The sequence below is a fragment of the Eumetopias jubatus genome, unplaced genomic scaffold (assembly GCF_037043125.1).
Source record: "Eumetopias jubatus isolate StellerSeaLion01/CBP00866 unplaced genomic scaffold, mEumJub1_p1.0 scaffold_17, whole genome shotgun sequence".
Lineage (NCBI taxonomy): Eukaryota > Metazoa > Chordata > Mammalia > Carnivora > Otariidae > Eumetopias > Eumetopias jubatus.
The window spans coordinates 38,874,378-39,012,136 of record NW_028274823.1 but is presented as its reverse complement, the minus strand read 5'-3'; the positions used below and the strand labels follow the sequence as shown (position 1 = coordinate 39,012,136).

The window sequence follows — 137,759 nt, the reverse complement described above, 5'->3', positions numbered from 1 at the left end:
CAGAATCATGACTTTAAAAGATACTAGCTGGGCTTGAAAAAAGTGTGCAACTTATTAGAGAAACGTTTTCTGGAGAAATAAAAGAACTAAAAGCTAACCAAGTCGAAATCAGAAAGGCTATTAATGAGGTGCAATCAAAAATGGGGGCACTAACTGCTAGGATAAATGAGGCAGAAGAGAGAATCAGCGATATAGAAGACCAAATGATGGAAAATAAAGAGGCTGAGAAAAAGAGAGATAAACAACTACAGGATCACGAGGGCAGAATTCGAGATATAAGCAATACGGTAAGACGAAACAACAGTAGAATAATTGGGATCCCAGAAGAAGAAAGAGAGAGAGGGACAGAAGGTAAATTGGAGCAAATTATAGCAGAGAACTTCCCTAATGTGGGGAAGGAAACAGGCATCAAAATCCAGGAGGCACAGAGAACCCCTCTCAAAATCAATAAAAATAGGTCAACACCCTGAAATCTAATAGGAAAACTTACGAGTCTCAGAAACAAAGAGAAAATCCTGAAAGCAGCTCGGGAGAAGAGATATGTAACCTACAATGGTAGAAAAATTACATTGGCAACAGACCTATCCACAGAGACCTGGCAGGCCAGAAAGGACTGGCATGATATCTTCAGAGCACTAAACGAGAAAAATATGCAGCCAAGAATACTATATCCAGCTAGGCTGTCATTGAAATTAGAAGGAGAGATAAAAAGCTTCCAGGACAAACAAAAACTAAAGAAATTTGCAAACACAAAACCAGCCCTACAAGAAATATTGAAAGAGGTCCTCTAAGCAAAAAGAGAGCCTAAAAGCAGCATAGATCAGAAAGGAACACAGACAATATATGTAACAGTCACCTTACAGGCAATACAATGGCACTAAATTCATACCTTTCGATAGTTACCCTGAATGTAAATGGGCTAAATGCCCCAATCAAAAGACACAGCCTATCAGATTGGATTAAAAAACAAGACCCATCAATATGCTGTCTGCAATAGACCCATTTTAGACCCAAAGACACCCCCACATTGAAAGTGAGGGGGTGGGAAACCATTTACCATGCTAATGGACACCAAAAGAAAGCTGGGGTGGCAATCCTTCTATCAGACAAATTAGATTTTAAAACAAAGACTGTAAGAAGAGATGGAGAAGGACACTATATCCTACTTAAAGGGTCTATCCAACAAGAAGATCTAACAATTGTAAATATCTATGCCCCTAACGTGGGAGCAGCCAATTATATAAGGCAATTAATAACAAAAGCAAAGAAACACATTGACAACAATACAATAATAGTGGGGGACTTTAACACCCCCCTAACTGAAATGGACAGATCATCTAAGCAAAAGATCAACAAGGAAATAAAGACTTTAAATGAAACACTGGACCAAATGGACTTTACAGACATATTCAGAACATTCCATCCCAAAGCAACAGAATACACATTCTTCTCTAGTGCCCATGGAACATTCTCCAGAATTGATCACATCCTAGGTCACAAATCAGGTCTCAACCGGTACCAAAAGATTGGGATCATTCCCTGCATATTTTCAGACCACAATGCTTTGAAACTAGAACTCAGTCACAAGAGGAAAGTCGGAAAGAACTCAAATACATGGAGGCTAAAGAGCATCCTACTAAAGAATGAATGGGTCAACGAGGAAATTAAAGAAGAATTAAAAAAATGCATGGAAACCAATGAAAATGAAAACACAACTGTTCAAAATCTTTGGGATACAGCAAAGGCAGTCCTGAGAGGAAAGTATATAGCAATACAAGCCTTTCTCAAGAAACAAGAAATGTCTCAAATACACAACCGGGTATACCCATACACCTAAAGGAGTGGAGAAAGAACAACAAATAAAAGCTAAACCCAGCAGGAGAAGAGAAATAATAAAGATCAGAGCAGAAATCAATGAAATAGAAACCAAAAGAACAGAACAGATCAACGAAACTAGGAGCTGGTTCTTTGAAAGAATTAACAAGATTGATAAACCCCTGGCCAGACTTAAAAAGAAAAGAGAAATGACCCAAATCAACAACATCATGAATGAAAGAGGAGAGATCACAACCAACACCAAAGAAATACAATTATAAGACCAAATTATGAGCAACTCTATGCCAGCAAATTAGATAACCTGGAAGAAATGGGTGCATTCCTAGAGATGTATCAACTACCAAAATTGAACCAGGAAGAAATAGAAAACCTGAACAGACCTATAACCACTAAGGAAATTGAAGCAGTCATCAAAAATCTCCCAACAAACAAAAGCCCAGGGCCAGATGGCTTCCCAGGGGAATTCTATCAGACACTTGAAGAAGAATTAATACCTATTCTCCTGAAACTGTTCCAAAAAATAGAAATGGAAAGAAAACTTCCAAACTCATTTTATGAGGCCACCATTACCTTGATCCCAAAACCAGACAAAGACCCCATCAAAAAGGAGAATTACAGACCAATATCCCTGATGAACATGGATGCAAAAATTCTCACCAAAATACTAGCCAATAGGATCCAACAGTACATTAAAAGGATTATTCACCATGACCAAGTGGGATTTATCCCTGGGCTGCAAGGCTGGTTCAACATCCGCAAATCAATCAACGTGATACAATACATTAACAAAAGAAAGAACAAGAATCATATGATCCTCTCAATAGATGCAGAAAAAGCATTTGACAAAGTACAGGATCCTTTCTTGATCAAAACTCTTCAGAGTATAGGGATAGAGGGTACATACCTCAATATCATAAAAGCCATCTATGAAAAACCTACAGCGAATATCATTCTCCTTGGGGAAAAGCTGAGAGCTTTTCCCCTAAGGTCAGGAATGCGGCAGGGATGTCCACTCTCACCACTGCTATTCAACACAGTATTAGAAGTCCTAGCCACAGCAATCAGACAACAAAAAGAAATCAAAGGCATCCAAATCGGCAAGAAGGAAGTCAAACTCTCACTCTTTGCAGATGATATGATACTGTATGTGGAAAACCCAAAAGACTCCACCCCAAAACTGCTAGAACTCATACAGGAATTCAGTAAAGTAGCAGGATATAAAATCAATGCACAGAAATCAGTGGCATTCCTATACACCAACAACAAGAGAGAAGAGAGAGAAATCAAGGAGTCAATCCCATTTACAATTGCACCCAAAACCATAAGATACCTAGGAATAAATTTAACCAAAGAGGCAAAGGATCTGTACTCAGAAAACTATAAAATACTCATGAAAGAAATTGAGAAAGACACAAAGAAATGGAAAAACGGTCCATGCTCATGGATTGGAGAACAAACATCGTGAAGATGTCAGTGCTACCTAGAGCAATCTACACATTCAATGCACTCCCCATCAAAATACCATCCATTTTTTTCAAAGAAATGGAACAAAGAATCCTAAAATTTATATGGAACCAGAAGAGACCCCGAATAGCCAGAGGAATATTGAAAAAGAAAAGCAAAGCTGGCGGCATCACAATTCCGGACTTCCAGCTCTATTACAAAGCTGTCATCATCAAGACAGTATGGTACTGGCACAAAAACAGACACATAGATCAATGGAACAGAATCGAGAGCCCAGAAATGGACCCTCAACTCTATGGTCAACTTATCTTTGACAAAGCAGGAAAGAATGTCCGATGGAAAAAAGACAGTCTCTTCAACAAATGGTGTTGGGAAAATTGGACAGCCACATGCAGAAGAATGAAACTGGACCATTTCCTTACACCACATACAAAAATAGACTCCAAATGGTTGAAAGACCTAAACGTGAGACAGGAGTCCATCAAAATCCTAAAGGAGAACACAGGCAGCAACCTCTTGGACCTCAGCCGCAGCAACTTCTTCCTAGAAACATCGCCAAAGGCAAGGGAAGCAAGGGCAAAAATGAACTACTGGGATTTCATCAAGATAAAAAGCTTTTGCACAGCAAAAGAAACAGTCCACAAAACCAAAAGACAACCGACAGAATGGGAGAAAATATTTGCAAATGACATATCAGATAAAGGGCTAGTATCCAAAATCTATAAAGAACTTATCAAACTCAACACCCAAAGAACAAATAATCCAATCAAGAAATGGGCAGAAGACATGAACAGACATTTTTCCAAAGAAGACATCCAAATGGCCAACAGACACATGAAAAAGTGCTCAACATCGCTCGGCATCAGGGAAATCCAAATCAAAACCTCAATGAGATACCACCTCACACCCGTCAGAATGGCTAAAATTAACAAGTCAGGAAATGACAGATGTTGGCGGGGATGTGGAGAAAGGGGAACCCTCCTCCACTGTTGGTGGGAATGCAAGCTGGTGCAACCACTCTGGAAAACAGTATGGAAGTTCCTCAAACAGTTGAAAATAGAGCTACCATAATCCAGCAATTGCACTACTGGGTATTTACCACAAAGATACAAATGTAGGGATCCGAAGGGGTACGTGCACCCCAATGTTTATAGCAGCAATGTCCACAATAGCCAAACTGTGGAAAGAGCCAAGATGTCCATCGACAGATGAATGGATAAAGAAGAAGTGGTATATATACACAATGGAATATTATGGAGCCATCAAAAGGAATGAGATCTTGCCATTTGCAACGACGTGGATGGAACTGGAGGGTGTTATGCTGAATGAAATAAGTCAATCAGAGAAAGACATGTATCATATGACCTCACTGATATGAGGAATTCTTAATCTCAGGAAACAAACTGAGGGTTGCTGGAGTGGTGGGGGGGTGGGAGAGATGGGGTGGCTGGGTGATAGACATTGGGGAGGGTATGTGCTATGGTGAGCGCTGTGAATTGTGCAAGACTGATGAATCACGGATCTGTACCTCTGAAACAAATAATGCAATATATGTTAAGAAAAAAAAGAAGATAGCAGGAGGGGAAGAATGAAGGGGAGTAAGTCGGAGGGGGAGACGAACCATGAGAGACAATGGACTCTGAAAAACAAACTGAGGGTTCTAGAGGGGAGGGGGGTGGGGGGATGGGTTAGCCTGGTGATGGGTATTAAAGAGGGCACGTTCTGCATGGAGCACTGGGTGTTATGCACAAACAATGAATCATGGAACACTACACCAAAAACTAATGATGTAATGTATGGTGATTAACATAGCAATACAAAAATATTTAAAAAAAAGAAAGAAAAAATGCAGGGGGAACAACGGGATATATCACATTTCATCAGATACTAAGAGACCATTGTGAAAAAGAAAGCACTTTACTTAATATACCCAATTTCAGAAATGTGAAAATTTTTTTAAAAAGATGTTTTAGGATTGTTGAAAAAAAATTTTTCAGAGTTCAAGGGTCTTGATACTTTACAAGTACTTGATTTGAACAAAGACCTTTGGATATCCTCAGTATTCATCAATTATACCCAACTGATAATTCTGTCCCTAATTTAGCAAAAGATATAGTTCACAGATTATTTGTTGACTACTTGAGACTTTACAATTCTTAAAATTCATATCTATTCAGTGAGTGCTATTTCCTTTCTATATGAACTGTTTAATATCTTAAAATCAAAATACTAATGAATATATTTAATTCTTTTTTTTTAAGATTTTATTTTTAGTAATCTTTATACTCAGTGTGGGGCTCGAACTCAGAACCCTGGAATCAAAAGTTGCATGCTCTACTAACTGAGCCAGCTAGACAGCCCTAATCTTTTAATTCTTCCTACCATCTGCCCTAGCCAGAGTTAGGGGAGAGAAAGAAATATGGAAGCTCCTATGCCTTTCTCTTTGTACGTCATTGATAAGAAAGGGTAATAACTGGTCATGGGGTGCAACACTGAACCCTAGATAATGAAAGCAGAGTTCAAAGCAAGATGCTCTAAGTAGTTGTGAGAGTAAAACTGCCACTGGATTGGTACCTGAGAGCAGGTGAGAACAACAAGTAGGTTCAAGAGGTAGATCTGGGAAAAGCTAATACATAGGAGCATGTGGTAATTGATCAGCAAGGGCTACAGAAATCATGTCAGTGTTTGGTCAGCTAAGCAAAATGACTAGCAGAGAAAGGACTAGAAAATGTGCTTTTTGTTAAATATCTCTCCGGACAGCATTAAAATGCTAAAAAAAAATTTACATTTTTAAAACCACAGTAATAGAATAGGAAAAAGACCACAACAAACGAGGAATCTCAACAAAAATTTGAAAGATGAAGGAGGATGGCTATTGTATCAGAGCAGAAGCAGGTGACATTTATGGTAGGTAAGGACAAAAAGGAGCCAGTTTGGCTCCAGGCTCAGAAATGCTTAATACTGTAGAAGACAGGAATGAGACATGAAGGGAAAGCAGTGAAATTAATGGCCTGTTGTATATGGAACATTCACTTAATCCCATACACACATGCCCTGCTCCCCAACCCCTGTGCACTTGCCAACCAGAGATTTACCCTTCAGCAAGAGATGGGAAGTTTCTTCTCTGCAGAAATTGAATGACTCCAAGGGAGAGACCTCTACTTCTGCCATTTGAGAATCCAACAGTAAAGCAGTTGTCTTCTAGCTCCAAAGTTTCAAAGTGCATGAAATATAAACTGAAAGTCAAGGGATACCTGGCTGGCTCAGCTGGTAGAGCATGCAACTCTCCATCTCGGGGTTGTGAGTTCAAGCCCCAGGTTGGGCATGGAGCCTACTTTAAAAAAAAAAAAAAAAACTAGTAAAATTGAAATAAATATAGGCAAGTTTTCAAGTATAGATATTTCAATACTTAAATGATAATAAAAATAGAAAACAAGTAAGAATATATAATACTATTGGGGTGCCTGGCTCAGTCTATTAAGCATCTGCCTTCAGCTGGGGTCATGATCCCAGGGTCCTGAGATCCAGCCCCTTGTCAGGCTCCCTGCTTATAGGGAGCCTGCTTCTCCCTTTCTTCTCCATTCCTGCTCTCTCTTACTCTCTCTCTCTCAAATAAATAAATAAAATCTTTAATTTAAAAAAGTACATAATACTGTCAACTAACTTGATTAAATGACATTTATAGACCACCACCCAACAACAGCATAAAATGCATTATTTTCCAGTGTACATATTATGGGCTATAAAACAAGTTTCAAATGATTTAAAAGAACGGAAACTATACAAAGATGTTCTATGACCAGAACAGAATTAAATTAGAAATCGCTAACAGGAAGATATCTGAAGAATCCCCAAATATTTGGAAAATAAATCACCTTCCTAAATAAGCCCTGAATTAAAGAGGAGGTAAAAAGGAAAATTTGAAAATATTTTGAGCTAGGGCACCTGGGTGGCTCAGTTGGTTTAGTGTCTACCTTCAGCTCAGGTCATGATCCCAGGGTCCTGGGATTGAGCCCTGTGTTGGGCTCACTGCTCAGCAGGAAGTCTGCTTCTCCCTCTTTCTCAAATAAATAAATAAAATCTTTAAAAAAAAAATATTTTGAACTAATCTACAACCATACCACCCTGAACATGCCCAATCTCATCTGAAAATATTTTGAACTGAATGAATATATGGAAATTGTTGGATCTAGCCAAAGCAGTGTGGAATTTTAACTTTTGCCAATAAATTCAACAACTTAAGTGAAATGTAAAAAGTCCTTGAAAGGCACAAACTACCAAAGCTCACTCAAGAAGAAAAAGGAGGGGCGCCTGGGTGGCTCAGTCGGTTAAGCGTCTGCCTTTGGCTCAGGTCATCATCTTGGGGTCCTGGGATCAGGTGGTATCGGGCTCCCTGCTCAGCGGGGAGTCTTCTCCCTCTCTCACTGCCCACCCCCGCTCATGCTTTCTCTCTCTCTAATAAATAAAATCCTTAAAATAAATAGATAAATAATATTTTTAAAAATTTAAGAAAAAGAAAACATGAATAGCCCTAATAAGTTGAATTTGTAGCTGACAGCCTCACACAGAAAAAGTACAGGCCTAGATGGCACAAATGAATTCTACCAAACATTTAAGGGAGACATATTAACAATTCTACACAAACTCTTCTAGGAACATTGCCCACATACCAAAGCCAGAAAAAGACCTCACAAGAAAGGAAAATCATACATCAACATCTCTCATAAACAGATGCAAAAATTCTTCTAAAAAATAGCAAATAGAAACTGCTATCTATAAAAGATGGTAATACATCATAGAGTTTATTCTAGAAATGCAAGTTTGCATTAGCATTCAAAATCAATGGATTTAATCATACGAACATAGTAAAAAAGAAAACCCATATCTTTTTTAAAATGTAGAAAAAGTATTTGAAAAAAATCAACACTCATTCATGATTAGAAACTCAACTGATAAGGAATTAAAGGGATCATCCTCAATTTACTAAAGGACATCTATGGAAGAACCTGCATCTGACATACTTAATGGTAAAATAAAAAGCAGTTTCCTCATAAAACTGGAAAGAAGGCAAAGATGTCTACTCCTCTCTTCTAGCCAACATTGTCCCAGGCGTAGACAGTACAACAAGGCAGTAAAAAGAAAAAGGAGGGGGCCACTATAAGTCTCAACAGGCACCATGTACCAGCCTGCACTAGGTTTGGGGCAACTGAGCTGGGCCTGAGGAGCACACCTTAAGAAATAGAAGAAACAGAGCACAAATAGAAGAGACACAGAAACCCAGGCACATGAAGGGAGAATGCCATGGGACAGCAGAGACACTGGAGTTACGCAGCTGCTAGTGGAGACAATGAGGATTGTCAGCCACTACCAGAAGCTAAGAGAAATAAGGTAAACATAAAAACAAAAACTATAAAGTGCGTAGAAGAAAAAACACAAATCATAAAAAGGAAAAATTGGTAAATTGGACTTCAATGTTAAGATTTCATATGAAGAAAATAACCGTGGACTGAGAGAAAATATGTGTAGAACATACATCTGATAAAGGAAGACTTGTACCCAAATCTATAAAGAACTCTTAAAATCCCTCTCCCTCTGCCTGCCTGCCTGCCTACTTGTGATCGCTCTCTGTCAAATAAATAAAATCTTAAAAAAAAAAATGGATAAAAGATTTGTTTTTTTTTAATATTTTATTTATTTCACAGACAGAGACACAGGGAGAGAGGGAACACAAGCAGGGGGAGTGGGAGAGGGAGAAGCAGGCTTCCCGCTGAGCAGGGAGCCCAACGCGGGGCTCAATCCCAGGACCCTGGGATCATGACCCAAGCCGAAGGCAAACGCTTAATGACTGAGCCACCCAGGCACCCCTAGAATAGCTAAAATTTGAAAGGCATAATAATACCAAGTATTGGCAAGAACATGGAGCAAGCTGCTGGCAGAAATACAAAATAGCCATTTGGAAAATAATTTGACTATTCTTACAAAGTGAGATACTCACTTATCACAGAGCCTGGCATTCCCACTTCTAGGTGTTTACAAAGAGTAGTGAAAACATTGTCATCCAAAGCCTTTATGTGAATGTTCATAGTAGGCTTACTCATAATAAACATACTATTCATAATGGAAACAACCTAAGTGTCCATCAACAGGTGAATGAGTAAACAGCAATAAAAAAAAATACAACAGAATGAATCTCAAAAGCGTTATGCTATATGAAAGAAATCAAACTTAAAATGTTACATAATCTATAGGAAATTCTAGAAAAGACAAATCTATGAAAGAAGGCAGTTGACTGGTGCTTAGGGGATAGGAGAGAGGTGACTGACTACAAAGTGGCATAACGGATGAAAAATGTTCACTCAGCTGTGGTGGCAATGACATGAGTACATTCATTGAATATTTACATTAAATGGGTAGATATTATATATAAATTTTACATGGTATATAAATCTAAATCAATAAAACTAATTAAAACACATGCATACACAGACACCAGTGCACATCATTTTTTGAATTGTTTATGATAAGAACACTTAACATGAGATCTGCACTCTTAACTAACTTGTAAGTGCACAGTGTGGTACTGTTAACTACAGGCACAATGTTGGACAGCAGATCTCTAAAACTTATTCATCTTGCATACCTGAAGCTTCGTACCTGTTGAAATGCAGCCCTCTCTTTCCCCCTCCCTGCAGCCTCTAGCAACCAACATTCTACTTTGTTTCTGTGGGTTTGTCTATTCTATGAAGTACTAGTGCACATCACTTTGGAATAGGAAAACTGCTTTGTTTTCTCAGGATCTCTTAACTGGCAGTACTGGCAGATTGCTTTACTGTTGAAAACTGGGGTTAGGTACTCTTTGCTATCAGACAGATGTTAAGACAGATGTTAACCATGGGTTTCTCTGAGCATTCTCCCCACACTATTTTTGTTCAGTTTTCCTCTGAACAGCCACCAACTGTTTGCTATTTTCCTATGAACACTGAAATTCATTTCCATGCGTTTTCTTCCCAAAGTTCTGAGACTGCATGAGTCTTGGGATTTTGTAAGAATTAAAATATTGATTTGTAATAGTCCTTTGATGCTGCTTCTTTTTCTTTTAAAGATTTTATTTATTTATCCATGAGAGACAGAGATAGAGAGAGAGAGGCATAGGGAGAAGCAGGCTCCCCGCTGAGCAGGGAGCCTGATGCGGGACTCGATCCCAGGACCCTGGGATCACGACCTGAGCCGAAGGCAGACGCTTAACCATCTGAGCCACCCAGGAGCCCTTGATGCTGCTTCTTGAACATCCACCACTCCGTCCTCATTTGGGGGAATCTGATGAGATACTCCTCCTTTTACTCAATAAAGTTTCATTTGTCTTCATCTTCTTTAATTCTTTTTGCACCCCATTTCATTCAGGCCTTTCTTCAATGACACCTCCTGGGGCACCTTCCCTCAACATCCTCTATCTCTCCCTATTTTTAATACATTTAATTTCATTATTTCATTAAATCATCCATTCACTCACTCTATATTAGGCTTAGAAGTTGAGGGTACATCAGTGAATAAACTCTAACCACAAAGGGAAAAAAAGCTGGTAAATTGGAACACATTAAGATTTTCTGTGCAAAAAAAAAATACTATTAAGAAAGTAAAAACGCAGGGCGCCTGGGTGGCTCAGTTGGTTAAGCAACTGCCTTCGGCTCAGGTCATGATCCCGGAGTCCTGGGATCGAGTCCCACATCAGGCTCCTGGCTCAGTGGGGAGCCTGCTTCTCCCTCTGACCTTCTCCCCTCTCATACTGTTTCTCTCTCTCTCTCAAATAAATAAATAAAATCTTTAAAAAAAAAAAGATTTTCTGTGCAAAAAAAAATACTATTAAGAAAGTAAAAACGCAGGGCACCTGGCTGGCTCAGTTGGTAGAACATGTGACTCTTGATCTCAGGGTTGTAAGTTCCAGCCCCACATTGGGTGTAGAAATTACTTAAAATCTTACAGAAAAAGAAAAAAAGTAAAAAGGCAAGCCATGGTGGATGAAGATGCCTGCAATACTTCTAGCTGACAAAGACCTTATATCAAGAATATATAAATAAGGGGCGCCTGGGTGGCTCAGTCGTTAAGCATCTGCCTTCGGCTCAGGTCATGATCCCAGTGTCCTGGGATCAAGTCCCTCATCGGACTCCCTGCTCCGCGGGAAGCCTGCTTCTCCCTCTCCCACTCCCCCTGCTTGTGTTCCTGCTCTCACTGTCTCTCTCTCTGTCAAATAAATAAATAAAACCTTTAAAAAAAAAGTATATAAATAAAACAGGCACCTGGGAGGCTCAGTCAGTTGTGTCAGACCCTTGATTTCAGCTTAGGTTGTGAGATCGAGCCCCGTGATGGGCTCCAAGCTGGGCAGGAACCTGCTTAAGATTCTCTCTCCCTCTCTGCCCACCCCCTCAAAAAATATATATATATATATATATATATATGTGTGTGTGTGTGTGTGTGTATAAAATCTATAAATTAATAAGACAAAAGCTGGCAACACAACAGAAAAATGAACAAAAGACATAAGCACCTCACCGATAAAGCCTATCCAAATAGCCAATAAACACGTCTTAAAATATTCTACTTTATTAGCCATCAAGGAAATGCAATTAAAATCACAAGGCAGGGGCACCTGGCTGGCTGGCTCAGTCAGTAGAGCATGCAACTCCTAATCCCGGTGTTATGAGATCAAGTCCATACTGGGCATAGAGCCTACTTTAATAAAAAACAAAACAAACAAACAAAAACCCCACAAGGCAGAACTCCACATCCATCCTAATGGCTAAAGTGAAAAGGCAGACAATACCTGCATTCGTGAGGATGTGGAGCATCTGCAACTCTTGCTACACCACTGGTGAGAATCTAAACTGAAGTAACTAGGTTGGAAAACAATGGCGGAATCTACTAAAGCTGACTATATGCATACCAAATGGCCCAGCAATTTTACTTTTGGTTTATGTTCAACAGAAATGGGCGCATATGTTCATCTAAAAGCATTCGCTGGACTGTTAATAGCACCACTCTTTGTGCCAAGAACTGAAAATTCTCCAGTGCTCGTAACAGAATGGGTAAAGTGTGGTATACTGACACAAGGGAATATTACACTGCACTGACGATGAGCAGACCACAATTACATGCAACTATAGGGATGAATCTCACAAACACAATGTCAAATGGAAGAAGCCAGACATGAAATATTTACATTGTGTGATTTATACCAAATGAATAGAATTAGTCCAAGAATCACCCATTAGATCCATTGAGCTGAATGAAAAGAAAAGTGAGACAAGGCTTGGAAAGAAAGTTGGGGAGGGGGAAGACAGCCCCCACCACGTGACAAGCTGAAGAGTGCCTGGTTCTAAGACCTAAGATGGTGGAGGACAAAGAGCAGCAGGGGAATGTAGTGATGCAAAATAAATATATAACAACTTTATTGATCCATTAGAAAACATAAAAGCTACAGTATAACTCACATCCCCACCTGGGCTAAACCCTTTAGCACAGATTATGGTTCTTAAGTACTGGTTCTCCTCAATGTCCAAAGTTAATTTTTAATCAATGATTTCATCCTGGAAATAAGATTTCAAATCATCCTTTTTCATTCACATTAGGATAACAATTCAGATCTGCATTCTGTAGCATATGTAAGAAAAGGAACATGGTAGGAGAGCTATGACTCCATTAGTTCATAGTTAATTTGTGCAACAACAAAATGGTAAAAATGGCAGCAGTGACAGGCCCCATAGAGATGAGTGTCCAACTGCCCCTACAGAGACGCAGTCAGGAATTTGTGCGAAGCAGAAGCAGAGCCATCCCTTATAAAATTGTGAAACTCTTTAACCTAAGGAACATTTAGATCTTAGAAACATTCAGATCCTGACCTTGTTCCCAGACAAGGGTCTGAATGGACCCCCTTGGCTCTCTTAGTAGTCTAGACAGCTGACAGTGGTAGCAGAGGCACCTTTCTCTGGAGCCTTCTGTGCCAGTTTCTGCTTCAGGATAGCACCTAGAACCTTCGATGGGAAAGAATATAGCCATCCTGTGCTTGAGACCATCATCAGCTTTGGAGACAATACAAAGCTGCTTCTGGGTTTGCTGATGTGACTTCAGAGATCCCAGAATAGGCAATTCCTTCACGAATTCAGAGACTGCAAGCGCAGCAACAAAGCCCACAGCTGTGGCAGTGGGTGGGGATGCTCGCGCATGCAGGTTTATGTATCTGGAGAGCAGTCTCCAAAAGTAGCACCAATTTAGGGACTATTGCTGAGGCAGGTGCATCTCGTGCTCCAACATCAGAGACTAGTGAAGAGTTGGCAGCCACCTCTCCCCTTGCGCGTTGCCCTGGGACAGAGGTGACGTGGTTGCAGCCTTCTGGGACTGCTGGCCTTCTGAGCTGAGCTGCTGGAATGTCAGCGGGCAGGCCTGTAGCACCTGCCCCTGCTGTTCTCCCCGGCCGGGCTGCTGACCCTGGACCATGGGGGGATGGCGCTGCAGTGCCTGCCTCAGTTGGTCTCCCCGGCCAGACTGCTGACCCTGGGGCTGCTGCTGACCCTGGACCATGGGGGGATGGGGCTGCAGTGTGTGCCTCAGTTGGTCTCCCCGGCTGGGCTGCCGACCCTGGCGCTGCTGCTGACCCTGACCATGGGGGGCTGGGGCTGCAGTGTGTACCTCTGCTGTGCTCTCCAGCCAGCCCGCTGGCCATGGGGCTGCTGCTGATACTGAACTGTGGGCGGATGGGGCTGCAGCATGTTCCCCTGCTGTCCTCCCCAGCCAGGCTGCTGGCCGCAGGATGAAAGATCTTGCTGAAGTATCATCTCGAGTCTCTCATCTAAGAGCAACTGCCAAGAAGAAAAATCCTGAAGCATGACCTGGAACAGCCTTTTCATGTCTGATTGTGGATCTCTTACATCAAGAAGTATCTCCTGGGGATTCTTTGGATGTTGGAATTTTAGAAAAGCTTGTAGAAGCATCTTGAGTCCAAGGGTTCTTCCCATTTTGGACATTCCTGCAGTGATGGCTGCAGGAGTTGGTGGTTGAATTGCTGAGATAGCCCTAGGTCTTCCCCAGAGGAGCCAGTTAGTGTCCTAAGGGGCCCCTGTCCTGGGATGGGATTTTGTCTCTGACTTCCCGATTCTGTAGACTTTTCACTGGGAGAATATGTCAAAGGCGAGAGAGTGGTTTGAGCTGCCTGAGGAAGAAGGGGAACTTTGCAAAGCCCCAGAAGGTCCTAACCTTGCACTGGCCATTACAGGGGAATCTGGGGCCACACCTACGCTCCTGCCTCCAGGGGTCCCAGAGGGAGACTGTTGTCCAGGAACATGTTCTATCTTCCTAGAATCAGTGGGCACAGTAAGCTTGTCATCAGGGCCCTTGAGAACAGGCTGTTCTCTGGGGGCCTGATTCTGCCCCTGGTAGGCCATTGCTTCTCTCCTTGCTTGGTGTCCAGCTCTTCCCAAAATCAAGCAGGAGAACAGAAAGAGAGGGTTAATCCACTTACCCCATTCAGCACCATCAGTGCCTTATCATGAAATAAATATTTTCTTGATAAGCTCAGTCTTACTGTTATGTTACCTGTACTCCTAAAGAACACAGACACAGCTCAGATCCTTAGCCCAACATTCAGAGATCTTGGTGGCCAGGCCCCATTCTAGCTTTCTATAATCCTTTCTTGGTATTCCCTTCTTTCCAGGCTCCCAGAATACTACCCTGCTTCCCCTCTTCTCACACCTACGTGCCTTGACCAAGCCCAGAGAACCCTTCCCGTACTATCTTCCCTATCTTAAAGATCCTTTTCCCCTCCCAGGACACATGGGAGGGCAATCTTATGTTTGCTGAAATGATGATTTCTCTGATGATGTGACTGCCTTCATCTAGACTATCTGTGGGAGCTAACAGATTAGGTTGTGGGCAGAGCTTAATCTGAAGCAGTGTTTCTTGAACTTGGCTTTTTATCAGAATCAGCAGGGAGCCCACAGAGCCTCAGGCTCACCGACACTAGGTAGGACCTGGGCTCTACATTTTTACCAAGCTCCCAGATGACACCGATTAAAAGCCAAGGTTTGAGGGGCACCTGGGTGGCTCAGTCCTTAAGCGACTGCCTTCGGCTCAGGTCGTGATCCCAGAGTCCTAGGATCAAGCCCCGCATCCGGCTCCCTGCTCAGCAGGAAGCCTGCTTCTCCCTCTCCCACTCCCCCTGCTTGTGTTCCCTCTCTCACTGTCTCTCTCTCTGTCAAAATAAATAAAATCTTAAAAAAAAAAAAAAACAAGGTTTGAGAACAGCCCAAAACCTCAAGACATAGCTTAAAGTCCTGCCGTAATATTTGTCAGCTGTGTGGCCCTAGAGAGGTCTAGAATCTCCCTGAACAGTAATTTCCTTGTAGGAAAAAGTGGGGATAGCAAAAGCATCCTACATTTTTTTTAAAGATTTTATTTATTTATTTGAGAAAGAGAGAATGAGAGCACGAGAGGGAAGAGGGTCAGAGGGAGAAGCAGACTCCCTGCTGAGCAGGGAGCCCGATGCGGGACGCGATCCTGGGACTCGAGGATCATGACCTGAGCCTGAGGCAGTCGCTTAACCAACTGAGCCACCCAGGCGCCCCTCTTACAGGCTTTCAAAGTCAAACTAAGCCTGAATGATACCATGCAAATGCGCCCTTATCCCGGTAGAAGAGGCTTGCAAGCGTGACAGCTGCAGTCAAGCCTGATGACAATGTTGGTGCCCCAAATCCGCCATGTCCTCATCCGCTTCCCCTTCAATAGGAGATGTCCAGGACTTTGCTAGGACAGCATTTAGGGCCAGAAAGAATTTGATCCACACACACTGGTAAAGCTTTCTAAAATAGCTCGATGTACAATATGCTGGACAATTTCAAACATTCTTATAACAATCCTGCAATGGAATGTATCTTGCTAAATATCTGATAGGTTAATTCGTGTGTCCAAGTCCCATGGCAGTGGAGAAGTGGCGAAAACAGCCTCTCAGAATCTGAGTGTTGAGTGACTAGTGCTCTGGGAGAGAAGGACAAGGAAGCTACAGAACAGGCTACATAACAAAATACATGAAATAGTACTCCCATGATGTGTTCTTCTTCCCAGGGCAAGGGGGCCTTTCAAAGACACCAGGGCAGTGTGACCCTCGCACATCAATTCCCCACGCAGGAACCAGCGCTCTGAGAATCTGGCTTCCAGGAGTCCAAGCCTAGGAAATATCTACATAACTAGGCAACCAAGATGCCATTACTTCTGCAGTTTCCACACCTCTTTCAAAGCTGCTAATATCAACCAGGGTGTCTGGCGGCCTCCTTCTTAGACACCTCAGGAATCGCTATGTCCGCTTTCCTTCCTGTAAATTTTGTGAGATTTATAGGGTGCACATGCTGAAGCCTAATCGTCTTTGCATCTGATAGAGGCTCTACCTTCTCAGCACCTAACACACCGAGGGCCGGAGCCGCGCAGAGCTGTAGAAGTCGGCCAGCTCAGAGGTGCTACCACAAATGCAGCCACACCTTGTAGGGCCTGCATCTCCTCACCAGCCAGGGCTCCTCATGAGTGCTTCCTATGAGAATCACCTGGAGAATCCTTTAAACATTCAACCTGAACTTCTAGAGATGAGTCTGACATAAAGATTAAGAACACTATTGGCAATTACACATCCTCACTGCACCCACGCTGAAGGTGCCAAATGGGGCAAGACAGAAATGTTTCCCGGAAACCACTGACCTTCCAAGAGAGAGGGTCTTCCTTCTTCCCCACCACCAACTCCTAGCCCCGTGGCAGAGCTCTAGTAAACCACCTGACACTGCCTTTAGTGCATGAGATGACGTTCAAAATAAACTGTTCTCCAAATAACCTTTCCTGCCTATAAAATCCAAAAAACTAAAAACAATTATAATATATAATATATAAAAATACCATATAAAATATAATTATAATTTCACAAGTGCTAAGGTGAAGCTACTATAGCTATACATTGCTAATAAAGTTATAAATTTGTGCAGCTTATCCTGAAAACACTTTGATTAAGGTCCTCTGTCGGAAAAACAGATATTTTATTACCCTCTGTCCTCTGTAAATCTCTTCTAGGTAGTCTCTCTTGAAGGAATCATTCTCTACAAATCAGTGGCTCTCAAGGTGGGGTCCAGAGACCAGCAGCAGCAGCATCAGTCTCGCCTGGCAACTAGTTAGAAAATGCATCTCCTCAAGCCCACTCCAGACCTCCTGAACCAGAAGCTCTGGGGGCAGGACCACCCTGTGCTTTAATAAGCCCCCCAAGTGACTCTGATACCCACTAATCTTTGAGAATCACCCCTATAACAGTTCTCAAACTTGGCAGCACATTAATATCACGGCTTAAGAAAATCCCACCTGAGAGATTTTTACTTTAACTGGTCTGGGGTAAGGTCTCAGCAAAGCTCCCCAAGTGATTCTAAAATGCAGTCACGTTTAAGAAGTAATTCAATAAATAAATCCATTATAAGCCTTCAGTACTGTATTTTGTTTTGTTTTGTCAAGTGGAGAAAATGTGGATATGAACTAAATGTTCATATTTTTAAAGTCCATGTATACTCATTCAAAATAGAAGTTACAAATATGTATTTTAAAATGAAAAATTAGGGTGCCTGGGTGGCTCAGATGGCTAAGCATCTGCCTTCGGCTCTGGTCATGATCCCAGGGTCCTGGGATCGAGCCCCACATCGGGCTCCCTGCTCAGTGGGGAGCCTGCTTCTCCCTCTGCCTCTCTCTCTGTCTCTTATGAATAAATAAAATCTTTAAAAAAAATGAAAAATTATTGGGATATAATTTACATACCATTTAATTGTGCATATAAAAAATGAGTATTACCTATAAAGAGAGGAAAAAACAGACTAAAAAGAAATACATGAAAACATCAAATGTTTGTATTGTAAACAAATTTTTTTCTATTAATCTGCATTTCTGAAATGCATTTAAATGTGCAAAGGTTTTTATGTAAGATTATTTTATTATTTTTTAAAGTAATATTTTTTAAAAAGTACTTGACAATATCAGTGTTTTGTTGAAGTGGCATGCCCTAAAATAAAGGCAGTAAATGAATAGGCAGAGAGATTTACGGACACTGAAGCTCTATTAAGTTGTTTTCTTTTTATGAATCCCTTTTTAAAAATTTTTAATTCCATGGGTGCCTGAGTGGTTCTGTCAGTTAAGTGTCTGACTCTTGATCTCACTTCAGGTCTTCATCTCAGGGTCGTGAATTCAAGCCCATTGCTGGGCTCCATGCTGGGTGTGGAGCCTACTTAAAAAAAAAACTAAAAAAAATTTAATTCCAGTATAGTTAACATAGTGTTAGATTAATTTCAGGTGTATAACATAGTGATTCAAGAGTTCCATACGTTACCCAGTGCTCATCAAGATAAGTGTACTCTTCATTCCCATCACCTGTTTCACCCATCCCCCCACCCACCTCCCCTCTGGTAACCATCTGTTTGTTCTCTAGAGTTAAGAGTCTGTTTTTTGGCTTGTCACTTTTCTTCTTCCTTTGTTCACTGTTTTCTTTTTTTAAGATTTTATTTATCTATTTATTTTGACAGAGAGAGACAGCGAGAGAGGGAACGCAAGCAGGGGGAGTGGGAGAGGGAGAAGCAGGCTTCCCGCCGAGCAGAGAGCCTGGCTCAGGGCTCGATCCCAGGACCCTGGGATCATGACCTGAGCCAAAGTCAGATGCTTAACGACTGAGCCACCCAGGAACTCTTCACTGTTTTGTTTCTTAAATTCCACATGAGTGAAATCGTATGGTATTTGTTTTTCTCTATTTGACTTAGCATTATACTCTCTAGATCCATCCATGTTGTTGCAAATGGCAAGATTTCACTCTTTTTTATGGCTGAATAATATTCCATTGTATATATATACCACACCTTCTTTAGGATGTAAAGTATGACACAATGTACCAAAAACATGGCAGGGGAAGGATAAAGAATGGGCTCAAACTTAAGCAACCATCAATTTAATATAGATCGCCATATCAAAAACCATGAATAATTATGCAAAAAATAAAGAGAAAGGAACCCAAGGCTATCACTAAGGGGAGCCAGCAAACCATGAGAGAACAGAGCAAGAGGAGAAACGATCAGGGAAAAAAACCTCAAAAACAACCACAAAACAAGTAACAAAATGGCAATAAATACATACTTACCAATAATTGCTTTGACTGTAAATTAGCTAAACGCTCCAATCAAGACATAGGGTGACGGAATGGATAAAATAAAACAAGGGGCGCCTGGGTGGCTCAGTCATTGTCTGCCTTTGGCTCAGGTCATGATCCCAGGGTCCTGGCATCGAGCCCCGAGTCAGGCTCCCTGCTCAGCGGGAAGCCTGCTTCTCCCTCTCCCACTCCCCCTGCTTGTGTTCCCTCTCTCACTGTCTCTCTCTGTCAAAATAAATAAATAAAATCTTAAAAAAAAAAAAAGACCCATCTATATGCTGTCTATAAGAGACTCATTTCAGGCCTAAAGACACATGCAGAATGAAAGTGAGGGGATGGAGGGGCGCCTGGGTGGCTCTGTAGGTTAAGCATCCAACTCTTGATTTCGACTTGAGATTCTCTCTCCCTCTCCTTCTGCCCCTCCCCCACTCACATTTGCATGTGCTCGCTTGCTCTGTCTCTCGCTCTCTCTCAAATAAATAAATAAAATCTTTTTTAAAAAGTGAGGGGATGGAGAAACATGCATCATGCAAATGGATGTCAATAGAAAGCTTGGTGGCAATACTTATGCCGGACAAAATAGATTTTAAAACAAAGACTGTAACAAAAGACAAAGAAGGACACTATATAATAATAAAGGGGACAATCCAACAAGAAGATATAACAATTGTAAATATTTATGCACCCAACATGGGAGCAGCCAAATACATAAAACAGTTAAATAACAGGGGTGCCTGGGTGGCTCAGTCAGTTACGCATCTGACTCATGATTTCAGCTCAGGTCGTAATCTTGGAGTTGTAGGATTGAGCCCTGTGTCAGGCTCTGTGCTCAGCATGGACTCTGCTTGAGATTTTCTCTCCCTCTCCCTCTACTCCTCCCCCACCCCTGCTCAAGCACTCTCTCTCAAATAAATAAATAAAATCTTTTTTTAATCTCTTTAAAAAGATAAAAATAAATAACAGCAGGTTACTTTTTGCATACTTTTTTTAAATTTTTATTGTTATGTTAATCACCATACATTACATAATTAGTTCTTGATGTAGTGTTCCATGATTCATTGTTTGTGAATAACACCCACTGCTCCACGCAGAATGTGCCCTCTTTAATACCCATCACCAGACTAACCCATCCCCCCACCCCCCTCCCCTCTAGAACCCTCAGTTTGTTTTTCAGAGTCCATCGTCTCTCATGGTTCGTCTCCCCCTCCGACTTACTCCCCTTCATTCTTCCCCTCCTGCTCTTTTTTTCTTCTTAACATATATTGCATTATTTGTTCCAGAGGTACAGATCTGTGATTCAACAGTCTTGCACAATTCACAGCACTCGCCATAGCACATACCCTCCCCAATGTCTATCACCCAGCCACCCCATCTCTCCCACCCCCCACCACTCCAGCAACACTCAGTTTGTTTCCTGAGATTAAGAATTCCTCATATCAGTGAGGTCATATGATACTTGTCTTTCTCTGATTGACTTATTTCACTCAGCATAACACCCTCCAGTTCCATTCACGTCGTTGCAAATGGCAAGATCTCATTCCTTTTGATGGCTGCATAATATTCCATTGTGTATATATACCACATCTTCTTTATCCATTCATCAACAGCAGGTTACTTTTAACACCCCACTTACATCAATGGACAGTCATCCAAACAGAAAATCAACAAGGAAACAGTGGCTTTGAATGACACACTGGACCAGATGGATTTAACAGATATATTTAGAACATTCCATCCTAAAACTGCGGAATACACATTCTTCTCAAGGACACATGGAACATTCTGCAGAATGGATCACATATTGGGCCACAAAACAGGTCTCAACAAATTCAGAAAGATCAAAGTTATACCATGCATCTTTTCTACCACAACATTATGAAACTATAAATCAACCACAAGAAAAAATCTAGAAAGAGTACAAATACATGGAGGTTAAATAACATGCTAGGAACAATGAATGGGTCAACCAAGAAATCAAAGAAGAAATCAAAAATTACACAGAAACAAATGAAAATGAAAACACAATAGTCCAATAATAATGAAAATAATAACAGTCTAATAAAAATGAAAACAATAATCTTTGGGATGCAGGAAAAGCGATTCTAAAAGGGAGGTTTCAGCAAAACAGGCCTACCTCAAGAAGCAAGAAAAATCTCAAACAACCTAACCTTATACCTAAAGCAGCTACAAAAAGAAGAAAATACAAAACCTAAAATAATAAGTTATTAAGATGTAATTTCAAGGAAGTAAAATGATATCAATATATCACAGCACACTAATTAAGCTTATTCCTACTTGGGTATATTAATTCCAATATTACATTGTTGATCTTGATTTGTATAACAGCCTTCATAAGCTACCATATACATTGCCAATAAACAATCAACTAAATAACATTATTAATTCTCAAACAGAACAGAGATTGAGAAGAAAATATAAACACTGGGGCACCTGGATGGCTCAGTCGGTTAAGTATCTGCCTTCGGCTCAGGTCATGACCTCTGGGTCCTGGGATCGAGCCCCGCATCGGGCTCCCTGCTCAGCGGGAAGACTGCTTCTCCCTCTCCCTCTGCCGCTCCCCTTGCTTGTGCTCGCACGCTCTCTCTCTCTGTCAAATAAATAAGAAGTCTTAAAAAAAAAGAAGAAAATATAGTGCAAGAATTTGATAAAGTAAGAACCCCTGAATCAAGATGGAGAGTCTTTCAGACCCAGGAGAGTGGGAGAAGAAAGAGTAAGGAAAGTGGGACAGAGAGAGAGACTGAGAGAGGGAGAGAGATAGAGATTATTTAACCTTTTGGAAAATATTGACCATTCTGTTTCAAATTCTTACACATAACCACAAATTGACTTTAAGCTGTATCTTGATACCTGTAATCCCCCAAAAATTGTTATCAAAACAGGCAATTTCCTGAATGCTTTCAAAGAACAAACTAATAGAGGCAGATTGGTAGAATCCAGTTAAAAGTACACTGAACATTTAAAAGGATTGTCAGCAGTAGAAGCACTTACCCACTTTGAGATCAAAGATTCCCAGTTACATGGGAAGAAATTTCATTTCTCAGATCATTTCAGAACCTAATAATGTGATAAATACATAAGGTTATTTTATTTGGAAAATAATTTATCTTAGTTTTTGTAGTTCTGTTTAATAAAGTCTGCCTGGAGGTGCCTGGGTGGCTCAGTTGGTCAAGCATTTGACTCTTGATTTTGGCCCAGGTCACCATCCCACGGTCATGGGATCATGCCCTGAGTCAGCTTGAAATTCTCCCTCCCCCTCCCTTTGCCCCTCCCCCTTCTCTAAAATAAATAATCTTTTAAATAAAAATAAATAAATCATAAAAATCAAATATCTTAAATAGAAAAGGGTATGAAAACTTACAAATATGTCACACAAAGCAGAACACAATACTATGTTCTCTTAGACCAAAATATGGTTTCCACAGTCAACAAAACAAAGAGGCAACCCACAGAATGGGAGAAGATACTTGCAAACGACACTACAGATAAAGGGCTGGTATCCAATCTATAAAGAACTTCTCAAACTCAACACCAAAAAAACAAATAATCAAGTCAAAAAGTGGGCAGAAGACATGAACAGACACTTCTCCAAAGAAGACATACAAATGGCTAACAGACACATGAAAAAATGTTCATCATCATTAGCCATCAGGGAAATTCAAATCAAAACCAGTTAGAATGGCAAAAATTGACAAGGCAAGAAACTACAAATGTTGGAGAGGTTGTGGAGAAAGGGGAACCCTCTTACACTGTTGGTGGGAATGCAAGTTGGTGCAGCCACTTTGGAAAACAGTGTGGAGGAGCCTCAGAAAATTAAAAAAAGAGCTACCCTATGACCCAGCAATTGTACTTCTGGGTATTTACCCCAAAGACACAGATGTAGTGAAAAGAAGGGACATATGCACCCCAATGTTCATAGCAGCAATGTCTGCAATAGCCAAACTGTGGAAAGAGCCGAGATGCCCTTCAACAGATGAATGGATAAAGAAGATGTGGTCCATATATAGAATGGAATATTACTCAGCCATCAGAAAGGATGAATACCCAACTTTTACATCAACATGGATGGGACTGGAAGAGATTATGCTACGTGAAGTAAGTCAAGCAGAGAAAGTCAATTATCATATGGTTTCCCTTATTTGTGGAACATAAAGAATAGCACGGAGGACATTAGGAGAAGGAAGGGAAAAATGAAGGCGGGGAATCGGAGGGAGAGATGAACCATGAGAGATTATGGACTCTGAGAAACAAACTGAGGGTTTTAGAGGGAAGGGGGTGGGTGGCTAGCCTGGTGATGCGTATTAAGGAGGGCACGTACTGCATGGAGCACTGGGTGTTATATGAAAACAATGAATCGTGGATCACTACATCAAAAACTAATGATGTACTGTACGGTGACTAATATAATAAAATAAAATTTTAAAAAAATACATGGTTTCCAAAGTCTCAGATGACTTTGCTTTCTTTTTTTTTTTTTTTCAGATGACTTTGCTTCTTAGGCCATTCTAGGTATATCCTAGTGTATCAACAAGAAATTTTTAAAACTTGGCCATTTTGAACTAAAACCGTTTCTCAGTTAAGCCAAACTACATGGAAGGAGACAGAAAGAGAAATCCTCTGTCGAAATAAATCTTTTACCATTTTCCAATTACAAAAGTTCATGGTCCTATGTCAAAGATAGTCTGGGGGTGCCTGGGTGGCTCAGTCGTTAAGCATCTGCCTTCAGCTCAGGTCACAATCCCAGGGTCCTGGGATCGAGCCCCGCATCAGGCTCTCGGCTCAGCTGGAAGCCTGCTTCTCCCTCTCCCACTCCCCCTGCTGTGTTCCCTCTCTCGCTGTGTCTCTCTCTGTCAAATAAATAAATAAAATTAAAAAAAAAAGATAGTCTGTCCACCATCTTGGAATTTCTGGAATAATCTCCTTCACTTTCACTTTCTTTTTCTCCCTCAAATAACCAGGGCCACTAGGATCTGGGGACTTTGCATCAATACAATTTCTGACTCCAATCTGCATTTTTGTCTCAGTGCAGTGATGTTATCAGAAAGGTCATGGGATGTACAGAAATACACCAAGTCACAGAGAATGTAGATTCTTTGTTGGCAATGTATATAGTAACTTATGAAGGCTGTTCTACAAATCAAGAAACAAAGTATTCCTTGAGAAGAACTTCCTAAAACCCCCAAGGTTCCAGAAGAAAAAAGGGTATGAAGCTATGAATTATACCACCCATATGAAGGATTCTTTCCATTGCAGAAGCTCCCTTTGACATTCTCATTTGATTTTATACCATCTTGTCCTTCCAAACCACTCCTGACTGTTTTGCAGATTTGGCTACATGTATCATATCTGGAGCAAATAACAAGTGTAAAGCAACTTATTTCTAAACATTTACTGCAAAACTCATTAAAATAAAGGTCGGGGTGCCTAGGTGGCTCGGTCGGTTAAGCGTCTGCCTTCAGCTCAGGTCATGATCCCAGTGTCCTGGGATCAAGGCCCACATCAGGCTCCCTGCTCAGTGGGAATTCTGCTTCTCCTTCTCCCTCTGCCCTCTCTCCACTCATGCTCTCTCTCAAATAAATAAATAAAATCTTTAAATATATATATAAAATAAAATAAAAAAATAAAATAAAATAAAATAAAATAAAATAAAATAAAATAAAATGAAGGTCCAGTAAAATAGAGGAATTCCTTCCCTCTTTATAGTATTACTGTTATTGTTTTACATATTATGTCTATTTATGTTATAAACTAACCAATACAGATTACTGCTTGATACAATCTTAGGATGCTTTGTTTTTTTTTAAAGATCTCAACCCAGGGCTTGAACTCACAACTCGGAGATCAAGACCCGACCTGAGATAGAGAATCAGACACTTAACCAGCAGAGCCACGCTGGCACCCTGAGAACTTTTAAAGAAGAAAGACCGATTTATAGACTCATATAGATTACATGCTATAAACCCAATAATACAATTCTACAGCTATTGTTAAACAATTATTTTAAATAATCAATCTTAAAAATAGAAAAAAAGGGGGTGCCTGGGTGGCTCAGTCAGTTGAGTTCTGACTCTTGATTTCAGCTCAGGTCATGATCTCCAGGTAGTGGGATTGAGCCCCATGTCAGGCTCCATGCTCAGTGCAGAATCTGCTCAAGATTCTCTCTCTCCCTCTCCCTGCTCACCCTCTCTCCCTCTCTCTAAGTAAATAAATAAAACCTTTAACAAATAGAAAAAAAATACTGTTTTTTATATGTTTCTAGGTAATGAGAGTTTTTTCCATTGTTGCTAATTTTGGGGGGTGGATTCAAGTTATCTGGTGTCAGTTCCTTTCAATCTTAAAGACTTTCTTTAGTATCTTTTTTAGAGCAGATCTGCTAGCAACAAAAACTCTCTGTTTTTGTTAATCTAGAAATATTACCTTGCTTTTATTGTCTTTAATACACTTTTAGTTTTTAGATAAGTTTTAGGTTCACAGCAAAATTGAGCAGAAAGTACAGAAAGTTCCCAAATACCCCTTGGCCCCAGTACATGCAGGGCCTCAACAACTATCAACATTCTGTAGTAGAAGAGTGCATTTGTTACAACTGAATCTACATTGACACATCATTATCACCCAAAGTCCATAGGTTTTATTAGGGTTCATTCTTTGTGTTTTAAATTCCATGGATTTTGACAAATGTATAATGACATGTATCCACCATCATAGTACCATACGGGCGTAGTTACACTGCTCTAAAAATCCTGTGTCTATTCATCCCTCCCTCCCCCCAACCCCTAGCAACCACTGATCTTGTTACTGTATCCATAATTTTGCCTTTTCTAGAATGTCATGTAGTTGAGACCACACAGTATTTAGCCTTGTCAGACTAGCTTCTTTCACTTAGTGTAATAAACATTCAAGGTTCCTCGATGTCTTTCCACAACATGAAAAGGCCACTGCATTTCTTCTTACCACTAATATTCCAATGTCTGGATGTACCACAGTTTATTTATCCTAACAAAAGACATTGTAATTGCTTCCAAGCTTTCACAGTTATGGATAAAGCGGCTATAAACATCCATATGCATCCATACTTTTTTTGTGGACATAAGTTTCAAACTCCTTTGGGCAAAAACCAATGTGACTGCTATATTGCATTGTAACAGTATATTTAGTCACGTACACGCACACACACCCAGTTTTATTGAGATATAATTGACATACATCACTGAATGAGCTTCCGGTTTACAGCATCAAGGTTTGATTTACATATTGTGAAATTATTACCACAATAAGTTCAGTTAACATCTGTCATCTAATATAGATACAATAAAAAGAAATGGGAAGAAAAATAACTTCTCTTTGTGATGAAAACTCTTAGGATTTACTCTCTCAACAATAAAACAATAACTCTCTTCATATATGTCACACAGCAGTGGTAACTACACTCATCATGTTGTGCATTATATCCCTAATATCTATTTATCTTATAACTTGAAGTTTGTACTTTTTGACCACCTTCCTCCAATTACCCTTCCTCCCACCACTGCCTCTGGTAGCCACAAATCTGATCTCTTTTTCTAGTAGTTTGTTGTTGTTGTTTAGATTCCACATACATGCAAGATCATACAGTATTTCTCTGTCTAACCTATTCACTTAGCATAATGCCCTCAAAGTCCATCTGTGTTGTTGCAAATGGCAGGATTTCCTAATTTTTTTATTAGGACGTTTAGTTTTTTAAATATTTTTTTAAGATTTTATTTATTTGAGAGAGAGAGAGAGAGCACGAGCAGGGGGAAAGGCAGAGGGAGAAGGAGAAGCAGACCCCCCACTGAGTAGGAAGCCTGACTTGGGGTTTGATCCCAGGACTCCAGGATCATGACCTGAGCCAAAGGCAGACGCTCAACCAACTGAGCCACCCAGGTGCCCCTAGTATGTTTAGTTTTATAAGAAACTGCCAAAATGTGTTCAAAACTGGTTGTACCATTTTGCATTCCTACCAACAATCAGGGAGCATTCCTGTTGCTCCACATTCTTGCCAGCATTTGGTGTTGTCGGTGTCTCTGAGGCTCTGTTCACTTTTCCTCATTCCCCTTGTGCTTTCTGGTGTCTAGACTGTAAAATCCCTATTGAGCTATCTTCTAATTCACTGATCCTTTCCATTGCCAGCTCAAATCTGTTGTTAAAAATCCTTCTACTGATTTTTTTTTTCATTTTACTCATTGTACTCTGCAAAAACATACCTATTTTTTTAAATAATTTCTATCTTTTTATTGATGATCTCTATTTGATGAGGCAGTGTCATCATACTTTCCTTTTAATCTTTAAGCATTGTTTCCTTTTAGTTCTTTGAACATACTTATAATAGCTTCTTTGAACAATTTCCCTGTTAAGTCCAGAATCTGGACGCCCTGGGAGATAGTTTCTATCGACTGATATTTAGAATGGAAAACCTCTACTGATCTATCTTCAAATTCAATGATTCTTACTTATGCCAGATTAATCCTTTTAAACATATTTAGACTTGGTATATGGCCCAGAATATGGTCTATCTCTGTAAGTATGCCATGTGTACAGATTCAATTTACTTAACAGATACAGAACTCTTCTGCCTTTTCTATTTAATTTTGTGTTAGATTTAGTACATCATGTTTTTCAAAATATTTGTCCACCTCAAGTTATGGAATTTAGTAGCATAATGTTTTTCATAATATCCTCTTCTCTATAATATCTACAGATACTATACATAATGGAATACGTTGGATTATTTCTGTGGATTCTTCCAGATTTTCTGCATACACAATCATGTCATCTGCAAACAAAGACTTTCATATCTTCCTTCCTAATCTGTATATATTTTATTTCCCTTTTTTGCCTTACTGCAATAGCAAGGGCTTCCAGTACAATTTTGAAAAACAGTGGTAAGAGGTGACATCCTTGCCTTATAATAGATCTTAATGCAAAAGCTTTGAGTTTCTCATCATTAAATATGATGTTAGCTGTAGGTTTCTTTGTAGTCTTTATCAAGTTGAGAAACTTCCACTCTATTCCTAGTTTACTGAAGTTCTTTTTCTTATCACAAATTAGTGTTGGATTACACACATAATGGATTATAAAGCCATAAAAAAGGAGGAACATGACATTTGCAATATAAAGACCTTGAGAGTATTATGCTAAGTAAAATAAGTCAGAGAAAGACATGATCTCACTTGTATTTTTTCTTTTATTTTTAAGTAGGCTCCATTTCCAACATGGGGCTTGAACTCACGACCCTGAAATCAAGAGTCACATGCTCTATCAACTGAGCCACTCAGGCACCATAATCTGTATTTTAACGTATGATCTCACTTGTATTTGTATGTGGAATCAAAAAAAGAAAGGAAGAAAGAAAAGAAAAAAGAAAAGAAAAACACTGAACTCTTTTTTTTTTTTTAAAGATTTTATTTATTTATTTGAGAGAGAATGAGAGAGAGAGCACATGAGAGGGGGTAGGGTCAGAGGGAGAAGCAGACTTCCCGCTGAGCAGGGAGCCTGATGCAGGACTCGATCCCGGGACTCCAGGATCATGACCTGAGCAGAAGGCAGTTGCCCAACCAACTGAGCCACCCAGGCGCCCCAAAACACTGAACTCTTAAATACAAAGAACAGATTGGTGGTTGCCAGAGGAATACAGAGATGGTGGGCAAAATGGGTGAAAGTGGTCAAAAGGTACAAACTTACAGGGTGCCTGGGTGGCTCAGTCAGTTAAGTGTCTGACCCTTGATCTCAGGGTCATGAGTTCAAGCCCTGCACTGGGCTCTGTGCTGCAAAGCCTACTTAAAAAAAAAAAAAAGTACAACTTATAGTTATAAAATAAATATGTCATGGAGATGTAATGTACAGCATGGTGACTATAATTATAATATTATATTGCATACTTGAATGTCTCTAATAGAGTAAATCTTAAAAAGTTCTCATCACAAGAAAAAAATTATAACTGTTGTGATGGATATTAACTGGAGTTATTGTGGTGATCATTTCACTATATATATGCATTAAATCATTATGTTGGACACTTGAAACTAATATGTTATATTTCAATTATATCTCAATAAAAATTATATCTCAATAAAAAATAAGTACAAATTTTTAAAGAGGACAACCCAAATATGGGCAACAATATAGAGCAAAGAGTGTTCTCATACACCTATGGTATGAGTATAAAACGTTAAACTATTTTAGAAAAATATCTGGCAGTTTCTTAGAAAAATATACATACCCTATAACCCAGAAATTCCACTCCTAGGTATTTACCCAAGAGACAGGAAAATATATATCTACAAAAGACTTGGAGCACAAGGTTTGCAGCTTTATTCATAGTAGCCAAAAACTAGAAACAATCAGCTGTCCATCAATAAGAGAATGGATGTATTAGCTTTCTATTGCTGTTATAACAAATTACCACAAACAACACCCTTTTATTACCTCACATTTTCCATGGGTCAGAAATACAACACAGCTCACGTGGGTTCTCCTCTTTGGATCTCAAAAAGATTAATTCAAGCTCCTGGCTGGGCATCAGGTCTCATCTGGTGATATGAGGACCCTCTTCCAAGCTAACTGCTTTTTTTGCATAATTCTTTTCCTTATTTTGATGTGCAGGTAGCCTCCCTCCATCCTCAAGCCAGCAATGGTAGGTCAAGTCTTTCTCATGCTTTGAGTCTCTCTGCCTCCCTCTTCTGCTTTTAAGAGTTCATGTTATTATATTGGACCCTCATGGACAATTCAGGATAACCTCCTTATTTTAAGGTCAACTGAATAGTAATCTTAATTACATCTGCAAAGTCCTTTTTACCAAGTAATGTAACATATTCATGGATGTAACACAAAGGGCAAAAGTCACAGGGGCCAAAATTCTGCCTATCGTAATGGATAATATACTATGATATATTCATACAATAGAATATTACTCAGAAAGTAGAAGGAAAGGGGCGCCTGGGTGGCTCAATCATTAAGCATCTGCCTTCGGCTCAGGTCACTATCCCAAGGTCCTGGGATGGAGCCCCCATTCGGGCTCCCTGCTCAGCTGGAAGCCTGCTTCTCCCTCTCCCACTACCCCTGCTTGTGTTCCCTTTCTCGCTGTCTCTCTGTCAAATAAATAAATAAAAATCTTAAAAAAAAGAAAAGTAGAAGGATGGAAAGAAGGAAAGAAACATACTACAATATATCAAACATTATGCTAAGTGAAAAAACCTTATACACAATAGTATATATAACGTGATTCCACTCATGTCTAATGACAACTATTTTACAATATACCCTTCTGTCTGGCCACCTGCATGTTCCTTTGACAATGATCACTTCCTAATTTCAAAAGCATTAAAATGTTTTAGAAAATTTTTAGAAAATAAAAATATCAGTAATAGAATCTCATTCAGCCATTTATTTTTTTAACAATTGTTTATTTATTTGAGAGAGAGAGAGAAAGAATGAGAATGAGGGAGGGGCAAAGGGAGAGGGAGGAGACTCCCACTGAGCAGGAAGCCCGATAGGGGATTCAGTCCCGGGATCCTGGGATCGTGACCCGAGCTGAAGGCAGACACTTAACCAACTGAGCTACCCAGATGCCCCAGCCATTTATATTTTTAAGAGTTTATCTTTAGGTAATCTCTACAGCCAATGTGGGGCTCGAACTCACAACCCCAAGATCAAGAGTTGCATGCTCCACTGACTGAGCCAGCCAGCTGCCCCTCATTCAGCCATTTAAAAAGTTATGTTCTTTCAATCATAAGTGAAAATACTCACTTACCAGCTGGAGAAACTGGGATGAGTTACTTAACCTCTCTGTTGAAGTAATATTATCTATAATTTTGGTGAGGATTAAATGAAGTGATAAAGCAATTCTCAAAGTGTGGTCTCTGGACCAGCAGCATCAGGATCACTTGATACTTGATAGAAATGCAAATTATCTAGCCCTACCTCCAAGTGGGGACTTTGATACATCATGCTAAAGTTTGTAAACCACTGGGATAAAGTATTTAAAACATCTAGGACATAGTAATAATCGTAGCTATCAATTTCTAATATGTAGAGTATTATGCTAGAGTATAACAAATTACCTATTTGCGAAAAGGTAATTATGTGAAAGTATTATGCTAGAGTCTTTTTTTTTTAAGATTTTATTTATTTATTTGAGAGAGAGAGAGCATGAGAGGGGAGAGGGTCAGAGGGAGAAGCAGACTGCCCACTGAGCAGGGAGCCCTATGTGGGACTCGATCCTGGGACTCCAGGATCATGACCTGAGCCGAAGGCAGTCGCTTAACCAACTGAGCCACCCAGGCGCCCTATGCTAGAGTCTTATATGCCTAATATTACTTAACCACCATGACAATTCAGTGAGGTATCACTACACCCATTTTATAAATGAGGAAACTGAGGCCCAGGGAAGATAAGGAGCTTAGATTCATTCTGTACTCAGGTTTCTCATTTTGAGACATCAATGTAATAAGCCACAGATTCACTCACCTAGTCAATCACATGCTTAGCAGTCTCATTTAGTTTATCACATCGTTTTATAGATTAAAAAAAGTAATTCCCAGAGAAGGAAAATGAATTGCCAGGAGTCAAACAGTTAATGGAAGAGCCAAATAATAATAATAAATTTTTTACATCAAAAATAAATAATATTTTATTAAATAGCTAAATGTATCCAGAGAAAATAAACTTGTTTATGCCTATTAGCCTCTTGGTGAGGAGAGTTGCTCACAGAGTTGAGGATACTGGAAGCAACATCAATTGTCAATTAAAACACTAGGCAAATAATCAAGTGGTTTGCCTTGCTCTTAGTAAGTCGAAAGATGTTACTACTCAATTATTGTTTATTCAGAATGTCAATAAGAAGTCTGACAAAAAGCAAAATCAGACCTATAAATACAGAGAATAACCTGATGGCTAATGGGTGTCAGAGGGAAGGAAGGTGGGGGGTGGGAAAATGGGTGAAGGGCAGTGGGAAATACGGGCTTCCAGGTTACGGAATGAATAAGTCATGGGAATGAAAAGCACAGCATAAGGAATGTAGCCAATGATACTGTCAGTGATAGCGCTCTCTGGTGACAGAGGATAGCTACACTTGCGGTGAGCATAGCGTTACGTATAAACTTGTCAAATACTATGCTGTACACACGAAACTAATGTAACATTGCATGCCAGCTTCACTCAAATTAAAAAATGTTTAAATAAAAAATTTAAAAACTAGTAAGTTTAAAATGATTGGAGAATTAGTTCTCCAGTCTGTGTATAAATACAGGAGAGAATATTTTCAAACAGGTTGAGAAAACACTAATTCAGTACAACCTGAAGTAGAATCTAAGATGTGTTACAACTGATGATAATGAAAATATAGAGCAGAAAAAGGTTGGGCAGAATTAAGAGTTAGAGGGGCGCCTGGGTGGCTCAGTCGGTTGAGTGACTGCCTTCAGCTCAGGTCATGATCCTGGAGTCCCGGGATCGAGTCCCGCATCAGGCTCCCTGCTCAGCGGGGCATCTGCTTCTCCCTCTGACCCTTCCCCCTCTCATGTGCTCTCTCTCTCATTCTCTCTCTCTCTCATTCAAGCTCTCTCAAATAAATAAAATCTTAAAAAAAAAAAAAAGAATTAAGAGTTAGAGAGGTCTTAGGCATGTTGTAACTGACGTATCTATGGAACAGGCAGACAGCTCCACAAGGCAGCTGGATGTATGGTTCTGAACTCAGGAGGAAAACCCAAGATGAAAATTAATTCCATTTGTTTATCTTTTTTAACGTGGCTATTAGAGAAATTTAAATTACATATATGGCTTTTTCTGTTGGATCAAGTCTCTGTTCCACCTCTCCATTATTAGCCCCTGGATTAGGTGGTCAACTCTTATCCCGGTCTTTGCCTTTTTTTTTTTTTTTTTTTTTTAAAGATTTTATTTATTATTTGAGAGAATGAGAATGAGAGAGAGAGAGAGAACACATGAGAGGCGGAAAGGTCAGAGGGAGAAGCAGACTCCCTGCTGAGCAGGGAGCCCGATGTGGGACTCGATCCCGGGACTCCAGGATCATGACCTGAGCCAAAGGCAGTCGCTTAACCAACTGAGCCACCCAGGCGCCCCCCGGTCTTTGCCTTTCACCACCTAATCCAGGGGCTAATAATGGAGAGGTGGAACAGAGACTTGATCCAACAGAAAAAGCTCAAAGAAAATCATGTCCTTGATTCATGGTACAGAAGGAAAGACAGGGAAATTGCCTCCCAGGGTATCTTTATCCCAGGTAAACCAGGTGCCATTTGCAAAGACTGCGAAGCAGAGACAAAGATGTTGGACATAAATAAAAGCTAGAAATGTTGTGCCTGAAGTATCTGTGGAACAGGCCGACAGAGATCTCCAGGAGGCAGCTGGATGTGTGGTTCTGAGCTCAGGAGGGAGGAAGCCCAAGATGAAGGAGAGGAAAGCGGAGTCACCGGCATTTTGGTGGTAAGTGAAACCAGCAGTCTATCAGATGGCTCACAAGGAAAGACAGAACTCCACACAGGAGCCTGGAAGAACAGGCCTTGAAAAATGAGAAAAAATTATATAAAAGGTAAAAACAAAACTAGCAATTTACATTAAACACACAGTTCTTCACTTATGGAAAATGAATAGAAAATGAAGAAGCGGGGATTTTTTTTAAAGATTTTATTTATTTATTTGAGAGAGAGAATGAGATAGAGAGCATGAGAGGAGGTAGGGTCAGAGGGAGAAGCAGACTCCCCGCTGAGCAGGGAGCCCGATGTGGGACTCGATCCCCGGACTCCAGGATCATGACCTGAGCCAAAGGCAGTCACTTAACCAACTGAGCCATCCAGGTGCCCGAAGCAGGGATTTTTTAAAAAACAAAGGGCATAATGGTAAGAACTAAGATCATCAAAACAACTGAACCTGGGTAAAACAAAATCACAGCAAGAAATGAAAGAAAATCTGCTTTTAGTTCCCCATGGTGCATTTACAGATTTGAGTAGGAAACTGCTTAAGGACTGACTTTAATAACAAGGAACCATCAGAGATCAAGAGATAATTCTCAAAAATTGAAAAACTTGACTACTGAATTGTGAAAAACAAAATCAAAACTCTTTAGAGAAGGCCTGAAATAGAATGGATGGACATAAATGACCAATTGCGCAAATCTCCTAGAATGTAGAATGGAAGATAGACCACCAAATGCATATGGGAGGTAGAGCCTTCTCTCCTGATAATATAGAAAAGTAACAGTTTTCCAGCTTATTAGCCATCACAAAAGTAGAAACTGATTTGCCCTGTCTTATCTGCTGGGTGACATTTGCTCAAGAGACCCTAACAGCCTATCAAATCACTCAGGAAATATACAACCTAGATCAAGTAAAGGGCCATAACTACCCCATGTAAGAGGAACCAGAATCCTGAGCAAACAAGCCCAGGCAAAGTAATTAGTATACAAAGACAATGGTTATTGGCTGACATATCCAGAAGAGCTAACAGGTAAATAACAAGGATTCCAGTAAATTAAAGGAACAGATGGAAGAGAATTAATCATGATGTAAGTAAGATACTTTCAGAGTTGAAAGCCTTTGAGTTTTCACATTGAAAGAGACATACTAGGGTGCCTGGGTGGCTCAGTCATTGAGCATCTGCCTTCAGCTCAGGTCATGATCCCAGAGTCCTGGGATCGAACCCCGCACTGGGCTCCCTGCTCTGCGGGAGGCCTGCTTCTCTCTCTCCCACTCCCCCTGCTTGTGTTCCCTCTCTCGCTGTGCCTCTTTCTGTGAAAGAAAGAAGAAAGAAGAGAAAGAAAAGAAGGAAAGAGAAAAGAAAGAAAGAAAGAAAGAAAGAAAGAAAGAAAGAAAGAAAGAAAGAAAGAAAGAAAGAAAGAAAGAAAGAAAGAAAGAAAGAGAAAGAAAGAAAGGGAAAGAAAGAGGAAAAGAGAAAGAAAAAGAAAGAAAGACAGACATACTAAAAAGGTTCAGAATCAAAACAAAACTTTGGTTCCAGCTCTGACATTTAAAGAGCTTAGAAGTCGGGCACCTGGGTGGCTCAGTTGGTTAAGCAACTGCCTTCGGCTCAGGTCATGATCCTGGAGTCCCGGGATTGAGTCCCACATCGGGCTCCCTGCTCAGCTGGGGGTCTGCTTCTCCCTCTGACCCTCTTCCCTCTCATGCTCTCTCTCATTCTCTCTCTCTCAAATAAATAAAATCTTTAAAAAATAAAATAAAATAAAGATCTTAGAAGTCACCACTCCCATCCTTACAACAAGGAAAAAGCTAGGCAAACTAAAACTTGGTGACTTTCCTTGAGCCCATCAGAGAACTGAGGTCACAAGGCAAACTGTCACCCTGAAATCTGGAGATAGGCATATCCAGAGAGTCAACAGCTGAGATCTGCTTATTTGGAGCAGAAGCTGCCAGAGCCACAAACTGGAAGGAATACTTAAATGGTAAATTTGAAAATCGCTGGAGGCTAAGTTTAGAGAAGCATCAGAGTAGACAACTGGCTACAGTGGTGTCACCACACATTTATGGGCTTTCCCTCCCACAAGTTCACCAGGTTCTCACGAAGATCTGAGAAAGATCCACTTAGACCTGGCAAGAAGAGGGCAACAGTAACAATGTGGAAATATGTTCAGCATCTTTTTCATAACAAAGGCCTACTCTCTGAAATCTAATCCCAGCTGGAGGAAGGCAATTCTTCATTCTATCCATCTCTAGGCTTCCTGTCCCACTTAAGGTGGGAGGGGAGGGAATAGTTTTTTAAAGATTATTGTTTCAAGGAATAGAGGAGAAACTCAGCCAAGGAAGGAAGTAGGAAGCAGGGTGGGAAAAATTATACCATTAAAGAAATACTTGTGAAAATCACAGCCCAGGGACACAGGCCCACTGAAAGACTGAGAGTTAATCATGAGATTTTAGAATGCTTTCCCTCCACACTTTATCACCACACCAAGAGGACTCCAGCATAACAGCAATAGATTATAGCTAAAAGAGCTACAAGACACAGACTCTCACTGACGCAGAGTTCTTAAGGAATCTCAAAGTCAAGAGGGGAAACAAAAATAAGGACACCAGCGGAAAGTGAAGCCTCCAACACCTATGGCTACAACAAACATTAAACATAGCTCAACTCCTAGCCAGAATAACAGAAGTTCTCACACTAAAAGGTCTACTTACCTCAGTTTCTATTACCAGATACTTGTCCAACTTTCAACAAAAAACAACAAGGTAAGCCAATAAGCAAGAAAAAATACACTCTGAAGAAAAAAGGAATAAGAACCAGACTCAGCTATGACACAGATGTTGGTATTATCACACAGATAATTTATTTTTTTTAAAGATTTTATTTATTTGAGAGTGAGAAGGAGAGAGAGAAGCAGACTCCCTGCTGAGCAGGGAGCCCGACTCAGGACTCGATCCCAGGATCCTGGGATCATGACCTGAGCCAAAGGCAGACGCTTAACCAACTGAGCCACCCAGGCACCCCTATCGCACAGATAATTTAAAATAATGATGATTAATATGCAAGGACTCTTTCTCATAATTTTGCCAAAGGCAAATGGTCTTATTTTATTTTTTTAAGTTTTCTTTTTTTTTTTTTAGTAGTCTACACCCAACGTGGGACTCAAACTCACAACCCAGAGATCAAGAGTCACATGCTCTTCTGACTGAGCAAGCCACGTGCCCCCAGGCAAATGGTTTTTTTAAAGACATAAAAAAAATCCACTGAGTATATCACTATTTAAAATTTTATTAATAAAGTTATTAGTTTTTATTAAATATCTCTTTCAAAGAAAGAAGTGAGAAAAAGTGTTGGTAAGTAATAAATAAGAGAAAAAGATTACTGTCCAAATTACATAAGGGATTTTTACAAGGTCATAAAAAATAGAGGAAACTGAGCAAATATATAAATAAGGAAATCCACAGAAGAAACATACCACAGTTACTCAATAATTCATTGGTAAATAGACCAGCCATGGCAGGTATTCAATGATGGGAAACAGGAAGTGTTGGTATCAGCAGGAGCCTCCTGTGTCACAGGATCTTGGACTCTACCCTGTGGATGGCTGGCAGTCAATAAAATGGAAGAAACACTAACTGATGAACATTTTAGACAAGTTACTGAAAACAAGCTTGAGATGTAGAAGAGAAGCATAAAGACTGGAACAAAGAAGAGAAAATGAAGCTATGGTAGGCTACAAGAATAAGACAGAAAAGACAAATTTAAGAAATATTAACAATTTAAAAGAAACAAGAATGGGATGACTAACTAGATGGACAGGGGAAGTGAGACATAGAGTCGTTTAGGACCCGCTTTCTATCACTTGGATGACTGGCTAAGCAGTGTTAACATTGGACAGAGAGGGCGCCTGGTCATGTCAGGGACTCATCAGGTCATGATCCCAGGGTCCTGGGATCGAGCCCCGCATCGGGCTCCCTGCTCCGCGGGAAGCCTGCTTCTCCCTCTCCCACTTCCCCTGCTTGTGTTCCCTCTCTCGCTGTGTCTCTCTCTGTCAAATAAATAAATAAATAATCTTTAAAAAAAAAAAAAAACATTGGGCAGAGAATAAAGAAACATGAGTGCTTCATAATTATGGATCGGTTGTTTTTGAACAAGTTACACACAGGGGACCAGCAGCTAGATACACTGGAAAGACAAACTCTGGAGTCCCACAGGTGCTCCTCAGCTATAAGCACGGAGAGGATGGACTCTGTGAGGGACAATGAGAATACCAAGAAGCAGAGAGACTAGGACAGGCTCCTGAGGATGCTAATGTTTAAGGGCAAAAGGATGAAAGAAAGCACCACGAAACAGAAAATCTAAAATCTAGACAAAGGCAGAAGCCACTGGGGTGATGGCAGAGAAACCAACAAGAGACTCTCAGGAGAGAAGCGTCAACAGTGTCCACGAGACAGAAGGCACTGGTAACAGCCATCATTTTATTATAATTAGGTCATTGTGACCTTTACCCAAAGGAGACTAAGACAACTGGAAAGGAAGAAGCAAGAATGGTCTGAAATGTGAAACAGAATATGGACATAAAAGCCAAAGAGTATGGGGGCGCCTGGATGGCTCAGTCAGATGAGGATGCGACTCTTGATCCTGGGGTCCTGGGATCGAGCCCCGAATCCGGCTCTCTGCTCTGTGGGGAGCCTGTTTCTCCCTCTCCCTCTGCCTGCTGCTCCCCCTGTTTGTGCTGTCAAATAAATTAAAAAATAAATCTTTAAAAAAAAGAAAGCCAAAGAGTATAACTCTGAACTATCTGTGACACCAATAAATACAGCCTAATGGGAGAAAAAATCACTTACCGAAATAATCAGTAAAGGAGATATACTCGATTGCTTCCTCCAGATACTCTACATTTTATTCCTGGATCATATAGGAACATCAGAAAATGGTCTAGAGCACTGCTGTCCAATTTGGTAGGCATAGTCACATGTGGCAACTAAGCACTTAAAATGTTGATATGTGACTTAGGAACTAAATTTTAATTGTTCTAAATGAAGCATCTACATGTGGCTAGTGGTTACTTACTGGACAGCATACAGTACCAGACACAATATTTTGATTCTCTGAAAATCTATATTCACTGAGTTCTCCCTTAGCTCTAGAGACTTCTGTTCCCATTGAAGAACTGCTCAATGAAAGAGGCTGTATTTCTTTTACGGAAGTTGCTGGAAGGCTGCATACTTCATCATCCATACAGAGTGCAAGAAAGGAACTTTTTTTAGACTTTAAAGCTAGGAAGTCTTCATGCCCCATTAACAATCAATATGGTTTCTCCATATGGAAAATGTAAATCATGTAACAGATGTATTTTTCCATGACTGTCAGAAAGATCAGAAATAAATCTGCAGCTCATCTTTGATAACTCTGTAAGATCACAAAACCTGTACATATCTATATATTACATCATCCTGTTCTTGATCTGCTACTGTATATTTTCCCTGTTGTTGATTTGTAATTTCTATATTTCCGTTTTAATCTAACTCTTAAAAGTCTCCAACAAGGCATTATAAACAAACTGGGAATAAGAAATAAACAATTCACTAGGGATCTGTTCATTTTCTACTGGTTTTGGAAAAGTATGGAGAAGTATAAAGGTAGAGCTGGGGAAGAAGGAAGGAAGAATGAATTCAGGAAAAATACGGCCTGCCTTGCAGCTCCTGGATTCACCTTTTTTTTTTTTTTAAGATTTTTTATTTATTCATTTGAGACAGAGAGAGAGAAAGCACGAGCAGGGGGAGAGGGAGAGGGAGAAGCAGGCTTCCCACTGAGCAGGGAGCCTGATGCGGGACTCCATCCCAGGATCCTGGGATCATGACCTGAGCCGAAGGCAGACGCCCAACCATCTGAGCCACCCAGGCGCCCTGGATTCACCTTTCCAAAATACTCCACAGAAGAAGCAGTTTAAACATGAGATGTATCAATATCTAGATCACATTGAGCTTAGATATGCAATTTTTGAGGTGAAAATAAACATACACATCCCATTGATTATATTAATATTTTGCCTATGACTTAAGCACACACAAAAAAACTTAAAATACAACCAACATATGCATTCAAGATACTAATATAGAAAGTTTTCTTTAAACTGACGTCGTTAGAAATACCGAGATTGTATTATCTGTTTTCCTACCAACGTGATACTGGAAACATCGTTGAACAATTCACAGAAACTCTGAAAAAGAGAATCAGAGCTTTTTTTTTATCTGTCCAAATTATTGCAATTTCATAACCTTTTGATAAGAAACTTGTTTTTGCTATGCAAAGGAGACAGCTTGGGAATCAAGAAACTCTTCTGTCTTGATCAGTACCAAAGGAGTGATCTGTAACATTCATTTACCCTCTCAGGCTCCACATGTTTTCTTTCAAATGAGGCAGAAATAGATAATCTCGTAAACCCTTCCTGCGCTACCACGATGTGATTCTAAGTTCAGAATAAAAAAAGAATAAAAAAATACCTAGGTACTAAATACATGATTATATACAAGTTCAGGATTTTGAAAAAAAGAGAACAAAAGAAACGCAGGCCCTGTAGGGAGTTAAATAAAACTTCCTCCTTGGTGATCATTTCCTCAGGCCAAACACCCATAGAGCTGTGACATTTCTGTGCAGCTTGCCTCACTCACCACTTAGGGCAGCACCTCTCTTGCTGAAACCTGGTCTTGATCTTCCACATTCACAGAGCTGTGAAAGTTTCAGATGTGACACCTGAAAGTATGCTCATTTAGGGCGGGGAGATCAAAAATGGCTTCTGGCCTTGGAAATCTAGAGTCTGTTTCTTTGGAGGTTTCTTCCACTTCTCTTCAGAGCTCTGGTGAAAGGTCTGAGGAAGGTCTGAGGGGTGTTTTCTTCTAGGTGGGTTTCTGATTTGTGCCGTTCCTTCCCTTTTATCTCCCTAGAATTGCTTTGTTCCGAAAGAAATGGAACTGGAGCCTAGAGGACAAAATCATTTAACTGGAATCTTCATACAAGAACCCCAATCTATCAAAAACTAATGATGTAATGTATGGTGATTAACATAAAAATAAAAATTAAAAAAAAAAAAGACCCCCAATCTGACTCTCCCAAAGGTTGCTCCCCAGGCTAGATCTTCTATAGGCTCAAATCAGAACTGGTGGGCACACAAGCTGGGAAAGTTGGGAGGGGCCCATATTCTCGATTATGGACTCTGACCCCAGGGCTCCCGAGGGCCAGCAAAGCACGTGTGCCACTTGGGGGCTGTGAAGGAACCCAAGGCTGGTTTCCAGGTAGAGTGGCCTATTAGCAGCAACAAGAGATTTGGACAACAGATCTGACCTTTAAACCCAACCCCCTCACCTGCTGGCTATGTGAACTCGGGTGAATCATCACCTCTCCAAGACTAGTTCTCTGCCAAACAAATGGTTGTGAAAACTGAACGAAATGCCAGCTGCTTTATCATTAACCACCACGCACTACTAGGCTCACATAAGCCTTCGCTCTCAGCGCAGAGAAGCCAGCTGAAGAGCCGGGCTTCCCCCAGGGGGCGCTGATGGGCGAGGACCCGAGCCGCCTTGGCAGGCTGGGCGCACTCGCCCAGGGCCGCAACCCTCCAAGGCAGCCGGTGGCGGGGCCTCAGGGTCTGGGCGCCGGGCCCAGCTTTCCCCGCGGGCGGCCCGCCTTTCCCGGCCTCGGAGTCGGGAGCCACCCCCGACGCGCACGAGGTCCTCTCAACTGCGCTCTACCCGCCACGTGCCGCCGCGACCCTCACGGCTGCGTGAATGCGCAGCTCCGTAAGGAGACGCAGACGCACCCCGACCATCTACCCGACGCAGAAGAGCTATGGGAGCGCGCCGCCGAGCGTACGTGCGCAGCGGGGCCGCGCGCGCAACTTCCCATCAGCCCTGGCGGACGGTGTGTGCCGCAGGGGCTCCGGGAGACCCGGGGCAGTTCCGGGAGATGGGCGGGGCGGGGCGGGGCGGGGCGGGGCGGGGAGGGGGCGCCCCCCCTCCCCGCCCAGGCAACAAGGGACGCGGAGACCAGAGACCAGCTGGCCTCGGCGTGAACTGCGTCCAAACAGCAGGGCTTCTCCCAGGATGGGAAAATAATGACGAATGTTTCATTATCATTCTTCTTACGATGCTAGACTGCAAAGATTACATAGTGATACACGAAAATTTTAGGAAAATCAGAAAATACACACAACCAAAAGAAACAATGGACACAACTTCACCTCCCGCTCCCTGAGATTTATGTGCTTAACCGTTAGACACACAACTTTCTTGTAGTTTGCAGAAATGCGATCATTATATGCATAATTTTTATCACTATCCTTGCAGAAAACAATTTCTTGTAAAATATAAAACCAATATTTTTTTCCAATGATAATAGAAATAAGTTCCATTCACAATCGCATCAAAAATTGTGCCAAATAGGGGCACCTGGGTGGCTCAGTTAGGCATCTGCCTTCAGTTCAGGTCATGATCTCGAGTCCTCGGATCTAGCACCGCATAGGGCGTCCTGCTCAGTGGGGAGTCGGCTTCTCCTTCTGCCCTTCCCCCCGTTTTCTCTCTTTTTAAAAATTGTGCAAAATAATTATTCGCGTTAATAAAAGAAGTAAACTTGTAAAAAAAAAAAAGACATTTTGTGTACAACATTTAAAAAAGATTTGAGGGCGTCTGGGTGGCTCAGATGGTTAAGTAACTGCCTTCGGCTCAGGTCATGATCCTGGAGTGCCCGGATCGAGTCCCGCATCAGGCTCCCTGCTCTGCGAGGGGCCTGCTTCTCCCTCTAACCCTCCCCGCTCTCATGTACTCTCTCTCTCTCTCATTCTCACTCTCTCAAAATAAATAAATCTTTAAAAAAAAATAAAAAAATAAAAGACTTGAAAAGGTAGATAGTCCCATGATTTTCACAAAAAGACTCAATCTTCAACAATATTCAGGGGCGCCTGGGTGGCTCAGTTGGTTAAGCCTCTGCCTTCAGCTCAGGTCATGATCCCACGGTCCTGGGATCCAGTCCTGCATTGGCTCCTTGCTCAGCAGGGAACCTTCTTCTCCCTCTGCCTGCTCCTCCCCCTGCTTGTGCTCTCTCTCTCTCCCCTCTCTCTCTGACAAATAAATAAAAATAAAATCATTATAAGCAGTAGAGGGAAAAAAGATGTAAAGGGAGATAAGATTTCTTCACTCAAATAAAATGAAAACAGTAAGTTACATATATATATAATATAGAGAGCAATCAGTAAAATAGCCATACAAATAGATACACTCAAAACCCTATATATAGGGCACCTGGGTGGCTCAGTTGGTTAAGCAACTGCCTTCGGCTCAGGTCATGATCCTGGAGTCCCGGGATTGAGTCCCGCATCCGGCTCCCTGCTCAGCGGGGAGTCTGCTTCTCTCTCTGACCCTCTTCCCTCTTGTGCTTTCTATCTCTCATTCTCTCTCTCTCTCAAATAAATAAATAAAATCTTTAAAAATAAAAATAAAAAACCTTAAAAAAAAAAAAACCTATATATAGGGCACCTGGGTGGCTCAGTTGGTTAAGCGACTGCCCTCGGCTCAGGTCATGATCCTGGAGTCCCTGGATGGAGTCCCACATCGGGCTCCCTGCTCGGCAGGGAGTCTGCTTCTCCCTCTGACCCTCTCCCCTCTCATGTGCTCTCTCTCAGTCTCTCTCTCAGTCTCTCTCTCTCAAATAAATAAATAAAATCTTAAAAAAAAACAAAAACCCTATATATACATCAAAATGGAATTCTAAAAAACGTTCAAGTAATCCACAGAAAGGGGGGCAATACAAAGAAACAAGAAACAAAAGGAACAAATATAAAACAAACTAAAATGACAGACTTAAATCCTAACATATCAATAATTACATTAAATCTAAGTGGTCTAATAACGCCCATTAAAACACGGAGGTTGGCAAGTGGATTTTTAAAAATATAACCCAACTATACTGTCTAGAAGAAACTGAATTCAAATACAATTCTATAGTCAGGATGAAAGTAATAGAATAGGAAAAAATACATCTTGCCAACATTAATTTTTTACATTTTAATGTAAAAAAAGCAAGAGTGGCTATATAAATATCAAATAAGGTACACTTCAGAACACAGAAAAGTACCAACAAAGAGAAGAACATTATATAATAGGGGTTACTCCAAGAAGGCATAGCAGTCCTAAATGCATATATACCAGACAACGGAGCCACATATTATGTGAAGCAAAAACTGACAGAACTGAAGGATAGACAAATCCACAATTATAGCTGGTGACATCAACATACCTTTCTTGATAATTGAAACAATAACTAGACAGAAAATCACCAAGAATATAAAAGAACTCAATAGCACATCAACCAACAAGATCTAATTGATATTTATAGAACACTTGACCCAACAAAGCAAATACACATTCTTTTCAAGTACCTACAGAACGTGTACCATATAACAAACAAACTTCAGCACATTTAAAAGAACTGAAATCACACAAGTATGTTCTCCAGCTGCAATGTAACCAAACTAGAAATCAATAAAAGAGGAAAAGAAATTTTCCTAACCCTTGTAAACTCAACAATACATTTGTAGGAAAATCTATGGGTCAAGGTGAGTCTCAGAGGAAATTTTTAAAAATACATTAAACCAAATGAAAGTAAAAATAAAACATATCAAAAATTGTGAGACACCAACTGAAGTAGTGCTAGGAAGGAAATACATAACACTAAGTACCCGACTCAGGGTTGCCACAACTGAGGTCTATATGGTCTATATGGTCTATAAATTAAGCAATTTATTGCTTAATTGTGATATTTGCTTTGTTGTGGTGTTCTGGAACTGAACCTGCAGGATATCTGAGGTAGCCTGTCAGGGTAATGATTGCTTAACTCTGTGAATACACCAAAAATCACTGATTTGCACACTTGTATTTTGTGTTATATTAATTATATCTCAATAAATTTGCTATAAAAAATGAGCAAATAAAGTTTCCAAGACAATTGCAGTATAACCAGTAAGTTAAAAAATTAAACCAGGGGCACCTGGCTGGCTCAGTCCAAGGAACATGGGACAATCTCAGGATTGCAAGCTTGAGCCCCATATTGAGGGTAGAGCTTACCTAAAAAAAAAAAGAAAGAAAGAAAAATAATTAAACCAGAAAAAAAAGATAGTAATAATACCAAATGTGTGTATGAAGGCAATAATACCAAATGTGTGTATGAAGGGAGTAATACTACCATAAACACAACTCCTAATTCACTGGACACAAAAGTTTTTGAACATTTATGATTCCTGACAACTTGGAAAATTTGAGAAGGAACTGCATTGTTTTTAATTTTGTGCGTAATGTTAAAATTTATTAGTATTATACAGTACTATTATACAGAAAAATATTTTTTTCATATTTGCACAATTGAAATTTTCCCCAAAAGGCTATAGTATTTTCTTATGCAAGACATACACACACACACAGAAAGAAACAGACAGACTTGCCACGGTAAGTCTTTCTTTTTTTTTTTTAAAGTAGTATCCACACCCAGCATGGAGCCCAATGCTGGGCTTTAACTCATTACCGTCTGATCCAGACCTGAGCTGAAATCAAGAGTTGGATGCTCAACTGACTGAGCCACCCAGGTACCCCAATAAATAAAGTATTTCTTTTTAAAAATCAAGAATCCCTCAAATCCCATGGATTCAAGAGGATGTCTCCTGTGGACTATCTGCCAATTGGGTTATCCTTTTACTTTTATTCCATAAAAGGAGTATCATATGGGGTGCCTGGGTGGCAAATTTTTGATTATGTAAAGTGTCTCAAGATAAGTACCAAGTTTGGGGGCACCTGGGTGGCTCAGATGGTTGGGCGTCTGCCTTCGGCTCGGGTCATGATCCCAGGGTCATGGGATCGAGCCCACATCAGGCTCCTGGCTCAGCGAGGAGCCTGCTTCTCCCTCTGCCTCTCCCCCTGCTCATGCTTTCTCTCTCTGAATCTCTGTGTCTCAAATGAATAAATGAGAATCTTTAAAAAAAAAAAAAAGATAAGTACCAAGTTTGAAATTCTATGAGAGGACTTAAAATGTCTTTTTTTTTTTTTTCCAGAGAGAGAAGGCAGGGAGGGGCAGAGGGAGAGGGAGAGAGAGAATCTTAAGCAGGCTCCATGCCCAGTGCAGAGCCCCACACAGGGCTCTATCTCACAACCCTGGGATCATGACCTGAGCCAAAATCAAGAGTCGGACACTTAACTGACTGAGCCACCCAGGCACCCAAGACTTAAATTTTCTTAAGGGCAAAACTGAATACCTGAACAAGGTCACAAACAGACACCAGAGGTTTAGACTTCATCGTATCTTTCAAGGGGACTTTATTCAACCCATAACAATTGCAGATTACAAGAATCTGTGAACTTGAGGACAGAGCAACAGATTTGCCCATCTGAACCTGAGAGAAAATAGGCTAAAAGAAAAAAAAAAGCCTCAGGGCCCCCCAGCTGTGTGTTTAAAAAAATAATGGCTGAAAATGTTTCCAAACTGACAAAAGACCAATCTAAATAGAAGACATTGATCAAACCCCCCAAAAATCTATGCCTAGACACATCACAATTAAACATCCAAAAGCTAAAGAAAAAAACCCTGAAAACAGCCATAAGGAAACAACACATCACCCAGAGAACACCAGTTCGAATGACAGTGAATTTCTCATCTGAAATCATAGCGGCCAGAAGGAATCATCAAATCAAATTTTTTTTTTACGATTTTTCATTTTTTTATGAGATGCACAAGCAGGGGGAGCTACAGAGGGAGAGGGAGAAGCAGGGCTCCCCACTGAGCAGGGAGCCTGATGCAGGGCTCCATCTCATGACCCTGAGATCATGACCTGAGCCAAAATCAAGAGTCAGACGCCTAACCAACTGAGCCATTCAGGCGCCCCAGGAATTGTCATATTTTTCAAATGCTCATAGGAAAATACTCTAAATTGTAAATTCTTCATCTGGTTTGAAATTCTCCGGCAGGCAAGAATGAAAAAGAAGTAAAGATATTCTCACATGAAAGAAAACTAATAGAATTTGTTGTAAGGAGACCCACCATTAAGAAATGGCTAAAGAATAAACTCTCCTTTCCTCCTGAGTTTTATAAATCATATTTCAAGGTTAAAACAAAAATTAAAATACCATGTAGAGCAGGGACACTGAAGAGACCCCATGAAGGGCTCCTTCTGGCTCCTTATCCTGCTTCTATTCTTGCTAGGACCTGCACCCTTGCCCTACACACGCCATGTCCTCCTTATAAAGGTCAAGGAGTTAATGATTTCCTTGAAGTCTTCCGGCACTATAGATAACTAAAGAGTGACCAGGCAGTGTCACATGTAGTATTCCAGACCAATGACTCACCACCAAGACTCCTGGCTCCAGAGCATAAGTGACTTAGGGAGGACACCTCAACAGGCTCTATCTGCTCTCTATGCCTTCAATGAACTGTTCTCAATTCCTCTCCACTTGAGTTTTGATTTCTATCCTGCGCAAAGTCAAGGACTCTATCGGCTGGTCCTGAAGGGGTCCCCCATCTGGGTCCTCAGACCCAGCTTGCCTACATCAATGTGATACTCAAGAGAATAATATTTAAAAGTAGGGAAAGGAAAAACAACTAAATGGAAGTAAGGTTTCGATGCTTTACACTAAGTGGTACAATGTTGACATAAGTCAACTGTGATAAACATTCAGTTACATACATATTATGATACTGGGAGCAACTACTACAAATATTGACCCTACAGCTGTTAGAGGCAGTTGGTTAAGTTCTAGCAGGAGGCCTGGTGTCCAGTAAAGAGGAAGTCGTGGCCAGCTATCGGGAAAGTCAGAGGCCTATCTGGCAGTGCTTCAAATAAAGCCACAAAAAGCCGGATCAAACCAGACAGGCCCAAGATGACAGGTGCCATGACAGGAACTCCTGTCCATATAAGGAAGAAAAAGGCCAAAACCCTGCTTCGGAAAAATCCCCTCCCCAAGTAATGAATATTCTCCCCCTTGTTAACAACTGTCAATAAATGTTAGAAACCCAAACCCCAGGAGGGCACACAACGCTCCTTCTCTAGAACTTACCAGCTCTCCTACCTCGAGAGTGTACTTTCGCTTTAATAAACTTTCCCACTTGTGACCCTCAGCTGCTGTGTTGTATCTGTCTCTTTCTCTGGAGAACTCTAATACACCAGGTACATCATATCCATACTTCAATAAAAATGAAAGGTATACTAAAAGACAAAAAAAAAAAAAAAAAAGACAGTTTGAAAAGAAAGCATCAGAGCCAGACTCAGATATGGCAGGAATGTTGGTATTATGAGACTGAGAATTTGAAATTATGACTACTGGGGCACTTGGATGGCGCTGTCGTTAGGCATCCGACTTTTGGTTTCAGCTCTGGTCTGAGCTCATTCTGCACACAACGCAGAGTCTGCGTAACACTCTTTCTCCCTCGGGGCGCCTGGGTGACTCAGTCGTTAAGCATCTGCCTTCAGCTCTGGTCAGGTCCCAGGGTCCTGGGATCGAGCCCCGCATCCGGCTCCCTGCTCGGCGAGAAGCCTGCTTCTCCCTCTCCCACTCCCCCTGCTTGTGTTCCCTCTCTCGCTGTGTCTCCCTCTGTGAAATAAATAAATAAAATCTTAAAAAAAAAAGGACTCTTTCTCCCTCCCCCTCTGTCCCTCCCCCCGCACACTCTCTCAAATAAATCTTTAAAATAAAATTATGATTACTATGTTAAGAGCACTAATGGAAAAAATGAACAACATGCAAGAACAGATAAGAAATGTAAGCAGAGAATGGAAATTCTAAGAAAGAATCAAAAACAAATGCTAGGGCGCCTGGGTGGCTCAGATGGTTAAGCGTCTCCCTTCGGCTCAGGTCATGATCCCAGAGTCCTGGGTTCAAGTCCCACATCGGGCTCCCTGCTCAGTGGGGAGCCTGCTTCTCCCTCTGCCTCTCTCTCTCTCTGTCTTATGAATAAATAAAATCTTCAAAAAAAATTAAAAAAAACAAATGCTAGAAATCAAAAACACTGTGAAAGAAATGAAGAATGCCTTTTATGGGTTCATCAAGAGATGAGATGGCTGAGGAAAGGATCAGCAAGCTTAAAGAAATGTCAATAAAAACTTCCAAAACTGAAATGCAAAGAGAACAAAATAAAACAATATCCAAGAACTGTAGGACAATTACAAAAGTGTAATATCCAGGGGCGCCTTGGTGGCTCAGTCATTAAGCGTCTGCCTTCGGCTCAGGTCATGATCCCAGAGTCCTGGGATCGAGCCCCGCGACGGGCTCCCTGCTCAGCGGAAAGCCTGCTTCTCCCTCTCCCACTCCCCCTGCTTGTGTTCCTGCTCTCGCTATCTCTGTCTCTGTCAAATAAATAAATAAAAATCTTTAAAAAAAAAAGTGTAATATCCAATAAAGTAAACTTCAGAACAAAGAAAATTACTAGAAACAAAGAGGAATATTACATAATGATAAAAGAAGGAATGTAACAGAAAGACGTAACATTTAGAAATCCTAAATGTATATGAACCAACCAGGAGAGCCTCAAAATACATAAAACATAAAAATACAATAAAGCTAAAAAAATCATAATTACAATTGGAAACTTCAATACCACAAACTCAGCAATTGATAAAACAGACAAAATTCATAACTATAAAGCTCCCAAAAAAGACAACTCCAGATCCAGATTTGGAGAATCTACCAAACATTAAAAGAATAATTAATATCAATTAGACATTCTTTAAAAAAACAGAAAGGCACTCCCCAACTATTTTAATAAAGTTAATATTAGCCTGATACCAAAACCATACATACAGTGCAGAAAAAAAACAATAGACCAATACCTCTCATCAATTTACACACAAAAATCTGCAACAAAATACTAAGAAACCAAATCCAATCGTGTATAAAAAGTACCACACACCATGACCAAGACAGATTTATTCCAAGTGGTGAGGTTCGTTAAACATTTAAAAATTCATAATGTGGGGGCTCTGGCTGGCTCAGTCGGTAGAGCATGCCACTCTTTATCTTGGGGTCCTAAGTTCAAGCCCCACGCTGGGCCTAGAGCTTCCTTAAAAATCAATCAATCAGGGGCGCCTGGGTGGCTCAGTTGTTAACTGTCTGCCTTCGGCTTGGGTCATGATTCCAGGGTCCTGGGATAGAGCCCCACATCAGGCTCTCTGCTCAGCGGGAAGCCTGCTTCTCCCTCTCCCACTCCCCCTGCTTGTGTTCCCTCTTTCGCTGTCTGTCAAATAAATAAATAAAATCTTAAAAAAAAAATCAGTCAATGGGCGCCTGGGTGGCTCAATCATTAAGCGTCATCATAATGTAATCCACCATATAAACAGGCTAATGAAGAAGACTCATGTGCTCATATTACAAATGTAGAAAAACCATTTAACAAAATCCAACATCTGGACAAACTCCAAACAAGTCAGAAATAGAAAGTGTGCAGAAAAGGGTTAATATGGCAAGCCTGAGATTAATATTCTCAGGAAGGCCTGCTTTCAAGGCCTGTTGCTGGCACCTGGGAACTTGGATTTCAGGAGCGTTTCATCTTTCCCCGATAAGACTGTCTCACTGTGCCTAAACTGTTTGTTCAGACAATATGCCTTATCCTGAAAATGTGCCTTCCTTCTGAGAAGCTGGAATTTGGGTTTGTGCTAGGGACAATACCTTGGGCCCTGAGTCTTTGATGAGTTTCACTGGTAGGCAATACTTCACATGCACTGTCACAATTTGGTGCTGGAAGAATCACACGCATCCTGTGTGACTCCACTGGGAAAGGACTTGTGGAAGCTTTCGTCAGCTTTCTACTGGACTTTGCCCATCCATGCCTACACATTTTGCTGATTTTGCCTTATCTCTTTTCACTGTAATAAATCTTAGCCACGAATAGGACTATATGCTGAGTCCTGTGAGTCCTCCAAATAAGTCACCAAATCTAGGGGTCCTGGGGACACCCAATACAGAAGGAAATTACCTGAGTCTGGTAAAGAGAATCTATTAAAAAATCTACAGCTATCATCATACTTTTTTCTTATTTTTTGTAATTTAACTGACAGAGAGAGTGAGACAGCTAGAGAAAGAACACAAGCAGGAGGAGTGGGAGAGGGAGAAACAGGCTTCCCGCCAAGCAGGGAGCCTGATGCGGGGCTCGATCCCAGGACCCTAGGATCATGACCTGAGCTGAAGGCAGCCGCTTAACCAACTGAGCCACCCAGGTGCCCCGCTATCATCATACTTAATGTTGAAAGACAGTCCTTTTGCCCTAAGATCAGGAACAAGTGGAGATGTCTACTCTCACCACTCTTATTCAGCATAGTACTGGAAGTTCTAGTCACTGCAATGAGCAAAAGGGGGAAAAAAACATTCATAACACTTTTACTCATAATAAAATACTGGAAACAGCATAGCTTAATGGGTAAACAAACTGCAGTACATCCAGGCCACAAAATAATACTCAGCAATTAAAAAGAATAAATTATTGATATGCACAAAAACATGGTTAAATGAATCTTCAGGCAATTATGCTGAGTGAAAAAAGCCAATTCTAAAAGGTTATACATTTTATGATTCCATTCATGTAACATTTTTTAAGTGACATTTTAGAAATGGAGAACCCATTATTGATTGGCAGGCACTAGAATGAGGAGATCCAGAAGGGAGGGAGATGTGGTTATAGAAGAGAAACACAGAACCCCTGTGGTGATGGAACTGCTCTGTACCTTGACAGGGTGGTGGATACACGAACCCACACATGTGATAAAACTGCGCAGAACTCAATACACATACACATAAATGAGGACAAATAAAACTGAGAAACTTTAAACTGGTGGATTGTATCAATATGATAATTTTCCTGGACAATACTGTACTACAGTTTTGCAAGATGTTACCGCTGGGGGAGGCCAGGTACAGGGGACACCTGATCTGTGTTATTAAAATCGCATCTTAGGGGAGCCTGGGTGACTCAGTCAGTTGGGCGTCTGCCTTCGGCTCAGGTCGTGATCTCGGGGTCCTAGGATCAAGTCCCATGTCAGGCTCTCTGCTCACCAGGGAGTCTGCTTCTCCCTCTCCCTCTCCATCTGTGCTCTCCCTCCCTCTCTCTCTCAAATAAATAAAATCTTTTTAAAAATTAAAAAAAATAAAAATGTAAAACTATCTTACAATCTATAATTATCTCAATGAACATTTCAATTAAAACAAAAAAGTTACATAGGTATTAAGTATGGGACACCTTACCCATTTCATATTCATATTAAAATCATTAATTCAAAATTATATGTTATTAAGTAAATATATGTTTCCTACTATAATGTTCAGTTCCAATAAGCAAACCAATCATGCAAAATTGTGGCTCAGTTGGTTGGGCATCTGCCTTCAGCTCAGGTCATGATCCTGGGATCGGGTCCCGTGTTGAGCTCCCTGCTCGATGGGGAGCCTGCTTCTCCCTCTGCCTCTCTCTCTCATGAATAAAAAAAAAAATTTTTTAATCTCTCTTATATAAGATATATACTCCTCCAAAACAAAAGCCTCCATATTTTTTTTTACTACTGTTACATTATAAATCTTCAAAATTCTAATAAGGTTATCAAATACCAATTATTTTGCTGTTCAATGAAATGCCACTTCTGGGCAAAAGCTTTCTCCTATTTAATGGGTTCCCCACCTCAGCCCTGGGCTGTTTCTGCTACACAATGAGTCTGACAAGAAGGTGAAGGTTTCTGAGTTTTCAGAATGTTGACAGTGGTTTCTTCTCAGTGTTGTTTCTCTGGGGTTCAGTGAGGTCAGGATTCTGGCAAGTGGTTCCAGTATAGTCCTGGGGTTACCCTACCCCCTAGTGCGTATTCGCTGATGTGTTGTCAGGGATGGCTTCTGGTGAAAGGTTTTCCCACATTCACTATGTTCAAAGGGTTTCTCCCCTGTGTGGGTTCTCTTGATGTACTGTGAGGGTCGATTTGTGGTAAAAAGTTGTCCCACATTCGTGACATTTATGAGGTTTCTCTCCTATGTGTGTTCTCTGATGTTCTCTCAGTTTTGACTTCGGAGGATTTTCCACATTCATTACATTCATAGGGTTTCTCTCCTGTGTGAGTTCTGTGATGATTAATGAAGTTTGGCTTCTGGGAGAAAGTTTTCCCACATTCCTTACATTCATCAGGTTTCTTCCCAGTATGTATTCTCTGATGTACAGTGAAGGCTAACCCATTACTGGAGGCTTTCTGACAAACATTACACTCATAGGGTTTTTCCTGTGTGTGTTCTTTGATGCACTGCGAGGCCTGACATTTATCTGAAAGTTTTCCCACATTTGGTGCATAGGGTTTCTCCTGTGTATCCTTTAATGTAGTGAGAGATGATTCATGGCTGAAAGTGGGAATGTTCATGACATTCATAGAGTTTTTCTCCTATATATGTTTTCTGACCCACAGGAAGCTTTGGCTTCTTGCAAAATGTGCCAGCATATTAATTTTACAGGCTTTCCTTTCTGTATGTGTTTCTTCATGCTGAATGAAATTTGGCTTCTTGCAGAATACTTCCCAATCTTCATTACAGTCAAAAGTTTCCTCTCCTTTACAAATTCATTGCAGTGACTACTTACTGAAACTATTCTCACTTTCAACACACTCATAGTATTTCTTTCCCATGATAACTCGACTATGCTTAGAGTTGACTTCTCACCAACAGACCACTTCCCACAGTCATTAAATTCACAGGGATTCTCCTTTATATGAGTTTCCTAATGAAGTGAATGCTGGTCTATCAGAAATGGCTTTCATATATTCATTATATTCATAGGGCTTCCCCCATGAGCATGTTCTCTTATGCACAATGAAAGTTGCTCCCTCAGGACGCCTGGGTGGCTCAGTCAGTTAAACCACTGCCTTAGGCTCATGTCATGATCCCAGGTGATGATCTCAGCAGGGAGCCTGCTTCCCCCTCTGCCGGCAGCTCTCCGTGCTTGTGCTCTCCCTCCCTCTCCCTCCCTCTCTCTCTCTCTCTGGCAAATAAGTAAATAAAATAAAATAATGTTGCTCCCTCATGGAAGGCTTTCCCACATTCCTTACATTCAAAAAGCTGCTTCAGAGTTTAAATATACTGATGTTGAAACAGGTCCTCATTTTGACCAATAGCTTTTCCATTTTCGTCATATTCGAAAGGTTTCTCTCCAGAATGAAAATTCTGCTTTTACAGAGGAGCAATTTCCCGTGTGCATTAAACTCTTCAAGCTTCCTTACAAAGAAGTTTCTATTACTAATAATTACTTCTGAAATAAAATTCAAAACTCATTCCATATGAGTCACATATACTCGATATTTTTCTTGCAGAACAGAGTTTGTGCTCAGATAAAATGATTTTCCTAATACACTATTTCTCTCCTCAGTCAGTGTTTTGTTGTTGACAAAATCGACTTCCCACAAATACTGCTCTTGCTTTTTTTGGCTCTTCCCCAACAGGTCAACTATGTAAAAGTGTAGAAATAAAAATAATTTACCACAGTTTATAAGTAGTAAGGTATTTCTTATGAAAAGATGACATATTTTTATGTCTTTTATACCCCAGTCTTTTGCTGTGAAAGTAATCCAAGGGCATACTGCCTCATTCCCCTAGGTTTGGATAAAATAAATAACTTGCAGTAGTGGAAAATGGGCAATCTGGCAACAAAACATAATTTGGCACTTCAAAATGTTTACTGCAGTGATCATTTTGCAATATATACAAATAATGAATCATTATGTTATACACCTGAAAGCGATATAATATTGTATGTCAATTACACCTCAATTTTTAAAAATGTGATATTCAGGGATGCCTGGCTGGCTCAATCAGTGGAGCATGTGACTCTTGACCATGTTGGGGGGTATAGAGATTACTTTTTAAAAATATTTGAAAGGGGCACCTGGGTGGCTCAGTCGTTAAGCGTCTCCCTTCGGCTCAGGTCATGATCCCAGAGTCCTGGGATCAAGCCCCGCATTGGGCTCCCTGCTCGGCGGGAAGCCTGCTTCTCCCTCTCCCACTCCCCCTGCTTGTGTTCCCCTCTCTAGCTGTCTTTCTCTGTCAAATAAATAAAATCTTAAAAAAAAAAAGTATAAAATGTGACATTCAAAAATGGATAGAGAATTTGAAATAAACACAAACAATAAATACAAAATGTTTGGATAACTGCTTGATTCTGGGATGGGGATCCCCCCAAGGAATAGAATCAACCCAACAACTCAACAAATAGGAAGTAGAATCACAAGGCAAATTAACAGACAATGATGGTGAGGGGAGACATCAAAGGAACAATTAGATGTGGAACAATCAGATCGGGATCTAGTCCGTTATCTCCTGAAACAAGAGCCTTACTAACATACATGCTTACAATGTCATCCCGTCTTTTCTAGTCCATATGACAACACCAAATTAGATTTCAGAAAGTACTCATTTCCATTAGACTTAAAAGGAAAACTCGATTGCCTAGGCTATATTTGCATTCTTGCTGGGACTCACAAAGAATACTAATTTCCAAACAAGTATACATTCAAGCTGCTCTTATAAAAGGATCAGATGCACATCTTTATTTGTCTACAATGTCATCATCTAAAATTTACAGTCTATTTCACTTATAAATGAATTACACCATCATTTAGATCTAGAGTGCTTCTGTCTCTTTACATTTATCTTCTGATTTTGTCTAATAACTATGAAGTCCTCTCGTGTCAGCTTTCTGATTTTTGCAATTAAGGCAAAAAACAAAAATTCTGGGGGCGCCTCGGTGGCTCAGTTGGTTAAGCCACTGCCTTCGGCTCAGGTCATGATCCTGGAGTCCCGGGATCAAGTCCCGCATTGGGCTCCCTGCTCAGCGGGGACTCTGCTTCTCCCTCTGACCCCTCTCTTGTGCTCTCTCTCTCTCTCTCTCTCTCTCAAATAAATAAAAAAGAAAAGAAAACAAAAATTCTGAATTCTCAATTTTGTTCAATGAAAACCAAAAAAAAAAGAGGGACGCCTGGCTCAGTCAATGAAATGTGCAATTCTTGATCTTGGGATTATGAGTTCAGCCCCCATGTTGGGTGCTGAGATTACTTAAAAATAAAATATTAAAAAAAAAAAACAGGGCACCTGGGTGGCTCAGTTGGTTAAGGGACTGCCTTCGGCTCAGGTCATGATCCTGGAGTCCCTGGATCGAGTTCTGCATCGGGCTCTCTGCTCAGCAGGGAGTCTGCTTCTCCCTCTGACCCTCTTCCCTCTCGTGCTCTCTATCTCTCATTCTCTCTCCCTCTCAAATAAATAAATAAAATCTTTAAAAACAAACAAACAAACAAACGAATAAGGCGTCTTCAGACTTCTTTCATAACTTCATCAAAACGAATTCAATACTTCAGGGAACTCAGTAAGAAAACTGAAGGATGATATAGCAGTGAAGGTTTACTTTACTGTTACATTAACCTTCTAAGAAATTGCATCATTCTTCTATTTTCTTATATTTTAGTCTAGTTTAGCACTGTTGGACATAATTGATGAGTAATGTTAAAATAACTGTTAGGGTGATAAAATAGCAAAACATTTCAAAATACATTAAAATAAGATCACTGCAATCCTGCTTCTTAGATTTATACAAGAGACCAAGTCACCCATATAGAAACTGTAAGACAGAATGAATTTATTTGGTTAAAAAATATAAGTAAATTTTCTTTGTTCATTTAAAATTTTAAATTTTATCTTTGTTCATTTAAAATTTTATTTTAACTTATAGTTATAAAAAATTATGAAATCCAGGGGCGCCTGGATGGCTCAGCCGGTTAGGCAGCTGCCTTTGGCTCAGCTCATGATCCCAGGGTCCTGGGATTGAGTCCCATGTCGGGCTCCCTGCTCAGCGGGAGGCCTGCTTCTCCCTCTCCCTCTGCCCCTACTTGTGTTCCTTCTCTTGCTGTCCCTCTCTCTGTCAAATAAATAAATAAACCCTTTAAAAAAAGTATGAAATCCATAACATATCAATCCTTGCAAATAGTTAAAACTGCTTCAAAAAGAAACTCAAAAACTAAAATTGGGGGGGGGGCGCCTGGGTGGTTCAGTTGGTTAAGCATCCAACTCTTGATTTCGGCTCAGGTCATGATCTCAGGGGTTGTGAGATGAAGCCCCCCATCAGGCTCTGCACTCAGCGGAGTGTCTGCTTGAGATTCTCTCCCTCTCCCCCACCCCACCACTCATGCTCTCCCTCTCTCTAAAAGAAAAAAATAAAATAATTTTAAAAATTTAAAAAGCCCATCTCCAGTTTCTCCCTGGAAAGGGCCTAACTACATACTTTCCCAGCTGCTGCCTGATGGATCAGCTTCCAGTCAGCCTGCATCTAGGTGCTGACTGAGATCCCTGTTTTGGTACACTGATAGGTCTTGGCATGCCTTCAACTACCAGGAGCCACTAAAAACAAAGAAGGTGGCTTGGACAAGCACAAAGGTCTGAGAGACAGCTGGTGAGGCTGTGGAGAAAAGAGACTCTGTGTGTACTGTTGGAAAAATTAATTGGTGCACCCACCATGGAAAGCAGTATGGAAGTTGCTCAAAAAATGAAAAATAAAACTATCATATGACCCAGCAATCCCACTTCTGGATACATATCCAAAGGAAAAGAACACAGGATATCGAAGACAAATCTGCACTCCTATAATCACTGTAGCATTATACACAATAGCCAAGATATAAAACAACCTAAGCTGTCCATCAACAGATGAATGGACAAAGATGTGGTGTGTGTGTGTGTATATATATATATATATATATATACACATACATACACTATCTATCTATCTATCCACTGTAGATTATGATTCAGCCATGAGAAAGAAAGAAATCCCCCTATGTGGGACAAGATGGATGGACTATGAAATCATTATTATGCTGGATGAAATAAGTCAAAGACATACTGCACAGTATCACTTATATACGGAATCTTAAAAAAAAAGTCAAACTCATAGAAACAGAAGGTAGAAAAGTGACTGCCAGGTGCTGACCGGTAGTGGAAATAAGGAGAGTTTGGTAAAAGGTTACAAATTTCCAGCTGTAAGATGAATGAAGTCTGAGGATCTAATGTATAACAGGGTGCCTACAGTTGATAACACTATACTGTACACTGAAATTTGCTAAGAGAGGAGAACTTAAATGTTCTCACAAAACAGTAAAAAAATAAATAAATATATGAGGTAACAAATTTAATAAATAATTAATTAGATGGGGGAATCCTTTCACAATGTGTATGTATATCAAATCATCACAATTTACACTTTTTGTTGTTGTTCAAATTTTTTTTTTTCAGTAATCTCTACACCAAACAAGGGGCTCAAACTCATGACCCTGAGATCAAGAGTCACATGCTCTTCCATAAGCCAGCCAGGATCCCCTACACTTTAAATATCTTACAATTTTATTTGCCAACTATACCTCAATAAAACTGAACAAATTAAAAAATAAAATAAATGAAACTAACAGTTTTCTAGCTTACTAGAAATACTGGAACATAGGACCATTAAAAGACTGAAATTTAATCCTAAGATTATGAAATGCTTCTCTCTCGACAACTTCCCACCACATCAACAGGCTCCAGGGCAATAACACTAGATCACAGATGAAAAAGCTGAACAGTTTCAAGACACAGGAGTACACAGGGAAGCCCAAAGTCAAGAGGGGAGTCAAAAACAAGGACATTAAAGGAATTTGGAGACTCTGAGCCCTACAGCTACAACATTAAACACAGCCCATCTCCTAGCCAGAATCACAGAAATCCTCACACTAAAAACCCATTTATCTCAGTTCTTTTACAAGATACATGTCCAGCTTTGGAAAAAAAATTGCAAAGCATATCAAAAAGAAAAAAACACACCCAGAAGACACGAAGTAATCATCAGAACAAGACTCAGATACAACACAGATGCTGGAATTATGAGAGCAAGTTTTAAATAACTATGATTAATATGCTAAAGAGTTAAATGAAAAAAATTAGACAACATTCAAGAATAAATGAGTTACATAAGCAGGGAAAGAAAAATTCCAAGAAAAAATCAAATTCAAAACCACAGTAATAGAAATGAGGAATGCCTTTGAAGGGCACATCACACAACAAACCAAGGAAAGAACCAGTGAACTTGAAGAGAGGTCAACAAAATTCACTAACTAAAATGTGAAGAGAAAAAGAATAAAAAAACTGAACATCCATCCAAGAGCTGTGGGACAACATCAAAAGGTATAATATATGCATAAGTAGAATACCAGAAGAACAGAGCAGAGGGAATAACTGAAGCAATAATGACCAAAAAATTCCAAAATTAATGACAGATCCAGGAAGCTCAGACAATACGAAGCGGGATAAATACCAACAAAACCACATCTAGTCATATGGTATTTAAACTCCAGAAAACCAGGGGCGCTTGGGTGGCTCAGTCGTTAAGCGTCTGCCTTCGGCTTGGGTCATGGTCCCAGGGTGCTTGGATTGATCCCCGTATCAGGCTCCCTGCTCAGTGGGAAGCCTGCTTCTCCCTCTCCCACTCCCCCTGCTTGTGTTCCCTCTCTCGCTGTGTCTCTCTCTGTCAAATAAATAAAATCTAAAAAAAAAAAAAAAAACTCCTGAAAACCAAAGACAAAGGGGAAAATCCTGAGAGAAGCAAAGAAGTGGAGAGTGGGGAGTGGGGGGTATGCACCTTACCTACAAAGAAACAACGATAAGAATTACAACAGACTTCTCAGAATCCATGCAAGCAAGAAGAGTGGAATTAAATACCTAAAGCGTTGAAAGAAGAAAGCCACCAACCTACAATTAATGAAAAAAGATGCACTGAGGCATACGTTTATATAATACTGAATAACAAGGATAAACTCTTACAAGCCTCCAGATGAAAGAACTGACTCACAAAGTAAAGAGATTTATCCCAACTTCAGATTTCTCCTCTGCAGTGGTGAAAACAAAAAGACAATGAGATTATGAGAAAAGAATTTCAATCTAGAAATCTTATACACAAATAAATTGCCTTTCATATGACGGGCCCCAAACCAGATGTGTTCAAATGGGAAGCGCCTCAAGGAATAAATCGCCTATGTTACCTCCACAGAGAAAACACTGAGGAAGTACAAATAAACTGTTAAACAAGTCTCAAGCAAGGGGAAGTTGAAAAGGAAAGGAAGGAGTGGGAAACAACAGATCTTGTTAGTGATATACAGCTACAACTAGATGGATAATATCAACATGATTTGAAATGTACAACACAGGGGCTCCTGGGTGGCTGTTGATTAAGCCTCCCAAATCTTTTTTTTTTAAAGATTTTATTATTTATTTGACAGAGAGAGAGCGAGAGAAGGAACAAAAGCAGGGGGAGAGGGAGAGGGAGAAGCAGGCTTCCCCACAAAGCAGGGAGCCCAACGCAGGGCTCGATCCCAGGACCCTGGGATCATGACCTGAGCCAAAGGCAGACGCTTAACGACTGAGCCACCCAGGTGCCCCATCTTTTTTTTTTTTTTTTAAGATTTTATTTATTTATTTGACAGAGAGAGAGACAGCAAAAGAGGGAACACAAGCAGGGGGAGTGGGAGAGGGAGAAGCAGGCTTCCAGCTAAGCAGGGAGCCTGATGCGGGGCTCGATCCCATGACCCTGGGATCATGACCCGAGCCAAAGGCAGACAGACACTCAACGACTGAGCCACCCAGGCGCCCCTAAGCCTCCAACTCTTGATCTCAGCTCAGGTCTTGATCTCAGGGTTGTGAGTTCAAGCCCCCCTTTGGGCCCCATGCTGGGTGTGGAGCCTACTTGAAATGTACAACATAATGTTAAAAAAGACCTCTTGAAACAGAGATTGTCCATAGGGAAGAACTAATAATATACTGATAAATTAACAAAATGAAGGAGTCTGGGTGTGGGGTAGGGTGGACTAAAGCTTTCTAAGGTCGTCTAAGAGGAGCTGGAGGAGGAGTAGCAATCACTGCAGCACGAAGCAGCAGAAAAGCAATGAAGTAATCCTGATATGTTAGTAGATATACACTCAGTTATAATATTCAGGAGGAAGTTGGTAACTGTGAGAATTAAAAATCAGAAGTCTACCAAATTAACATAAAAAAATTAAATACTAAGATATTTGAACAAGCCAGATTCTGAAAATATATAATTAATAAACAAAATTATGATATATGTGACACTCAAATATAATATTTAGCAAACTAAGGTGGATATATAAAACAAAATATATGGATTACTGCAGAAAATGTGAATGGATATATTTCTTTTTTTAAATTATATATATATATTTTTTAAGATTTTATTTGTTTGTTTATTTATTAGAGAATGACAGCGAGCACAAGCAGGAGGAGAAGCAGGCTTCCCGCTGAGCAGGGAGCCCAATGCGGAACTCGATCCCAGGACCCTGGAATCATGACCTGAGTCGAATGCAGCCGCTTAACCTGAGCCAACCAGGCATCCCAAGTGGATATATTTCTTATCCAAGACAGACTGACATAATGGTCTAAAAAACCAAAATGTTGACATTTGTTATTTATAAAAAATAAATCTCAAAATGATAAAAAATGGTGAAAAATGAACAAAATTTTATAAGAAAATGCAAATAAAAGGGAAGCAAGCATGGCCTTAGTTACATCAGATAAAGTAGAATTTGCAGCCTTAACTTTCAATGGGGCAAAGGCAAATATCATGTAATGATAAATGGTAAAAATTAATCAAGGTTTGGGGCGCCTGGGTGGCTCAGTCGTTAAGCGTCTGCCTTTGGTTCAGGTCATGATCCCAGGTTCTGGGATCGAGCCCCACATCAGGCTCCCGGCTCCACAGGAAGCCTGCTTCTCCCTCTCCCATTCCCCCTGCTTGTGTTCCCTCTCTCACTGTGTCTCTCTGTCAAATAAATAAATAAAATTAAAAAAAAAAAAAAAATTAGGGGCGCCTGGGTGGCTCAGTCGTTAAGCGTCTGCCTTTGGTTCAGGTCATGATCCCAGCGTCCTGGGATCGAGCCCCGCATCAGGCTCCCTGCTCCGCGGGAAGCCTGCTTCTCCCTCTCCCACTCCCCCTGCTTGTGTTCCTGCTCTCTCCGTGTCTCTCTCTGTCAAATAAATAAATAAAATCTTTTAATTAAAAAAAAATCAAGGTTTAAGTCAAACTTGTATGTATCCAAATAAAGAAAAACTGCTAGAATTACAGAATAATTTGGTTAAAGAAAACAAACCACAATTACAGTGAGAGACAATATATCTCTACCAATAAAAAAATATATCTATTAAATATAGTTTATTTAACTCTTGTGTCAGGTAATAATACTGACAGGTAAAATTCAATAGATACTTATTTGGAAGAATGCTTTTCATAGAATATTTTAAATATATATTATCTCATATTCAGGAAAAACCAATAACATAGGTAGTATTTTCCCCCAATTAACAGATAGGAAAATTGAGGCAGAAAAATGTTATCAACTTTCCAAGGTCATCCTTAACTGGAATCAGGTCATCTGACAATAAAGATCCACTTATAATTGTTATGTTATGCTTATTTCAGAGAAAATATTATTAAATTCTACAAATCGGAGATTTTACAGGTTACCTTGTCTGATTATGACCTACAAAAACCAAAATGAAAAAAATAATCTCACCAAAAAGTCATTAACTCATGAGACCCTCCAAATTAAAAACTAGGTCAAAGAAAAGTAACCAACATCCAAATTACTAATTACCCAGAAAAAAACAAAGCGGGGATTTGTCACATGAAACCTAAAAGCTACAACTAAAGCAATCATAGAGAAAACTTGTCTTTAATTTTAAAACAAAAGCTGAGGGTGCCTGGGTGGCTCAGTTGGTTAAGCGACTGCCTTCGGCTCAGGTCATGATCCTGGAGTCCCGGGATCAAGTCCCACATCAGGCTCCCTGCTCAGCAGGGTCTGCTTCTCCCTCTGACCCTCTTCCCTCTCGTGTTCTCTCTCTACCATTCTCTCTCTCAATAAATTAAAAAAATCTAAAAAAAAAACAAACAAAAACTGAAAATAATCAGGAATCGTATAATTAGCTAAAAGAAGTATCAAAAATAAAAAAGCAAAGAAAGCATTAAAAAATGAGGATAACATCTTAAATTAAAATAAAGCTGAAACAGGGCACCTGGGTGGCTCAGTCGTTAAGCATCTGCCTCTGGCTCCGGTCATAATCCCAGGGTCCTGAGATCAAGTCCTGTGTCAGGCTCCCTGCTCAGCGGGAAGTCTGCTTCTCCCTCTCCCTCTGCTGCTCCCCCTGCTTGTGCTCACTCTCTCTGTCAAATAAATGAGTAAAATTAAAAAAAAAAAAAGCTCTCTCTCTTTAAAAAGAAAAATCTTTTTTAAAAAAGAATATATAAAGAACTCTAACTCAATAATAGGCAACCCAATTAAAAATGTGTGAAGGATTTTAATAGATAATTCTCAAAAAAAGATACACAAATGGTCAATAAGCACACGAAAATATGCTTGATATCCTTAGTCATTAGGGAAATGCAAATCAAAACCACAAGGACATTATCACTTCACACCCACCAGGACAGCTATAATCAAAAGAAGAGAGAGTAACAAACGCTGGCAAGGATGTGGACAAATGGGAACCCTCATATATTGCTGGTGGGAATGTAAACTTCACTGTGGAAATTTCAGTTCCTCAAAATGCTAAACACAGAGTTACCATATGACCCAGCAATTCCAGGCCTAGGGCGCTCAAGAGAACTGAAAATACATGTCTACACAAACACCTGTACACAACTGTTCAGAGCAACACTATTGATAATGCCCAAAAAAGCAGAAATAACCCAAATGTCCATCAACTGATGACTGAATAAACAAAATGTGGCATATCCATACAACGGAATATTTGACCATAAAAAGGAAATAATATACTACAACAGAGATGGACCTTTAAAACAGCATGCTAAATGAAAGAAGCCAGACACAAAAAGTACATAGTGTATGTGAAATACTTATATATGTATATGAAATGTCTGCTATAGGCCAATCCACAAAGACAGAAAGTAGGTTAATGGTTTTTAGAGAGAATGGGGGTGACTGCTAAGGTCTATGGCGCTTCTTTGGGGGCAATAAAAATGTTCTGAAATAGGGGCGCCTGGGTGGCTCAGTCGTTAAGCATCTGCCTTCGGCTCAGGTCATGATCCCAGGGTCCTGGGATCGAGCCCCGCATCAGGCTCCCTGCTCCGTGGGAAGCCTGCTTCCCCCTCTCCCACTCCCCCTGCTTGCGTTCCCTCTCTCGCTGTGTCTCTCTCTGTTAAATAAATAAATAAAATTAAAAAAAAATGTTCTGAAATTAGTGTTGATTGTTGCACAACTCTGTAAATACACTAAAAACCACTGAAGTGTACACTTTAAAGGGGTGAATTATATGGCATTTGAATTATATTTCAATAAAGCTGTTCTGTACTAAACAAATATTCTTTTTTTTTTTTAAGATTTATTATTTATTTGACAGGGAGAGGGAGAGATAGGCTCCCAGATGAGCAAGGAACCCCGTTCGGGCCTCGATCCCAGGACTCTGGGATCGTGACTCAAGCCGAAGGCAGACATTTAACTAAGCCACCAGGCACCCCTAAAAAAATGTTCATGTGGGGCACCTGGGTGGCTCAGTCTTTAAGCGACTGCCTTCGGCTCAGGTCATGATCCCAGGGTCCTAGGATCGAGTCCCGCATCGGGCTCCCTGCTCGGCGGAAAGCCTGCTTCTCCCTCTCCCACTCCCTCTGCTTGTGTTCCCTCTCTCACAGTGTCTCTCTCTGTCAAATAAATAAAATCTTTTTTAAAAAATTAAAAAAAAATGTTCATGTAGGACATAAAACAATGTTCCTGAGATCTAAGACTTACCAAAATGCTGAGCTATAAAAATTAACCTAAAGGGGTGCCTGGGTGGCTCAGTTGGTTAAGCGACTGCCTTTGGCTCAGGCCGTGATCCTGGAGTCCGGGGATCGAGTCCCGCATCGGGTTCCCTGCTCAGCAGGAAGTCTGCTTCTCCCTCTGACCCTCCCCTCTCTCATGTGCTCTCTCTCTCTCTCAAATAAATAAATAAAATCTTTTTTAAAAATTAACCTAAAAGTTTAAGATAATTTAGCAAATCAATTTTTTTTTATTATTGTGCTTAAAATATTTTTTTTACAAGACAGGGAGGAGATCCACTGGATATAACTTTTTTAATTCAAACGGGGGGAAATAAGTATGTCCAAAGCAAAAACTGTAAAGGGTACTTGCCCTGCTAGATACTGTTATTTATTACAAAGCTCCTCAAATCAAAAATAAAATATGTCAGGGCACCTGGGTGGCTCAGATGGTTGGGCGTCTGCCTTCGGCTCAGGTCATGGTCCTGGGGTCCCGGGATCGAGCCCCACATGGGGCTCCTGGCTCAGCAAGGAGTCTGCTTCTCCCTCTCCCTCTCCCCCTGCTCATTCTCTCTCTATCTCTGTGTCTCAAATAAATAAATAAAATCTTAAAAAACAAAAACAAAAATAAAATATGTCAGGAGCAAGTAAAAGTCCAGAAGTACAGTCTTAATAGTCTTATGTATGTCTTAACACATAGTAAAGTCACAATTTTTTTTAAAGATTTTTTATTCATTTATTTCAGAAAGAGAGAGGGCACAAGCAGGGGGAGCAGGAGAGGGAGAAGCAGGCTTTCCACTGAGCAGGGAGCCCGACGTGGGGCTTGATCCCAGGACTTCGAGACCATGACCTGAGCCCAAGGCAGACACTTAACTGAGCCACCCAGGTGCCCCATAAAGTCACAATTTAAATCTGAGGCAAAGGGTGATTAACTTGTTGAATGAGGTTGCCATAATTATAAATGAAGTTATCTATCTGTTAAGAAAGAAATTAGACCTCACACTGTATAAAAAATATACTTGAGTGAATAAGTATAAAAAACAAAAGGAAACACTCAAGTAATAACATATTTAAGTCTGTATTAAATTGGATTAAAAAAACTAAACCACATGGAGCTTACAAATGAGACAGCTAAAAACAAATCAACACATAAAAATTCATTCACTCATTCATTGAATGATTTTTTTTCATTTAATGATTTTTCAATACTTATTATGCTCCTGGGTGCCTGGGTGGCTCAGTTGGTTAAGCGACTGCCTTCGGCCCAGGTCATGATCCTGGAGTCCCAGGATCGAGTCCTGCATCAGGGTCCCTGCTCAGCAGGGAGTCTGCTTCTCCCTCTGACCCTCTTCCCTCTCGTGCTATCTCTCATTTTCTATCTCTCTTAAATAAATAAATAAAATCTTAAAAAAAAAATTCTTACTATGTTCCACTGTCCCGGGCACTTGGGATACAAGAGTGAAAAACAAAGTTCACCTCCTCTAGCCTAGGGAAAACAGAAGATAAACAATATAGTAATAAAGAAACTGTAGAGTATGTTAGATGAAAAGTGCTATGTTAAAAATACAAAGTAGACCAAACTTAGGGCAAGGGGAACACGAGCTTAGTGTGGCAATTTTAAGCTGGGCGTTTGTGTAGACCTCACTGAGCAATGACATTTGAGCAAGGTCCTGAGGAGGAAAGGGAGTGCACCACCAGGCTCCCTGGAGAAAGCACGCTCCAGGCAGAAGGTACATTTGGTACAAGGATGAAGGTGACACTGTGCATGGTATGTTTCTAGAACAGCGAGAACGCAAGTAGGGCTGGAGCAGAGGGATCAAGGGGCTAAGGAGGTGAGATCAGATCAAAAATGGGCCACATAACCCAGTGTAAGAACTTGGCTTTTACTCAGAGAAAAATGTAGATGTTGAACAGAGGAGTGACATAAAATAACTGACTCACATTCTACAAGGAGCACTCTGGATGCTGTGTTGAGGGGCCAGGGTTGAGAAGTGGCAAGACCTGCTCTGTGACTATTTCTGTAATCCAGACAAGACCAGACCAATTATTCTGGCCTGGTGAGGGTAACCACAGCAGAGAAGATCCGAAGAGGTCAGACTCTAGATATGTTTTAGATACAGGGCCCCATGGTTTTGCTGACAAATAAGAAATGGAGCACAAGAAAAAACATGTCGAGGATGATTCCAAAAGGTCTGCAATCCTTAATCAAGGAGAAGGCACCAGAGGAAGCAGGTTTGGGAGGGGAAGCCCAGGAGGTAACTTTTAGTCAGGTTGAGCTTGAGTCTACTAAACATTCAAGTGGAGATACAGATTGGACAATTAGATAAACGCATCTCAAGCGCAGAAAGAGATGTGCAGGGCCACAGATTATCAGCAGATAAGAACAGACGAGATCATCAAGGGAGGGCCCTCTAACAAAGGAAGGACGGGGACCAAGGACCACACCCTGCAGCACACCAACATTTAGACCGGAGGAAAAGGAGAAACCAGCAAACAGGAGAGCAAAGGAATTATTAATGGAGTGTGAAAGCCAAGTGAAAAAGTGAATCAGAAGGAAAAAGTAGTGGCGCCTGGGTGGCTCAGTCGGTTAAACGTCTGCCTTAGGCTCAGGTCATGATCCCAGGGGCTGGGATCAAGCCCCACATACCTCTCCCTCTGCCCCTCCTCCCTGCTTGTGCGCGCTCTCTCTAATAAATAAATACAATCTTTTTTTTAAAGGTTGTATTTATTTATTTATTTGACAGAGAGAGACTGTGAGGGAGGGAACACAAGCAGGGGGAGTGGGAGAGGGGGAAGCAGGCTTCCCGCGGAGCAGGGAGCCTGATGCGGGGCTCGATCCCAGGACCCTGGGATCACCACCTGAGCCGAAGGCAGATGCTTAACGACTGAGCCACCCAGGCGCCCCTAAATAAAATCTTAAAAAAAAAAAAAAAGAAAGAAAAAGAAGGAAAAAGTAACCAGTGGTGTCAAATGTGGCTGACGAGCAAGTAAGGGGGCACCTGGGTGGCACAGTCAGTTAAGCATTAAAAAATAAAAATAAAAAAATAAAAGAGCAAGTAAGAAGACTGAGACTTTTCACCATTGGATTCAGCAATAGAGGTCACTGCTGACCTTGACTAAAAATGTTAAGGGACAGGGATAAAATTAAGGCTTTCAGTTCATATCAGGATGCTAAATTAATACCATTGTTGACTCTTCCTAGAAGATCAGCCCTGGGGGAAATAGATCCAGAAAGCAAAGCCAACTGTGAGAAACCCTTTGTGTGACTCTTGTTATCTGAAGTGGTGTGTGTGAGCCATGCTTTGCACTGGAACAAAAAGCACCTACTCCCTACCTGGAGATGACAAATGACAAACCGGGAAGAAACAACAGCAACTTTTATCATGTCCTAAAGGACAATTTTCCTAATACAAAGAAATTAAATCTATAATTTAAAACTCTATAAAGAAAATCCAGACCCTAGATAAATTCACTTAATTTTATAATTAAGAAATAAATAAAAACAGCCTTACGCAGACACTTCCAGAGAACAATGAAAAAATACTTAAGTTTTTTGAGGCCAGTATAAAACTGATATAAAACCTAACAAAGACATTATAAGAAAGGAAAATAACAGTCTCTCTCATGAATGAAGACAAAGACAAAAATTGTAAGCAATTTATCATAAAATATATTTAAAGGTGACAGAATGTCAAGATCAAGTGGGATTTTCCCCCCCTAAAAATAGGCTGGTTTAGGGGCACCTGGGTGGCCCAGTCATTAAGCACCTGCCTTCTGCTCAGGTCATGATCCCAGAGTCCTGGGATTGAGCAGGCATTAGGCTCCCTGCTCAGCAGGAAACCCGCTTCCCCCCCTCTCCCACTCCCCCTACTTGTGTTCCCTCTCTCGCTGTGTCTCTCTCTGACAAATAAATAAATAAAATCTTAAAAAAAAAAAAAGGCTGGTTTAACATTTGAAAATCAAAACATTAATTACCTCAATCCAAAAAAATTACCTCAATCAATATGTTAATATTAATCAACCCATTAAAAGAACAAAGGAGGGGCACCTGGGTGGCTCAGTCGTTAAGGATCTGCCTTCTGCTCAGGTCATGATCCCAGGGTTCTGGGATCAAGCCCCGCATCAGGCTCCCTGCTCCGCAGGAAGCCTGCTTCTCCCTCTCCCACTCCCCCTGCTTGTGTTCCCTCTCTCACTGTTTCTTCTCTCTGTGTCAAATAAATAAATAAAAACTTCAAAAAAAAAAGAATAAAGGAGAAAACCATAATATAATCATCTCAGTAATCAACACCCATTGGATGATAAAAACTCTCAGCAAACTAGGAACAGAATGAAACTTCCCAAAGAATATCTACCAAAAAACTTACAGCAAACATCAAACAAAATGATAAAATATTGAACACTTTCCCTTGAGACTGGGAAGAAAACAGGATGTACTATTTTTATTCCATAGTACATTATAGCTCCTAGCCACAGCAATAAAGAGAGAAAATAAAGTTTAAAAATGAATGAAAAAGTAAGAAATAGTCATATAACATAGTTGTGTAGGTAGAAAATCCAAAATAATCTACAGATCAAATATGAAAGTTAATAAATGGTAAGGTCGCTGAAAACAAGTTCAATATACAAAAATTAACTATATTTCTATATATTAGCAATACACAAATAAAGAGAAAAATTTTCAACTACCTAAGGATAAATCTAACAAAAAAAGTATAAGATGCATACATGGAATTTATCAAACATTGCTGAGAAAAAAAAACTAAGTAAATGAAGAGAAATGCCATGTTCGTGAATTGAAAATTCAAGTCTATATTAATATGACCATGTGCCAAATCAATCTCTAGATTCAATGCAATACCAAATTCCAGCCGATTGGGGGTGGGAGGGATTGACCAGATTATTATAAAATTGATATGGAAATATAAAAGACTTAAAGTAGCCAAGGCAAATCTTAAAGAATCAAAGTAGAGAACTTGTACCCACAGATACGAATACTTTTTATAAAGCTACAATAATAAGGGCAGGGTACTACTGGCATGAGGCTAGACAAAGAGACAACTGCAATAGAAATAAGAATCCAAAAAGGGGGGGCCTGGCTGGATCAGTCAGTTATGACCAACTCAGGTCATGATTTCAGGGTCATGGGATGTGGGACTGAGCCCTGCATCGGCCTTTGTGCTCAGCAAGGGGTCTGCTTCAGGATTCTCTCTCCCTTTGCCCCTCTCCTCCCCCGTCTCTGTCTCTCTAAAATAAATAAATAAATCTTAAAAAAAAAATCCAGGGTGCCTGGGTGGCTCAGTTGGCTAAGCATCTGCCTTCAGCTCAGGTCATGATTTCAGGGTCCTCGGATGGAACCCCATGTCAGGCTCCCTGTTCAGTGGGGAGTCTGCTTCTCCCTCTCCCTCTGCCTCTCCCCATGTTCATTCTCTCTCACATGCACTCTCTGTCTCAAATAAATAAAATCTTTTAAAAAAAATCCAAAAATAAATGCTCATATATGTGGTCATGTGATTTTCAACAATATTCTGTTGGGAAAGGAAGGTCTTCAATAAATCATACTGCAGGAACTGCAGGAACTGCCTGCTGTCTCTCTCTTTCTCCAACAAAGAAAGAAAGAAAAAATAATAATTTAAAAAAAGATATGAAAATGGTCAGTTAACACGAAAAGCTGCTCAACATCATCACTCTTCAAAGAAGTGCAAAATAAAACCACAATGAGATACCACTACACTCACCCACCAAATTCAAAAGAAAAAAAAAAAAAAACCACCTCACAAACAATACCAAATGCCATCAAGTGTCAAGTGTCAAGGCTATGGTACAACAGGACTGGTGTATGGCTGTTGGGAGTGTCAAGCAGTACAACTACTTTGTCAAACCATTTGGCAGAATTTGTCAAAGCCAAACATATATATGTTCTATGACCCCTCGATTCCACTTCTAGGTTGAGATCCTTCAAAATCAAGAGCATATGTATACCAAAAGACATGTACAAAAGCCAGAATTAGAAACAGCCCAAATATCCATCCAGAGGAGAATGGATAAACTGTGGTATAGTCATACAAGGGGAAAAAAAAACAAATTAGTGCTACCCATGGATGATCTCACAGACATAACACTGAATAAAAGAAGTCAGACCAGGGGCATCGGGGTGGCTCAGTCGGTTAAGGGTTAAGCATCTGCATTCGGCTGAGGTCATGATCCCAGGGTCCTGAGCTCCCTGCTCAGTGGGGAACCTGCTTCTCCCTCTGCCTGACACTCCCCCTGCTTGTGCTCGCTCTCTCGGTCAAATAAATAAGTAAAATCGTAAAAAAAAAAAAAGACACAAAAGAATATATATTGCACGATTCTATTTATATGAAGTTTAAAATTAGACAAAACTAATATATGATAATAGAAGTCAAAATAATGGTTACCATTAAGTGAGAGTGGGCAAGTACTGTCTTGGAAAGAACACAAGGGAAGCCTTCGCATTGCAGAAAATAACTCTTATCTTGATCTGGGTGATAGCTAGCCAGATGCATAGCATATGAAAAATTCATCAAGTTGTACCCTTAGGATTTGTGCACTTTATTTCAATTTCATTAAAAAAGGAAGAGGGGGCGCCTGGGTGGCTCAGTTGTTAACCGTCTGCCTTCGGCTCAGGTCATGATCCCGGGGTCCTGGGATCAAGCCCCGCATCGGGCTCTCTGCTCAGTGGGAAGCCTGCTTCTCCCTCTCCCACTCCCCCTGCTTGTGTCCCCTCTCTCGCTCTCTTTCTGTCAAATAAATAAATAAAATCTTAAAAAAAAGAAAAAATGTTGTGTTTGTTACCTGGACAATGGGTTGGCTGGTCATAACATTTGGTAGGAAATAAAAAAGGGTGGCGGGGGGGTGGCCATTAATAACAACTTTCCTTTTGGATCTGTAGAGTTTGAAGGCCTTTAGATGAGCTATACAGAGATGTCCAGCAAGTTGGCCATTAGGGTCCAGGGTAGGGGAGAGATCTGGACTGGAGAGCCAGATTCAAGCATCCCAGCAAACGCCACATCCCCAGAGAGGAGATTAGCCAGCAAGACCAAGAGAGTGAGCACAATGGGAGATCAGTAATGGACACTGTGGAAGAAACAATAATAAAAGGCAAGAAGAGGAAGAAGACGCTATGGAAAAGACAGAAAAGAAGTAATCACAGAAGGAGGAATAGACCAGAAACCAAGCAAGAAGAGTTTCTAGGAGAGACTGGACATGAGCACCAAAACTAGACAGAATGCTCAATTCACTGAGTATTACCTCAATTAAAGTAACTTAAGTACTAAAGTATCCATGATATTTGCCATAATAAGATCTCCACTGCCCCTTACCAGACAGATCCAACAAGTGATTTGGTTTGAAATATGAGAGGGAAATGGGGAAACATTTGCCAGAAAATACAACTTTAATCCACCTGCTGCACAATCTATTCATAATATTAAAGGAGATTATCTGAAGGTGGTATAATCCATTCTTTCTTGGAGACATCCCTGGTTATATGCCTGGATCAAGTGGGATCATCAGAAAGAGGTCTATGGGACCACGGCGCCTGGGCCTGTAGAAACCTGGATTGACTAAATTCTCCTTCAGCACAAAGTGTCCTGCTTCCCTTGAGGAGCAGGCTGTATTGATCGTCCATAGTCCCTGAAAGATTATTTACTGTTACCTACAGGAAAATCAGGGCAGGAACATTTTTTAGAACTCTTGTGTCTTATGAGGAATTAGCATAACAATTTAAGGACCAATTCAAATCATGCAACAAAGAATGTCTGCATTTTTGCTATAACCATCAGAAAAACCAGACAAATTTAGGGGCACCTGGTTGGCTCAGTCAACGGAGCATGCGACTCTTGATCTCAGAGTTGTGAGTTCAAGCCCCATGTGGGTGTGGAGCCTACTTTAAAAAAAATAAAAATAAGAATAAAGGGGTTCCTGGGTGGCTCAGTAGGTTGAGCGTCTGACTCTTGGTGACCTCAGTGGTGGGATGCAGCCCTGAGTCGGGCTCCATGTGGAGTCGGCCTGAGATTCTTTTCCCCTCCCTCTTCCCTCCTCCCCCCACTCACATGCATTCTCTTTCTAAGGTAAATAAATAAAATCTTGGGGGGAAAACTAAAAATAAAACATACAAAAGAAAAATCAGACAAATTTGGCTGCAATATCATAAAACCTGCCTATTTCTGCATACTACTCCTGATATTGATGTAGTCCTGGATATTTTCCCTGAAGCTGATTTTCATCTATTTCTATATTTCCATTCTAACCTATTGACCCTTAAAAGTCTCAGACAGTCACGGTAAACAAAATAGGGAGAAGAACAATAAACAACTCACCTGAGATCTATGCATTTTCTGTGGAACTAGGAAACATGTAGGGAACTACAAAGGTGGAGCTAGGGGAGAAGAAAGAAAGAATAATCACAAGAGATCTGACCTGCCTTGCACCTCCTGGATTCTCCCGTCTATAAAACTCCACTCACTAGCTGGATAAAACATCCTCCTGTAGGAGAACATCCTTTGGTCCTTAACGACCTTGGCAATAGTTTCTGTCTTTTGACAAAAACCCGTTTTAACTATACCTGAAAATCCGACTATTGGTTAGGCCACAAATGAACAGGATGACCTGGACATTTACCCTCTCTAGCTCAGTGTTTTTCATCTTTCATTGTAAGCAGAAACAGGTAATCCAGGAAGTTCTTTCCTACACTACTTTCTGAGTCCTTCAAGTCAGAATGGAGGAAGCAACCACATCTCTCAATGCTGCGTGTGGTATGAGAGCCCCTCCGGATCTGAAAAGAGTAGAGCATTTGAAAGAAGCCAAAGGCTGTTAGGGAGGTCTGAGATAGAATTTTCTTGGTGGTAGATGGTATTTCTTTCCCCGAGACCATGCTCTCTCAAACTCTCAAATGAAGTGACTTGTGCTTTGCAGTCTTGCCCTTTTGCCTTAGCCGCAGCTCACCTCTCCTGAAACTTGGCTCAGACTCAGGTTGTCAACAGTTTGACGGGTGGCTTGCAGAACACAAGGATCATATAGGGCTACTAGCCTTCCAAATCTAGCGTCTGCTCTTTCTCGGCCTAGTCCTCCTCTGCTCTGCAGCCCTGGTGGGAGGTCGCCATTCACATTGGCTATCTTCCAGGTGGGATTCCTCTACCTTAGGAGAGCTTCTTTGTTTCTGGAAACCAGGACATGAACGTCAGGGCCAAAATCATTTTACTTGTAACCTACTATAAGGGTCTCAAATCTTGGAACTTCCTATACCCCGTCATCTTGGGCTGGTCCTTCAAAAAACCCAAACCAGGACCATTGAGGACACACAGGCTGGACAGTTCAGACCAGGCGCGTAACTAACCATTATGAAGCGTGACCCAAAAAGGCTGAAGAAACACGAAGAATCCCGGAAATACAAGTGCCCCACGACAAACCGGATTCCACGTTATACTTGACGGCGATGCCCCCTGGCTCAGTGCTGGGTGGGCCAGGTCGCCGGGTTTAGGTAGAATCTTTTTTTAGAGAGGAGACAGCTGTGGATGTGCCTCCTAGCGCCGTCTCCCGCGGGCTGCGCGGGCCGAGGCGCTCGCGGGCCTGTCTTGAGTCTCCGTTTCCTAATCTGTTAGAGCAGAACGGTGAGGACTCCCTGCATTAATCACTGAGCGTGCGGCGGCCTCCGAACAGGAGCCGCCTACACTACCGCAGCCTCAGAACCCCCAGGCGCAAGTGTGCGAACAAAGGTCGCGCAGCGATCCACCCGCGGAGGCACCTCTTGCGGGCTGGGACCTGAGGCCCCGACCCGGGCCCGAGCCCCGCCCCCACCGCGGGCGCAGCTCTTTCTCAACACCCGCCGCGCCCCAACGGCGCTCCAGCCCCCGCCTCGCCCAGGCGCAGGGCCCAGCGTGGCCAACGCATGCGCCGAAACGCCCAGCCCCCCTCCCCCCGGCTCCCGCGCGACTCTAGCCGCAAACTAGGAGGGGCGTTTCCCGTCAGGCCCCGCGGCAGGAGCGGGGTTGGAGGGGCCGGAGCTGCGTCGGGGAGAACCGCCAGGGGGCGTGAGGCCTAAATTCAGCCCTCGCAGACTGTCGCGGACTGAAGACTCGAGAGAGTCACGCAGTGCGAACGTTGAAAAAGAAAAGCCTGTGACAGAGCTTCTCCCACCACAGAGCTGGTGGTGTCGGCAGTAGTAGTAATGATGATAAAACATGATGGTGCCAGCTTCTCAAAATTACTTGCAATACATAAAAGTTGTAGATGAATAAAAATAGACACAAACTAAAAGAAAACGACTATCACGCACAGCCCAATCTCCCTTAGATGACTGTGCACAATCTTCTGACATTTTACAAAAATAGCATTTTAAGGGCATAACTATTATAGCATGTTTTCAGTGAAGAATATAAACATTTTCTTGGTCAATATATGTCCCGGCTCTTATTGATAATTTCAAATAGAAAATTTTGAAAGAATTCAATGAGCAGACATAAACACCTCACCTAGAGTCGACAGCTGTTATATTTTGCCATGTTTGTTTTATCTATCTAAATGTATAGTCATTTATGATGACACTTCAGCCCTGAATATGTCATCATATATCTTATAAGATTAAGGACATACTCCTACATGATCACAATAATATCACACCTACAAAATTTAACAGTAATTCCATAAAAACCTTCTAATATCAACTCCATATTCAAATTTCCCCAATTGTTCCAAAATGTCTATTATAAAGATTTTGTTAAGTTTTTTGAAGTTGAAGTTGTTTTTTAAAAACCAGGATTCAACAAACCCCACAACAATAAAACCCACATATTTATAGTACATAGTAGTGATGTGAAGAATATGTATGTGAAGACAAGGCAAGATTTACTATCTAGATAATCGAGTACTAATTTTCCCATTGGACTAAGTGTAGTAAATGCATTCTCAAAGAGCATAAATCTACCAATGGGATAGAGAAATTTTGTTTTAATTCTGCTGCATATTTTCTGAGTATTTAACAGAATTAAGCTACCAATTCAACTGCATAGTGCATCAAATTCAAATTGTATAAAAAATAAAAATTCTGGGACGCCTGGGTGGCTCAGTCTGTTAAGCGTCTGCCTTTGGCTCAGGTCATGATCCTAGGGTCCTGGGATCAAGTCCCACATCCGTCTCCTTGCTCAGTGGAACGCCAGCTTCTCTGCCTGCTGCTTCCCCTCCTTGCGCTAGCTCACGCTCTTTCTCTGACAAATAAATAAAATATTAAAAAAAAACTGTTTTAAAATAAATAAAAACAAAAATTCTATTCCAAAGTTACCAATTTCCAGGCATGTTTTAGAGCACAAGCATGAATACCACTCCTAAGTAAATATTTGGGTTAGTTGGTTTAAAAAAAAAAGATTTTTATTTTAGCAACATTGAATATTAAAGTAGCAGCACAAGTCTGCAGATCATTCACAAAATGAATGTTTCAAAGCACATAAACAGCACTTACAGGAGACTGACACATGATAGAGTTAAATTTTGTGTGGTTAAGGTGAAAGGGATTATGTATAGTAATAAATACTGACCTCAATTTGCTGTTTAAGAGAGTTTTAAAATTCTATGATTCCCAACAATTTTTTAAAGTATTAAGAGAATTGCATGATTTCAAACTTTGTATATAACATACAACTTTCAAATATTTATTCACATTATTTTAAATTTGCACAATTTAAATTCCCGTAAAATGTGACAGCACTGGGGCGCCTGGGTGGCTCAGTCGTTAAGCGTCTGCCTTCAGCTCAGGTCATGATCCCAGGGTCCTGGGATGGAGCCCCACATCAGGCTCCCTGCTCAGCGGGAAGCCTGCTTCTCCCTCTCCCACTCCCCCTGCTTGCTGTGTTCCTGCTCTAGCTGTCTGTCAAATAAATAAAATCTTAAAAAAAAAAAAGTGACAGCCCCATATTCAACAGGCAGTCCTCTGCACGGATGCCTGGTTTAGTTAAATAATACCAGTACCCCTTCATATTAACTGTCAGTAATCACATAAAGTACAAACTCAGCTTCTAGTTCTTCAGTCCACAAATCGTAACACTAATAATGGCTGCACATCATGATCAGTGACAAGTCATATCTCTTCTTTCAAAGTCTGTTGGTATTCGGTCACTGCGAATCTGTTACTCAATTCACATGGAGACAGCAACAGTTGTAGTTGTGTGGGCTCTGTCTCCCACTGGTAAACTGTTCTAGTTACTGAGAATTGTAGAACTCTGAGCACATAGGGATTCTGTCCAGACCTCTGCTGAGAGACAAATAAACTCTAATAACTCTAACCAACATAAGGCTGTTCATAGCCACTCCCATGCCCACCTCCCCACACCTTGCCCTCAGCCACACAGACACACAGAGACACACAGACCATTAAAATGTCAGCCCAAAAAACTCAACTCTGCCAGAATTTACTGTTTGTGCCAGCCAACAGTGAGAGGCCACTGACTTCCCTTAGAGCATTCACTAATTATGAATTCTTCCTCTGTCCCTTTCAGATGTGTATGTATCTCCTACAACTCAGAAGTATCTCTGTCAAGGACCTGAAAACCATTTCCTTGAAATGAAATGTATTCATCAGGAAGGATAGAGCCTCTGTCTGTCTCTGTGGGAGGACAGAATTCTAATTTCGATAATTACAGATGCAGCTGACCTAATTGCATTTATACTTTTAATTTTTTTAGAGAGAGCACACTCTTAAGTGGGGGAGGGGCAGAGGGAGAGAGAATCTTAAGCAAGCTCTATGCACAACGTGGAGCCCCAGGCAGGGCTCGATCTCAGGACCCTAAGATCATGACCTGAGCCCAAATCAAGAGTTGCATGCTTAACTAGCTGAGCCACCCAGGCGCCCCTCATTTATACTTATTATTTCATTTCTGACTCTACCTGAGTCTCTGCTTGTTCCCCACCACATTCTTTTAAAATATCCTATCACCTCCACAAAATTAGAATTCTCAGATCTTTCCCGCCAGTAGTTACTAGATAGAATCTATTTTCACGGCCTTAACTAATGTCCAGCTGTGTTTATCTTTGATACCCTGAAGAAATAAGATGGATCCCCATCAAAAATTCAGTTTGGATGTCAAAACTGATGACACTCTACATGCACAAAGAGGGTATGAAAAGGTTTATTACTCATATAATGAAGCTTTCCGGAGGGCCCCTGGGTGGCTCAGTCAGTTAAGCATCTGCCTTGGGCTCAGGTCATGCTCCCAGGATCCTGTGATGAGTCCATCGGACTCCCTGCTCAGCAGGAAGCCTGCTTCTCCCTCTCCCTCTGCTGCTGCCCTTGCTTGTGCTAATAAATAAAATCTTTACCAAAAAAATGAGGCTTTCTGGGGTGAACAGGGATAGTTACCACTTAAGTCCAAAAATGGCTTGAGAGAGCTGGGAAAGACTGCCTTAAAGGTTTTATTGTGACTAAGGGGTGGGGCTGGAGCCGGGACTTGTGTGACTTGAACTTTCCTCCAGAGTCAAAGAGGGGAGCGCCTGGGCTTTCACATCAGCTTGATGTGACACAGGGCAGAGGGAGAAGAAAACAGGGGTGAAGCTTGAAAGCTGTCATCAATCAAAGGTCAAATATGGAGTCAGACTACTATACAAACTCAAGTGGCATTTAAAAAAAATAATTAAGGGGGAATTGGCCAATAAAGATGAAATTGCAGCAAAGAAAGCAAAAGTTACAACGCTGGAAGTGAAACTCAAGTTGAACACAGAGTTCCAGAAGAAATAGCTGGTGAGAGGAGTGTCAACACTCTCACCAATTTAAGAGGCTCTAGATTTACAGCCAGAGGAACCTGCTGAAGGGGAACTCAATCGACATAAATGTGGGAAGTGACAAAAGGAATGAAGTCCCAAGGAAGTGATACTGGTTTTGTTTTTATTTTTTTTTCTAAGTCACTTTTGGTCTTCTATCTACTCAATATGTTGATGTCCAGAATTTCAGGGGGTGTCCAACAAACTGCTTGTGCATATATGAAAATAGTGGGACCAGTGTCCTTTCCAATATAGTTCTTAGGAAATTGCTACAGACTCACAAATTCGCAAGCAGTTTATTAGTTGTTACATAACAAATAACCCATAATCTGGTGGCTTAAAACAACAAATGTTTATCTCACACCATTTCTGAGAGTCAGGAGCAGCTCATCTGTGCAGTTCTGGCTCAGGCTTTCTCTTGAGGTGGCACTGCAACTCTCAGCCAGGCTGCAGTCACCTGAAGGCTTGGCCAGGGCTCAAGGATCCAATTCCAGGATGGCACACCACACGACTATTGGCAGGCGCCTCATTTCCTGGCCAGGAGAGCGTCTCAACACGGCAACTGGCTTCCCTCAGGGCAACCAATCCCAGAGAGAGAGAGAGAGAGAGAGAGAGAGGCAGAAGACAGAGTCCTTTAGAACCTTGCCTCAGAAGTGACAAACCACTTCTGCAGCATCCTATTGATCGCAAAGGCAACCCTCACACAATGTGGGAGGGGACTATACAAAAATGTGATTATGGGGGCAGGATCACTGAGGGTGACAAATCCCCCAGAAGGAAGAGGACAGTGCGATAATGTCCTCTATAGAATGCAATCAAGGGGGTGCCTGGGTGGCTCAGTTGGTTAAAATCCTCTTTTAAAAAGGCAAAAAAATTAAGAGACTAAAATGTTTAAAGATTGTTTTTTATTTTTTTTCTAAGATTTTATTTATTTATTTGAGGGAGATAGAGAGCACGAGAGGGAAGAGGGTCAGAGGGAGAAGCAGACCCCCCGCTGAGCAGGGAGCCCGATGCGGGACTCGATCCCGGGACTCCAGGATCATGACCTGAGCCGAAGGCAGTCGCCCAACCAACTGAGCCACCCAGGCGCCCCAAAGATTGTTTTTTATTTGACAGAGATCTCTGACTTCAAAATTTCTAGAGATATTATCAAGATTTTTTTTTTCAGGTACTTCACTCAGAATGCATTAAGAATGTGGCCCAGATTCAGTAAATTCCTCTCAAGACAAAGGTGGACTACTATTGCTCTGACTGCTCCCCATGCCCAAAGGTGGAGATTAACACTGAGATCTTGGGCAAATACTCTTCCATCTTACCCTTTCACATTCCTGGTTATTTTTTTAAAACATGAAGGAGGGGGATCTGGCAAGAATAGTACATTGGGATAAAACTAAATCCATACATTCATTAACGAATTATCATGACCAAGAATACCTCTTTCTCTTCTGTAAAATATTCTTTCTTCCCTAATCTCATTCCCTTTCACCATTTTAGACCTGGCGGTGCTGTCCAATAGAAAAATAAGATGGGTGCCTGGGTAGCTCAGTTGGTTGAGCATCTGACTCATTGTTTCATATCTGAGTCTCGGTTTGTGCTCAGGTCATGATCTCAGGGTCAGGTCACAATCACAGGATTGTGGGATGGAGCCTGGTATTGGGGTCCGCCCTTAGCTCAATGTCTGCTTGAGATTCTTTCCCCCTTCTCCCTTCCCCTCTGCTCCTCCCTGCTGGTCAGGTACTCTCTTTTTATCTAAAATTAAAATGTTTTTTAATTAAAAAAGAAAAGAAATGAGAACCATATATGTAATTTTAAATTTTATAGTGGTCACATAATAAAGGGAATAAGAAAAAGATGAACTTTAATAACATTTTATTTTTTAAATATTCAAATTATTTCAACGTGTAATCAATGTAAAAATTATCAAGGTACTTTACATTTTTTATTGCAAAGAATTTTATAACTCTAATATTTATTTCACATACTTTCATCACTTTGGATTTTATAAGTCCCTTATTCTTAGCACACTGCTGTCCTGCTCCTCTGAGAACCAGTACAGTTTTTACTTTGTGAGGCACGAATATTTTTTTTTTTTAAAGATTTTATTTATTTATTTGACAGAGAGAGAGAACACAAGCAGGGGGAATAGGAGAGGAAGAAGCAGGCTTCCCGCGGAGCAGGGAGCCCAATGCAGGGCTCAATCCCAGGACCCTGGGACCATGACCTGAGCCGAAGGCAGATGCTTAATGACTGAGCCACCCAGGCACCCCTGGGAATACTTTTCTAATACTCCACTCCTCTTCAACCCTACCATTAATTAGGAGGCACTGTAAACTCTCCAGTAATAAAAGGATGTAAAATTTGAAACTGACAATGCTCTTCCAAATAGATTGCTGGTACAATCATTACAGTGAAGGTGCTGTTAATCAAGTATCACAGAGGAGGAAATGGAGACAATACAACGAAGCTTTTTTTTTTTACTAAGTCTTCAATATCTGCTGTGTATTTCTCACTGAAGAGCATCTCAATTCAGATGCTAAATTTTCATCAAAAATATTTGATCTAACAATGAATCATGGAACGCTACATCCAAAACTAATGATGTAATGTATGGTGATTAACATAACAATAAAAAATTAAAAAATATTTGATCTATACTTAGATTTCATAAAATTTACTATTTTTTTTAAAGATTTTATTTATTTATTTGAGAGAGAGAGAGAATGAGAGATAGAAAGCACGAGAGGGAAGAGGGTCAGAGGGAGAAGCAGACTCCCTGCTGAGCAGGAAGCCCGATGCGGGACTCGATCCTGGGACTCCAGGATCATGACCTGAGCCGAAGGCAGTCGCTTAACCGACTGAGCCACCCAGGCGCCCTAAAATTTACTATTTTTTTAAAAGATTTTATTTATTTGATAGAATGAGAGAGAGAGCACAAGCAGGGGGAGTGGGAGAGGGAGAAGCAGGCTCCCCACTGAGCAGGGAGCCCGATGCGGGGCTCGATCCCAGTGGGATCATGACCTGAGCCAAAGGCAGATGCTTAACAACTGAGCCACTCAGGGGCCCCTCAGACAGGGCAGTTTTAGGCAAACGTTCTTTTTAAGGAATTCCTTTGTGAGTATCCTAATTTGTGTTTCCACAAGATTTGTATTTATCTCTTCATTATACTTATATCTCATATGGGTGTGAGGGTTTTTATATCGTTTTTTGAAATCAGACTCTGTGATGTTAAAAAAGATATCTTAGTCATCTTCATACTTCCAGTGCCTGGCACCATTCCTGACTAAAACAGGGGCTCGGGCAAGTTGTTACATTTAGTAAACAGGTTAGTACTGTAGTGAGTTTAATAGTGGCCTCCCAAGAGGATATGTCCAAGTCCTAATCCCTGGAACCTGTGAAGGTGACCTTATTTGGAATAAGGTTTTGGCAGGTATAATTAAAGGATCTCAAGATGAGATCATCCTGGATTAGGACGGGACCTAAATCCAATGACGGGTGTCCTTATAAGACATAGAAAAGGAGCTGTACGGAGATACATAGAAGAAAAAGCCATGTGAAGATGGTGGCTGAGATCGTAGGGCAGTCACAAACCATGGCACACCACGGATTGCCAGCAGCCACCAAAAGCTTGGAGAGGGGACTAGAATGGAGTCCCTCTCAGAAATTCCAGAAAGAGCCAATTTTACCAACACCTTGATGTCAAACTTCTGGCCTGTAGACCTGTGAGAGAATTTGTTTTAAGCCACCACATTTGTGGCAGTTTGTACAACCTTAGGGGGAAAAAAAAAGTCTGTACCACTGCCCCAGAGGACAATCATGGCAAGAGGCAGAAAGTCTCAGAGGAGTGACTGAGCTGGTAAAGCACCTCCCTAGATTTTATTAATAACCAAACAGGGTTCTTGTGACTGGAATATAGATAAAATGTCATGAGACTCTGAACATGATTTTAGAAAAGGAGCAGGGAGATGGTATACTTTTGTAACAGAACTGAAGGTTTTTGATAGCCCGATGCAACATTTTACCTAATGATATAACACCAAAAGAACTCCATCAAATTAAATCTGGTAACCAAACAAGGGTACTTAGTATCACTATTATTAATATGGTCCCCAAGGGCGCCTGGGTGGCTCATTCGTTAGGCGTCTGCCTTCGGCTTGGGTCATGATTCCAGGGTCCTGGGATCGAGCCCCGCATCAGGCTCCCTGCTCTGTGGGGGGCCTGCTTCTCCCTCTCCCACTCCCTCTGCTTGTGTTTCCTCTCTCCCTGTGTCTCTGTCAAATAAATAAAAAAAATATGGTCCCCAAATTTTTATCAATGCAGTAATTCAAGAAATAAAAGTAGATTATCTATTAAAAAGAACTGAGTTTTAAAAACAAATTGAAGGGGCGCCTGGGTGGCTCAGTCGTTAAGCATCTGCCTTCGGCTCAGGTCATGATCCCAGGGTCCTGAGATCGAGTCCCACATCGGGCTCCTTGCTCCACAGGAAGCCTGCTTCTCCCTCTCCCACTCCCCCTGCTTCTGTTCCCTCTCTGGCTGTGTCTCTCTCTGTCAAATAAATAAATAAAATCTTAAAAAAAAAAAATTAAAAACAAAAAACAAATTGAAGACCAAATGAAGAAAAAAACTGAAATACTAGCAAGATATTTGAACTATTTAAGTAAATTATCTGAAAGTTTTCCTGTTTGCCAATAGTAATGTGATGAAATATGATTAAATTCTATTCATATTGCAATAAATATATAAGGATCAAGGTGTAACTTTGCTGAGAGAAGCATGACATTTATAAGGACAAACTCAAAATGGTGTGGAGAGATACAAAATAGAACTTGTTAAATGGGGTAAGGTAAGGGCATGGTGGGGCATCTGAGCACTGGACAGTCTAGCTGGGTCCAATGTCAGAACAATGGACACAGGCTAATGGGGGGTGAACCACTTCACCTTTCCAGTCCATGGATGATGGGTGTTTCCTTTGAAGCAGTGATGCCAAGGAATAGAATAGGCAATACCACACAGATGAGCTGATTTATTAACAGAATCATCAGGAAAAGCAAGTTTCCAGTATCAAGAGACTGCCCTGAGAAAGTCTTCTAAAACATTTGCTTCCCACCCCTTGCTTCACCATCTTCTTTCGTCACACAAATCCCTCATAAACCATTACTGCAAAACCCATCTACAAGATATGTGCCTTTAAGTTATAAAACAATGGTGGTGATATTACTGTTACACAGACTATAAGGAAGGCATTCTTAGAATATATTTTAATTGCTGTTACTGCAACCTGATCACTAAGGGGTTTAATCAACAAATCATTTTATAGTTTTATATTTGGATCTGTGATCAATTTTGAGTTAACATATAAGGTGTGAGGTTTCAATTAGGGTTCATTTCATCTGCAAATGGATATCCAGTCATTCTAGCACTAAATTGTTAAAGACTATCATTTTGCCATTGAATTTCCTCAACTTTGTCAAAAATCAATTGGCCATATTTGTGTCAATTTCTGGACACTTCTATTCCACTAATCTATCAATCCCTTTACTAATACCATACTATCTTAATTCTTATAGCTTTATAGTAAATCTTAAAACTGCATACTATAATTCCTGAAACTTTTTTTTTTTTAAGATTTTATTTACTTATTTGACAGAGAGATAGAGAGAGAGAGCACAAATAGGCAGAGAGGCAGGCAGAGGGAGAGGGAGAAGCAGGCTCTGCGCTGAGCAGGGAGCCTGATGTAGGGCTCAATCCCAGGACCCTCGGATCATGACCTGAGCCAAAGGCAGACGCTTAACCGACTGAGCCACCCAGGTGCCCCAAACTTTATTCTTTTTCAAAACAGTTTTAGCAGGTGCCGCGCCTGGCTGGCTCAGTTGGTAGAGTGTGCTACTCGATCTCAGGGTCATCAGTTCCAGCCCCACACGGGGCATAAAGCTTACTTAAAACAGCTTTGGCTATTCAGTTCTTTTTTCATTATATACTATTTCTCTCTTTTTTTATAAAGATTTTTTTATTTATTTATTGAGAGAGAGAGAATGGTAGAGAGAGAGCATGAGAGGGAAGAAGTTCAGAGGGAGAGGCAGACTCCCTGCTGAGCAGGGAGCCCGATGCGGGACTCGATCCTGGGACTCCAGGATCATGACCTGAACCGAAGTCGCTTAACCAACTGAGCCACCCAGGCACCCAATATACTATTTCTCTTTATCTCTGGCAATTTTCATCGTTCAGACATCTACTTTGATATTAAGATGGTTACTTCAGATTTTTGTTTACTATTCTATGTTTTATCTTTTTCTATCCCTTTATCTTTAAAACTACCTGTACAGACTATGGGGCACTTGGGTGGTCTCTTAAGCATCTGCCTTTGGCTAAGGTCACGATCTCAGGGTCCTGGGATCGAGATTCTCGTCAGGCTCCCTGCTCATCGAGTAGTCTGCTTCTCCCTCTTCCTCTGCCCCCCTCCCCGACTTGTTCTCTCTCTCTAAAATAAAAGAATAAAATCTTTTTTTTTTAAAGATTTTATTTATTTGGCAGAGCGAGACACAGTGAGAGCAGAAACACAAGCAGTGAGGAGAGAGAGAGGGAGAAGCAGGCTTCCCACCGAGCAGGGAGCCCGATGTGGGGCTCAATCCCAGGACCCTGGGTTCATGACCTGAGCCGAAAGCAGACGCTTAATGACTGAGCTACCCAGGCACCCCATAAATGAATAAAATCTTAAAAAAAAAAAAAAACCCACCTATACAGAGTTTCTTATAGACACTGAGTCTTTTTTTAATCCATTCTGACAATTTTGGTTGTTTAATTGGTTTGCTTATACCATTTATATTTCATGCCAAAAAGAATTAACACAGCAGGCCTGAACCTGCTAACCTCAGCAAGGCCTGCTTGCAAGGCTGGTCCTTGGCTGGCATCTGAGAACTTGCCTGGTAAACAGTTGCCTACATGCATATAAAACTTGCCCTAAATGATAAGAGTGGCTCACTGCACCTAAACTGACAAACAACATGTATGCTGAACACCGGCTTTCCTTTTGAACATCTGGAATTTCAGCGACTGCCACAAGTAACACAGGCACGATGTGCCTCCATGACTGACTCCCAAGGAAGATCCTGAATTCCCAACCTCCGGTGAGGTTCCCTCGTAGACAACACTTCACAAAAGTTGTTGCAACGTGTTGCTGGGGGAATTCAGTGCATCCTGTGTGACTTCACTAAGATGACTCTGGGAAGCTCAGGTCTGGTTTCTTCTAGATATCACCCCATGAGCCTTTTTTCCTCTACTGATTCTGCTTTGCATCCTTATAATGTAATAAATCTTAGCCACAAGTATAACTATATCCTGAGTCCTATGAATCTTTCTGTGAAAGAGTTTATTTTAACTTAGTAATAGAAATTTTAGTTAAATGTTTTACTTTAGCAAAAAAACCTAAAATGAACTAACAGGGGGTGCCTAGGTGGCTTTGTGAGTTAAGCATCTGCCTTGGGCTCAGGTCATGATCCTGGGGTTCTGGGACTGAGCCCCACATGGGGCTCTCTACTCAGTAGGGAGCCTGCTTCTTCCTCTCCCTCTGCCTTCCCCACCCTGCTTGTGCTAAATCTCTCTCTCTCAAAAATAAATAAAATCTTTAAAATAAATAAAATGAACTAACAGTAAAAAGAAAGCTTTAAATTGAGGCTTCACAATTTCATATAATCACAAAGACCAGTATTATGTTTCAATTTACAAATTGAATGTTGTAAAATCTTAACTTACCTTAAGGATTATAAATGAAGAAAAACAGATTAGAGGGGCACCTGGCTGGCTGAGTCGGAAAAGCACGTGATTCTTGATCTTGGGGTTGTGAGTTTGAGCCCCACGCTGGGTGTACAATTACTTAAATAAAAATAAAACTTTAAAAAAAAAACAAAAAGATTAGGATGAAAAGGAGCTCCTGGTTGGCTCAGTTGGCTGAGCGTCAGACTCTTGGTTTCTATTCGGGTCATGATGTCAGGGTCGTGGGATGGAGCCCCGGATCAGGCTCTGCACTCAAGTGTGAAGATTCTCTCCCTCTCTCTCTGTCTCTGCTCCTCCCCCTGTTCATGTGCGCTTTCTCTCTCTAAAATAAATAAATAAAATCTTTAAAAAAAAAAAAAGATTAGGATGAAAAAAATCAAAATTAAAAAAATTATGAATCTAAGACCTTTAATTAAATTTTTCAAAAGCATGTCTCTCAAATTTGTTTAGAGCAACACGGTATTTTTATGTATTTTTTATATTTACATATACTTTTTTATTTCACATAACTGAAATCATTTCAATATGCATATTTAATTGCTGAGGTACACTAGTACGATATAAACTGAAATAAGTTCAAAATGCAAGAGACATTTTGAGGCATTACAAAATATTGAAAAGGAAATTTTTAAAAAATACTGATTTCATAAGTTCATGGTACAAATCGGTTACACAGCTTTCACTTCTGTAATAACAGCTGCTCTTTGTTCCTGGTCTCCCTGTATAAGGTTAGACAGAAGTCAGTGGAGTTTTCCTATAAACCAAGCTATATCAGCTTGAGCTGATTTGGCTAATACTATATATGTCACTGCCCTTCAACACTGATCTGCTTCAATTCTGTGGGACTGGAATAATATATCTATGTTCCACGGTTTCTTTTTTTTTTTTTTTTAAGGCCATTTGATATAATCTTCTGATTAGAGTTAAACAAAAAAGTGAAATGAACACCTGATGCTCCATCTTCAATGTTGGAAATTCTGCACAGCTCAGCAGACAGCGCCAGGGTAAGTTTGGCTTCCACTGCCTTCAGGACCAAGCATCAGAGAAGGGACACTGGTCAGGAGAGCATCAAACCAGTTTGTGTGCAATCTTTTGTGGCTGAAAACAAAGCAAAAACTAAGTTTTTCACTTAATATATGTAAAAGAATACATTATAAACATTATTTTCCCCATTTTATAGATGAGGAAAGTAAGGATGGATGAAATTATATAAAGGGACTTAAGAATACCAAATATGTTTCAGAGCTGAGAGTTAATCCCAAGATCTTGATTACAAAGCTTGTACAGACACACTCACCCCACCTATAAGTACTACCTAATATTCCAGTCTACAATTGAATGGAATCAAAATGGCACTTAAGCACATACTTCAGTAGGCCTTCTGACCAAAAACTATAGAAATGACAAAAGGTATTTTAAAAACATAAATGGGTATCATTGCTGGAAAATGAGAAGGGTCACCCTCAGTGGACATGGAATTTTGAGGGATTCAAAGATGGAATGACCATAGAGTTGGATCCAGAGTTCAAAACCTGCAGAAGATGACAGCTTGAAAAGACGCAAGAAGCTCTAGAGACAGTCTGAGTCCTGGCACTCCCTCCCCCTTGGGCCCAGACAGCTAGAAAGCAGCTATGGGTCTACTCCCAGACTGACACAGTATAACCAGGGAGGCAGGGAAGTGCCCTTGGTGACTGGCAGCAGCTAAGATACCTTGGGAATGCCACATCACTACTGTGTCCTGGTACCCAGACCACACCACACTCCATCCTGTTGCCAATAAAGGGTATAGGTAAACAGTATTTAGTCATGCCAGCAGGAACTCTCACATGACATCTGAGAAAAACCAACACCCCAAAGGGCATTACCCAACTGGAAGGACAAAAACTAACACTGAAGGAAACTAAGCCAATAATACACCGAACAGGAGATTTTGAAAGATATGTGTCTAATATATTCAGAGAAATATGAGAGACTAAGGCACCTATAAAAGAGTATCTTTTATGCAAAAGAGCAGTTTTGTTAATTCTTATATTAAAAATAGTGTCAAAAAATAGTGTCAAAATCTGAAAGAAATGCTAACAATATTAAGGAAATATCAGAATAAAGGAAAATTTGTACAGTGAAATGAGCTGGAAGATGCCATCAATGATCTCAAATGTGGTGCAAAAGAAAAGAGGAAGTGTGAGCTTTAGTTGTAAGAGATGAAACTGTAAATTCTAATAGCTAACTACTGAATGTCCTAGAAGGTGAGAAAAGAGAATTAAGCTGTGGTAATACACCAAGAACAGTAAGTAATACTCCAAATTGCAGAAAAATAGAGGAGTCCTAAAAAAGGATATATTCAGATGCCTTGAATATACTGGGAATACAAATATTTGTCAAGTTAAGGCAAGGGTACCTTAAATGTCATGACAAAATTTGGTAATTAGATTACTAGGAACTTCTGTGTAATATTCCTGGTTATAATAGTTAATTGTAATAAAAACTCTTACACTTAACCAATAATACTGGCTTACCTATTTGGAGCAGGATGTATATTTAGAGTATAACTAATGATGGAAGCTGAATTTCACCCTGATGATCAAACCTAGTTTTTAACCCATTGTCTATGGCTTTAATAATTATTATGGTAACAGAACCAATAAAATAATTCTTCTTAATGCCTTGTGGTTATAAGCAACCACCTGCTTTCTTCCTTTTAAGGTTTTATTTATTTATTTATTTATTTATTTGAGAGAGAGCATGCGAGTAGGCGGAGGGGCAGAAGGAGAGGGAGAGAATCTTAAGCAGACTCCCCTCTCTGCACAGAGCCCAACGTGGCGCTCAATCTCACAACCCTTAGATAATGATATGAGCCAAATCCATGAGTCAGACACTCAATCAACTGAGTCACAGAGGCATCCCCCAACTAGCTTTATTCTTATAACAAAGTTTGGTTAAAATAAAAATGAGTGGGGCACCTGGGTGGCTCAGTCAGTTAAGCATCTGCCTTTTGCTCTGGTCATGATCCCAGGGTCCTGAGATCAAGTCCCATGGCAGGCTCCCTGCTCAGTGGGGAGCCTACTTCCCCCTCTCCCTCTGCCCCTTCCCCTGTTGGTGCTCTCTCTGTCTCTCTTTAGCTCTCTCTCTCTAATAAATAAATAAAGTCTTTAAAAAAATTTTAAAAATAGGGACACCTGTGTGGCTCAGTCAATTAAGCATCTGCCTTTGGCTCAGGTCATTACCCCAGGGTCCAGGAATCGAGTCCCGCCTGGGGTGCCCTACTCAGCCAGGAGCCTGCTTCTCCCTCTGTCTGTCGTTCCCCCTGCTTGTGCTTGCGTGCCCTCTCTCTCGACGAATAAATAAATGAAATCCTTAAAAAAATAAAATGAATAAAAATGAGTAAAGAACAATCAAGTTCATTTCTAAAAAAAAATCTCCCCCAAATGAAAAGAACATCAGTAAGCTGTGCGATGACTTCAGACTAATATATAGATAATTGAAAGGGGAGTTGGGGAAAACAAAACAAAACAAAAAATATTTTAAGAAATGATAGCCTACAACTTTAACTGTAAAATCTGCAATTCCAAGAAGCTCAATGAATCCTACATAAGAGAAACATGAAGAAAACTACACCAAAAAACATCATAATCAAATTGCTCAAAACAAGTGATTAAAAAAAAAAGAAAACCAACTCAAGTCAGTAAAAACAGACAATAAATAACATATATAAGGATAACACCAGATTTCTTACTGGAAACAATGTAAGAAAGAGGACAGTGGAATGACAGCTTTGAAGTACTGAAAGACCAAACTCTAAATGTGGAGATAGTAAAAATATCTTTCAACAATGAAGGCAAAGCTTCCAGTCCAGGACAGTATAGACACACTTCATATTCCTCCACTAAGTACAACTAAACATCCTGACCATTATATAAATAAACAAGACTGAAAGGTAGAGACCAAATGGCAGATCAAGAAGGGATCCTGGTACCCAAGAAATGACATGATGTTGGGGTCCCTGGGTTTTCTTTTTGCCTCATATATTCCACACTATGTATTAGAAAAGCCAGCAATCTGGGGTGCTGGGTGGCTTAGTTGGTTGAGTGTCTGCCTTCGGTTCAGGTCATGATCCTGGAGTCCTGGGATTGAGCCCCACATCCAGGCTCCCTGCTCCCTCCCCCTGCTCCTTCTTTCTCTCTCTCTCTCTCTTTCTCTCTCTCTCTCTCTCGCTCTTGCTTTCTCAAATAAATAAATAAAATCTTAAAAAAAAATCTTGAAAAAAAGAAAAGCCAGCAATCTGAAAATACCAATGGATGCAGATTTTTTTTAAAAGCCTAAGAATAGTATGTTTTTTCCAGCCAAACGACAGGAAAGGGGCAGCCTTACAAGACAGAAAACTTTTAAATAAACATCTTGTTCCAGCCAAACTCCACATAAAAAAAGTGCGACACCACCCCTACCCATATCAGCAAAGGTCTATAGCAAGCCTAGACTTACACCCTCTTCTAGGCTGTGACATGGCACAGCTCACCCTCCTATCAAGGTGCTGTCATTGAAGGTCCAGTGGAGAACCTGACAGCCACCACAGTCCACTAGAATAAAACATCCCTTCCATTTCCAATCTCCAGACTGTCAACAGAGGCCAAGTGGGGAACTTGGACTTCCACCCTATTGGGCAGTAATGATATCACCTTCCTTTCCCTTGCCAGTGTGGCATCAGAGAAATCCTAAAAACAGAAGATTTAGGGGATGCCTGGGTGGCTCAGTCAGTTGAAGTGTAGTAGGGCTCTTGACTTTGGCTCAGGCCATGATCTCAAGGATCCTGGCATCAAGTCCTGGAAGGGGCTCTGCGCTCAGTGGGGAATCTATCTACTTGAAGATTCTCTTTCCCTCTCTCTCTGCCCCTCCCCACTGCTCTCTATCTCTCTCTAAAATAAATCTGGGCACCTGGGTGGCTCAGTCGGTTAAGTATCTGCCTTCAGCTGAGGTCATGATCCTAGGATCCTAGGATCGAGTCCCAAATCGGGCTCACTGCTGGGTAGGGAGTCTGCTTCTCCCTATACCCCACCCCCCTGCTCATGCTCTCTCTTCCTCTCAAGTAAATAAATAAAATCTTTAAATAAATAAAAACAAAAATAAATAAATAAATAAATCTTAAACAAAAAAGCAGATTTATTAAGAGCCTGAGCCTCAAAAAATAGCTCAAAATGTCCAGGATCCAATTTTAACGAAATGTCATACCAAGAGCAATGAAAATAGCCACTTGAATGAGAAAAGAAAACCAATATCAACCCCAATATCTGCAATACCTAACAAGGATTTTATTTTATTTTATTTTATTTTTTAAAGATTTTATTTATTTATTTGACAGAGAGAGATAGCGAGAGCAGGAACACAAGCAGGGGGAGTGGAGAGGGAGAAGGAGGCTCTCCGCTGAGCAGGGAGCCCGATGCGGGGCTCGATCCCAGGACCCTGGGATCATGACCTGGGCCGAAGGCCGACGCTTAACGACTGAGCCACCCAGGTGCCCCCAAATATGTGGAAATTTAAATTAAAAATATAATACCATTTATGATAGCTCACCAAAATTAAAATACTTAGGTATCTAACAAATGTAACAAAACACAGGTAGGACCTGTATGCTAAAAACTACAAAATACTTATGAAAGAAATCCAAAAAGATTTAAGTAAATGAACAGACATACTGTATTCAAAGATTGGAAGACTCAACATAGTACAGATAGATGTCAATTCTCTCCGAAAATGATATATAGGTTTAACATATTTCCTATCAAAATCCAGCAATATTTTTTATAAGATATAGACAAACATTCTAAAATGTTTATGGAAAGGCAAAGGAACAATAGCCAAATAATTCTGAAAAAGATGAATAAAGTTGAACTCATTACACACAAGTTTAGAAGTCAGCATAAAGTTGCAATGAAGACAATTAAGTATAGATGAAAGGATACTCAGATAAATCAGTGGAACAGAGAAGAGTCCAGATCTAGACCCACACAGATATGGCCATTTGATGTCTTGCAACAGGGGCATCTGGCTGGCTCAGTAGGTAGATCTAGCATGTGACTCTTCATCCCAGGAGTCTTCAGTTCAAGCCCCACATTGGGTGTAGAGATCATTAAAATTAAATAAATAGGGGCGCTTGGTTGGCTCAGTCAGTTAAGGTTAAGTGTCTGACTCTTGGTTTTGGCTTGGGTGATGATTTCAGGGTCCTGGGATTGTGCCCCACGTTGGGCTCCACACTCAGTGTGGAGTCCGCTTGGGATTCTCTACCTCTCCCTCTGCCCCTCCCCCACAACACACGCTCAGTGTGCTCTTTCTAAAATAAATAAATCTTTTTTTAAAAAGATTTTATTTAGTTGAGAGAGAGAATGAGATAGAGAGAGAGAGAGAGCGCATGAGAGGGGGAAGGGTCAGAGGGAGAAGCAGACTCCCCGCTGAGGAGGAAGCCTGACCCGGGACCCCATCCCGGGACTCCAGGATCATGACCCGAGCCGAAGGGAGTCACCCAACCAACTGAGCCACCCAGGCGCCCTAAAATAAATAAATCTTTTTAAATAAATAAATAAATAAATAGGGGCGCCCCTGGGTGGCTCAGTCAGTTAAGTGTCTGCCTTCAGCTCAGGTCATGATTCTGGGATGGAGCCCCACACATTGTGCTCCCTGCTCAGGGGGGAGCCTGCTTCTCCCTCTCTGTCTGCTGCTCCCCCTGCTTGAGCTCTCTCTCTCAGATAAATAAAATCTTTATTTAGGGGTGCCTGGGTGGCTTAGTCGGTTGGACTGCCTTCGGCTCAGGTCATGATCTCAGGGTCTGGGGATCAAGCCCCGCATCGGGCTCCCTGCTCAGCGGGAAGCCTGCTTCTCCCTCTCCCACTCCCCCTGCTTGTGTTCCCTCTCTTGCTGTCTTTCTCTGTCAAATAAATAAAATCTTTAAAAAAATAAATAATTTTTAAAAATAATGGTTTCTCACAATGGAGCAAAGGCAATTTAGTAGAGGAAGTAGTCTTTTCAACAAATGGTGCTGGAACAGTTGTATATCCATTTTTCTGCCTATCTCTGGATATAAAGGGAAAAAAGATGTGGTGCCTAGCTGGCTCAGTCATTAAAGCATGTGACTCTTCATCTTGGGGTCGTGAGTTCAAGTGAGTTCAAGGCCCACACGTGGCATAGAGTTTACTCAAATTTTTTTAAAAGTACTTTTTTAATTAAAAAAAGAGAAAATAAATTTAAAAATTTTTAAAAAGAGAAACTTGATCTAAATCTCATACCTCATTAAAAAAACTCAAAATGAAATGTATATATAATATGGAAAATTGTAAAACTTTTAAAAGAAAATATAGGTGGAAAATCTTCAAGACCTAGTGCTATGTTAACAGTTAGATACAATACTAAAAGCAAGATCCACAAAAGAAAAAGTTGAGAATCTTGACTTCATCAAAATTAAAACCTTTTTTGCTCTGCAGCACTGTTAGGAGAAGAAAAACTATAAATTGAAAAGAAAATTTTGTAAATCACACATTTGGACCTGTATTTAGTGATTTACTGATTTATTTATTTATAAAGATTTATTTATTTGAGAGAGAGAGCAGGAGCAGAGTGAAGAGGCAGAGGGAGAAGGAGAAGCAGGCTCCCCGCTGAGCAGGGAGCCTGATGGGGGGTTTGATCCCAGAACCCTGGGATCATGACCTGAGCTGAAGGCAGATGCTTAACCAACTGGAACCACCTGGTGCCCTTGCACCTATATTAAGATAGAATAAGGAACTGTCAAAACTCAACAGAAAGGAAACAACTCAATTTTTTAAAATGGGAAAAACACTTGTCCAGATATTTACAAAGGGATATAAGGATGACAAATAAGCTCATGAAAAGATAATCAACATTATAGCCATTAGAGACATGCAAATTAGTCATAATAATATATGGCCATATACTCCATTAAAATGGCTAAAATAAATATTTGAAGTTTTAAAAATTGACAATATCAAGTACCAGTGAAGATGTAAAGCAACTGGAACTCTCATGCATTGCTAATGGAAATGCAAAATGGTACAGACGCTCTGGAAAAGTTTGGTAATTGCTCACAAAAGTTAAATATTTACTCACTCTCTAATCTAGCAATCCCACTGGCTTTAGGAGGTAAACTGGTACAACTGTTTTACAGAGTATCTTTACGTGATGAAGTTAAATGTGGGCAAATCTTATAACCTAGGAATTCCACTGTAGGTATAGTCTAAAGTAAGTCTGGCACATCTAACATAGTTTTGGAATATAGGTGAGGTTTGGTGGGGTGAGCTCCAGAGCTGAGGACCAAGAAAGAATTCTTGAGATAAGGCAAGTTCTAAAAGGATCTTCATATGCTAAAGAACACAGGATACCAGAGACCTCGCTATTGTCAAACCTAGATTGTTTTTCCCTCTAGCAAGTCATTAACATTAAGACCTTTGGGAGCTTCCTGGAGGAAGGTTATACTCTGCCTGCCTTAAAGTATTTATCAATGGGCTGCAGGTTATATGGACATTTAATTTTATCTACATTCCTTCTGCCTTTGTTCCCACATCACAGGTGCCCCAGATGACACGTGCTGGTTCAAAGCACCACTGTTTATAATATCCCAAACTGGAAACAACCTATATGTCCTTTAACAGAATAGTGGGGAAATACGTTGTTGCCTGCTTATTAAATGGAATACTATAAAACAGCAAAAAATATTACAGCTTTATGCTTGGTCTTGGAATAATCCTGTGAAGACAACAGACAAGGCTAATTAACAAAAGAAAGGCACTGAAGAAAACAGTATGAAAATAATTTACATTTAGAATCCAAAGACATGCAAAACTGATGTGGGAAACAAAGGCAGAAGAAAAATTATTAAATTTCCTTACTACCTACAGCCCACTGACAAGTCCTTGAAACAAGCTGAGTGACATTTCTCTAGGGAGTCAACTGCCTCCATGTTAATTCTTAGCTAAAGGCAAAGGCAATCCTAGCCTGACACCCCTTCCCCCCAGGATCCTGTAAGTCTACTCTAACATATAAAAATTCCTTTGGAAACTTCCTTTATATCTCTAAACCCCCCATGATACGTGTTGGTAATCATCCCCCAAGCATATGACCCACATCTAAAGGGTCTCATGACTAAGGTTTTATTAGATGGTAATAAATGACCTTTTCCCAACAATAGCTAGCCCCCTCAAGGTCCTGGAAACCTTGCTTCCAAAATTCCTTGAGACTTAAGCTATCCCTAACCCCCCTCCCAACTTGAAAGTATATAATGGGCCGCTCCTCATGACCCCAGTGCACTTCTGTCTGCCCACAGGGCCTGTCCCCATGCTTTAATAAAATCACCTTTTTGCACCAAAGACGTCTCAAGAATTCTTGGCCGACAGCTTCGAACCCTAACGTCTTTCCTACATCAAAATTATTCCATACATTTTTTCCTGGGATACAATTTTAACTAAATTCTAATGAAAAACAAGTAATTTACGAGTATAAAATTCAAACAGTAATGGGGGGGTTAATAATTGAGACTATATCAAGGGTTATAAATTAGGGTAGAGTTCTATTAAGATTAGTGGTAGATACACAGATTTAGGTTAAGTAGTATTCTTTTCACCTTCAAGACATGTTTTACAATATATCCCTTATATGTCATATTTCTTTTTTTTTAAGATTTTTATTTATTTATTCATGAGAGACAGAGTGAGAGAGGCAGAGGGAGAAGCAGGCTCCCAAGGAGCAGAGAGCCCGATGCGGGACTCGATCCCAGGACTCTGGGATCATGACCTGAGCCGAAGGCAGACGCTTAACCATCTGAGCCACCCAGGCGCCCATATTTCTTATTTTTAAAATGGAAAAAAAAAACCCACAAAAGTCTTGATCATACAGAAAATATATGAGAGGGGTGCCTGGGTGGCTCAGTCGGTTGAGCGGCTGCCTTTGGCTTAGGTCATGATCCCAGGGTCCCATGATCAAGCCCACATGGGCTCCCTGCTCAGCGGGGAGTCTGCTTCTCCCTCTGCCCCCCACCCTGCTCTTGGGCTCTCTCTCTCTCACTCTCTTAAATAATTAAATAAAATCTATATATATAAAGCTCCGGACCCATTCCCACACCTCTGAATTTAGGCTCATTCCAAGATGAGCTCTCAAAAAGGAACTTGTGCAAAATGTAGTCAAGGGTATGACTAGAAAAAGGGAAAGAAAAACAAATGGCTGACTACATACAGGAAGCAGCAAAGTGTGACCAAGAGACAAAGGAAATCAATGAGGAAATATTTCAGACTGAAGTGTTCAAATTTAGTGAAGCAGATAAAGGAAGACCACAGAGAAGAGATGCAGATAGAAGAGGAAGAAGTAAAATTTCTGGAGAAAAGTTCAAAGGCTTGAAAATATTTCCTCAGGGAGGCAGGAAATGGGGCTATAGAGAGAAGAAAGAGTTTTTGAGTAATAAAGCCTTGTGCAAGTTTTGTGACTCTTGAATATGTGAATGTACTGCCTTTAATTAATTAAGAGCCTCCACCCCCCCACCCCCTGCCACGTCTCACTACCCTTAAAGGTGTCCCTCAGGCTGGAGCAGAAGTCGCAGACCTGCAGGTCCTGGGATGCCCACCGTCTAGGACTCCCCCAACATCCCCGGCCTAAGGAAGGGATTCCTCAAACTCGGTCCCTCTGGATCCCCTTGTCTTCATCTCCCCAGATGGACTAGTGATCCCCTCACTTGGCTCCCTCTACAACGAAACCCCCGCTCAACATACACTCCAAATCTCAGTCCCGCCGTCCCCACCCCCAGAGGGCCCAGGTCCCGGCCGGTCCCAATTGTGCGACCCTCAGCCTCAGAGCCGCCGCGCGTCCCACCCCTCACCTCGGGCTCCGAGTCTCCACGCTCCCGCTCTTCACATCCGGCACTTCGATCGTCCCTCTGAGCACCCAGAGGGGGGTGGAACGCGGGAAACTTGGCAGTTGTAGCTGAGGCAGTTGAGGCTTATTTGCCATCACCATGGAAACCCCTGGCAGCGCGCCCTAGGCGAGGCCTCCGAGGGGCGGGGTCTGGCGCGCGACAGGCCCGAGTGCACAACTCCCGCCCGTCGGGCGCACGCGGCGTTGACCGCAGCCCTGCTGTTCTGGGTTTGCCCGATTCCCGCTCGGCCCTGCACCCCAGCACCCAGGAGCAACAGCCCCGGGAGCCCGCGCCTCCGCTGTCATTGCTAGCCTTTTTCCCCGCGGAACCCCACCTTCTCCAGGAAAACGGGGCTGGAAGGACGCATGGAGTGCGGCGGGGCGGACCCTCAGTGACTGGCTCCGGGTAGCGGGGCGGCGAGGGCGCCATTGTGACGCGCCCGGCTCCGAGCGGAGATTGGTCCGCCAAGCGTGTGGGGGAGCCGGGGCCCGCGGAGGGGGGCGGGAGGGGAGCGGTGCTGCAGAGCGTTCCTGAGCCCCTGAGGGTACAGACTGAAGAGCACCCCAAACATTGAGCCCAAAAGACGCCTAGATCGAAGACCACCGTGAGGAGAGAAAATGGGAGTCATTTCCTGCCGATGGAGAAGGAACCGAGAACAGCGGAGACATAAAGGCATTTCCAAGGGCAGAGTTTGAGGAGCGGGCGCAGGCTGTGCTCCCAGCTCTTGGGTCGCTACTCCGCATTGTCACGTAGCTTCACCTGGCTCCCGGTTCCCCCGGAGGGCAGGGCTTTGGCCTCAGGCCTCATTCTGGGAGACGAAGTGCCGGGGCTGAGATGTTCATTGCGGGAGAAACGCGCCACTTCGATGTCATTTGAGTTCCTGCTACATCCAGGCTACCCGTGTTTTTTGCTCGAAATGAGACTGAACTTGTCAGCCCTTGGTGAGGAGTTGTTTGTTAAGCACATGTACATAGTTGGAATTAGCAGTATCGGGGACCAAAGTTGTCATTTCTGTAGCAAAAGCTGCTAAGCGGTCTTCTGTTGCTTTCTATCTTAATTACAATCAGGTGCAGCACTAAGAAAAGCAGCTCTGAGAGCCACGGTTGGTAACCGGCCTGGATGCCCTCCCTGATGAACGTAAGCAATGTCCCATTCCTCCTGCTTTCTAGATAAAAATTAAGCTAGTCAATGAATTGCCCCTGCTTTCTTTTTTTTTTTTTAAGATTTTATTTATTTGAGAGAGAGAATGAGAGATAGAGAGCACGAGAGGGAAGAGGGTCAGAGGGAGAAGCAGACTCCCTGCCGAGCAGGGAGCCCGATGCGGGACTCGATCCCGGGACTCCAGGATCCTGACCTGAGCCGAAGGCAGTCGCTTAACCAACTGAGCCACCCAGGCGCCCTTGCCCCTGCTTTCTGACAGCACCCAGAACAGAACCTGTTTCCTTGGACCCTCCCCCAAATCACCTAACAGAAGCCCATATACTATAATGACCCCTCTTTAACACCCCCGTCCTGAGACTCCCCATGGTCTGAGGTCTCCCTCAGTACAGCCGCTAATAACCCTTCATCGTTTGACCATAACTATGTCTGGGTAGTCTTTGGTGGGCATCACCAGGATGAATAAACACAATTTCAGAATTATAAGTAAGCATACACACAAAAATAAAACCTTAAAGTCTATACCAAGAAATAAAAACATTAACGTGAATGGTAAAATGGGGCGAGATCTTGGTATATAAAAAGCTTGCATGCTAAATGCAATGTGGCGTATGTGTTGGGTCCTAGAACAGTAGAAAGACATTAATGGTAAAATCAGATTAAAGTCTGTAGTTTAATAAGAGTATTCTACCACTGTGAATTTAATTTTTTTTTAAGAGATTGAGAGCAGGCACGAGCGGGGGCAGGGGTAAAGGGAGAGGGAGAAACAGACTCCCTGCTGAACAGGGAGCCCATGCAAGACTCAATCCCAGGACACTGGGATCATGATCTGAACCGAAGGCAGACACTTAAACGACTGAGCCACCCAGGTACCCCCAATGTGAATTTCTTAGTTTTGACAAATGTGCCATGGTTATATCAGACATTAAATATAGGAAAAACAAAGGGTATGCAGGTATTCCCTGTACTATCTTTGTAACTTCTCTGTAGATTTAAAATGATCCCAAAATAAAAATTTTATTTAAAAAAAACTATGAATTGGGGCACCTGTGTGGCTTGGGCGGTTAAGCGCCCAACTCATGGTTTTGGCTCAGATCATGATCTCAGGGTCCTGGGATCCAGCCCAGAGTTGGGCTCCACGCTCAGCCAGGAGTTGGCTTGAGGATTCTCTCTCTCCCTCCTCCTCAGTTCTTCACTTGAGCCTGTGCTCTCTCACATAAATAAATAAATCTTAAAAAAAAAATTATGAACAATTATCCTTTTTGCATTGGAGTGGGAGTGATGGGTGTTATATCTTGAGTGACCCTGGTATGAGGGGCAAATACGGTCACAACAACAGCTCTTCTGTCTCAATTCTAGCTTTTGGTTCTTCCACCCCAACATGACAGGGTTTCTTCCTGGGTCCCCACACACCCCTCTGTCATCTAGCCATCAGTCACTGAAAGTGACTACACCTGGTCAAGGTACTGCCCCATTACTTTATTGTTACGAGGAGATAAGTCAGTCCAGGATTTCAGACTGCTTTCAGAGTGGAAATAAGCTGTAAGTGGTTAAGAACCACAAACGTACAGGAGAAGTTTGGTCAAGGCAGCATTGTCAAATTAAAGAAGGAGGAAACTACCTCTTTTACTCTGCAAACACATTAACATATCCCCTGAGCTTTCCTTGGGGAGGTGTTATATGCAGCCCCCAGCTTTCACCCCAGGCACAGGAGTTCATTGACTCTGTAATGGAAGGCATAAGGCTATGATACACCAAGAAAACGTAGAAAATAGGATACCAGAACTGAACACTGATAGTCACTGGGGAAATAGAACAGCCCGGCTTTTTGTGATAACAGTGAATGGAAATTTTCATTCAAGGGTGCCTGGGTGGCACAGTTGTTTAAGCATGGGTCTCTTGGTTTTGGCTCAGGTCTGGACCTCAGGGTCCTAATATCAAGCCCCTCGCTCAGCACAGAGTCTGCTAAAGTTTCTCTCTCCCTATCCCTCTGCTCCTCCCCGCCTCGTGCTCTCTCTCTCTCTCTCTCTCTCAAATAAATAAATCTTAAAAAAAAGGGGGGGGAGTTTCATTCAGGGAATCCTCCTGTAGTAAAAGAAAGATGTAAATATTAAGGGCTTAAGATGTAAATATTAAAACAATTGAGGGGGGTTTCCTGGGTGGCTCAGTCGGTTAAGTGTCTGCCTTCAGCTCAGGTCATGATTTCTGGATCCTGGGATGAGCCCTGCGTCAGGCTCTCTGCTCAGCGGGGAGTCTGCTTCTCCTTCTCCCCCTCCCTCTGTGCTCTCCCTCTTTTGCTCTCTCTCACTCTCTCAAATAAATAAAATCTTAAAAAAAATTTTTTTTTAAACAATTGGGACCCTAGGGAGGAGTTTATCTTCTGGAATCTGGTGATTTTCACAATGTTTGAGTGGAGGCTACCTCTGTAGTAGTGCTGTCCGTGGAAATAGAATGTGAGCGATATATGTAATTTAAAATTTTTCTAGGAGGCACATTTACAAAAGTAGGAAGAAATAGGTTAAATTAATTTTATGTTTTTACATATCCAAAATACTGATATGTAATCAATATATAAAATTATCAATGAGACACTTTATATTATTTTTTTACTGGATTAAATCTTTGAAAGCTGGTGTGTATTTTCTACTGAACAGCACATCTGAATACAGATGTTAAATTTTTATTGGGAATACTTAAAGTATAGTTATATTTAAAATTTACAGTTAAAAAAGTGGATTCACATATCCATGTTGTTCCAAACATAGTTAAAAGTTTTCCAGTAACTGAATTATCAGTATTTAAATTTAAATTAAGGCAAGCATGTGAAGAAATTGGAACTCTTGTGTGTTGCCAACAGGAATGCAAGGTGGTGCAGCCACTATGGAAAACAGTATGATAAATATTCAATAAAAAAGAATTACCGTATGATCCAGCAATTACATTTCTGGATATACTCAAAATAATTGAAAGTAAGGTCTGAAAGCTATTTGTACACCAATGTTCATAGCAGCATTTTTTACAATAGTCAAAAGGTGGAAGCAACCCAGTTCACTGAGAAGGAAGAGAAGGAAATTGTGGTGCGCCTGGGTGGCTCCGTCGGCTGAGTCCAACTCTTGATTTTGGCTCAGGTCATGATCTCAGGGTCCTGAGATTGAACCCTGCATCCAGGCTCAGCGGATTTTCTCTGTCTTCCTCCCTCTGCCCCTTACCCCGCTCTAAAAAAAAAAAGAGAAGGACATTTCAAGACATGCTACTACATGGATGAAACGAGGACATCATGCTGAATGAAATGAGCCAGTCACAAAAAGACAAGTACTACATGATTCCACATACATGAGGTATCAAAAGTACTGAGATTCATAGCGCCAGAAAGAAGACTGGTGATGTTGCCAGGGACTGTGGAGAGGCAGGAAATGGGGAATTGTTTAATATGTATAGAGTTTCAGGGGCGTCTGGGTGGCTCAGTCGTTAAGCCTGAGCCCCATATCGGGCTCCCTGCTTGGTGGGAAGCCTGCTTCTCCCTCTCCCAATCTCCCCGCTTGTGTTCCCTCGCTGTGTGTCTCTCTGTCAAATAAATAAATAAAATCTTTTAAAAAAAATAGAGAGTTTCAGCCTTTCAAGACAAAAAGACTGTGGAGATCGCATGCACAACATTGAATGTACTAAACACTACTGATTATTTTATTTTTTTAAATGTTTTTATTTTTTAAAGATTTTATTCATTTATTTGACAAGCAGGGGGAGCAGAAGGGAGAGGGAGAAGTAGGCTCCCGCTGAGCAAAGAGCTGGACTCATGGTTCAGTCCCAGGACCCTGCGACCATGAGCTGAGCCAAAGGCAGATGCCCTACTAATTGAGCCACCCAGGTGCCCCAACACTACTGATTTTAGAAAGTGGTTAAGATGGTCAACTTTATGTTGTATATTTTACTACAATTAAAATAAAAAGTCAGGGGTGCCAGGGTGGCTCATTCAGTTAAGTGTCCAACTCTTGGATTTCAGCCCAGATCATGATCTCGGGGTCATGAGATTAAGGGTTGTCAGATTGGCCCGCACATTGGGCTCTGCACTGAGCGTGAAGTCAGCTCGGGATTCTCTCTCCCTCTGCTCCTCCCCCGCCCAGTAAGTAAATAAATTCATTTTTTTTCAAAGTCAGGGGCACCTGGCTGCCTCAGTCGGTAGAGCACGCGACTTTTGATCTTGGGGTCATAAGTTTGAGCCTCACGTTGGATGTAGTGATTGCTTTAAAAAATAAAATATTAAAAAGTCAGGTCCTCTGTCCCACTAGCCACATTTCAAGTGCTCAACAGCCCTGTGTGGCCAAATGGCCCCCTTATCACACAGTGCAGTTTTAGACTAAGAAAGGAGGAACTGAAATGCCACTATCTTCAACTGTCACTTTGAAAGGACTTCTCTGGCTTTGTCTTTGCTCTAAGCCACCGGCTTTCTTCGCTCTGCCAGGAGGGCTAGAACCTGTTACCTAAGTCTTGCCCCTTGGAAATACTCATACTAATGACTTCAGAAGAAGGTTTGGCTTCCCCCCTTTTTTTTTTTTCAAAGATTTTATTTATTTGACAGAGACACAGCGAGAGAGGGAACACAAGCAGGGGGAGTGGGAGAGGGAGACGCAGGCTTCCCGCTGAGCAGGGAGCCCGATGAGGGGCTCGATCCCAGGACCCTGGGATCCTGACCTGAGCAGAAGGCAGATGCTTAACGACTGAGCCACAGAGGTGCCCCAAGCTTCAGCTTCCTTTAGGGAGTTTCACTTGATACAGAGGGCTGGGCAGCCTTCAAATTGTTAGCCGTCTACTTTGACTCTGTGGGTGTAATATTTCTCAAAGGGAGGCACAAGAGCCTTCCTCTAACTCCAGTTGTCACCCGGTGAAAGTTTATTCCAAAATGGATTGTTTAACACTGAAATCACTGTGATCCAATGAATAATATTTGAAAGCAATTTTTATAAAGTCTCACTTGTGAATAGCACAGAGATTTGACAGGGACAGAAAGAAGGGTGAAGGAGCTGTATGAGGCATCATCAAGGTTTGCTCTTGACTTTTCCTCTAGGGCTTAACTGCGATTTACTTTTATTTACAGTTCTTAGTACACTTTAGATTTCCTATCAGGTGCTCAAGATATATTTTAGACAAAGATTAGAGTTTTTTTATTTTTAAGTTTGTTTTTTGAGAGAGAGCATGAGTGGAGCTGGGGTAGGGGCGAGATGCAGAGAGAGAAGGAAGGAGAGAATCTTTTTTTTTTTTTTAAAGATTTTATTTATTTATTTGAGAGAAAGAATGAGAGAGAGAGAGCACATGAGAGGGGAGAGGGTCAGAGGGAGAAGCAGACTCCCTGCCGAGCAGGGAGCCCGATGCGGGACTCGATCCCGGGACCCCAGGATCATGACCTGAGCCGAAGGCAGTGGCTTAACCGAGCCACCCAGGCGCCCGGAAGGAGAGAATCTTAAGCAGGCTCTGTGCCCAGCATAGAGCTGGATGTGGGGCTCGATCTCATGACACTGAGATCATGACCTGAGCTGAATGGACAGTTAACTGACTGAGCCACCCAAGCACCCCTAGAGTTGTTTTTATATGAATCATTGTATTTTATTACTGTGTGATTTAATTTTTTCTATTCTCAAAGTCTTTTTAGTTAACTTTTGGCTCCTGAGAATTTTTATTCTTTTCTGAGAAGGCATAATATATAATAAGCCTGATAAGACACACATTATGGCTTTTCAGAAAAGAATGAAAATCCCTTGGCTTGGTGGTAAGCTCTCTAAATGCAAAGACATAACAATATAATTCTCTTTGTCTTCCATATCGTTAAGCACAGGGCTCAAATAAGTTCTCAGTAAGTATTTGCTTATGGCCAGAAATGCTTTTTCTATAGGTGTTAATTTGTTTTTCAGTGACATTATCCAGTTTTATTTAATAAGGGTTAAATGTCTTTGTTGCTCACCAGTAATCAAGGGCAGGCACCAAGTTTAGCTTAGTCACTGAGTATCCAGGACAGCTGGAATGGTCTCCTGCCTGAAGGAAGGACTCAAGTACTATTGAATAGATAAGTAAATGAAAGCTAGCTACTTTTTAAAGTTTAAAATGAGTAGACGTGGCACCTGGCTGGCTCAAGTCAGTAGAGCATGCGACTCTTGATCTTGGGGTCAGGAGTTCAAACCCCACATTGGACAGAGAGATTACTAAAAAAAACCCCAAAAACCAAAAAGACATCCACACAAACAAAAAAAGAAAACAAAAAATAAAGTACCTTATGGGGCGCCTGGTTGACTCAGTCGGTAGAGCATGTGACTCTTGATCTCTGGGTTGTAAATTTAAGCCCCACGTTGGGTGTAGAGATTACTTAGAAATAAAATCTTTAAAAAAAAATAAAAATAAAATGAGTAGATAATTGTATTTCTTAATCCTTAAGAACTCTCACATATTTTAAGTGTTAAAAAATACAGCAAAAGTTAGGTTTTTGACATCCTCTCAGATTTTATAAACATAAAGCCACATTTAAAGGGCACAGTTGGTTGAATACATTCAGCACCAGGAAGAGTCATTCTCACAGGAGCTCAGCCACAGAAATGGAGGCCTTTGTCAGTTGTGGTGAAGACAAATGAAAACCAACTTTGTGACTCTTAAGTCAGCCAACATCCTAATAGGAAATGAAGAGTTTATAGTTCACATTTTCAGGAAATGCCAAAATGCTTTTCACTGCATTTATAGATTTCAGTAGATGTATTTATAGATTCAGTATTCATGTCTGCATTGTAGATTGAGTCAGGTTACCCTCTCACTTAGAAGATAATAGGGAGGTCTTTACCAATATTAGCTTGTTGGTTGTCAATTAGCAGGACTGAGACTGGCCAGGACAGAAGAGAGTCACTGTTAAGACCCCCTTATTTCACTGTTAAGGAGATTCAGCCCAGGGAAGTTAAATGACTTTTCCAAAGTCACCCAAATAGTAAATTGTTGCACAGAAACCCAGAATGTTTGGGACCCATTCCAGTGATCTTCCTCTTAAGCCAGACTGATTTTTGCTGTGTGTATATGTGTGCTTGTGTCCCTCACTTTGTACAGTAGTGTGGGACCATCAAAGTGACCATGCAAGCTGAAACGGTGCAAAGCGATCTTATTGTTCAATGGGGAAAAATTGTTATAAATATTATTTCTGTGATCTTTAAAATTTTTGCCAAAACATTAAAAACCCTCTGACCATTATAAGTGTATTGGAAATGAAAACAATACTAAAACTATATTTATTTTGTATTCTGTAACGAGAATTAAAGTGTTTTATTTGTAAAACCTTACCAAGAATAATCTGAACAATGCTTACCTCTTATTTTCATTGTATAGCTTATGACAGAAAGAGCATCTTTTCAATTCTTCAGCCAATTGTCATACTCCTTAACCAAATGAGCCACCCAGGTGCCCTGTCATACTCCTTTATAAATTTGGATCACCTTCCAACATTTTATCATTTGTACTTTCAATGTCAAGAAATACCTCCAAGAATCCCCAGCACAAAGTTATTTTGCCAGTATCACCTCCTCTAGGACATCTTTAACCTTTTCATCATAAACACTTTCCTTATGTTAAATTCTCCTTCAGCAAGTTCCTCTGGCTGCAGATCTGGAATCTCTTGAACAACAGCAATGTCAACATTGCCCCTGTCAGCTCTTTTGGCTATAACTCCACTTACAGTCAGTTCCGATTTCACTCCCAGCATTATCACTTTTCATTTATTTGCTGCACTTTTGTCTTTGTTGGTCAATTCCCTCTTTTGATCATCTTTTTTTTTTTTTTTTGAAATGTCACATAGGTTTATTTTGGGAGACAAGAAGTGACCCAATCACATGCTTTTCTGTCCATATGTGAGCTAAGCAACAGACTCACAGTGATCACTGACAGACTTTCAGAGCTTACATGCCTTGTCACTTACTGTGATACACATCTGTTATTTAGTGATTTGTGGCCTGAAGAGCTAGCAGTGAAGTTTATATTTTATGCATTTACAGTTGATTCACTGTTGTAACTAAAATTGGAACCATGTTTTTGGGGGACTGACATGTAACTAAACCATGGTGAGTGTAATTTGTGTATAAGGGAACCCTTCAAAGTGAGGTCTGGATATGTCCAGGTACAATCTAGTAGAGAGTTTAGGAGGAACATAGACTTGAGGTTTTGATAGACTGGTTTAAATTCAGAATAACCACTGTCAACCTTTTAAAAGAAAAAGGTAAGCAATTCGGCCAGTAAAATCAAGTTTATTTGGGAATGGCCTAAGAATGGCAATTTGGGACAAGCACACTATGGCAAACCATAGGCAAGTACAGAGAACAATGGAGGAGAGCATCCTTTTATAGGGGAAAGAAGGAAGTTGGGAGGGGGTTTATTGAACAAAAGTCCATTGGAGGAAAATGAGAGTTCATTGGTTGCAGGCAAAGCGGTGGTGGCCTTTCATTGGTTGCTGAGCCGAGAGGAAATCTTCCTTCCTGCTGGATTTTGCAAGCTGTGTGAGCCTTCCCTTCATGGCTTCCTGACTAATTCTGAGTTAGGTTTCCTTAACACGTTTTCACATCTTAGACAAGTCCCTCAACTGTAAAACTAAGATAAAACTATCCCATTTCTCAGATTACTGTGAGAAGTAGTGATCACATCAAGATCTTATTTGACACAGCACTGGGCAGATGCCTGCCAGGCTTGGGAGCAGTAGTATTAGCAGCAGAAATAGAATCAAAATTTTCCGTCGACAATTCCAAAATTACTTTTAGATTCTTACTGTATTTAAACAGGGAGATAAAATACTTCATGGAAGCATATCTATTCACCTTCTTGCAGTCTGAAACCTCTTAAGACTACTTAAGGTGTCCAGTTTTGAGGGGGTGGAAGTTACAATATCTAGAAGAAGGTAGCAGGGAGAAGGTGGAACTGGGGTGTTAGGTGAGGAAAGGTATGGGGTTTAGTGCAATGATCTGTGTTTCTCTGAGTCACATGTACATGGTATCTTTATTATTTGGTTTACAAAAATTTCCAGAACATTAGCCAGTTTGTTAAGTACAAGAATAGGGGCACCTGGGTGGCTTAGTCGGTTGAGCATCCGACTCTTGATTTTAGCTCAGGTCATGATCTCAGGGTCCTGGGATCGAGCCCCTCATTGGGGTGGGGGGCGCTGCACTCAGTGGGGAGTCTGAGAATTTTCTCCCTCTCCCTCTGCCCCGCCTCCTGCTTGCACTCTCTAAAATAAATAAATCTTAAAAAACAAAAACAAGTGCAAGAATAAATACATTCCAGGGGCCCCTGGCTGGCTCAGTCAGTAGAGCATGGGACCCATAATCTCAGAGTCATGAGTTCTAGCCCCATGTTGGGTGTAAAGATTACTTTTTTTTTTTTTTTAGGATTTTATTTATTTGACCGAGAGAGACACAGCAAGAGAGGGGACACAAGCAGGGGCAGAGGGAGAGGGAGAACCAGACTCCCTGCTGAGCAAGGAGCCTGATGTGGGACTCGATCCCAGGACCCTGGGATCATGACCTGAGCCAAAGGCAGATGCCTAACGACTGAGCCACCCAGGCGCCCAGGATTACTTTAAAAAAAGAGAGAGAGAGAGAATAAATATATTCCAGTAACAAGTAACATATTATCTTTTTGATATCTGTAATTTTTTCTATATCACTGTTCTTTTCTAACAGTGTACATATGGAAGTATATATATAGGTTGGTGAGTCATAGGCATTAAGGATAACAAAGTAAATGGCTCATAGTCTTTCTTAATATTTTATTCCTAGTGCCTATAAAAGGTCATTGAGGAAGCATAAGAACTTTCTCTCTGATCAGAGGATTGTTCCTCAGATTCTGCTGGTAGTCAATGAAATTAACATTGATATTAGGCAGTTAAGACCTGTAAAAGCAAAGAGAGACAACTTCTTTCAGGAGGGCACCCAGATGACCTACAAGTGAAGTTGCTGCAATGAAGCCCCTATGTTTGGAGTGTGATGCTTACTCAGCACTCTGAGATGATCTCCAATGCTTACAACCTTGACAAAATATAGACTTTGGTTAAGAAAGGCCTGAAAGTTCTCCCTACTACCTTTTTTTTGTAACTGAAACGTGGCCTCAAGTGTTTTTGGGTCCATGCATTTTCCCACTGACATAGGAAAAAATACACAAGAAAGGTCCTTCCTGGCACCAAGGAACAAAGGCCACTGAATTTGGGAAACGTAATTCTTGATCAGTGTTGCTTTTATTTTATTTTATTTATTTATTTTCCGATCACTCTAAAAGTGATGCTTTTAGAGACAGATCTTGACCAAAAGGGAGAAATGTGAAAATTAATAAAGGAAACCTGAACTAAAATTGGAGTTGGGAAGACTTCTAGAGGAAGCTCTCATCCTCTACCACTAGTCAGTTATCCCAAACAGGAAGAGAGATGCCTTGCATCTCCAACTGGAAGATGTCACTACTTTACTACCCTCCCAGGATGAAGGAAAATGTTCTTCCGCCCAGCAACAAGCCCAACCAATGGAAAACGCTGCAGCTCAGCCAATGAAAAGCCATTATCACCCTGAACTCTTACTTTCCTCCAATGAACTTTCATTCTTCCTTTGCCACTGACTTCCTTGCCCAGCCCTCCTTTCTATAACAGCCTTCCATTTTGTAGAACTCCTTGGAGTATCTCTGCTTGATGAGATACTGCTTGATTCATGAATCACTTAATAAAGCCAATTTAGGGGCGCCTGGGTGGCTCAGTCGTTGGGCGACTGCCTTCGCCTCAGGTCGTGATCCCGGGGTCCTGGATCGAGCCCCGCATCGGGCTCCCTGCTCGGCAGGAAGCCTGCTTCTCCCTCTCCCACTCCCCCTGCTTGTGTTCCCTCTCTCGCTGTCTCTCTCTGTCAAATAAATAAAATCTTTATTAAAAAAATAAATAAATAAAATAAAGCCAATTTAATCTTCAGATTTACTTTTTGTTTTTTTTTTTAACAGGAGAAGCCACGAAGAAAGGACAAAGGGCAGGAATAATTGCAATAGGTGGTTATCCCAATATTCAGAAGAGGGGGAGCATGAAGGAAGCCTTGTTAACACTTTTAGGTACATCCTTGTAGAAATTTTTAATGTATGTAGATATATATTGCACATTTGATGTAAATACCAAAATCATTTTAGGAAAATCTACACAAGACCACTCTTTAAAAAAAAAAAAAAGATTTCTGCTAGGGGCACCTGGGTGGCTCAGTTGGTTAAGCATCTAACTCTTGATTTCGGCTCAGGTCATTATCTCAGGGTCGTGAGATTGAGCCCTGTGTTGGGGGCTCTGTACTGAGCATGCCACATGTCCGGAAAGCAGCAGAGTTAACTGCTTGTCAGATCAGGTGATTTATCTTTCCCAGTATATTAAGCAGACTTTCTTATCCAAAGTCTATATTTTGTCAAGGTTGTAAGCATGGGAGATCATCTCAGAGTGCTGAGCAAGCATCACACTCCAAACGTAGGGGCTTTGTTGTAGCAACTTCACTTGTAGGTCATCTGGGTGTCCTCCTGAAACAAGTTGTCTCTCTTGGCTTTTGCAGGTCTTAACTGCCTAATATCAATGTTAAGAACTCAGCCATGTCATTAAGTACCCATCTATTGTACTATAGCACAACTAAAAGTTTTGAGTGGCCTTCCATATCTATCAAGGTTCACAAAGAGAGGAACAATACCACCAGGTAATGTGTATATATAATTTGTTACAGGGATTTGATACGGTACTCCCCACTGACTTTCCTGGGATGAAATATTTCATCATTCAAAAACTGTATTACAGTATTTGCTTTTTAAAGAGTTGAAAAGCACCTCATGGGGTGCCTGGGTGGCTCATCAGTTAAGCGTCTGCTTTTGGTTCAGGTCGTGATCCCAGGGTCCTGGGTTGGGGCTCCCTGCTCAGTGGGGAGTCTGCTTCTCCCTCTGCCCCTGCCCCTGCTCATGCTCTCTCTCACACACTCTCAGATAAAAAAATATATCTTTTTTTTTTTTTAAGATTTTATTTATTTGACAGAGAGAGAGATAGCAAGAGCAGGAACACAAGCAAGGGGAGTGGGAGAGGGAGAAGCAGGCTTCCCGCGGAGCAGGGAACCCGATGCGGGGCTTGATTTCAGGACCCTGGGATCATGACCTGAGCCGAAGGCAGACATTTAACAACTGAGCCACCCAGGCGCCCCCTCAAATAAAAAAAATCTTAAAAAAAGAAAAATAAAGAGTTGAAAAGCACCTCAGAGCACTGGTTTATCTGTAATATTTTGTCCCCAAACAATGAAATAGTCAATATATCAAAATGTCAACATCTCTTACATTTATAGTATCTGTAATTTTCTGCACATTTTAAATATTCCATTTTTTTTTTAAATGGAAGTTACTGAGAGAGAAAAAGAGGCAGAGAAGAGCTGCAAGCTGCCCTGCATCTGGCGCATCTTTTTTCTTTCCACTCTTTATTGAGATATAATTGACATCTTATGGTCAATCTTGATGTACATCCTGATCCAAATGAAGTTTTCTGACTCCCCTGAGCCCCACAGAAATGAAGGCATCTAACTGTACATAGTTTTGTTTATAAGCATCTTTCATACATAGTTTATAATCAAGCTAAAAGCTTAGAACTCAAGAGTGAAAACAGAGAGAACTTAGCTCACTAGTGTCCAAGCCAAGGCTTTTTTCTTGCTTGCCCTGATGAGGAAATGGTCAAAGGGATTGCCCAGTATCACCCAGTTCACCTGCAGTCTTTTGCTAGGCAAAAAAAACAATTTAAGCAAGTAACTATTAAGCTCAGAGAGGTGCCATAATTCCTCTTTCACTTTTTAATGCAAAGTGCTGTTTGAAATAACTGCAAAGTAATCCCTGAAAGAACTGAATCCAAGGGTCCAGCCTCCTGGGGTGATGACTTACTTCTTGAAGCATTCATGCTGCTTCAAAGGTGCATTTTTCTTTTATTGGGGCGCCTGGGTGGCTTGGATGGTTAAGCATCTGCCTTCGGCTCAGGTCATGATCCCAGGGTCCTGGGATTGAGCCCCGCGTCAGGCTCCCTGCTCAGCGGGGAGCCTGCTTCTCCCCCTCCCTCTGCTTCTCCCCCTGCTCATGTTCTCTCTCTGTATCTCTGTGTCTCGAATGAATAAATTAAAAAAAACTTAAAAAAAAAAGCTGCATTTTTCCTTTAATGACGTAAAATTGTCGTATAACATATTCATGTCAGGTGTATTACATAATTCAATATTTGCATATACTACAAAGTGATCACAAGTCTAGTTACCATCTGACACCATACAACTGACCTCCTTCTCAAAGGTCTATTTTTCTGTATTGGTCAAGGGAATTCTCCAGATGAGGTTGTGACTGCTGAACCAGCCTTCATCCCCCCTGGGTTATCTCATCCCTCTGCCTACTAGAGCACCTGGCCTCAAGGAGAAACATTACATTTGGACAGGCTCTATGCTGCTGCTGGACTGTTCAGTTTGCTTTTTTACTTCATTCTTTCCTTCTCTCAACAAGAAAGGAAGCCAGAAAAGGGGCTTGTGAGCCAGCCTGGAAGATCTCTCTCTTTTGGGTTCAAGAGTGCAGCACTTAAGAGTGAGTGCATACCATAGAACCAGAGTGCTTCAGTGCGCCAACATTTATACCTGCCATCTACAGGTGTTCGTGACTCTGCACCTCAGTTCCCTTCCACTAAGTGGTGATGGTAGTAACATCTACTGCTGGATCTATGATGTTAAATGAAATTGAGTATTCCGAACCAGTACAAACCACAGTGAAGGTAAACTATTGTTATCCTCATTACTATCTGACAGGATACTATGGCTTTGAATAAAAAAGCCTTCTCTGAGCCTCGGGGATCCTGCCTACCCATTGGCACTCTCCTGGGGAAGCGGGGAGCAAAGCTTAATGGGTAAAGTGTTCTTTCAAGGAGTATTAACTGGAAAATTTTAATAGACTCCAGAGAATAACAAACTTCTGTACCATTTGTTATGGATGAGTGGCTTCCACAGAGGAGCTCAGTTTTGAAACTTAAAAATAGTTGTTGAAAGGTATTAAATTTGTGATAATCTATTTACATAAACAACGGGGAATAAAAAGGCAGGTCAGTCTCTTTGAGAGGATACATCTTGGGATGATCTTCACTTGTGAATTGTTTTTATTTTTTTAAGATTTTTAAAATTTATTTGACAGAGAGAGACACAGCGAGAGACGGAACACAAGCAGGGGGAGTGGGAGAGGGAGAAGCAGGCTTCCTGCTGAGCAGGGAGCCCAACGAGGGGCTCCATCCCAGAACTCCTGGATCATGACCTGAGCTGAAGGCAGACGCTTAACAACTGAGCCACCCAGGTGCCCCGGCTGAGTCTCTCTTAATGGACTACATGAACATATCCTCTTGGACCTGGCTTCACAGTGTCTTAATTCTGAAGCACTATTTTTTTGGTATAATTTTAATATTTCCCTCAGATTGGATGCTTGCATTTTTCTCTCCAGATCCAGACTTTTCTACAGTGTGAGCTGTGATGGAGTCATTGTGGGGTTTCTGATTTTATCCTATAAAAATTTTTGCTTAATTTTGCTTAATTTTCACTTCGTACATTTTCACCTCCTCTGAAAGCTCTTGCTTTTACTTGTCCCATTTTTCTTTCCTGGAATCAGGTTCTTCTGACAAACTGCTCTTTCCTCTACTATTGTCATCCACTCATAATCTGCCATATATTCCTTAATATAACCAGTGATTTTGAAATAATTTGCTCTGCTAAACCTGTGATGAATGTCTTGATCTCTTCCTCTGAAGAGAGTCTCCAAAAATTAAAATGGTAATAATTACTAACCCCATAACACATCAAGAAAATCTCCACTGGGTAGCCATTTCCACCCACCCTGTAGTCTCAGGTGTTCTGTGACTGAAAATCTTGCATTGTCCTGGGTCTTTTGGGTCACCTTCAGAGACTGGGGTCTTAGCCCAACTGATAATCATGGGAGCCATCTCAGTAAACCTGTTAATCCTTCCCTAAATCCTGCAATCGGAGCCGCCTTTATCTGTCTCGTGTTTTCGGTTCCTATTTCTTCCTCGGCAGGAAATAACTCTCATTTTCTTTTCACGCTGGTCTTCAATCCGGGAGTCCTTTGAGCTCACTGTTTTGGGAGGGACTCTCCTAGTCAGGACATTCAGGAGCTCAATACTGCTGCTTATCAAACACGCCCCTCCCTTCCCCCCGCCCAAGAAGGGCTCGCCCTGGTCCCGCCGCTCCAGTCCCAACACCGCCCGCTTCCACAGGCCCCAGTCCTGCCCGGCGCCCTGCCGACCAATCCCTGGCTCCGCTCCATGCGCGTCACAATGGCGCCCTCGCGGCCCCGCCCCCGTACGCCCGCCGCGGAGGCCCCGCCCCGCCGCGCTCTCTGCGTCCTTCCGGCTCCGTGGTGGAAGTAGCCCTTCGCCGCGTCTTCCTGGAGAAGGTGGGGTTCCGCGGGGACACCGGCCGGCGGTCACGCCGGCAGCCGGAAGTGGGGCGGGGGTGCGGGCTCCCGGGGCTGTTGCTTCTGGGTGCTGGGGTGCAGGGCCGAGCGGGAATCGGGCAAACCCAGAACAGTGGGGCTGCGGTAAACGCCGCGTGCGCCCGACGGGCGGGAGTTGTGCACTCGGGCCTGTCGCGCGCCAGACCCCGCCTCTCGGAGGCCCCGCCTAGGGCGCGCTGCCAGGGGTTTCCATGGTGATGGTAAACAAGCCTCAACTGCCTCAGCTACAACTGCCAAGTTCCCCGCGTTCCACCCTCCTCTAGGTGCTCAGAGGGACGATCGAGGTGCCGGATGTGAAGAGCGGGAGCGTGGAGACTCGGAGCCCGAGGTGAGGGGCGGGACGGGCGGCGGTCCGAGGCCGAGGGCCGCACAACTGGAACCGACGAGAACTGGGTCCTTGGGTGTGGGGACAGTGGGACTGAGATTTGGAGTCGGGGGAGGCTAGGTCTGAAATCACGGGCCTCACACACGGGAACCGAATGAGGACTGGGCACATAGGGGTTGGGGACGGCGGGGCTGAGAGTTGGGGTCGGGAGAGGTAGGATCTGAGGTCAAAGGCCGATTACTGGGGTACAGACCGGGGACTGAGTTCACTGAGGCCAGGGGTGGCGGGGCTGAGAATTGGGGTCGGGGGAGGTGGGGTCAGAGGTCAACGGCCTTACACTCAGGGACTGGACCACGGGCTGAGATTTTGGGTGCGGGGAGGCAGGCCTGAGATCAAGGGCCATACACTCAAGAACTGGACCGCTGGGCTGAGATTTAGGGCTGGGGGAGGTAGGGCCCGCGGCGAGGAAGGGAGGAAAGGCCTGATGCGGACTCCACGGGTAGCAGAGCTTGAGCGCCCCTGCCAGGAATAGCGTGAGGGCACCTGGCGACCGTGGGAGAGGGGCTTCATTTAAAAATGAAAGCACTTTCACGTGGTTGAGTTGCACCGGACTGGTTGGGAACTGACTCCTCCCCCCTCCCACGTTCCCGCTCGCTGAGCCTCCACTCTCGGTCTTTGCGGCCTTTTCTTCCTCTCCGTGCGGCGTGCGTGTCCTGAGCGCCAGTCTGCGTTTTGTCTCCTGCTTTTAGAGGTATAGTGTCTGCGTTTTGGGTAGAAACTCTGGTTCTCGTGATCTTTGCCTGGTGGCTAGACTTTTGCCGAGCGAGCTTAATCGGCCGTTTATTTTTCCATGTCTTTTATTTCTTTGTATCCTTGAACGTATTTTTTGATTTTTGACTGCGCCTAAGAAACTTCTGGAGACTGCCGGCGCTCGCGCTGCGCCCTCTACCTTCAGCGTTCCCGCGTGGTTCACTGAAAGTGGCGCTGGGCGGCCTGGTGACGCCGAGCGAGTTTCGGGGCCTCGACCGACCCTGGTCTTTTATAGACCTGGTTGGGAGGCCACAGGCCCCTCCCCGTTGATTTGTACCTTTAAGGAGCTCTCAGGTTCTTGCCAGACAAATCCCCAGACCCGGGAGGGCCCCCTCCCCAGCTCCTGCAGGACCTCCCCCCACACCCGCCCCTGCCCGGCGTCCCGTGGGTCCCGGCCCGCTTGTCCGCTGGAAGCTTTTCGCAGTAGTTTATTTCCCCGAGGCCCTAGGACGAAGGAACGTGCTTCCTTCTCTCGTTCTCACAACTATTGGGGGGGCCTCCGGGCTCCTATCTGCCACTGCGGGCCGCGTGCGTGGCGGGAGAGGAGTCCGCGAGCGGCTGCGCGCTGGGGGAGGGGGGGGGAACCGCCGGGTGGGGCCGGGGGGGGGGGGCAGCGCCTCAGGTATCCGGAACCTGGTGGAGCTGGAAGAGTTTTGAAGACTTCAGATACCCTTTCAACTCAAAACATCGTCGAAATTACCTATCTTAATGTAGTTCTATTACTTTTAGTCACGTTTTTAAAAGGTTAACTATTTGTTTCTGAATTCCCGGTAAGAATGAAAATACCTCGGGTTCTCCGGTTAGACAAACAATATATGTCAGTGAAAAGTGATGTTTTCAGTATTAATTTCTAGACACGATCCTGCATTTTAAAATAAGTTGAGTAAATTTCTACTTTTAATGAATTTTGGGAGAGATTGCTGATGTTACTAGTTAGTAATGTTTAAGCAAGCCCATCTTCAGTCATCTCCTGTGCCCGTATGCATTTTGTAAATTGATTAGGCTTATTCTGTATTACGATCTCCTTTTTATTTTTAGTTTTTTTGTTTTAACATTCTTTTTATGATATTTGCTTTTTTTGGATTTTTTTTAATTGGCAAGTGACTGGTTTTCCTTTAAGTTTATTGCTACAAAGCTCTCAGTAAACATAAAATAATTCAAGTAAAAATGTGAATTGATTTAAGTGAAAAGACTGATTTAATAGGTTAGTCCTCAGATATGGCCAAAACTGAAGGAAGAGTGTGGAGACATATGGTGCCCATCCAGGTTAAGTGCCTCCAGGGGCTGCAAAAATGGGAACGGGTCTCCTGAATCTGAGCTTTGGCTCTCAGACTTTTTGTAGAAGCACATTAATTGACCCTTAACTGGGTCCAGCCACAGAGCTAGGAGTTTGATAGTATTTTTAAGTCACATGCTCATGACCAGTCTGTAAGGGGGTGGGAGGTATTGGCGTTATCCTTGTTGTACAGATGATAAAATGGAGGCCCAGGGGAAAATGAAGTCACTTGCCCAGGGAGGGAATAGGACTCAGGTCTGTCTGACAGGGACAGCCCTCCTCTGCCAGGGACCCTGCTCCCATCTTACTGCCCGAATTGGAGTTCTTGTGGAAAACAAGAGGCAGATCAGAGGGAGAATCCGGCTCATCTAAGGCCAAGTCTGGCTTATTTGACAGCAAATCCCGGACATAATAAGGTTTTTATCCATAAATATTTTAGCTTATATTCTGCAGATTTTTTTGAAAAAATACAACAACAGTACCATTATCACACCTGAAGAAATAATAATTCCTTGAGATCATCAAATACCCCACGTTCAAATACACCTGCCTGTATAATCCAATATTTTTTTTTATAGCTGGCTTGAATTGGAATCCAAACAAGGTCATACCTTATATTTGGTAGATAATCTCTCTCTCAGATTCTGTTAATCAGAGCAGCGCTGTCCAATGGAAATATAATGCAAGCCATATATGTAATTTCATATTTTTTAATAAAAAGAAACATGTTCATTCTAATAATAATTTAGTTTAGCATATGTTCAAAATATATCGTGTAATTTTTAATTTTTTTTTCAAATTAAGTTTTCCACAAAATCCAGTGTGTACTTTATATTTACAGCACATCTCAATTTGTACCAGCCACATTTTAAGTGTGGACAAGTAACTACCTTATTAGTGCAATCTGGAGGTCCTCTTTTCTTTATTGAATAAATTGGGTTGAGTGTCACGTACAGAGTTCCTTCCTCAGGCTTTGGGTTCTGATTACATTCAGTGTTGGTGTCTGAATCTCTGACCTCTGCATTTCCTGTAAAATGGTAGTTACCTCTAAAGGCTGTTCTGGTTCCGCTGAGATTATCTTTTTGGAAAGAATACTTCATTGGAAGTGCTGTCTACTCCTGCTGAGGCACTTACTTGTGTTCCCCCTTTGTGATTTTAGCGGCCACTGATGGTCTTTCCCTAAATCCATTGTTTTGTTAATATTTCCAAATTAGTGACACTTTAAATATTTATTAGTGACACTTTAAATATTCCTTCTCATTTATTAGTAGGAATACTTCTAGAGAGAGGAAACTTTGTTAATCATTTGATTTTTCTGTTGTACTTTATAAATTGTAGGTTAAGTTTTTGATTCATTCCTGATGTTTATCAATATCCAACATAGTTTAGTGATCTCTAGCATGTGCCCAAGACGCTTTTTCTGGAATTATGAAGTCATGAGTTCTAACATACAGGATGTGTTTTAATCCACTGTGGCTTTTATTCTCTTTGGTGCACAAATTATCCAGTTTGTGGCCAGTGGGAGCCCTTCAGATTGGTTCCTGACTTTCTTGACACAACCACAGTGGTCTTTGACTCCTTCCTTAGTTTAAGGGGTAATACTTCATTAAGTGGGTCCACCAAAGTTTATTCAGCTGGACTTCTAGTGGTGGGCAATTGGGTTGTTTCTAGCCTTTTACTATTATACTATACCTCTAACCCATTTTCCTTTTTGAGTGGTTGGACTATATTAAGGATATTAATGTTTTGGGGAAAAATTGGAAATGTCTTTCCCATTTTATCATTGGTATTTTTGCTTGGGTTGGTGTTTTTTAGCTATGCATAAGAGGTTTGGAGGCTTTTGTTCTGGGTTTTTGTTTGTATTTATGTAATGATATTTTTCATTATTTTCCCATATTCTGGGTTTTGGGTCGTGGTCATGGAAAGTTTTCCCTACTCCCAGTTTATAGGGGAATTCATCAATTTCCTTTTTTTCCTTATATTGTGTAGGATATTTCTTAGCGTTTCTCATAAAACATGAAAAATTCTTAGTTAACTCATTTGAGCTTCATTAATATGTCAGTGTGACAGATTGCAAGGATTGACTTTGAAATTATGAGCTACAATTGCATTTTTGGAATAAACCCAACTTGGTCATGTTTATTGCTTTGTGTATTGCTGGATTTGGTTGGGTGATCATTTCTTTAGGATCTTTTCATCTGAGTTCATGAGCAAAATTACTCTGTGAAACTCGATAAACTAACACTCTTGGAAATGGAAAATCAATTCCAGGTTGATTGTAGACCTAAACATAAAAATGTAGATGAAAACAACAGAGCTTTTGAAGTTTAAAAAAATATCCATATGGCCTTGGCCTAAGAAAAAGATGTCTTTAAACACAGCACAAAAAGCGGTAATCATTAAGGGGGAAAAAGACTAGAATGAAAAATTCTGAATTCCTGTTAGGTCTCCCTGACAGTATGGCTCTTTTTTTTTTTTTTTTTTTTTAAGATTTTATTTATTTATTTGAGAGAGAGAATGAGAGAGAGCACGATAGGGAAGAGGGTCAGAGGGAGAAGCAGACTCCCCGCTGAGCAGGGAGCCCGACGTGGGACTCGATCCCGGGACTCCAGGATCATGACCTGAGCCGAAGGCAGTCGCTTAATCAACTGAGCCACCCAGGCGCCCCAGTATGGCTCTTTTACAAAAATTCTCACCTAGTGTGAATATTACAAATTCCTCACCCTCTTATAAGTCTTATCTACATTGCAGAGATGATCCATTACTGGCATCTCCATAGGTTTTTGTTCTGCTTTACACAAAATTTGTTTAGAATTATGCTGTCCAGTAGAATATTAATGACAAATTTATTTTGTTTCATATTTATTTGCGATATAGTTCACACACCATACAGTTCACCCAGTTTAAAAGGGTACAAATCAGGTTTTTAGTATATTCACAATGTTGTGAAAACCATCACTACTACTACCTAATTCAAGAACATTTTCTTAAATTGAAATACCCTTAAGCATTCCTGGGATGAATTCCATTTGGTCATGTTGTATAACTTTTCTTACATGTTGTTGAATTCAGTTTGTAGTATTTTGTTGAGGAATTTTGCACCTGTCCTCATAAAGGGTATTAGTATGTAGTTATCTCTTCCCCTGATGTCTGTCTGGTTTTGGTATCAGATTGTATTAGTTTAACTAGGGCTGCCATAACAAAATACTACAGACTGGGTTGCAACAGAAATTTATTGTCTTGCAGTTATAGAGGCCAGAAATCCTAGATCATCAATCAGCAGGGTTGGTTCCTTCTAAGGGCCACGAGGAAATGATATCTTCCAGACCATTCTCCTTGGTTTGTTAGATGGCTGTCTTCTGTGTTTTGCGTCATCTTGTCTGTGTCCAAATTTCCCCTTAGAGGGATACCAGTCATAATGGAATATGGCTTATTCTAATGACCTCATTTTGTAAAAAGACTATCTCCAAATCTCACATTCTGAGGTGCTGAGGTTAGGACTTAAGCATCTAAATTTTGGACACACATTTCAGCCCATAAAACAGGATAAAACTGGCCTTAGGAGAATGAGTTGGGATGTGCTTTAATATTTAATTTAGTATATTTTAATATATTTTGATCAACTATTCAAAATATTTTAACATTAATCAATATTTTAACATTGAGATGTTACATTCTTTTAATCTTTGCAATTTGGTGTGCGTTTTATACTTAGAGCACATCTCAATTTGTACTTGTCACTTTCAGGTGTTCAGTAGGCACGTGTGGTAAACGATCATATTTTTATCCTTTGTACCCAGTTTGTTCTTTCTCCAAAGCCGTTTTTTTCTATACTTTAAATTTAGGAGTTTTAGCAACATATGCCTAGGTTGTGTCTTTTTAAAAATATCTGTTGGGAACTACACGACCACGTATATCTTAGGATATCTTAAGGAAAATCTCCCTTTCATTCTTTATCTGTTCTCCTGCCTCCATTTGTGTCTTTTTCTCCTCCTGGAATTCTTATTATTGACATGTTATTTGTCTTGTGTTACATCCTTGTGCTCCAAATTTCATCTTTTCCCCTTTATTTCTGTTCTTTCTCTTTGAGATATTTCTTCCACTTGGTTTTTCAGGCCACTGTGCTGAGTTTATTATTAATTTTATATTCAAAATTCAAATTTTAGTACTAAAACAGTTTTATATTCTGTAATTGAGTATCTGAAAGTGCTCGTTTTATTTTTCTGTTAAAAAAATTCAAGTGTTTTGTCCAGCACTTCTCATTCCCTTAAAACGGTCTACTGTTCTAAGCTGTTGTCTGAATGCATGGTATTCTCTCCGGGTGCTTGAGCCACTCCTGTGCATTGTCATGTTTCTTTCCTCTTGGATCTGTTCTCCACTCTCCCAGGGCAGTGTGCTGTGGTCCCCCGAGGGGCAAACACTGAGCACAAGATGCTACAGCAGTCTTCACTCCTATGGCAGCTGCATGGGACCTGACAAGGTGTCAGGTCTCCACAGAGCCCCAGGAGGAAGCTGTAGGCCCCTTGAGGGGCTGTGGGCATGTACTGTAACCATCTCTCTGGAGACCATGAGTGTAACCCACAAGGCTTCCTGAGACCTTTGCCCGGCTCTAGGATCTAATTGGTCACCCACCCAGGGGCTGCTTACTCAGGGGAAAGAGCTACAGGAAAGTTGGTAGGGGAGGTGGTTGGGAGACTGTCTTCTTAGCAATTGTATTTTCTTTAACAACTCCCCCCCCCGCCTTAAATTTGTTCGCTATGCTGAATCATATTTCTTATTGTGGGGAGAGCACGACCAATTAATAGAGATGATGAAATTTTTCCCTCACTTGAAAACAGATTTTATCTTTAGCAATGGGAGTCAAATAGTGTTTCTTTTTATGAAAACTTCATCTGATAATATATTTTTTCCTCTGTGGTAACTTAGATTTTGATTCCTGAGTCACCTGCAGAATGCAATCAATAATACAGAGCAACAGTTGCTTGTTCTATGTTGGGTAAAAATTTGTCCCTTACGTTAATTTTAATATAAGCATTATAGATATAATGCTTCTAACATCACATACTATTTTTGCTTTTTAGTTAACACAGCTTTTGAGAAATGAACATTGAGGGAAAGTGTACTATTACCCCATATACTTAGCTACAGTATGTAAACTAAAAGCCCTAATAATTAAAAGATAATGGAAAACAGCTTTCCTGTTGCATACAAATCATATATCTCTCCTTTGATGGATAAAAATGTAGTAATAGCAATAAACATTTAGAATGTTAATAACATATTTAATGATCCATCTACAGCTTCTCCTTAATAGCTCTGAGGTGGCTTTGTGTACTGAACATGGCTTGTTGTACAAATTAGGGTCAGAGTTGTCACACTTCAGATGCCTCAGCCCCTTGAAATTCTGGCACAACTGTGTGAGGGTGTGCTTTCTTGAAGTAGTTGGTTCAGAACTACATCATATTCTCGAGTATTTGACAGCAAGAAATGTTTAAGAGCCACTGAATTGGGACTTTATAAAATTGCTGGGTTAGGAGAGACTTTTGAGGTTTCCAGTGGAACAGGAAAACTATCCATAATAAATTAGGGTCTGGGCTCTGCTCATATACTACCCTAGACAGGGAATTGCTTTTTCCCCAAACCCATCTTGGCTCCTCAAGTGGAAAACAGACATAAGCAGCAGAAATAATATCTAAAATTCTCTTGTGAATTTAATAAGAACTGAGTATGAAGATTAAAAGGATTCGCCGTGAGTTGCCTGGCTGGCTCAGTTGGTAGAGCGTGCGACTCTTGATCCTCAGGGTTGTTACGTTTGAGCCCCACATTGGGTGTAGAGATTACTTAAAAAAATAAAATCTTTGGGGCTCCTGAGTGGTTCATTTGGTTAAGCGTCTGCCTTCGGCTCTGGTCATGATCCAGGGTCCAGGGACCTCAGCAGGGAAGCCTGCTTCTCTCTCCCTGCTGTCCCACCCCCTTGTGCTCTGTCAAATTAAAAAAAAAAAGGATTCACCACAAAGTAAAATATTTATAAAAAGCAACCAATACAAAAACAGACTCTGGCAAAGGGGTACATTTAAAAAATACAAAGAATTTGAACAAGCATTCAGGGAGGAATAAGTAGGATAATGCACAAAGGAACAACAACAAAAAAAATAGGGTCTTCTAAAAATCTTCTTTTATACCTTAATTGGGGAAAAAAGTTTCACATTCCCACCCCTACTCATGCTTAGGATCTGTTTAAATGTCACTTCCTCAGAGCCCCAGTGTAAATTAATCCCCATTGTCTTGGGTCGTTCAGAATTTGTCATCATACATGTATTCTTTGTTTCTTTTTTTTTTTTTTTTAAGATTTTATTATTTGTCAGAGAGAGCTTAAGTGGGGAGGAGGGGCAGAGGAAGAGGAGAAAGCAGGCTCCCCGCTGAGCAGGGAGCCCCTTTTCTTCGTTTTTTAAATTGATTTCCTAGTCCACTGCTCTGTGGATCTAGCACAGTGCCTGCATTTTTTAAGTGCACAATATTTCTAAGTTAATGAATGACTCTCCCAAGTTTGGTAAATTTTATCTACTGCACATCATTCACATCTTCACACAATTGCTTCATTTCTACCACAATGTTTTTATTTCAGGGTACCGCCAGTTTTTCCTAAAGTTTATCTCATTGCTTCCCATCTCCTCTCCACACATCTGTTCCCATCATTTGTTTTCCAGATAGCAGCTAGACTGTTCTGTTGAAAAGCAGAAACACAAATTATACCACATTCCATTTTGGAAACAATTAAATGATTTCCCATTGGTCTTAGACTAAAGTACAAAATACCAAACCAGGCTTTCAAGGCTATGGAGGATCTTCCTCTGCTGTCCTCTTTTCAACGGTCTAAGCACAACCTCCTCCCGGTGTCTTTGGTACAGGTTGTTCCTTCAGGCAGGAACCGTACCATGGTAGATCAATTATTAACCGTGGCCTCCCCTGTGTCACCAACCACTTAAGCCAAGAAGGCATATGTAAAACTACTTAACCGCAAGAAATACATTCGAATAAAATAAGTGAGAAAACGCATACTAATCATATAAATTACCAAGATTATATTTTGAAGAGGTTTTCAAGAAATGAAATAAATGCTTATGAATTCATGTAGTCAAGGTACCTCAACTCTGTAGAGAGAATTCTTTCCAAAAACAAGCCAATTTTGTGGCTTAATTTTTCTTCAGAATACTGTTTTTACTTCTCTTGAATTCATGAGTGTTTAGTGCCTGTGTACAACTCCCATGGGATGGCTGGATTTTGATTCTTGTCACCTAGCTCCCACAATCAGGGACAGTTTTTCTTTACATTCCCCACCTAGTAATTTTTACACAAATCCCAGCCAACACAGTTTCATCCACAGATATTTCCAGTGAATGAAACTCTAGAAGGTAATTCCTTTATTTTTAAGCATACCTACAATTCTATATCTAAACTAAGTAAATATACTTTAATATAAAAAATTTTAATATCAAATTTTTAGTCAGCGTTCAAATAATCTCAATGTTTATCACTTTGACTCAAAATCAAATATGCCCCATGTGTTGTGAATCCATGATAAATCCCTTAAATTTCTTTTATTCAGTAAGTGTTCACTTGGTCTTTTCCCGTGGAGCTATTTTGAAATGAAGGACTGAACTCCTTTGCTAGAGTCTGGCTTCTCATACTCTGACCTGGTAGGTTCCTCTTACCTATAAATCCTATTCATTTCCTAGTTACTTCTAGTAAGTAGATTCATACGACTTTCTTTTCTTAAATAATTTCATTACTAAAGGTATTTAACATACAGAAAAATAGACAAAAGTATAAGGAGACTCCATGTACCCATTGCCCAGTTTTAGTAATTACTAAATCATCACCCATTTGTTCATCTGTAATCCCACTCCGTCCACTCAGATTCTAGACATCAAATACATCTCTTAAGTATTGACTCCAAAAATAAAACCATAGCACCATAATTACAACTAAACTTTTTAAATTCCTTAATATAAAATTTAGTCACTGCTCACATTACAATTGCTTTTTTTTTTTTTTTTAAGATTTTACTTATTTGACAGAGGGCAAGCGAGCACTTAGCACGGGGAGCGGCAGGGAGGGGAGAAGCAGGTTTTCCTTGGAGCAGGGGAGCCCCATGCCGGGTCGATCCCACGACCCTGGGATCATGACCTGAGCCGAAGGCAGGCAGACAGACGCTTAGCCAACTGAGCTACCCAGGCCCCCCTGCAGTTGCTTTAATAATTATTTTCAAGATTGTTCTTTTGAACTCGGATACAGAGGTTCATGAAACGTAATTCTTTGTTGGATATTAAGAATTGCGAGTTTTAAAATTCATCTTCTAAACTGATGCAAAATATTTACATGTCTACGGCCAAATACATAAAACAAGGTCATGAATATACAGAGGTTCTACCTTTTGTCTATTAGTTTCCATTGTAAATTCTTCCTGCTTTCAGAGGTTTTTTCAGATTTTTTTTTTTTTTTTTAATTTCACAGTTTCTTCTTCCACATAAATCGTCCCAATCTACCCCTCCCCTGCGCTGGTACTCTGGACTTTTCCCCATCCTGGCACCTTCCTGAGAACTCATTCAGAACGGTCTTCCTCGTTGCTTTTCTTCCCTCCTTCCTCCCACTTCCTGCCTGGGCCGACCGCGCGGGCCGCGGGCCGCACCTGCAGGACGCGTTTCCATTGGTGACATCTTGGCGGGCCCATCGGTGGCACTTCCTCCTTTACACCCCGTGACCCACGTCCGGCCCGCCGCCCTCAGTCACGCGGCCTCTGCCTCCGGGACGCAGCCCCGCGCGCCGGCCTTCCGGACTACGGACCCGTCGTGGTGAGCCGCCGCGAGCGGACGACCCCCACCCGCCCGCCCTTCCATCCTTATTCAGCCCCCAGTCCACCTCCCCACCTCCCGCGAGCCCCGGGAACTCGTCCCCCGTCCCCCACAACTTCCCCCCCCCATCCCGCCCGCTCCGGGAACTCTTTCTTCCCCCCTCGTTGCCCCAGGAACTCTTCTCCCCACACGGCCCCACGGCCCCAGGAAGTCCCCCGACCCGACCCGACCCGGGAGCTCCGCCCCCCACAGGTCCCGGGAACTCTTCCCTGGCCGCCCCAGAAAGACCCCCCTGACTCGGGAGCTCCGCCCCCTCCCCCGCGGCTCCGGAAAGCCGGGACGGAGAACTCGGCCCCACCTCACTCCCTCCTCGGCGACGTCGGCGACCTGCCCCCCCCACCCTCGCTTCAGTACGCTACCCCCCCCACCCGGGCTCTCCCCTCCCACCACCCGGCCTGGGAAGCCTTTGCCCAGTGACCTCTTTCCCCCTCCCCCTCTCCCGCTCTGCCCGGGAAGCCTCTCTCCCCCTCCTCCTTCCCTCCCTCCCTCCCTCCTCCCTCCCTCGGCTCGTCCCGCCCCCGCCCCGGAAGCTCCCGCTGACCCCGCCCAGGCCCCGAGAAGGGGCGCTCCGGGCTCCCTTTTTCCTGTGGGGCCTGGCAGACGGTAGTGTCTCTTCGCATCCGCCAGGTAGAGGCCGAGTGAGCCTCCCCCCAGCACCTCGTCCGCGTTTCCCCGCCCGAGGAGCTCAGCGCCTGCGACCGCCGCTGTGCTTCCCGCCGAAATCGCTCAGACGCGCCCCTGGCGGCCCGCGCGGCTGCGAGCTTAAGAGCGCAGTTTCAACCCTCGTATGAGGCGTTTGCCCACAGCCAGTTGAGTTTCATTTTCAGGTTAATAACAAAAGGAGACGCACCTGGACTTTCCCCGGAGCCCTCTGCGTTTTTAAGCGTCGGGTGGAGTTAGGGGTCTTTTGGCTGTAAACCGCGCTTGTTTGATGAAAATAGAAATCAGTCCTGCTCCCCTCAGCGGTAAGTCTTGAGCAAAAAAGTCAACTGCGTGATCCTGGGGCAGCGTCTCTCTGTGATTTAAAAGTAGAACTTTGAGTCATTAGGACACCCAGGACAACCTGGCTCTTGCGTGCTACCAGCTGCAGGTGAATATTTATTTACAAATAAGGGTGAAAATGCTTTAGGTCTTACTGCAGCACAAATAAGAGGGTGAAGCCAGGGTCCCACTGAGTACCCCTCCCTGAACAGAGAGGATGGGTGTTTAAGCCGCCCTTGTACTCCTTAGATAAACCTTAATCATTCGTGGCACTTGGAGGCGCACCCTGTTTATCCTGATTGGATCTACCTGAATCCGAACTAAATCCCGTCTAACCAGTAGAGTGAAGGTGAGCCTCGCAGGAGTCCTAGGAGCCTGTTAGAAATGCAGAATCTTGCCCTATTCCATATCTATTTAGAATCTTTGCATTTTAACAACATCCATCCATGGGTGGTTTGTGCACACAACACAGGGCGCTCACCTGGGGGAGTTGTGCAAAAATCCTTGGTCACATCCTGTACATTACAGTTAAATTAGAATCTCCAGGTGCAGGACCTAAAAGCAGTATTTTTTCACACTCCAGCGATTGCAAGGTAGTGCTCCAGTGAGACCTGTGCTGTCGGGTGTTCAGCATGTGTTCGCTCCCCGTTTCAGTCTGGTGAATATTGGCCTCAGTGTTTGGCCGGCCCTGCGCGTGCTTCCCCGAGGAGGGTTCCATAGATGTTGGTCTGCAGACCACACTGGAAGGAGCTAGGAGCTGGGGTAAACCATAGAAGGGAATCAAGTCATTAAAATGCCTGGGTCCTTCTACCTTTTAGATTCCACTCTTCTAGGGGCACAGGGGAAGGACGGATGAAGCTTTTTGAAAGCCATCTTCCAGAGAATTGGAAGTTACTGTTTCTTAAATTGTAATAACTGCACATTTATACCGGGCTCCCCACCACCACCCAGATGGTGTCTAATGAAGTAATACAGGAGGCTAGTAAAGGCAAATTTAATATGACACGCTCAGCAAAATTTACTTTCCCAGTTACACTTTTCCAAAATTAAGAATGTGGTTTAGTTCTCCTACATGCTCTGTGGATTTCACGTATCCTAGTCTTTGGGGACACTCTCATCGCTTGGCTGTGGGTGATGGTAGTGATGATGTTTTTCTTGTTGAAAAGCATATTTCAAAATTTCCTCCCTTTATTCTTCAAAGTCAGAGCAAATACAAGTCACAAGAAATGAAGTTACCAAATAGAACTGGGAAGGAAAGACATTGAGTATCTCCACCCTGCCCCTCTCCACGTCCCCCCTCCCCCCAATGGTTTCTTGTAAATCGTAAATCATGCTGAACAATTATAGCAATCAACTCTCCATGGAGCTCATCCCAGTAAAGATCATGCTGCTTGGGGTCTCACCTGCCCCTTTGGTCCCTTCCCTACCCGGGTCGGTTGTGGCCTTGCTCCACCCTCTCCCTGAAGAAGCCCTTCCCACCCGCGCTATTTAGATTTCCTCACAGAGCTTAGAGTTTTCTAAGTCTCCTCAAGGCTGGTGAGAGATTTCCCGCTGTTAGCCTGTATTACCCTATGAAAAGGTAAACCTTTTAAATGTTGTGGGGTCAGTCCCGGGTGTGTGCTTTAGTTATGGAAGCCTCGGGGCTATAAAGGGCCTCCAGCAGCCCCAGTCCTGCCTCTCCCGAGGAGGAGGAAGGAAGCTGGAGCCCATCCCAGCCACATCACCACCACCCCTGGTTGCCCTGGTGAGTGTTGGAGCACTGAGGCAAGACGGCCATATCACTCTTTTTTAGGACAGTTCGTTACCTACCAGGAGTGTCTCCGACTGTGGGCTTCTCCCCCCCGGGTTGTTCTTTAAGGTGAGCTCTTTTAAGAAAAGTAATTTCTGTTTACATTTGATATATTTAAGCAGGACATTTCTTAATGCGAAGTAAGATTTTTGTCATTAGCTTTAAATCTAATGTGGAGCACAAATCTGCAGCACTCTTATACTGAATTTTAGTTAATGTGCTAAGTACTGTAAAACTCCACAAGGGATCCAAATGTTGAAGGTTCTGAGGGCAAAGTGAGGATACTGAGTTATATTTGCACCTAAAATTAGATTTTGTTTTGTGTTCCATCGGAAGTTTAGAAGAATATGGAGTGAGCAAGTAGGACTCCACCTGAGAAATGTAAGAGAACATTAATTCTGGAGTATAAATAAGCAATGAAAGTTTACATGTAGACGTGTTCTAGAGAAGAATTCTCTTCACTTTGCCTTCAGAGAAGTCTCTGATTCTGGAGCTTTATTTTCTGAAGAGAACATTTATAATCTGTGCTGTGCTATTAGGTGTTTTAAGTAATTTTTATATGAAATGTCAGTGTTCATTTACGCTTCCTGCATGTCTTTTTCAGCCTAGACTGCCATATTGTAGAGGGAGGTGTTGACCTCGCATGGCCATCAATTAAGCTCTTGCTAATCTTGGGCCTGCTGTGCTGGGGGTGGGGTCACAGTAACCAATGGAAACAGACAGTCTGTCCCTGCTAGGCTCTCCCAAGCAGTTTTGAAGACAATTTTAAACAAATCAGAGCAAGAGTGCTATGGGAGCATAGAACCATGAGACTTAATTTGTAGAAGGGGAAGGTCTTGTGGGAAGGTCGTATGTTTGAGCTGAGACCTTAAGGATTAGTTGGATTTAGCTAGACAGAAGGTTGGGTGGAGTATATTTGGGGAGATAATTACCATGTGTGATCAAATCCCAGGGAGCAGAAAGCCTGGCACGTTCCAGGCACAGAAATGAATAAAGGAGTGGGGGTTTTTTTGCTGTTGTTGTTTTGTTTTTTGATGGGAGCGATGCAAGATACATAAGTGTGTTGTAGGCCAAAGTTGCAAGGTCTAAGTACCCCCTTAGCTCTGTGGTTTGTGTTCCAATGCAGTGGGAAGCCACTGAGGTTTTGGAACAGGAGAATGACAGTCAGTTTAGAACACTTGAGCTGCAGATTGGGTTGCAATAAGGGCTAGCCATTACACTTGAAGTAGTTTAAGAATCAGATAAGAATATCCTGGCATGGGCTGTTGGTACTAGATTTAGAAATGAGGATGTAGAAAGGGATAGGAGGGCGATGCAGAAAGAAAAGATTTTGACAATTGAAATCACAAAGGAATAAATTATTGAGCTCTTACTGTGCCATGATAATGGCTAGGGACTGAGCGTGGAATTGTGAGAAACCTTTATATTACTTGTTGAAATCAGAAGAGTTCTTCAGTAGGATTCAGGAATGTTAGTATGGTGAATGAAATCACTCCAGAGAGGTAATGAAGTCATTGGATTTGAGGGCTTGGGCAAAGTTGTCCAAGGATTACTTCACTTTCTGGAACCTCAGGATGACAGGTAAGCCTATTTATATCTGCAGCTGGGGTGCTATAGAAGAATTTCAGAGAAAATGCTGCTTTCATTTATGGGGTATAGGGGCTATGGAGTAGAGTTTTGTATACCAGTCTGGGCCTCAGGAAGCCTGAGGCTGGGGACTTGAGTGTCCTGGGCCCAGGGCTAGTTGACCATGGAGATCAATATGAGGCTGCCTAGAAAAGGAATCACTGGAAGAAGCTGGGAGAACATATCTAAGGAATTAATAGAAAACCAGAAGACGATGCATCATCAGGAGCCAAAGGGAAAAAGGATTTCCAGAGGGAGTGGTTAAATCCTGCTGTGGGAACAAGTAAAATGAAGATAAGAAAATTCTTTCTTTTCGAGAAAAGGTATTGCCCTTTCGATGGTGAGGAGTAGAGGTGATAGTAGAGGCCTGCCTTCTGAGATTTTACTGAGGGGGCCAGCAAATCAGCAAGTTGCTGGAGGCAAAGTTGATGTCAAGGAAAGGTATATTACAGCATTGGTTAGAAATGGGCATACTTAATTAAGGAGGTTGTCTTCGGTGAAGAGACTGTGAAGATAAATTTCTCTTGGCATCTGGGTGGCTCAGTTGATTGTCTGACTCAATCTCAGCTCAGGTCTTGACCCCCTTGATCAGGAGGGTTGTGAGTTCAAGCCCCACGTTGGGCTTATCCCTAGGCATGGAGCCCACTTAAAAAAAAATAATTTCTCTAGGTGAGTGGAGTTGGGACCAGAACAGCATTGTGATCCTGCTTATGATATCAGCTAATAAGAGAAGCAACTCCTTGTTTATAAATTTCTAGACTTTGTGGTAGTTCCTTTATTTGTTCTCTGTTCTTTGAACCAGATGAGAGATGATCAGTTCAAGGTAGGGGATATTAGAATAGTTGTTGAGGTTGCCATAGGCAACTCAGGGCTTTGGGAGAGTGGAGGGGGATGGAACTGTAGGCAGTGTTGAGGGCCCTTTTTAAGGTTGGTGGCCCTGATTTCTACACTAGTCATTCTCAGCTGGCAGCAGTTTTACCCCCAGGGAACATTTGGGAATACCTGGAGACCTTTGGGGTTGTTACATCTGGGGAGGGGGTGCTATTGGTCGCTACCCCACAACAAAGAATTATCTGGTCCAAAATACGAAACATTTTGCCTGGCTGTGTGCCCCTGAGCCACCCAGTATTAACCATGAAACATACTTAATCTTCTGGGCATTTTTTATTGGGCATATACAATAAAGGAGGAGGAACATAAGAATTTTATTTGTAGGGGGATGGACTGAAGTCATTACAAAATTAGCCTTTTGCATGTTGGTAGTTATAAAAAAATAAAGTGCTACATAGAGTGACTACATCAAATACTTAAATTGCTAAATTAGTAAATTTAATTATGGTGAGTCAAAATGGTAGTTTGTCAATAATGTGGTTTTCTCTGATAACTAGTGCAGTTGAGCATTTCCTGTTACACGTTTGCTCTGCCTTTTCTCTAGTAACAAGAAAATGTCCTTTTACTTGAGCAATGTAATAATCATGTTTTCCTCCAGTTCTGAAAAGTTCTCTCACTATTTCTAAATGTTGGCTTATTTCATTCTTTTGTCTTCCCTTCTAACTTAAAGTAACTGTTAGAATTGATAGGTTTTGGCTTGTTGACTGAAACTTCCAGATTGCTATTGTATTTTTTTAAGACTCATAATTTGTTCTTTTTCAGTCTCTGTGAGTAATACATACATCTTTGGGAGACCTGGGATTGAATCTCAGCTCAAATGTATTCGGTGTATTTCTTAACATATTTTACTCTTCCTTTTTCACCTGTAAAATCAGGAAAACAAGATTTACTGCATATTCTTGTACATAATAAGTGAAAAATTATGTAAAGGAGTTTTTGCTTTCTTTTCAGCCACAAAAAGCTGCACCCAAGCTTGTTTGACGTCTGTCCTCTCAAGTGTCCATGATGCTGGGCCCCGAGGGAGGTGAAGGCTTTGTGGTCAAGCTCCGTGGCCTGCCCTGGTCCTGCTCTGTTGAGGATGTGCAGAATTTCCTTTCTGACTGCACAATTCATGATGGGGCTGCAGGCGTTCATTTCATCTACACTAGAGAAGGCAGGCAGAGTGGTGAGGCTTTTGTTGAACTTGAATCAGAAGATGATGTAAAAATGGCCCTTAAAAAAGACAGGGAAAGCATGGGACACCGGTACATTGAGGTGTTCAAATCCCACAGAACCGAGATGGATTGGGTGTTGAAGCACAGCGGTCCAAACAGTGCCGACACCGCCAATGATGGCTTCGTGCGGCTTCGAGGACTCCCATTTGGATGCACCAAGGAAGAAATTGTTCAGTTCTTCTCAGGGTTGGAAATTGTGCCAAACGGGATCACATTGCCTGTGGACCCCGAGGGCAAGATTACAGGGGAAGCCTTTGTGCAGTTTGCCTCCCAGGAGTTAGCTGAGAAGGCCCTAGGGAAGCACAAGGAGAGAATAGGGCACAGGTATATTGAAGTGTTCAAGAGCAGTCAGGAAGAAGTTAGGTCATACTCAGATCCCCCTCTGAAATTCATGTCTGTACAGCGGCCGGGGCCCTATGACCGCCCCGGCACAGCCAGGAGGTATATTGGCATTGTCAAGCAAGCGGGCCTGGAGAGGATGAGGTCTGGTGCATATAGTGCAGGCTATGGGGGCTATGAGGAGTACAGCGGCCTCAGCGATGGCTACGGCTTCACCACTGATCTGTTCGGGAGAGACCTCAGTTACTGTCTCTCGGGCATGTACGACCACAGATACGGAGACGGCGAGTTCACTGTCCAGAGTACCACTGGACACTGCGTCCACATGAGAGGGCTGCCATACAAAGCCACAGAGAACGACATTTACAACTTCTTCTCTCCACTCAACCCTGTGAGAGTCCATATTGAGATTGGCCCTGATGGAAGAGTGACGGGCGAAGCCGATGTCGAGTTTGCCACTCACGAAGAAGCTGTGGCAGCTATGTCCAAAGACCGGGCCAACATGCAACACAGATACATAGAACTTTTCCTGAATTCCACAACTGGGGCCAGCAATGGGGCATATAGCAGCCAGATGATGCAAGGCATGGGGGTGTCAGCCCAGTCCACTTACAGTGGCCTTGAGAGCCAGTCTGTGAGCGGCTGTTATGGAGCTGGCTATGGAGGCCAGAACAGCATGGGTGGATATGACTAGTTTTGTAGGAGCATTTGAGTTACTGCAATCATTTTCACAGGCAGCCAACAAGCAGTGAAAAGCAATTATTACTCTAGAGGAAGCTGTGGGACCCATTTTGCACCATGAGTTTGTGAAATCTGGATTAAAAAATTACCTCTTCAGTGTTTTCTCATGCAAACTTTCTTCTAGCATGTGATATTGAGTAAACTAAAACTATTTTCAGCTTTTCTCAATTAACATTTTGGTAGTGTACTTCAGAGTGATGTTATCTGAGTTAAAGTAGTTTTAAGTACATTAAATGGATCTTTTACACCACATCACCGTGAACACATTGGGGAGACGTGCTTTTTTGGAAAACTCAAGGTGCTAGATCCCTGATTCAAAGAGGAACATTTCTCATGTTTGTTCATTCTAGTTTATTTTCATTTAAAATCTTTTAGGTTAAGTTTAAGCTTTTAAAAATAAGTTAGTTTTGAAAATTGAGACACATTACTAATACTGTAGGAATTGGTGAGGCCTTGACTTAAAACTTTCTTTGTACTGTGATTTCCTTTTGGGTGTATTTTGCTAAGTGAAACTTGTTAAATTTTTTTGTTAACTAAATTTTTTTCTTAAAATAAAGATTTTTTCACAATGACTGGCACCGACTATATACTCACCAAAAAGTAGCAGAATGGGTGGTTGAAGTGAATTGAATACTGCTGTATTTCAGTGTGAATTTCAAAATAATTTAGCACATGAAATCTAAGATTTCCTTTATATTCCTATACCAAGGCTAAATTAAAGTTTGATTTTTAAAAATGTTAAATTTGAGTGGTGGAAATGGTGACTGGAAACACATTCCAGAGAGTATGAAAATAGAAGCACACAGGCCCAGTCTCCTTTGAGACGAGTGCTGTTAAACAGCCATTTGTAATGTCCTGCTCTATCCCTTATGCTGGAGTCCTGTTCATTTCTCATAGCCACAGATGCTTAATTTGGGTGCCACATGCATTGGCAGTCACTAGCCACAGCCACAATTCATTTCAGGTTTTTTAAAATATAAAATATGCTGATGGGAACATTTTTTTCATACTAGCTCTTAACACTCCTGGGTTAGCAGTTACAGTTTATTACAGAACACACATAATAAGCTTGACAGACTTGTTTGCAAATTAGAAAGTGGGAAACACCCATCAGTAGAAAACTGTCCAAATTCCAGGCACCTCTGCACACAGCATAATGTCATCACTTTTAACTTTGATACACACTAAAACAGACTTTGAGATGTGAATGGAGTTTTTACTTTTTAACTGCTTATAAAGCTACTATTGGTGATTTCTTCAACTTCCCCTCCCCCCACCTTGTTTTTAATAACCATAGAATGTAGCCCAGATACAAATACACACCACTTCTAGGTCTTCCTCTGGTATCACTTCAAAGGGACAATCCTCTATTGGTTAAACCCTGAAGATTTTGTTAAATAAGCATTTATGTAGACTACAATCTTACCTAGCCTCTCTGAGCCTCCTGTGGCTTCACGGGCCCACCTTACCTGCCATCCTTAGCCACCAGTGCTCTGCAGACTCAGGTGGCCTGAGATAGGGCAGCAGCAGTGCCCATGAATGCCAGAAGTGCTTGGACACAGGCTGAACTAGGAAGATACACTGTGAAGACTAGGTTAAATACAAGAATTCTAGGGAGGCACAGATCACACACCTGGTCTAAGCTATGTTCACAGGGTCTCTACCCATCCTGCTGGTCCACCATGTTCCAAGTCAACAACAGTCCACCAGAGGGAAGCAAAGGCCTGGGTTGTGAAGACCCAGGGAAGCCCAGGTAGAGCACCTGGGAGCTTACGAAATCTGTAAGATACCACGAAAGACCAAGATTTGGCAAGGCAGTGAAGTTTTAGGGAGTACATTCACCCCTTAAAAAACCCTTGCTAGGTTTCGAGTCCAGATAAGGAGTGGGCTCCAAGAACCTGGGATGGGATATCCAGAGGAATGTGCTACATTACCTAAAATTGCTGGGCTAGCAGCAGTGGCTCCCTCCTAGAAATAAGACTATCTGGAGGCCTCACCTGTGGTAGGAGATTCTAAGATGATGTCTGCCTCGTCAAAGTCTGCTCCAGGTACTGTTTCTAGGAGGATGGGCAAACCACCCATCAAATCCAGCCTACCTGTTTTTACATGGTCTGTGACCTAAGAAAGAATGGTTTTTTACAGATGAATTGATCTAATGTCTGGGAACCCCAATGGAAAATCCCCAAATGAATTCCATTCTTATTAGTAGACTTGCACTATAAAAAATTGTACTTAAAAATTTTGAGTTACATCAGTAAAAAATAACTGAAAATTTCAAATATGCGTCGGCCTGCAAAACCTAAAATATTTGCTATCTAGCATGTTCAAGAAAACTGATTTTTATGTTACAGAAAACTAGGGTCAGGACTTAGCATGACACAGAACAGAGATGCCCCACTAGAGAAGAAAACACATGCTACCAAAAAGCTGCAGGGCTTGATTCAATGTGTGGACAGGACTCCTAGCACCCCAGGGGATCTGGAGGATGCTGGACCAGAGGGTTGAGTGTAAAGTGATTGGTAATAGGCATCTCCTGGGACTCAGGATTTAAATTCTGAATAAAATGCTTGGAGTCCATTCCTAATAATCTGCTGGAGCCAACTCTTGAAGCTTGGAGATAGTGGCCTACAGGAGGGAGGGATGCTGGATATTGAGAAAGGGGTCATCAGACTCAGGTGGGCATGGTAGGATTTAGCATACGAGGTGGGAAAAACCAGCTACAAATGTTCTGTCAAGGCGTGCCTGGCGGGCTCAATCAGAAGAGCATATATCCCTTGATCTTGGGGTCGTGAGTTTGAGCCTCATGTTGGGTGTAGTGATTACTTTAAAAAGTTCTGTTGAAGGGCTCAAGGAGGCTTCTAATTTGATGAATGTGCTAGTGATGTGCACCGGCATTTTAAGTTTAATGGAAATTCTCAGCCGTGGTTGGCAGTACAAGAAAGTCGGGATAGAAGGATAACAGAAAAGCAGAGACTAGATGGTGGCAGACAGTAAAGCCCAAAAGGCAGTATAAGGGCTTTGCCTGGCCAGATCTGCGGTGAAGACTAACAGACCTCTGTCTGCCCAGGGGCCACACATAGGCACAGCTACAAGGTCTCAGCTTTCTCTTCCCAGCTATTACTCTCTGGCTGTATGAGCAGAAAGCTAATTGAAAATCAAGCTCTTCTCTGGTAGAGTGGGAACATGAGAAGGCCAGGTGACAAATGGATTCCCAGGCCAAGTTCATTTCACTGTAGGTCAGATAGGCTTGCAGACCCCTCAGGTTATCTCCTTGAGTGAATTAGTTTGAAGGGGCACTAGGCAGTTGACAGAACCCCCCCCCCCCGCCCCAATACACACACACTGGATCCTTGGCTTGTGAAGTGAGAGCTATCTATAATGGTAAGAAAGGCCAAGTCCTCTTGGCATCTCAAGTGGTGTTACCCATTCAAGACCATGAATAAGGAGAAGTGTCACATCTGAGGTTTGGGCCATGCTCATAGACTAAAAAGGCAAGCAAATGCCCTTTTAATTTGCTTGTCTGGTTCATCAGCTGAATTCTGGTAGAAGATAGCAGAAGACCAGGACCTTAACCAAGTAATTGCCTCCACACAGCTCAGCATTTGATGTGGTGCCCTTGCCAATTACAGATAAATAAGTCTCCAGCACTTGAGAAGCTCCTGACCTAGTGAATACATTCTCTTCAGTCAGCATCAAGGGGGAGATTTAAAAATATTTTACCTTCTCATAACATGGATGTTAGAACACATTCCCTGTCTTTCTCCAGGGCTCTGGTAACTCTCCTGCTGTGTTACAGTAGAGTCTGAAGAGACATTGAATCTCCTTGCCATGATCCACTGTTAATGATCTCCTCACTGGGTTCGTTGGGGAGAAAGCGAGTTCTCTGGATGCCTTAGGAGGACATGCATGTGCTAGAGGGAGGAAGAATTCAGGGCCCTGCCACATCAGGGAAGTCTTTAGGGTCTAATAGTCTTGGGTAAGGATGGGCAAACTAGGGTCCTAGGGCCAAATCTGGCCTGCTGCCTGTTTTTTTGTGAATGTTTTCTTGGTACAGAGCCATGCCCATTTGTTCGTTCTGTCTGGTGGCTACTCTCGTGCTACATTGGCAGAGAGATGGGTAGTTTCATCAGAGACCATGTGGCCGCAAAGCCTAACATTATCCTCATGTATGTACAATTTGAGTCTTTACGGGAAATGTTGACCAATCTTTGGCCTTGGGCAGAACTGGGACATTTCCTCCAAAGTAAATGTCAAGATACTGCATCACTAAGAGGCAGATTTTTGGTAAGACGTTTTGGATTTTGGAGAAAGCTTATTTTACACATGAAAATACTGCTCCTACCTAATTTTTAGGTAACCAGAGGCTGCAGGGGTTCTGCAAGCTGCTGCAAAGGACAGAGTAGGCCCCATTGTGGAGCTATCTGTGATCACAAATGGGTTTTGTGTGGTGTCTCTGACAAGTCTCAGTGAACAGTCACAGCTTAGACCCTGAGTATTATGAAGGATTTTGGAGAAAGCTTATTTTACACATGAAAATACTGCTCCTACCTAATTTTTAGGTAACCAGAAGGCTGCAGGGGTTCTGGATCTGCTGCAGAGGACAGAGTAGGCCCCATTGTGGAGCTATCTGTGATCACAAATGGGTTTTGTGTGGTGTCTCTGACAAGTCTCAGTGAACAGTCACAGCTTAGACCCTGAGTATTATGAATCAAGGCCACGTCTCCTGCATCACAGGGTTATTTACTATTCAAAAAGCAGCTCCTGAAGCTACTGAGCTCACTCTGCACTATTACCACCCATGCTCTGGAATGTTGGCAGATGCATCAAGTCAGAAGGCTCTTGAAAGGCATCTCAGTTTTGTTTTTAGTTTTTGTGTAAAATTTCTTGCATATATTTCATGAGGTTGGTTTCCAGATATTTTATTATATTTTACATGG

General features: G+C 41.7%; 2 protein-coding genes and 2 long non-coding RNA genes across 17 annotated transcripts; 2 read left to right on the top strand and 2 right to left on the bottom strand.

Moving 5' to 3' along the window:
• Positions 1 to 21,195: 21,195 nt before the first annotated feature.
• On the bottom strand, positions 21,196 to 97,668 carry LOC114205263 (uncharacterized). Of its 9 annotated transcripts, XR_015767126.1 has the most exons (9): positions 97,212 to 97,668; positions 87,299 to 87,448; positions 86,330 to 86,672; positions 73,159 to 73,217; positions 63,082 to 63,229; positions 48,040 to 48,188; positions 44,990 to 45,066; positions 22,502 to 22,567; positions 21,196 to 22,100 (listed from the first exon to the last, which is right to left on the bottom strand). It is a non-coding gene; the product is annotated as an uncharacterized LOC114205263 (long non-coding RNA). The 9 variants fall into 9 exon arrangements; XR_003608363.2 differs by lacking the exon at positions 73,159 to 73,217; XR_015767127.1 differs by lacking the exon at positions 63,082 to 63,229 and having other exon boundaries at positions 97,212 to 97,667.
• Positions 52,962 to 55,330, bottom strand: LOC114205291 (zinc finger protein 487). Its single transcript, XM_028098667.2, is given in 4 exon segments — positions 52,962 to 53,309; positions 54,007 to 54,161; positions 54,164 to 54,433; positions 55,321 to 55,330. Coding segments are annotated over 4 exon segments (783 nt in total).
• LOC114205262 (uncharacterized) lies at positions 97,376 to 113,124 on the top strand. Its single transcript, XR_003608362.2, has 6 exons — positions 97,376 to 98,188; positions 98,315 to 98,384; positions 109,383 to 109,487; positions 109,967 to 110,104; positions 112,059 to 112,179; positions 112,593 to 113,124. It is a non-coding gene; the product is annotated as an uncharacterized LOC114205262 (long non-coding RNA).
• A 1,044-nt stretch (positions 113,125 to 114,168) lies between these two features.
• HNRNPF (heterogeneous nuclear ribonucleoprotein F) lies at positions 114,169 to 132,918 on the top strand. Of its 6 annotated transcripts, XM_028098624.2 has the most exons (5): positions 124,960 to 125,181; positions 126,069 to 126,206; positions 126,472 to 126,571; positions 128,015 to 128,080; positions 131,480 to 132,918. In XM_028098624.2, exon 5 carries the CDS (start codon positions 131,531 to 131,533, stop codon positions 132,773 to 132,775), a length of 1,245 nt encoding a protein of 414 aa, XP_027954425.1. In that variant the 5' UTR covers positions 124,960 to 125,181; positions 126,069 to 126,206; positions 126,472 to 126,571; positions 128,015 to 128,080; positions 131,480 to 131,530; the 3' UTR covers positions 132,776 to 132,918. The 6 variants fall into 6 exon arrangements, with proteins under 6 accessions (XP_027954429.1, XP_027954431.1, XP_027954428.1 ...); XM_028098621.2 differs by lacking the exon at positions 126,472 to 126,571; XM_028098627.2 differs by lacking the exons at positions 124,960 to 125,181; positions 126,069 to 126,206; positions 126,472 to 126,571 and adding an exon at positions 114,910 to 114,994.
• The last annotated feature ends 4,841 nt before the right edge of the window (positions 132,919 to 137,759 follow it).

Bases quoted from the DNA above. Each gene is read 5' to 3' on its own strand.
- HNRNPF (XM_028098628.2), top strand. From the start codon at position 131,531: ATGATGCTGGGCCCCGAGGGAGGTGAAGGCTTTGTGGTCAAGCTCCGT.